Source organism: Calypte anna, chromosome 3 (assembly GCF_003957555.1).
Source record: "Calypte anna isolate BGI_N300 chromosome 3, bCalAnn1_v1.p, whole genome shotgun sequence".
Taxonomy (NCBI): Eukaryota; Metazoa; Chordata; class Aves; order Apodiformes; family Trochilidae; genus Calypte; species Calypte anna.
The window spans coordinates 105,644,884-105,780,848 of NC_044246.1; the positions used below are offsets into that span (position 1 = coordinate 105,644,884).

Genomic DNA, 135,965 nt, shown 5'->3' on the forward strand with positions numbered 1-135,965 from the left:
GATGACTGCCAGGGAAAGATAAATGTTTCAAACAAGGTAAAAGTGCTCTCAGAAAGGAAGAGAATAATCTGTCTGTGTGCCTGGAAAGAAGTCAAAGATTATGGACTTGAACTGCAGCAAAAGGATTTTCAGTTAGAAATTATGAAAAGCTTTCTCAGCTGAAAAATAATGAAGCACTGAGCTGGATGAGCAAAGGAAGCTGTGCATTCTTCACATCACTGTCTTTTTTTCAGGGGTAGATTAGAGAGGCACCTGTCAGGATTAGCTTCAGTACTGTTGATCCTTTCTTGCAGCGAGGGATCTGTGCTCTGACCTCTCTAATTCCCTTTCAGGCTGTTTTTCTCTGCTGCCATTATCCCAGGGAATTTTGTCACAGAAAGTTGTCTCTCCCCAGGAAGCGAGATGCAGCCCTGTGGAGCTCTGGGTGCGTGGCAGAGTACAGAGACCGTGACCACAGCACAGAAATGCAGAGCCAGAATCTGGCTGAGAGTCTTTAATTAACTGCAGAGCTCTTTAGAGGGTTGTCCTGCAATTCCTGGGAACAGCAAATGGTGAAAGCCTCAGTTTAAGTGTCTGATCTGAAAAGGACGAGGTTATCGATCTCTGCAGGGAATCAGATTGCCTGGGAGTTGTGCATCCCCCTAAGGCTCAAAGCTTTGCAGAGCAGGATTGCTGAAACACCATAAATTGTGTGGCTTGATGATATGTTTCAGTACAGAGACTTGCTCCCTAGCAAGCCACTGCAAATTCATCTGTCTCAGATGTACCCCAGCACTCACCAGAAAATGTAAATTTGCTCAGCAAACCTTGATTCCTGATGTTTGCAAGAATTCAGAGTGCTAAAGAAGAATGTATTATCTGTCAAATGGGTTTTCTTAGACAAATGCCATGAAAATGCATAGTCTTTACTGTGGTCCTGCATTTTGTTTGCCATCTCTAGAGTGATAGATCCTGTCTAGGTAATTGGAAAAGAGCCTGCCAAGAGTTATCTCATTGTAAACACATTAGGAGCTGAGATAAATCCAGGACAAAGCAAGCTCACAGCAGATGCAGAGGTGATGAAGCTGACTGCTGTTCAAACACATGTGAAGGTGTCTGTTCAGGCATACAAAGAAAACCAGAATTTCTCCTGGCAAACCCTTTTCTAATGCAAAGCATTTGCAGCTCGCATGCACTTGAGCCCAGACAAAACTGCATCTCTTGCATGTGCCTCTTCAGGGAGAGCTGAAACTATCAGCAGACCTGATAGGAGAGATTGTTCCTGCAGGAAGGATGCCAACCCCAAGCAGGGAATGAGAGAAGAAGAGGCTGCACCTAGGGGCTCATCTCTCACCTGAACAAGCACAGGCTGGACCTTGGCTAATTTTCTCAGCATCTTAAAGTATCCTTGAGGCTGAGGAGTACCAGTGAGGTACATGTGAACATTTTAGCACAGGAACCTTGCGGGTGTTTGTTGATAAAAGCTCAGCATGAGCCAGCAGTGGGCTCTTATAGCCCAGAAAGCCAAGTGTATCCTGGGCTACATCAAAAGAAGCCTGGCCAGCAGGTCAAGGGATTCTCTCCCTCTACTCCACTCTCATGAGACACCCTCCCCCTCCCCCCCCCCCGGTGCACTGCTGTGTACAGTTCTGGAGCCCCCAGCACAAGAAGGCCATGGAGAGCTTGCAGCAAGACCAGAGGAGGTCCCTGAAGATAATCAGAGGGTTGGAGTACCCCTCCGATGAAGACAGGATGAGAGAGTTGGGGACATCAGGGGATCCTGGCTGTTTTGGGGTACCACTGAGAATCAAAGGCACTACAGCTTCATTTTGATCCTTCTCATGCCATTGAGTAACTGTTGACACTTTCTATTTGCATTTGCCACAAGCAGTTTCTCCAGGGTTGGGGAATTAGCAATACCCCAGCGGCATTATCAGTAAATAATTAACAGCTAAAAATTTTCATTAATATTTCTCTGTTTTTGAGGCAGTAAGCAAAGATGTGATCTGGCAAAAAGCTATGAAACGGCAGACAGTATTTCTGATCCAGCCAAGACTTACATCATCATCTCCAGGAATTTCTCCTATGCAAGGAGCACAGAGCAGCCCCTCTCTGAAAGGTCAACAGGGTTATTTCAACTTGGGTCATTTTACACAGCTGGGAAAATGAATCTGGCAAAACTGATGTGGCAGTAACCTCTGACAGTGAGACAGGAAGGGATGAGAGGCCAGGATGACTGTCTGGAGCTACAAACCCTGCTAACCAACTGCCTCAGCCAAAAAGAGCTGCTCTGGTTGTTCTTTCCTAACCAAGGTCTCTGCAGCTTCTGTCCCACATCACTTGTGCCTGACCAAGAGGCTACCCATGGCCTTACCTTTTTCGTTTCCACCACACACTGGGAAATGACACACAGAAAGCCTTAGGAACCATTTCTGGTTTGCAGCATGCCAGAGGAGCTGCTTGCCAGGAACCTCATCCTGAAAGGGCATCCCTGGATGCTGGGAAGGGAGCAGGCACCATGGGAAGACTGTGCTGGCCAAAGAGATGGGTTTGGTTGCACATTCTTCAGCCCTGAGTCACCCAGGGTTGCCTGGTGACCTGTAACCTTGCTTCAACTCCAAGAATGATTTTCCTGCCTTCCTTCAGTGGCAGAGTGTGTCTGCTCAAAGGGGAGTGCTGGAAAGGCAGCCCTGAGCCTGGGAGACCCCACCCCTCCAAGGCGACGCAGTGCTGAGAGGGCTCGGGGGGAGATGCCTCACAAAGGGGCTTTTCTCCTCTTCAACCCCCAACCCTGGGGGTGTAGGGTGAAGGATGACCCAAAAAGGACATTAATTTTGCAGTACAGTTGACCAGCAATGGCAGACATCTGCGGAGCCTGCACAGAGAGGTTTCAATCTTCATAGTTTATCAGGGGCTAATGAGTGATCAGGAGATGATTAGCCAGATGCTGCTGGTGCTACACAGCCAGCTGGGGATTTTGGAAGCAGCTACAAACTCGCACAGCTCATCTTTTGTCTGGAAACCATTTCCCAAGCAGATGCCACGTGCAAGCAGCCAGCGTGGTCCTTGGTGGGGTGCATGGCTGCACATCCCCTTCTGTCATGCCAGCCCACGTGTTGCTTCTGGGAAGGCCTCATTAAAATGTTTCTATCAAAGTCACTGTAGGTGATAGAAAAATGAGGTGCTGTGACAAAGGTAGCCCCATGCCTGCTCTATTTGTATGTCTGGTGTGGTCAGCTAAGGATGTGTGGCCTGAGGGCTTGCAGAGAGAGGGTGCACACATGCACAGGAGTTTCCATCCTCCTTGACAAGGTGCTGAAGAAAAGGCCAAGACTCAACTTCTGGCTGCAATCCTAGGGCTATTTTTTTGCTATCTTCCACCTGAGAGTTAAATGTTGTGACTTCTCGTGCAAAGTGAAGCCCATCAGGAAGGGTTGGCTTAAAAAGTTGTGTCTATTGAGCTGTGTAGGGTTTGCCTGACAGTGAACAGACCCATACCTCCCAGGGATAATTTAGGGTTTAGAGCACCCAGAAACTTGTCCTACCATCCCAACACCAGATACTGAAGCACAGCAACACTCAAGACCAGCTTCATTCAAAGAAAAAGGGACCACAGGGTTCTGATCACACCCTACTAAAGCCAGGCAGGGAGGGAATAATTTAGCACTTGATGTCTGCTCTGTCTTAACTGAATTCCTTCTGTCTTAATCATGAATTCTCTCTGGCTGTTACACAGTAAAAGACACTTTCAGGATTTAGGTCATTTTCAAGTTGAAGTTTAACATGGGTCACACAAATTCCCCTCCCTGAGCCCTGCAGCTGAGCCTGTGAGCAGAAAAGGCCCATTCTGTATTTTTCCTGGGTTTCACCAGAAAAAACTTATTGTGTTGGTTATTTTTTTTTAAGGAAAAAAAAACAAAAGAAAGGAAAAATCCTTTTCTTGGGGGGGGTTCTTGTTTAAGCAAGTATTAAAAGAAGTAGAGAGCTGAAGATTACAATATTGGTATTCTTGCTGCAAGTATATTCATAATTAGTCTTGTATAACAGAAGCAGATGTTCCTTTTTTTCCAAATGGTTCTGCCTGTGCCCAGGATGCAAATATAACATTTTACAGTGACAGTGACAGGGAGGTGATACCAGGGGAGATTTGTGCATGAGACTTAGATACCTGTGAAAATGTTCCTGCAGACTGCAATCCCAAATGATGGGTGAATTCATTGCAGTGAAAAAGAAGACAATTTAGATTGTGTTTTTCCAAAGGGGAGCTTCAGTCTTCATCCTTCCCTTACCAGCCTAAAAGGATATAATTGTCTCAGAAGACAAGCAAACCATATTCCAGATGTCCATAGTATTTGAAAGAGGATGTTTATTAATGACCTGGGGACTGAAGATAAACAGGCTGCACAAAAATAACCACTGAGACACAATGGTGAAGTTAACCTCTGCATGCCAGGGGGCTGAGCAGTCCAGGGAGTGAGGGAGCTGATAAGGATGCTGGGGCTGTGGTGCCTGCTCCAGGCATGTTGCTCAGAGCTTAATGCCTTAAATGCCCTCATAGGTAGTTACAAATTGTAGTGCTGCAGAGGAATAATACAGATCTGCTGGATCAGTGTCTTCTCCTGTTGTCCACTTATATGATCAATTATAATGGGAGAAAATTTTGGCCTCATTGCTCATACCAAAAGAAGCAGCTAATCCATCTTCATGTAGCAAACACTGCCATGAGGACAAAGGGAGGTTTCACCAGTCCTTCCTTTTGGACATCCATAATTTATAAACCCAGAGCATTTTTGCTGGATCAACATCCATGTGAAACCAGTCACCACAGTAAAAGAAATCCATTTTTCTTAGCTTCACAACCCCCCATCTAGCACATAAAACCTCCCTGGCTAAAAATCAATAATGTATGTACTGAGCAGGCTGAGATGCAGCTTCCCCCCTTCCCCACACACATATTCTCACAGGGAAAGACCAAAAGAATCAAATTCCATGTCTGAACCGTATTGCACACCCTGAAACACAATGAGTCTGGGCTCTGTGATAACCACAGAGGAGAGACCCTCATGTCAAGGACACACTGCTAAGTGGCCTTCCTGCCAGCCCAGATTCAGCAGTCTTAGCCCCAGCTGACCACACATATCACAGGGCTATGCAGGAAAGGCACAGCTCCAGCCACCTGACCTTCGGGGTGTATTTGCCTCATCTGTTGGATGTCTCAGCTGGTACCCAATGTCAAGGGAGGGAGCAATAAATTGCCAATCCTTAAAAAATTTTCTCTGACTTAAAAAATAATTTATTTAAATAAATTAATTAATTTTTAATTATAAAAATAATTTGAAAATGGCATTAACAATAAATAAGTTATAATAAATACATTTATGCACACAAATAAAATTTCAATCAACTTATAAAGGACAGGGTTTGAAACATGCTCATAGGTATTGTACTTTATTGGGAGGCTACAGCTGAGTGATTGATGAGGCTTGGGGTAATTAGCTAGGACTGAGGCTCTTGATTGGTTCCCTCCACTTTGATGTGCCTGGCTTTAGTTAAACTCTGCAATGACATGGGATATGAGCGGGGCACTCTGCATGCTCAGGACCAGAGACAAAACTCTTCTATGACCTATGAGGAGCTCCCATATAATGCAGGCTGCCCCTTTTATCACTCATTTACCAGCCCATTTCTCCATCTGACCTCAGTCCCATTAGCTCAGCTCCTCATTTGTCCTATTCCCACACCCTGCCCTCCAGACATCTCCCCTATCCCTATCCCTATCCCTATCCCTATCCCTATCCCTATCCCTATCCCTATCCCTATCCCTATCCCTATCCCTATCCCTATCCCTATCCCTATCCATTACTCCCACTCAGCAATTGTTCTTTTGGGTGATCTTTTGGATGTGTAGACTTCTTGCTTGGCCCTGTCTAAGCCCCTAAGTTTCTCCTAATCAGTTTGTAAGACGTAAAATGAATTCATAATTCTTGTGTCAAACTGTGCATCAGCTACTTAGGCTGCAGGACAGACCTTAAAGTTCTTGTGTGTAACTTAGGAAACAGAGGGTACACAAAAAATGTAGAGGCCCTGGGCCAAAGTTCTTTTCAGACTGGGTGGCTTTTAAGTACATATGGGTGTAGAAAACTTCATGGACTTTGGTCTTAGGTGAGACCTACTCTGAACACTAATAATGGCTCTGCAAAGCAGGAATCCTGAGGAGATGTGTCAAAACATCCATCCTGCTCAGCTACACACATCTTTTGTAGTTTATTTCAATATTCTTCTGACAGCAAAGGGTTAAGCTGACCTTTGTGTTCAGACATGTTGAGGCTAAGATCTAACACTTTTCAATACATATATATACATATATATATAAGTCAGGTAAAAGTAAACTGATGAAAGTGCTTGGCACAGGGCAAAGTACAATGGAACTACCCTCTTGGGCAAACTGTGTATTTGACCTCTTCAAAACCATATGAAAAATATTTCCCTGACTCACCAACTCTTTGTTTCTCTTACTTGCTCTTTGCAGCCTTTCCAGGCTGAGGAGAGTCAGCTGAAATTCAGCAGCATTTGTAAAGTTGTTGCTAAAGGCTCACCTAATAACTCACCATTTTTGTTGGTGCCTTTAACTCATCCAGAAGAAACAAATTCACTTTTGGCTGGAGTTTTGTCCTGTTGTTTCAGGACAGACCAGTTTATCCTGCCTGCCTGTGCACCCCCAGTTTCAGGGCCCCTCAGCAAACATGCCGTGATGTCTGAAGTCTCTGCACTGTTTACCCAACTTATTTCTAGGGCTCTCCCAAGAGGAAACTGAGCATTATCATCAGTTGACATGAGTTAACTCTTCTGCTTAATGCATCCCCACCAGAGATACGACAAACACACACATATCAGCTGGTATTAAGCAGGAAAATAACTCTGGCCTCCACTGCAAACCATGTCCAGCTCTATTAATGATTTACTGCAGTTGTTACCTTGAGGTCAAAAGTTGAAAAAAAAACCTATCAACAAAAAAGAGTCTTCTTAATATTGTATTTATAATGGTCTTATTGGAATGTTCTTACTGGCAATGACCTGAGCTGGCTGGATCATTGAACTAATCCTTGTATTCTCTGAGTGGAAACTCCACAATGTTGACAAAATCCTGGTATTTAATCTCAAGGAATGCTTTCTGCTCTAAACCAGAGGCATCTAAGGCATTACAAATTGTACCAAGAGGCTTCCAGTTTATCAGAGGATCCTGATATTTGGAACAAAGAAGATCTAAAATGGAGCTCTTTAAGAGCTTTTCCGCTCTCATTTTTTAACCATTGCATATCAGCTTTTTGAAACAGAAGGGTTTAATGGAAGTGGATTAGTTTGGGTCAAATAAAGATTTACAGTTCCACAGTAAGCTTGGTGGTTTGTCACGCATGAATGAATATACTGTTCAGTGAAAAAATTAGAGATTGGGTTCAAGTCTCTCTTTTATTTAGAGCAAAGATTACTCTGGAAAGGCCATGGGTCAGACAACTGTTTCACTAACTACTACTGCAGCTATTTTGATCTGTTTTTCTCTTTTTGAAATTTCAAAAAAAATCAGCAAACTGGAAATGATCCTCCGTATACCTGCCCAACATCTGATAACCAGACAAGACAAAGTATTCCCCTTTCCATCCAGGATGCTGCTCAGAGCAAGTTCCCAGTGCCCAGGAGGGTGGCTCAGCAGAACTGGTCTCACAGGGCTGTCTCCTCCTCCATGCTGTGTGAGTAGAGATGCAGAGGATGGCTGAAGAGGAAGGCCTGCTCACTGAACCAACAGAGGAACAATCTGGAGTAAGACCACCCTGTCTGTAGAGAAACAATTTGCTTGGTTCATCAGTGAGTACCAGCATCAGTCCCCACCCTGTTGAGGCCACCATACTCTCAGCCAAGTGACAGATGACATTTCCATGAGGTCAGACCTTAGGAGACCCCAAAGAGGTGCAGCAGCCATCATCCTTCCCAGCTTCATGAGTGGAATGTTTCTGATGGGCTACCCCATCCTAACAGTGCTATGGCAGATGATGTCCTTGTTTGGGGGGATTGGGAACAACAGCAATGTCAGGCAGGAGCAGTGGTGGGACAAAATTCCATGTGCCATCACCCAAGGAACCACTCTGGCACCCAGAGAAAAGCTCCAGCTACACATCTACTTAGTTTCTGAGTTTCCTGGAACTATCCAGAACAATTCAAATTTGGCCATTTTAGCTTCCTATGGGCTTCTCTTTTCTATCTTATTCTCAGTGTTGTGTGACACTGAATATCGTTGTTTTGGGGAGCCTGTAAAACTGCCACTGGAGACCTGGTTGTCCTTGGAAACAGATTGCAATCTCAACATGTTTCCAAATGAACAAGAAATACTTGGAACTGGAACTGAAAATTTTGTGTGACAGAAAGAAAAGCCACTAACCCTGTGCTTTAAAGCTGCCAGGGAAGATTCAGTTTTATGAGGAGGTTTTTTTATGAAAAAAATGCCCCAGACAGGAACATTTCCAACTTTCCAAAGAGAATATGAGGCACTCTGTAATTAAGTCCTCCCTGGATGCTTAAAGATGTGCAAAGTGAGAGGGTCCCTGGCATGAGAGTAAGGATGCATTTTGTATGGCAAAATGCCACTTTAATTGTATCTCAGCTCCTAAAGTGATTTGTTTCCCTACAGGCAGCTTTGAGCCTTGATATAGCAACCTCAAGCAAACAGAAAAAGGGACACCTTTCCTCTGAGCAGATTAGCAGCAGTTAGTTCAGAAGGAAACACAATGAATCGATTTAACACATTTCTTTCAGTCCATGGCTGCTTTCTGAAACCTAAATTCCTTTAAAAGGGAAGCACAGCAAGGCTGTCTGTGTTTATGCTCCAGATTTAAATACACCAGCATACTTCAAGGCTTGTAGCTCTGTGTCATGTGAGGGTCAAAAAAAACCTCAAATACCTTCTGACAGGTTATTTTGTCCTTAAATAAATTCAGATAAATTTTACAGAGAGTTTGTCTGTAGCTTTCAAAAGACTGACATGCACCATAGCAAGGCTGCAGGCAACTAGCTGGTATGATAGTGGTCAGCAAGCCCAGGGCACAGCTACCTCATCAGAGTACAAGTATCTGAAATTAGTATCTTTCCCAAAATGAGGTGTTAAGAAAAAATGCTGGACTACTGATTATTTTACACTTGTAACATAGAGTCTGCTAGTGCTTCCAGACTGTGTCCAAAGGATCCCAAATATCACCATATTTTCTCAAATTGTTTCTGTCACCATCTGGTGGTGCCTGTGGAGGAGATGGTGCTCTCGTCAGCCCTTGCAGATGGTGGTCAGCCCCACCACCAAGGCACTCCTCTGCCTCTTCAAAGCTCATGAAGGGCAAGGACCTGATGCATCAGAACTGCTCCCTGGTAGCAGTGTGCTTCTTCAGGGGCAATAGTTCACTTCAGAGGTGTTCATGCTTTGGCCAGCAACTGCCTAGAGATTCCTCTCCCACAAATACAAGGATCATATCAGGCTTACAAGGAATTTATTAAATCATGGTTCTGCACTAGAGGTTTGATTAATTGAGATGACTACTGCAGTGTAGCACATTATAACATTAATTATTCATTCTACCCACCACCACCCCTGCTTTTCCCTTTCAACCTATTTCTTCCTCAATCTTCCATCCTCTCACTTGCTTCAAGATCAACATAATAAACTGCCCCGTTTTGCATTTCTATGTAACTGCAGTTTTTCCAGCATGACCCCATGAAAATCCTTTCACTGTGAGCAAAAGGAGTCAGTGATAGTGGGGTTACATATCAGGCAGACAGAAAAATCTTCATTTATTTGTATTTTAAGAGAGATGCTCATCAGAGGATAGGTAGGCAGATATCAGAACTGTTACCCTTTTTTTTTAAAGGGAAGCAATGGTGAAGCAGTAACAACAAACTGGAGGTAATACCTGGCAGGGATTGCATAACCTTTGTCACAATAGAAGGCAGGGAGTTGTGCCAGTGATGTTCATCTTGTTCATTTTTTATTTCTCCTCTACTATTTAACAGAATTAATTCATACTGCCATTAATCAGGAATAAGCTGCTGCTCTACTATTACATGGCAGGATGTCTATTTCTCCTGGGAATCAAAGGCTGCTTCTGCCAGTCTTTGGTAAAATATCTGGAAAACTGAGCTGGAAGAGAAAATTCAATGTCCAGCTGCACTGAGTCTGCACTTCAGCTGGGATCCAAACCTCCCCATGCAGGGAGGGAGACCCAGTGGGTCCCCACACCTTACAGGGCATTTCTTCCCCTGTGGGCCATGTCCCACTCCGTCCCAAACCCAACACCAGCAAAGCAGCTCTGGTTCCTCAGACCCTCTTGGTTTTCCAACCACTGTCAAGGTGAGTGGCAAGGAAGGTTTTCTCTCTTTTGCAGATGTGCCTTGGCGTGGGTGATTTTAGTGACGATCCTCTCCATCCTAGGGAGCTCCCATTCATAGAATCATAGAATCATTGGGCCAAGCTGTGCTGTGGCTGGGCTCTGCATGTGTCACTTACAGATACATGCCAGGAGCTGGGGACAGGGGTGCTCAGCCTGTTGGGAAGGATGTGACAAATGGTGATGGGTGAAGGAAGGTCAGGACAGCCCTGACCTTGCAGTGAGCAATTGGAATTGCTTGGAGGCAATTGGCCTCATAGTGACAGCCACTTGTCACAGTTCCTGACTTGGGTACCCACGTCTGATTTCCATGTCCAGTCACAGTTTCCATTGGGAAAAAGAAACCATTACAGAACTGTTCTAACAAGACCATTTTTCACACGTTGACATTTTGAGCCAATGGAGACAGAAAGCTAGGAGGAAAAATCCTTCTGGAGGTGAAGCATACGACTGGCTAACTCAAACACCAGGCTCCATCATGAGGCTTTTATAGTGACATAGCTCTGTCCCTTTAATTCAAACACATTTCTGTTCTAATAAATTGCATTTATGCTTAAAATCATACCACTCCATGTGAATACTCCATCCTCCTTGTGGCTGAGTCCCCATTCAACCTTTTTATGAGCCATCCATAAATACACAATGATTTATCCAACTACCACCATGTTGGTCACATGGAACTATTGATGAGGGACACCCATAAAGTTTAATTATGCCATTGAGTCTTGCTAAAATATTAACTTTAAGCTGGCTATAGAGTGCTCCACTCACTTGAAATCAAATGAAAGTATAAAATGTCCTGTACTTTAAAGATATGCAGCATGTCCTTTCCAAGTGGTAAGCTACAGGGAAAATCTTTCATCGCCTGCTATAAAGATAACCTCTTCTATTAGGATTCAATGTGAAGAGTTATAAAACTCAGAGCCAGAAAAGATCTATTAATTTACCTCCTGTTTCTCTGCCATCACAAGTTGTTTTTTTTTTTTTTCAAAAAATGTATTATGAGTGTTATTGCTATAGCTAAGCTTTCAAAAGGGCTGGCTGATTGGGATTCCATAATTCTCTTTGGACTATGTCCCTCAGGCTAATAGACCTTGGCTTTGGAAAAAGTGATTCTGACATATAATCTGGAGCTTCTTTTCTTTTTTTTTTTTTTTTCTGTTCCACTTCACTGCTTCCAGCTGTACCTGCTTGAATCAGCTTGAATTTTGGCTCTCCAACCCTGATGTTACACAACCTCCAACACAGAGCCTTTCTTCTGTTGTCTGACTAGCCCGGACACTTTCATCTGTTTTTCAAACCAAGCTTAGGGATTCAGACACAACTGTAATGGAGAAAATCAGGAACAAAGCAGAAGATTAATCCATAAAACTCATTTATTTTTCTGGGATTCATGTAACTGCCACCCTACATTAGCTTTGGAAACCTCAGCTGTTCAGTTTTTGCTGTCATTGGAGAGAGTGGACATCCCTCCTATCTCCAACTTGATTCTCCTAGGGTTTTTTTGAGGCCCCTCCCATGTTTAAATATTTCCTTAACATGAATGTCAATGTGATGAGTAGGAAAGCCTCCAAATTACTTAATTTTTACTGTTAACATATTATGTAGTGTGAGTATGCACAGACATATATGTGAACCTTCACAAATCCATGCATGTACCAGCATAAGCACATGGGTTTGTCTCATCTGTGTCTATAAACATATTAAACTTGTTTGGAATGACATTTTATGGGGGAATCCCTTCATTTTTATAAAAGAGCTGTTTTCCTCCACTGCAGAGTATAGCAGACATTGAAGAGATTATGACAAACCATGAAGATGTGTAAGCCAACAACACTGAAATGGTGATGGTCTTTCTGCCTGTTTTGCTTCTGAGAAATCACCACAAAGCCTGGCTGGCTGTTGCTCCTGGAAGCAGACCAGCTTTGCTGCTTGTGTAGTTGCTCTCTCTTAATGCCAGCCTCTCCTCATCCACAGGGTGGTTTGGAAGAGCCACAGATATCCTAATAGTGAAAGAAGCAGATTCCTTGGAGGAGCCCACAGAGATGATGAGCAGCACTTAAATGCTGTCCCAGGTTTCACCTGATCCAGAGGGACAAGTTTTGTCCTTTAGTGCAGACGACAGAGTTGCTTTAGAAAGCATCAGAATAATCACAAAGTGCTAACAGATCTCTAACAAATAGAGGGGTTTGCATCCCATGAGTTCACTTCCCTGCATCAAAACAGCAATACAGTTGCAGAGCAGTGTTCCTCTACCAACCAGGACAGGAGTTACTGCCTTCAAGACAGTGAATCAGGTGCAGGAGGGAAACTTCTTGAGGTGCTTCCAGGCAGCTTGTACTCAAAATTGAGCTTGTCTGTATGAATGCAGAATTGATCTATCAGGTTGTCATAAACAAGGTCATAAGCTGTCACTTCTGCTTCCCATCTCATAGCACAATCTGAGATTGGTCACATCTGTTCACTTAGGAACTTAACACATCAGATGCAGATGGACCATCAGCCAGCTGTGGCTCAGAGATCATAAGCACCTCCTCTTTTCTCTGCTGGAGCAACATCACCACCAGCAGAGGTAAGCACCACAGTCAGCAACAAGACAAAAAATGGGAATTGTGTGCTCCTGAAGATGTATTTGGTGTAACATGTGTGCAACTCAGTTATATTAATCTTCCCACAGACTGTAACTTCATGTAGCTGCTGTTGGAAGGTTTCAGTATTTCAGTAAAACATCACAGACATGATTCTGATCTGTTTAGACTCATTTTCTTGAGTTTCCTCTCAAGGCCTTGATATCAGAACTGCAATGATTACCAGAAACCAGATAAGATGCACTACAAATCTGAGCTGTATGAGCAAGTCCTCAGCAGCTTCTGCTTAAATGACTTATTCATGGAAATAAATTAGCAGATGACAGGTCTCCACCTCTGGAACAGGAAGGTTGCTGCTTTAATTAAACTTCTTAATTGGCAGGGCCATCTCCTCCCACCCAGAGCTGACACTGAGTAAACATGGGATGTTACTGCATCCTTCTTATGAACAGACACGGAGCCATTTCAGAAAATCAATGATAATGATTAAGAGAGCTCTCATTCTTTTCTCCTACCTTACTTTCCACACCAAGTGTATTGACAAAATGTCTCCTCACAGAAGGTTATGTGTAAAGGCTTTCTGCAGACAGAACCAGCAATATTTCTTGTTAGATGCAAGCAATACTGCTCAAATTCCCATCAAGCATCTTTCTTTCCTCTTTGCACTATGAGCTCTGGGGGGTCTGTGCCCTGTACATGCCTGGCAAGAGATCTTCTGTCCTCAGAGGTCTTCTAGTGTCTAAGACAGACAAAAAGTGGCCAGAGAAGAAGTGATGTGAATTTCCCTGCATAAGGAAGTGGTCAGTAAGAGAGAGAATACTGCTCCTGGGTAAGGATGGAAATCCCACAGCGGGATCTCCCTTCAATAACCTCTAAATACCCAGAAAACTTCCTCCTCTGAGAGGTCAGCCCAGTCACTGTACCTACCCACAGCTCAGCAGATTTGGAGTTTGGGAGCTGTGTTATTTGAAGATCAGCCATAAGAAACAGACCAAAAGAACACCCCACCCAGAATGTGGATAGCTCTGGAGAATTGATGCAGGTTGTTGGCCCAGCCCTCCTTGTCTGCTCAGTTCTGGTGCTGCTCAGGTCCGGGCTTGTGTCATAGTGTGATGCAAAGCAGGCGGATCTCAGTGTTGAGTCTGGTACCCAGTACTCAGCTGCTAAACAGCAATCTTATTGAAGAGCCACTAGTTGATCCATATGAGGACTTTTCACTGATGGCAACAGGGTTTTGTGTATTATTGCATTATTACTCAAAAATATATCCTAAAAAGTTGTATTTACTCATCAGAGTCTGAGAGATCATTTTTCCATTAAAGACATAGGGAGAGATGTCAGAAGAAGTACTTGTGCAATATGCTCCAGCTCCAACATCCAGCAAGTTGCCAGAACATACCTATGTCTTGTTTTCTTAAATGAATTTGAACCTAGATCAAGTTAAAATCTATCTCTATCATATTAAAACCATCCCCACTTCTCCTCATTGCTCTTATGAACACAGATCACTGTAGCCAAATCAACTCATCTAGAAGGTTCACAAACCCACTCAGCTTATCACAGCTTCTCAGGCTCCTGCACATCTGGCAAGCCATGGTGAGGATGCTGCTGCACCCCAGGTGTGCCCATCCAGCCCATCTCTGGGGATAAGTAATGTGGCTGATTTTAAACCTCAGGTAAGAGGTTTGCTCTATGTTGCCCATGCAGGTGTCTTGCAGATGGGTGCATGAGCTCCACTGCCATCAGCTGGTGGATGGTGTTTTATTGAGCTCCTTCAACTCAGCTGTGTGTCTGAGCATTGTGCACATGTACATTTATATATGTGTCTGTGTGGATGTGTATGTAGGGCTGAGGTTGGAAGGGATCTTTGGAGGCTGTCTAGTCCAAACTAGAGCAGTGTCAGTGCAGCAAGTCAGTCAAGGCCATCTCCAGTCAGGTTTTGAATGTCTCCAAAGATTGAGGCTCCACGACTTCTCTGAGCAGCACTTGCTTTAATCCAAGCTTCACAACCAGGACAACACCTCTCTGCTTCTCCACTGTCCTCCAGTGAAGGGGACAACTCCTTTTGTGTTGTAGCTACACTGCTCAAGAAATATACTCAACATTTTTGCAAGCTGTAATACCCAGAGCTACCAAAGTATTTAGGACCCTTTATGTTATCTTTGTAGATCTGGAGCCTTTTTGAGTGGTTCCAACCCATTAGCCTGGACCTCCCACAGTTTTAAGCACACTTGTACTCACAGCAACCCAGGATATAGGAAAAAAAAAAAAAAAAAAAAAGAGTGTAAATGCTTCTCTGAGACACAGCAAGGACACCAATTTGCTTCACCTGGGCCCCAGACCTGGATCATTGGTTCACTTTCCCTCTCTTTTCCTGTATCTCCTGGAACCATTTCCCAGTTCTAAAGAAAGGGAACATACACCTAGCTTCAAATGGCAAATATTAGAAATTGGTTCAAGCTCTTGGATCAAGATCTTGGATCTTCTGTATCCTGGATCTGTACACAAACTTTGCAGCTAATGCCTAAAAGCAGGAGGGATTTGTAAATTGTATCTCAGGAGACATCTCAGAGCTACTGACACTCCTCCTGGAGGATTTGAATGGTGATGCTGGCTTTGCCTTTTGGGTCATTAGGTCAAGACTAAGTAATAGATAAAAACTAAACTATGCAGTGTTATGTCTATTGCATGTGGGGGCTGAATGACTTGACTAAAAGGCAAGTGTCCAAAGCAGCTCTGAAACAGAGCAGCTGCCTAACTGCTGCCTTTCCTCCTCCTTCTCCTTCTCCTCCTCCTCTTCCATCTCCTGTTCCTCCTCCTCCTCAGCAGCAGCAGTCGGGTTCTCAGCTGCTCCCCAAATCTCTATGAGACATCTCCCACTCTGAGAGCACAGGAGGTACCACAGGGAAGAATGATTTGGTTTTGATGCCTGTTGACATGCAAAGACCCTTCCCTGACTTCTCTCACATGGTTTTACACTTCACATGCAGCTGCAGGCTTTATATTATCCAGCTGTGTGCTGTGTATTTTGTATCATGGAAACAGCAAGGGCAGACCCTACACCTCTGGGCTACTTTAGAGAAAGATTGTGCTCAAGTAGAGTCTGATTGTGCTGGACACTGTATAAACCCAATGCTGCTCACACCCAGTTTGTTCAGGATTTGAAATGCTCTACAACAGAGACTTCTGTAGACCAACTGTAAGGTTCCTACAACAGATTTCCTTTTCTTAGTTACTTTTTGCACAGGTGCTCTCAAGTAGCCCAAACACATTACAGGCTCTGTGGACCACAGGTTGGAAAGCACTCTTAAAAAACAAAACACTACTTACAGATGTGACAAGAACACATGGAAAAACCATAAAGAAGTAAATGGCATGTGCAGAGGAATTATCCAGGACTATTATAACAATTTCTTGCCTTCTAACCCATCTTCATGTTGCAGTTTATTGCACACAATACGAGCACTCTCCCTCACCATTTTTTAAAATTTAATTTATATTTCCTTTTTTTTCACATGCTTCCATTCCTAATACCATGTGTGAGGCCAAGTCTTTCAGGGAAGCAATATGCTCAAGCAGCTACCCAGGAACAAGCACACCAAACATGTAGACTAAATGATCTCTACAGGTCATCTCCCAGCCCAAACTATTCTATGATTCTGTGATTTGGCACCTGTGCATATCACAGCACCAGTTTCCATTAACAGCCCTGCCTTATCTAATGTACAAAAAGGCTGTGGTCAATGAAAGGGCTTGATGGATGGTTGGAACAATTGGGCTGAGCATCACTTCTTGTGGTCATTATTGGTAGGCTTTCCCATGAATTATTTAGGAAGAGAAGAAGCTGGTATGGGGGCCTTTGTGGGTCAGTGGGGCCAGTGTCTGCTGTCACAAGCTGCCATGTTACACCTATTCCCAGGTGTGCAGCCATCACCTCCAAAAACCAGTGCCCCTCTTGCAAGGTTGCAGCTGAAGCACTCTCTTCCAGAGATTAGAAAAAACCTTTTAATTTACAGCCTAATCTTATTTGTGGATGCTTGATACACATTAGTACTGGTGCCAATAGTTGTCTTTACCTTACTTGATTCTGTTGGGTTTTTTCTCTCTGGTCTTCACCTCCTTGATGTATTAGTAGACAGCACAAGTGAATGGCTTCTCCATTCTGTTTTGCAAAACTAAACTGCTCAAATTCATACACTTTCCTCTCATTGGACATGTTTGCTGCTTGCTTCAACATCTCTTCTTTGCATGCCAGCCTGTTCCAGTTGGAATGACCCTTTCTGGGCTAGGGGAGGCTATGAATATACACCATTTTTTCAGAAAAATTCGTAAAGGAGCAAAAATATTCCTTAGCTCTTTCGGAAGTCTCTCTTCTGATGGAATCTGTGACTGTATTTGCTGTATTGTGCAAGTGTGTTGTATAGGTGCTCACAGACATTTTGCACTCCACTTTACATCAAAATTCTTGGGCCACATCTATGACAGGTCAGTAGAATGAGCCAGGGCCTGATGGCATGGCATGGCTCACATCCACATGGCTCAGCTCTCATCATCTCTAAGCCAGAGTGACCTCATCCAGACAGGCTCCTGGAAGCAGCCCCCAGCCAGCACTAATCCCCAGACCGTGCCTGGGCATTGTCTAACCTGGAGCTGGTCGGCTCCAGCCAAACAGTGCCAGGAAGCACATAAACATTTATCCTCACCACTGGTCCCAGGGCAGTTCATAAACCTGCCCTAGCTCAGTTTAATTAATTACTGAGCCTTAGTGCATGACAGAGACTTTGAACTCTTCGATCCAGCTCCACTCTTCCAGGTCTCAAAGGCAACATCTTTTTCCTTTGTGGTATTCCTGGCTCACTGATGCCTCCCAACTATTGTATTGTCTGCAAATATCATCAGCCTTTGCTTACTTTTTATTCCAGAAAGAAAACTAACTAAAACTGGCTCCAAGGAATTTCACCCATTATGTCCCCCCATCCTATTATTTTCCTTTTAGAAGAACCCCTTGTGTTTGTTCTTGGCTATTTCCTGACAGCCCTTCAGCTCGAATACCAGTCTCTGCTGCTTCCAACACAAACAATAATTTCCCATGTGGCTCTTTTATCAAAAGTGTTGCTGAAGTCCAGACAGATTAGATCTAAAGCATTTCCCATGTCTAAAAAAGCCTATAGAGTACTTTGCTTGTTGTTTTTTTTTTTTCCTTATCACCAAAGCTATCAAGTCAGCCTGACTCAAGTGACCTTGGCAAAACCCTGTTATATTTTTATCATATTTTTTCCTTTACTTCTATGTCTTCAGCTCTTGCTTCAAAATTAGTTTACATGCCATCCAGCATTTGTGCTGGACGTATCCAGCCCTTTTTCTCTGAATTCATGTGAATTCAGTCTCCAGGAAGCTAGCCTGTGTTACTTACCTCAGGAAATCTGAAATTCTCCCTGCTAAAGGTCCAGTTGAGGCAGGAAAAAAAAAATCAGTTGTGGGCTAATCCCCTTCATATTTAGCATTTAGGCAAGTGCCTTCATGTTTCTTCAGGGGAAATCTGTGGTTCATCCTAAATCCTCAGCTGCTGTGCCTGCCATCATGACCTGCTCTGGCCACACACATTGCTCCAGCCCAGGCACCAACAGGTTTGCAAAGATGGATGTGTGAGGACTTGCAGGGCCAGCACTGATGCTGTTTAAAACAAGGCAGGAGAAAGGAGAGTGCCTGCTAGTTTGATGTGAGTTTTCTGTCAGGCTCATCTGGAAATAGACTATTTGCTTAAGGTCTGTGGTTCACTTTCAAGGGGTTCAGTTATTTTCCCTTGGGGGCTGTGTGAAGTACCGCAAGAGATCCTGCTGGATTTATTTCCAGTACTCTTTGCTTCAGGTTTCACCTGCTTTTCTGGTAATCCTGTCCCTTGACCATCACTTTTCCATGGCCTTCTGTGTGTGTGTGTGTGTGTGTGTGTGTATATATATATATATATATATATACACATATAATATATATGCTAATATACATACATATATACATGTATTTATGTATGTAAAATGAATGTGTTTCAAGCAATCCTCTGTCTCCTTTTCCACCCAGCTCTATGCACTCACAACAGCAATACAGAAGTTGCAGCTGCAGACAAGCTCCCTCCCCACAATCTCCATCAGGCTCTGCTCCAAAAGTCTGCTGGTCTCAATCCAGGACAAAGGAGCCCTTTCCCTATTTAGCTGGAGGGTAGCTATGGCAACATGGCACAAAGACATCTCAATAGCTAAGGCCAGAGCAGCCCCATATCTCACAGGCAGACACTGCTGGCTGGTACTTAAAACTCTGCTTCCTTTTGACAAAGGGAATGTTTATTACCTACAACTGAGCCCCTGGCTCAAAATGTCCAGTAGCTGGAAGCAAAAACAAGTGCTGCAGCCCCCTCGACAAATGGGACATTTCAGGGGATGTCCATGAATAGGCCTTGTAATGGGTAATGAAAGAAGCAGCAGAGAGGGAGGGGAGGAAATGAATGAGTAGGGATTGCAGCAGCTCAGGGGACGCTGCTTGCAGGAGACGGCAAAAGGGCTGTCTGAGTTATGGCTTGTCTGTCTGGGAAAGTTGCACTGATACAGCTTTCCTTTGTCTCAAATGGGCTGCCCTGTGGCCACACACGAATTGTCTCACATCCTTTTGGCTTGCCTTTAAATGGAAATGGTGCCTTTTTTTTTTTTTTTTTTTTTTTTCCTGCAAGGGACGTTTCCCTTCTTTGTGCCATAATGACGAAGATGCAGCCATAGCAAAACTTTCTGTCCGGTGTCTATCAGGCTGCACATGTCCCCATCACTGGCCTTGGAGCTTATCAGCTCCAAGGGTAAGATTTTTGGGGTAAGATTTTTGGAAAAATGGCTTATAGATACCTCTTATGGAGTGCTGCCCCACAGAGTCTGCTGGGGTGCACTAGCATTGCATCCCAACATAAAGCTCCACTCCTTTGGTAAGCCCCCATGACATTTTCTCTCCTGTCTTATTTCTATCTTCTACTTAATTTTTTTGTGATGATCCTGACACAATCAGACATTAATTTGGTCTCAAGTCATCAGCAGCACTGAGTTCACTGGAGTCTTCTCTGATTTTGCCATCACTCTGGCTGAAGCTGTCCCAGAACACAGCAGTCATGAAGACCAAAAGCAAAGGGTGGTGGAGATGCCTGCAGTCCCAGCCATGCAGTGTGTAGCACAGAGGCCTAAATCACCAACCACAGGGCAGCTGATCTGAGACAGAAGAAAACTGCATCAGTGAAACTTGCCCAGACAGACAGACAGACAGACAAGCCAGAACTCAGACCTTCTTTCTTCTTCACACCCCTAGTAGCATTCCTCCCTCCAAAATCTTGCTGCACCCTGGAATTCCAGGTTGCCTGGTGTCCTGGTTTGGGCCAGGATAAAGCTAATTTTCTGTCTTGTAATTTTGCTTTCTTCCAAGTCTCTTGTAAGTAGCTGCACTTGATGAAATTAACAGCAAATTTCTCAGACAGTGTCTGCTTCTGGGACTGATAACTCTTGATGCTTATAGTTACAGCTGGAGACTGGTGTGCAGAGCCAAGGACACTGCTTGGTTCTGAGGAGCATCTTATGCTCCAGAGAGAGAAAAAGAGTAAAGGGATTGTACCTGTGACCCTCTCTTAGGGAGGACAGGACAAGATAAATGACCAAAATTGACCAAACAGAGTATTCTGTCTCATATGTGTCATACTCAGTATAAATTTAGGGATCAGAGGGGACAAGCCTCTTCATTTGGTCTTCCTCTTCATCCTTCTTCACCTGTTCCTGTTTGCTTCAGCATCCTGGGAGGATTCTGTCCATTCATGTGCCTGTGATCCATGCCAGCCTGAATCTGTGTGTTCCTGCCTCCAGCTCCCGACTGCTTCTGACCCCAGGAGTCCAGCCTGGACTTTCCCAGGGCTGCCCTGCAGCCTCAGTGGTGATGTGAGCATTATTGGTGAAAAGGGGGGAGGAAGATGTTATAATTTTCTGTATATTCGTATATGTTTAATAATTTTTTTCCTTTTTTATCATTACTGTTTCATAAAGCTGGGTAGTTTAGTTTCCAACTCATAAGTCTCTCTCCCTTATTCTCTCTTCTTTCTTTAACAGGGAAGAGAGGGGGGTTAATAGAGAGCATCTGTCACTCAATTAATTGCTGCCCCAGCATTAAGCCATGACACCTGGGTTTGTATGTGTGGGCTTGGCCATGCAGGGTGGGAGCATGGCTGTGGCACAGTGTCCCGTGTTGCCTCATCCAGCACATGTGTCCTGACGAATCCTGAGCATCTCTTTGGGAACATCCTGCTGCTCTGTCCTACCCTGAAGCATTTCACCACAGAGGCAGAGCCTGGCTTTGCTGCCTCTTTGACCAGCTAAACCACCTTGCTGAGCTCCCTGCAGGTCACCCCCACTGCTAATGGCATCAGTGCTTGTGGTCTTCCCCCCCAGTACATGCAGCCACTTTCCTCACCCATCAGTTTCCTTAAAACCACCATGGAGGCCACGGGGCCATCTGTCTGGCATTTCCAGCCCCATCACCTCCTGGTGACAAGTGGCCAGCCAGCTGGTACCTGGCAGTCACTGTGGGGATGTCCTCTGGTGCTCTCCACCTGCTCTCCCCAGTCCCACATGGTGCCCATCAGTCCTGAGGGGTGGGGTTTGGCTCTGCTGCTGGATGAGCCTCCCTTCCCAGCCCTGCCAGAGGCTGGAAGCACATGGCATGGGGGCAGGGAACCATCCCCCCCAGCTGCCCAGCACCAGCTGGTAACCAGGCTTTGCATCCATGCACTGAGCCTCAGCATGGCCAGAACGTGCCAGACTCTCTCTGCTCACTTGAAGGAGAGATGGAGGTATTCAAGAACATTTCCATCATCTCACAAAGCCACTGGTTCAGCTCAGCCTTGTAAGTGCTTGAATGTGATGTATGGCTGGCCCCAGGTTACTAGGGAACCATGCATGGATGCAGGAGACTCAAAAAACCCCTGAATATGAAAATAGGAAAAAGCTCATATTATACATTTGCTGCTGCAGAAGGCCAGTGAGATATTTGCAAGGCAGTGGCCATTCATCACTCAAAAATATGCTAATATATCTGATTGGATAGTTTATGTTTCATCTATGCTCCTCTTCATTTCCATGTGTAACATCCTCCTATTGTCTTATCTGAAGTAAGAAATCAAATTAACTCTCACTTAAAGTATAAAGTTGGCTGCTGCAAAAAGCATGAAACTCTCTAACCCCCCATTGCATGCTGTTTGGCCACCCCCAATAGCTTTTGATACCCAAGAGGTTGCTTATTGCCTACACCACTTGCAAGCTGCTGGAGCCTGAGCTCCCCTCCTGCTCTCAGGCCCCCAGCCCCTCAATAGCAGCAGCTTCTCCTCTAGACCCCTACCCCAGCTTTCACCAGAGCCTGCCTGAGCCATCCCAGAATGCTAATGCCATTGCAAACCATTTCCTTGTTTTGTTGGATGAGGGTGCTGAGAAGTCTGATATGTTCCAGAAATGGGGTGAAGGCAGGGAAAGGAGGCAGGGGAGAGAGCAGGACACCCATGAGAATGCCATGAACCTGCTCATGGCCATGTGAGGGCTGAGGATAAGCACTTGGATGACCTCCCCCATCTCCTCAACTTACTGCTTTATCTCAGGTGCATTCCTGCCTGCCATAGAGGCAAAGACTTTTTTTCTGGGCAGCAGGCATATACCTCTTACATTTTTTTCTCTTGCTCCCCATGGGACAAACCTTTTCAACATCTTTGCTCAATGGCTTCAGCCAGATTTGGGGCAGAGGCACAGGCTCTCAAGTTTTAAATTCCAACTAAGTCCACGAGAGCAAAGCAGCAGAAGATAGAAGACCTTATTGTGACCTTTCCAGTACCTGAGGGAGGCCCACAAAAAAGCTGGAGGGGTATATTTATAGAGGCATGTAGTGATAAGACAAAGGGCAATGATTTTAAACTGGAAGTGGGTAGATTTAGGTTAGACATTAGGGAGAAATTATTTACTGTGAGGGTGGTGAGACACTGGCATGTTGCCCAGAGAAGATGTGGATGCCCCCTTACTGGAAGTATTCAAGGCCAGGCTGGATGGGGATTTGAGAACCCTGACCTAGAGGGAAGTGTCCCTGCCCATGCAGGGAGGGTGGAACCAGCTGATCTTTATGATTCCTTCCAACCCAAACCAGTCTGTGGTTCTATGATTCTATGGTAATAGAAGGAGAATAACCCTCTGGAGAAAAAAACAGCTTCAAGGCATACCAGAGAGCAAGATGGGACTGGGGACATTGACATCTATGGTTTAAGTGTGTGTGTGTGTGTGTTCAAGGTGTCTGGCACCCAGTATGATCCTACAACCACATCACATGGAGGAGATGTGCCCTCACCCAAGGGTATGATCCCCGAGGATGCCAGCAGGCATGTCCATAAGCTGTATGTCACCCCCTGGGACTGTCCCAGGTGCCTGCTGGGGTGACAGACGGACACCCACATACTGCTTTTTGAGGGACAATATATATTTCCTACCTGTTCCTGGAAAGCAGAATGGTTTCCAACAACCTGACACTCCATAGGAGAACCCCCACGGGGAGCCCAGGAGTAGCAGACACTCAGATTTTTTTTCTATATCAGCACCCCAAGCGATGGCATCAGGATGGCTTTGTGTGGGTGGGAGGGAGGTTTGCTCCCAGCCTCCAAATTGCAGCTGGTGAAGAAGCCCCCAGCCCAGTGGGAAAGAGAGGAAATAATCAGCAGCATCTTCCTTGGCCATGTCTGGAGTGCAAACCTTTCCTTTCTGGTGGCCGGGAGCAGGGAAGGCTGAACTTCTCTAAAGACCAGCAAGGGGATAGCAAATAAATATCTCTTTCTCTGGTCTGTCATTGTGCACATTGCACAGATGTTGAAATAAGGATGACTGAGGGCTGGGGGTCAGCTGGGGGGATTTTGGAGGGTTATGTTTTGTTCTAGAGAAAGACACATAAGCTTGTGCTAAATGCTGAAGTTGTTGTGGTCTTTTCCTCTGTTGGTTAGATGAAATGGGAGAAGGGAAGGAGCTCTGGAACTTATAATCTTGAGTAACTTAATGGTCATGATCTGCACTTTGAAACAAAATAATAAAAGACATCTTTTAATGCTATTAATTTCAGGAACCTTTACTCTTCAGCCAGGATTCTTCTGCCTGCTGGGAACAGCCTGATGGAAAAAGTTTTAAAACTTTCATAAGTCCTGTCTGAGACATTTACTTTGCTCTTTACCTCTATGTAGCATTTGTACAGCCTTATCCATCAGACGGGACAATAAACATCAAGAACCTTCAGGTCACAGAGGATCCAGGTTACCAACCCAGAGCTCGATTGTTTTCTTTTAAATTACACATGCTGCACCAGAGCAGTATAAACACCAGGGAGTTCCATAAAGTCACGGAGAACTTATCTCCCAAGCTCTGCCTAACTCCTGAAGGAGCCAAAAAACACTAGGAATGACCTGAGTGAGCATCCAACTCTGTGAGCAGGTCTTTTTGAAGGGCAACTGCCACGTGCTGCAACATCTGACTTTGGCTTTTGGAGGAGCACCTCACAAATAAAATCATGGTATGTTTGGTGTTGGAAGGGACTTTGAAGATCACCCAGTCCAGCCCTGCTGCATGGGCAGGGACACCTCCCACTAGACCAGGTTGCTTTAAGCCTCATCCAGCCTGGACTTGAACACTTCCAGGGAGGGAGCATCTGCACCTTCTCTGGGAAAGCTCAGCCAGTGTCTCACCATCCTCACAGTAAAGGATTCCTTCCTAATACATAACCTAATCTACACTCTTTCAGTTCAAAACTGATAATTACATATCCCTGCCAAAAGTACCAATCCTGCTTTCCTGTAACACCCTCAGGTACTTGCAGGCTCCTCTAAGGTCTCCCTGGAGTCTTCTCCAGGCTGCACAACCCCAACTCCCTCACCCTGTCCTCACAGGAGAGGTGCTCCACCCCTCTGATCATCTCCATGGATCTCATGGGAAACTTAAGCCATGAAGAGGGGGGTGAAGTAGCCTGCATCCCCCAGAGACCCTGAAATGAGGCATTGCCAGGAATTACCTTTTAGGTATCAAAGATGAGCAGCATGACCATGACAAGCATCTGCTGCAGCACCAATGCCAAGCACCCCAAAACAGCCAGGGAGGGCAGGGACATGTTTGGTATCTGGATCAGGAGTGAGTTTAGGTGTAGGGTGGACTTAATTCAGCTCAGCTCACATATTTAGGCACTCAGTGGAGAAGTTTTTATTGTTAAGAAAATCTGAGATAAAATCCTGAGTTGCCTAGGCAGTTCAGGTAGCTCAATGGAGAGGCTGCATCTGTGCAGATGTATTCAGACCTGTGGGTGTAACTTGACTAAGACTGAAACTCCAAGTCCCACTTGGATTCCTACACTTTTACTGGGGTTTTACCTCATTTCTTTAGACAGCTGGGGGCTAAATGCAGGCAATCTCAGCTCTCTTCTCCCTGCTATAATATTCTATTCATTTTTTTAATGAAGCCAAGATCCTGCTTTTCAAAAAAACTTCTGAAAATCAGCAGTGCTCTTTTACAGTGATGTCTTTACAATGGTAGGTCAATAAGGAAGAAAAAACTAAAGCCTCCAGGGATAGGGCTGCCTTTTTAGGGCTACCTGAAGTGCTGTATTTTCTGTGACAAAATTCAGTAAGATATATGAATATATGAATAATTTGGAGGATATATCACCTCTGTGTCACTTGTGTTGAGATATTTGTTCTTTAGGGTTATTAAATTGACTTCTGGTAACAATTAATTACTCAGAGATCAGGGTGATGTGGTATTTTTAAAATTTTAGTGGAAGACAAATACTGGTCTGAATTTCTTATAGCACTCCCTATACTATTATTTTTTATAATCCTACTTGATAGATAAAGCCAGATGGTGAATAGGAACAATAAGGCATCCTTTAGGTAACCTGCTATTAAGCTTGGTCTTCAATGTGCAGATTCATCACATCAGCATAATAATCATGAAAATAAAGAAGTGAAACTGTCCGATAAATCCATATTAGCAAGAAACCACTTTTTTTATTAGTTCAGGAGTGTTTTGTTGGATTAAAAGTACACAGATAGATGAGTCTGACTCCAAATCTGAACTCATTTTCATATAGAAATGTTATGACAGACTGAAAGAAATGCCCAGATGTGGGCAAATTCCTACATGTGGATCTTTTCCAAGCTGGAGTGTGTGTTTGTGAGCAGTCATTCAATCTGACCACCCTCCTTTAGGTTCAGGAAGAAAAAAGCAAAGAGGAAAAGTGTATTCATGCCACCAATACACTCTGCTAGAAATGATTTCCTGATGTTCACCACACCTTTAATGGGGAGAGCTGGGGGGCTGCTGAGAAAGGGTGCAGAAATCCCACATCTGCCTTTTGTTACCAAACAGCCTCCCTTCTTCAGCCCTCCCCAACACAATCCTGCAAACTTGGGGATTTCCTCTGCTGCTGCTGCTATTGAACAGCCTTGGCAGCTGCTGCTTTCATTCATCTGTGTTTATTGGTCTGTCCCTGTACAAGGGGATGCTCTACCTTGGAAGAAAACCTTAACTGGGCTTCTCCCCATCCCACCTCTTCTTCCCTTTGCCTCCTCAGATGGATGCTGCTTGGGCTTTAGGCCTTGTCAATACCAAGAGGCTCGAAGCCTTCGCAAGCTATTTTAGGATTTATCTCACTGACTCTCTGATTTTCCTCTCTCTTTCTAGAAATCTTATCACTAGTTTAGTTAAAAGATTGTCCGTCTCAGCTCTAAAACGAGTCAAACAACAGCTTTATAGCTCTCTCATTACACTATTTTTAGTTTATGTTTTCCCCTGCATCTTTCCTGTAAGGAAAAACGTTTCTTCTCTCTTCGTGACACTAATCATAAGCCTTCAGATCCTTTTGTTTAATCCTGTCCTGGGACACTTGGCCTTATTTTTAACATTTTTATTCTCCTATATTTTGGAACTTTTAAAAAGTTTTATTTTCTTTTCATCTTTCTTCGAAGTTTTTATGCATGGACGGTTCTCAGACATTCATGGACCACCCCACTCCACAAATTGGGGATAAACTGGAGAATAACACTGGAGTTGGGTGCTTTGGATTTCTCTTCATGTCTGACAGACTGTGATCAATAGCCAGGAGCAAAGCACTCAGCAATCCCTTCTTGTTTTAGCTGTCTGTGAAATAAGAAGTTTTGCCAATCTCTTCTTGCAGCTCATTCTAAACCTAACACCTTGAGAAGCCCTGGGTGAAGGACACTGGATGCCTATCAGATAAAAATGTGATGATCTACATTAACACAGCCCAAAGGCACAGATATGGCAGATACATCACAAGTGTTCACAGGAGAATTAATGAAAACAACTAAAGCAAAGGAAAATGGGACTTCTGGGGAGCCTTAATTTTACTGTAAATGATCAGGTATTTCCTTGATGACATTAATGTGAGATTTTCTTACTGGAACAGAAAAACATTTTCAATAGTAAAATTGTTTACAATTCAGCTAGTATCTACTACCACCTCTAGTATCAGAAAAGCAGTGGGGTTTTTTTTCTGAAGACTGGTTTGTTGTTGGCTTGGTTTTTTTTTTTCACTGATCTTGTGCCCAAGGTCCTGAACTGTTGCAAGTCTTCCCACAGCAGCATGGCAGGGCAGAAAGGGGGAAGATAAAGGATGCTATATCCAGGAGAAATCACATTTATCTCCAAGTGACAAGCCAGTGTGAGAACAGGGCTCGTTGTTCATCACACAGCAATCCTTTCTCATCTCCTTTGCAGAATGTTTCAATGGCAAACTGGGCTATGTCCTGAATAAACCTTGTTTAGTTATGGATTTTTTAAAAGAGTGTAGAAGGTATGCACGTGACAGAAAGATCAGGGAGTTGAATTGAATTATTATACTTGCACAGGTTTGTAGATTGACTACTTTATGCTTTTGATTAAACTATTACAATTTATGTGCTTTTCAAGCAAGTCTTCTGTCAGAGATTATTTTCTCTTGACCCATCTCATATAGGATTATTTCCATGGCAACAATTTGAGTGATTTGAGAGAGAAACAAAATTATGACCCTGCCTTAACATTGGGTTGAAAAACTAGTTTAATTTTAAGGCAAAATTACAGCAGATTTTTGCTTTTCAAAAGATAAAGAATAGCCTTTGAAGGAGACATAAAGAGGAAATTAACTGATCTTTCATTATTTCTTTGTAGTAAAACTGTTATTTTCAAAACAGGTTTCAAATATAGTATTATCATTAGACCTAATAAATCTAATGTTTATCTCTGTTTGAAAGTATCTTTGGAAGTAATGGGACATAAAAGATCCATTAATTCTCCTGAATCAGCAGACTGACAAATCAGTGCTTAATAAATATTATTTGGAATTTCTCTATAACTTCCTGAGTGTTAAAATGTTTAGATAAGTTAGATGTTTTAGATGTAAGGCATAAATTAGAGAAATTATATAGGATGGGAGAGACAGATGGGTAAGTGAGAGACCAGAGACATTAGCAAGTATCTTGGAGTGCATGAGAAGGGTTGAAGAGGAGATCGCAACAACCTGGATGAAAGCAGAGAAGGAAAGGCAGAAGGGTGTGCATGAAGAGAAGAGACACCAGTCAGACACCCTGGTACCTGCATGAATCCTGCTTGAATTATTCACAACTTTATAAACACCAGTGGGATAAAATAATATGCAAATAAATCAACAGTAGATTTTTCAGAGACAAGTCACGTGAGTCCAGTCTGAATCCTTTATTTCAAAGGATAACTGGTCCCATGAACAGGGGAAAGGTATCTGATATGTTGCATCATGACTGCAGAAATGCTTTTGTCATGGCCAGATGATGTTCTTATATAAAATCTAAGAGATATTAAGGCATTAAATCATGATGGTGTTGAACTGTTTGACAAATGGCATCCAAAGACAAGCAAGCTGTCAATAGTTCATTCTCTGATGGATTTTTCTTTACAAAAGTTTGCAGAGATTTTTAGTCGATTTGTTTTTCACTTCCAGTTAAGGCAATGGAGTAGAGGATGCTTTTTCATTTGTGGATGGATGAAGCCTCTGGAGGGAAGTTTAAAAAACCTTCATTAGGGATGCATCAGGACTCAGAGGAATCTGTAAGTCAGGAGAAAAGCACATCAATGAAGTCAAAAGCAGTAAAATACTGAATTTAGGAAGGGGCAATAAAATGTGCAAATACAAAGCAGGCAGCAAAACAACATCCCCCCTCAAAAAAAAACAAACCAAACCAAAACAAGCAAACTCACCACAAACAAAAGAAGAACTGTAAAATTCAAACCCTAAAACACCCCCAAGCATGAGTTTATATGAGTTTGAAGATGAAATGTTAAATAAAAGGGAAAATGGATTCTGGGTTGTGTTGGGTGGAATTTCACAGGTTGTGATTTTGCTCTGCTCTTTTTTGGTCAGTCTTGGGCTTTTGTGCTAAATCCAGTTTAAGAAATGAAGAAATGTTGGCTACTGTCCCAGATAGGAACTGGACAGATAATTAAGTCTGATACAGAAGGAATGATGGGCAAATTATTCTGAAGAAGAGAGGACTGAGGGGAGAGGAGTAAGCAGCAGTCTCTGAATGTGATAGGAAGGACATTAAGAAGCTTTTTCTGACTGGTAGCATTAGGCAAAACTTATGGGGCTGAAGTTGCCACAAACAACATTTGGCTGAGGTAGTAGGAGAATATTTTTCACCATAAAGTGGTGTGGAAATGGAAGGCTCAGTCCAGGGAGTTCCTGAACATCTTCTACTTATGATCTTTAAGAGAAGACTAGAAAATTCTTCAGCAAGGATGGTCTGGATATGCTGCTTCCTGTGTAGAACCTTGGTGAGAGGAGGTTAAGTGCTGTTATTGTCACCTGTGTTGGATGGTGCATACATAGAAAGTCATCAACATGTAGACTATGGGAAGGTGCAGCAGAATGTTCTCCACTCCTGTTTGAAAGTTTTCTTCATACTCAATGAAGACTTTCTTCTCCATCACTCAGATGTCAGCAGAAGATACCTGAAAGCAGAGAAGGTATCAGGAGGATGTTACAATCCCCTAGGTTCACAGACTTGCCCTGGTGAAGGGCAGACTCCCTGGCTGCACAGTCACGTCTGTGACTCTCACACCTCCCAGAGCTCAGCTCCTGTGCTCTCAGGACACCATCCATCCTTGGGCACAAGGAACACTGATGCCTTTAGATTAGCATAAAACCCCCTGTTCATTTTCAGAGCTATCAGTGCATACATGCTTAGCTTTGGGTATTTGTTGATGTATTTATGTGCTTTGCTGAACAGGACCCAGGGGAAGAGGAGAATGCCAGGAGCAGCTGAGTTAGCCTTAAGGCTTCCTGAGGCACTTGCAGGATTTACCTAATGTTTCATTAGCAAAAATCCCTCCTTCACCTAGGTAGGCTCTAAGGCTCTGATCTGATCCCATCAAGAAACTACATCTTCAGCTATCAAGAATTCCATATCATGATGCTGTAATCATGTATTATTATACATTCTTATAAGCACACCATGCCCTTTGGGCAGAATGACTGCTGGGATGAGCAACTTTCCCCCTGTAGGGTAATCAAGGCTTATGCAAAAGCACCAGCTGGGAACATGCACACTATGTAATCCCTGCCATTAAGTGACTGCAAAGCATTCTTCCTGTAGATCCCATTTAACCCAGCCAGATGAAATTCATTTCAGATGGTTTCTGTTTTTCAAAGCATAATGGATAAAGGAAGAAGAATCTTACCAGGTTGTGGAGAACATCACTCTCATCTACAGTTTTCAGAAACAGACATTTCCTTGCTCACAGTGGATCTTTTCTTTTCCTTCTAACATGTCTCTTCCTTATTGTAAAATTTCAGGCTTGTCTAGGAACTCTTTTAAAATTCTAATCCTTTAATCTCAGCATGATAAAATTTCTCTTAAAAGCTAGCATTGGAACTGCTCTTAAAAATTGCTGTGCATTCCAGCACTTGTGTTTATGTCAGCTTTCCACTAATTTAAATCATGCTGTCCCTTACAAGGAGGCTACAGCCAGGATTGCTGTAAGTGAACAAGGGAAGCTTATTCTCACCATTGCTAAATTTTCCTGCTTTGTTGTAATAGCAAGCTGAAGTCTAAACACTCTGGGGACAAAAAGTTGCTTATTATTAAGGAATATGGACCAGATTGGTTTTAATATGTGTTCCTATACTATTTTGCACTTTTCAAGGTAGAGAATAACCAGTTTTAAGTTAATTGTTATCACCAGAACAATGCAGTTCTGCTCCCATCAAAGTTTGGTACTGGCTGAGTTCAAACAAAGCTAAATGCCTTTGAAAGCACTAAAGTAAACTTCTAGAGAGACATTGCAGCCCTGACTGCTGCCACCTCTGAGTCAGCATGGGCTGTTTCTTCCCACATGGAAGCATTAGGGAAAGCCCCCAGTGCCAGTATCCTGGGGGACAAGACACTTCCCATGATGAGCTGCTCAGATGCATAACTTCTTACCCAGTTGTTTTCTTGGCTAAGGAGGTGAAGTATTTGCAAAAGGACTTCTGGGGAGCAGTGGTTGTGTATCACTGACACAGGCACTGGGATGCTTGCTGTGGGAGTTCAAAACACTGCTCAGAGACCAGAAGTGTCAGTGGGTTTTGGTGCCAGGACCTGGCAGTTTCCAGCTGGTGGGATGCTTGCTGTCCCAGCCTACCACTTAGAGGTGCTCATCTCATGGAAAGCCCTTTACTCACTAGTTTTACCCTGTGCATTTACCTCTAGCGGTAAAAATCTACTGACTCTCCTGTGCACAGGTTTCCTCCTCAGTCTGTGAGATCTACAGCATTCTAGTGAATGGCCCTGAGAGATTTTTTGTGCCTTTCTGCCCACCTCTGATCCAGAGAAACAGCACTACATAGGTAAGAGCCTGTCAGGAACAGAAACAGAAGTACTACCAAGCTTTTTAAAAACACATTTTCCTTTCTTCCCATTTTGATTATTAAAAAAAAAAAAAAAAAAAGTCTGTACAGCCTAATACTTTCCTTGGGATCTCATTACTTTACCTTCATTTGATTTACCTCTACATCACAAAGCCCTGGGCCTAGTCTTGATAGCCTGCTCTTCCTTCACTGGAGAGAAGACCAAGTTCAGGATGTATCAGCCTCTCCTGGGCCTGCAGCTGAAGGACCAGAGAGCATCAGCTTCTCTCTTCCCTCCACACTATTTTTAAAAGCAAGCTGAGCAAGATGGCTGCTGAGGCATCAGCTACCACTGCGGACGTGACTGTGCATGGCACTCCCTAATATCATCCTCTGGGATGTTGCTGGGATTTGCTCCTGCCTGGTGCCAGGGTGCAAAAGAGGGAGGGAGAGCCTGTGCAGGATTGAGCCTGGTGCTCTCACTGTCCCTTCCATCCCTCATATCCCTGTCCCTGCTTCATAGCCAGCATCAGCAGAGGAATACCCCTGCCTCTGCACTCTAGATGTGCTCATCAGGGTTTGCTCACTACTCACTGCCCTTTAATTTTGCTCTGTCTTACTACAAGGCTGCAGCTCTTTAAGGGCCAAAAGTTAAGTTATTTTTAGGCTTTACAGTTCAGTGGTGAACTTTTCCTCCTTCTGTCTGAATTGTATCCTGCTAGGGTTAAGAGGGAGCCTGTGTGTCCTCTGACTACAGTCATCACCTCCTTGCTTTTGAAGATAACAATCTCTTAAATGACATTAGATTCTTCTGTTTCAATGTCACCTGGAAGATCATTTGTTGTGCTGTGGTGGATTTGAAAATGGAAGGAGACCACAACAGCATCACCCATTTGGAAGTGGTTTTTTTCATCTTCCCTTTGTTTGCAATAGTTGGTTGGGCACATTAATAACTAAATAGAAATCAAACTGCTCTCAGATGGGGCAGGGCATCAGTTCAGTACAAACAAAGTATTTCATTAAAAAGAGCTCAATAAGATGAAAACACTCTAAAAACAGCTTAGAAGAAAAAGGGCAATAAACTTTCATCCATGCCAAATGCAAACCAGAAACAACTGGAGTTCACAAAGGTACTGAGTAAATCACTGACTGAAAGGACCCTTGTTCTGCAAACCTCCGGGCAGGAATTCTGCTGCTGCTGCTGCTGTGGGATCCAACCCAGTCCCCAGGACCAGGGCTAACCCAGCAGCTTCCCAGCCCCACAGGCTCTGCTCCCCACTTCTGCTCTTCAGGCAAGAGGGAACACAGGGTACTTCTGGGCACAAGAGGTGTTACACCCTCCTGGCCCTCCCTGAGCTTAGAAGGTAAAAGATCTGTGTTCCCTGGCAATTTATCAGGGTGAGAGGCAACATTGCCAGCCATGTTCATCAGCACTGGTGCCCCCTGTTTTGGGGATGAGCTGATTTCTGTAGGCTGGGTCTGCTGGGATGCTTGGAATCAAGAGGACTTTTCCACAGATAGATGTGGGAGATTCAGCCCTTACAGACCATTTCTGGTAAATGAGCCTCTGGGTTTCCCAGATTCTGAGGGGATCACTGGAGTGCCACGTGGGAAAATGCCAGGCACCCATGTGCCTTTTGTGTCACTTGTGTTGGCTTCAGCAGCGTCCATCTGGATTTAAATAGGAGTCTTCCAAAGCCAGAGTTTAATTGGAGCTTTTAGGGCTACTTTGTCCCAGAACAGTAAATGCCAGGAACTGTAGGCTCATTGCAGCAGTCTGGCTCAGCTGATGGGCTTGCTTTGTGCCACTTGGGTTTATGTGACCTTGTGTCCTGAGACCTTCTATCCAGGGCCAATGCTTGTGTGTCCCCTCAGACTGTGAAGGGAACTTGGCAAGGGCTTAGCATATGCCTGTAGCAATTGGATTTTTGTGGACTCTGACAGTGGGGTTTCGGCCACTAATTTAACTTTGATGCTGTATGAAACTGCCAGTTGTGTGCTGTATGAAGCTGCCTGAGTCATATCCCCACAGAGTAATCAATTAGGTAGGTGAGGCTGTGCTCTCTTGGGACATATTTTATTTTCACCTAAGATAATTGAGGATGTACTGTGAATTGCCTTACTAGGAGTGACTTCCTGGGCCACCACATCCTTGTCCCCATGTGGGACAGCACAGCCCACTAAGATTACAGGGAAAGACTCTTTGATGCCCAGCCCTGCCAAGGAAGGTCTTTCTCATCCATCTCTCTTCAAACTCAGGAGGTCCAAGTCCTCTATCATTCAAAATCCTGATAATTAATCCTCATCTCTCAACTCTGTAGTCCCTGTGGGAGTTGCCAGTTTTTTCACATGAAATATTCTCATACTGCAGCAGTGGCCTAAAATGTTCCTGCAAACAGGAGCATGTGTGTGCATGTTTGGGGGAGGAGGGGGCAAAGGAAATCAAGAAAATAGGTTTTTCCCCCAGGTGAAAGCTCTGACTGCTGAACTGTCATAGAATCATAAAACAGAATTATAGAATGGTTTGGGTTGAAAGGTATCTTTAAGATCATCTAGCCCAACCCCATGCATGGGCAGGGACACCTCCCACTAGACCAGGTTGCTCCAAGCCCCATCCAGCCTGGCCTTGAACATTTCCAGGGAGGAGGCATCAAACAGCTTCCCTGGATGTCTCACCACCCTCATAGTAAAGAATTTCTTCCTACTACCTAATCTAAATCTCTTCTTTTTCAGTTTAAAACCTTCTAACTTGTTGAACTTCTGTCATGCAGAAGACAAATAGCATCACTGCTGGTACAGTCCTGGATGCATACATTGTGCTGTGCTAAAATACCGCTGACACTAATGCTTGGTTTGTGTTGGGCATATCCAGGAAGGATAAAGGAGGACATGGTGTGCTGTGAGCAGCCTGGGTATAATGTGGCACCTGGAAAAGTAATCTGGTATCCAAATTTGATCATTCAATGAATTTAAGCCCCAGCACTCAGTGTACACTGCACTTCAGCTGCCTTAATGGCATCTTGCTCATGCCACTTCTCAGAGTTCTTGCTTTCCCAAAGTGGAAATTACATTCCTGGGTCTTAAAACACCTGTTGATTGGATTTGCTTTACTTTAGTGCAAATTATCTGTGCAGTGATGTTATTTAATGAGTGTAGAGTAATGATGATTATTAGGTTACATCTTGGGAGAAGGCAAACCTGCAACAGCCAGGATGATCATGGTTTGCTCATTGGGTGTTGGCACACCTGAAAACACTTGGCAGGATTTGCTCAGAAATTGGGAAGGGCTCTAATGACCCAGAACTAATCTACTTTGCAAGGATATTTTACCTTAAATGCCACCTTGAACAAAATTGAAGTCCTGCAGAAATGTTTAGGAATGTAGATGAGCTTGAGAAAAATGAAACAAATAGAAAACAGTATTTATCTTAAGGAGGTTGAATTATCCTCTGGAGGTTCCTGTCTCTCCCTGTGGATTTTACAGAGCCTGGCAGTGCTCAGGTGACCAGCTGTGACTGTGTGCCTTTTTTTTAGCACCTTGTGTGTCAGGATTGCCCCTGAAGGGCTATAAGAAAGCTGGGGAGGGGCTTTTTACAAGGGCATGTGTTGAAAAGATAAAGGGGGGAATGGTTTTAAACTGAAAGAGGGTAGATTTAGATTAGATATAAGGAAGATTTTTTTATTTTTTTAATGTGAGAGTGGTGACACACTGGAACAGGTTGCCCAGGGAAATGGTAGAGGTTCCATGCCTGGAAACATTCAAGGTCACTCTGAGCAACCTGATCTAGTTGAAGACATCCCTGCTTACTGTAGGTCATCAGGCAGTAGGTGATTTTTAAAGGTCCCTTTCATCCCAAACTGTTCTATGATTCTGTGGTCCTTCCTTTCCTCTTCTTGACTATACACCTACAGCATCTGAAGGAGACACATCAGATAGCAGGATTTGTCCTCCCATTTTTGGATGGATAAAGTGGAAACAGGACCAATCTGTGATGTTATAAAAGCAATCCAGCCAATGGTTGGTGTTACCCAGGGAGGACATCATGGCCATTTTACCTGCCCAGCCTTAACAGCATCAGGTTGGTACAAGAACAGGTAAGAAAGGGGGTGGCTGCCACCCCAGCTGCAGGTGAGGATGAACATAAACAAGTGCTCCCAGCTGGCACCAAATGTCATCTTGAGCACATAGCTGAGTCTGAACTGGTCTCCACGGAATGTGGGCATGATATTAGGAAGCAAAGAGGGTTTGTGACTTTGTTCAAATTGCAGTGTGGAGTTTGCTGCTGAAAAACAGCTAACACTTAAACTGTTGTTCTTAGTGTTTCCAAAAAAGTCAATTTTTATTCTTCCTTTCCCTGATTTAGATGGCTGGAGGACACTAAATCAGCTCATTGGTGTCTCTGTTGCTCACTAGCTCCAGCCTGTCCAGCATCCTCAGCTTCTGAGCTTCAGGCACTGGCATGGCTGCAAGATATACCAATCACCACTGTGCTGCAGAAAAAAAAATTAAAAAGGTATCTCAGGAGCCAAAGATGCCTGAAAACAGTTGCTCCTTGTTCAAACATGCAGGCTGCATCCATACAAGGAGTCAGGCCAGCCAAGTACAAAGTCTTAAGAAAGGGAAAGGATCTGCCCAAGTCTTCATCTGTTAGTGAGAGAGCTGCTTTCTTACGAGCTGAAATTCAACGTTAATTAAATTGCTCAGATTCCTCCAGAGAAAATCAGTATGCTGCTAAACAGCATGGGATTGGAGTGCAAGTCGGCAAGAAAATCAGGGCAGCTTAAGTAAAGAGGCCTGTGATAACAGCAGCCTCTCCACCTGGGACAAAGGGTTACACAAGCCATGGGGAGCCCAAATGCAATGTAAAACCCTGAATGACAGAATGGTTGAGGTAAGAAAAGACCTCTGGAGGTCATCTGGTCCAAGACCCCTGCACAAAGAGGGCCACCTCGAGGCAATTGCCCAGGACTGTGTCCAGATGGCTTTGGAGTATCTCCAAGAATGGGGACACCATAACCTCCTTGAGCAGCCTGGGATAATGATTGGTCACTGCCATAAAGAAAAAGCTTTTCCTGACATTCAGGAAGAACGCTTTGTGTTTCAGTTTGTTCTCATTACCTCTTGTCCTAAAACTGGGTACCACCAACAAGAGCCTGGCTCTGACTTCTTTGCACCATCTCTTCAGCTATTTATATACATTTATTTGTTATATAAATATATATATAGAGTATATATATATATGTACATTTATATTATTATATACATTTATTCCCTTTAGATAAGAATAAGGATATGAAGCCTTCTCTTCAGCACACTGAAAAGTCCCAGCTCTCAGCCATTTCTCATGGGAGAGATCCTCCAGACTTTTAATCATCTTCATGAGCCTTCATTGGACTCTCTGCAGTAAATTTTCTGAGGGTGCACTCTTCCCCTTCATTCATTCATGTCAGACACCATTGGACCCAGTATAGACCCCTGGGATATACTGCTACTCACTGGTTTCCAACTGGACTTTGTGCCCCTGATCACCACCCCCTGTCTATCCAGCCACTTTTCAATCCACCTCAACTGCAGTTTGTCTACAGGGATCTAACATGAGACTGGCAAAAATCTTCACAAAAGTCCAGGCAGACACTATCCACTCATCTCTCCTCATCTACCAGTCATTTCATGATATGTTTGTCAGTCATGACCTTAGTGAAAGTCTGCTGACTACTGCTGACTACTCCTGCTGACTTTCTTATCATTCATGTACCTGGAATGGTGTCCAGGGATAAAGCTGAAGGTGATCAGCTTGTAGTTCCTTGGATCTTCCTTCTTGTTGTTCTTGAAAATAAGAGCAACATTTGGTTCTCTCCAGGCTTCAGGCACTTACTTCTATTTTATGGGAAAATATGGCAGTCCTTAAAAGATGTGGTAAAACAGCATCATCTCTGTGGAGACTGCATGTTAGGGAAGGGTTTTCTGGCACAGAACAGGTTTCACTATTTGCAAACACTTCAGCAATCAAGGGTGCTTCAGAAGCCAGGAACAAGATTGACTCCAAACCTTTTGTGTTTCAGCTCCGTCCATGGATTAAAACCCAACACCTGGAGGCCTCTGCCCAGGCCATCTCATGGGCTTGTGAGTGCAAAGTCAGGAAAAGCAATGGGAGCTCCTGTGGGCATCTTTCCCTAAGGATTCATTTCTGGAGTGAGCTGGAGCTTGCAGCACTCCCAATGACTGCTCTGTGCTCAAGGGTCCCAGCTCTGCACTGAACTGTGCCAACCATTCCCCACTCAGGAGAGGAAATGCCTTGATACTCATCAACACAGTAAATGAAGTAAGAAGAGCAACAACAAAAAGATAATTAGGGAAAGATATCCAATAGAGATGCAAATTAACCTCCCTGCACAAAGCCTTGCATAGATCCTGGGATTTTGTGTGCTTATTACTTCTATTAAATGTGGCATACTGAAAGCTTCCCTCTGCCAAAAATGCTCTTTCACTCTTTCCCTCTGACCTCACTTAGCTAGTTCATGAACAAAAGGGCGGTTTAAAGGAAGGGTAAATACAATTTATTAAACACTTGGGACTGTTGAAAAAAAAAATGCCACATATAAAATCTTCATGAAACATACAATATTTTAAAAGACTTTATTTTTTTGGTAATTTTGAACTATTAACTGCCAGTAGCACTCAAAAGTTGTGTTTCTCTTCCTCCACCAACTCTTCCATTGCTTGCAAGGAGCTTCACCACTCCTTCCCTGCTGCCCTTGCTGCTTCTTCTGCTTCCCTTTGCACCCAAGCTTGCAGCACCCACTACTTGATGTAGGTGATAAAAAGCCCTCAGTAAAGCTTTGTTTTAGATTACAGCTCAACAAAAAAGGGCTGTTTGTTGAAACAGGATGGGATGCTTGCCCAGTGAGTCAGGTCCCTGGCAGGCCAGCACAGAGCCAGTGCAGGTTTCTGATCTTCAACCCCAATGTGCATGGTGAGGCATTGAGGGGGGACAGTCAGGGACTGGGTCAGTTGGTGGGAAGCAAGAGTCCCAATCATGGGCTAAGCCCACGGGGCAGCTCAGCCATCACCAGGCTGATTTCTCCCTGGCTTCAAACGGGCAAGTGCTTTCCTCCTTCTGCACACAATGATCACCTGCGGCTGCAGCTTTATCTCCTCAAAGTGTCATTTGCTGCTTCAGGAGCCCCTGGGTTTCAGGGGGGACATCTCATTGCTTATTTCCAACTGGGTTTGCATGAAGATTCTGGTGGTAGAGATCTCTGAGGGGGCAGTGCCAGCAAACTGTGCACCTCCAAAAAGTGCACAGCAACCCCATGTGGCACCCCATGTGCCAGCTCCCTCCTTCCAGCTGCCATGGTTGGAGGGCAGCAATGGATTTACTGACACAGCTCCACAGCAATGACTCTTGGTGAGCACTGGCCACTATTAGACTCCAGCACATGGTGTGTCTGTGACAGGACATGTAGTATAGCTGGATGTGAGAGGATACAACATCCTAAAATAGCCAGGGATGATGAGATGGGCACAGAGAGCATCCCAAGGAATTCCCTGGCATATTCTGCCAGGCAGTGGGTCAGACATCTTCATTCCCATGAACTGGGGGAGTTGTGACTCCTGTCTGGACTGACATTGCAGCCTGCAGGAGATAAGAGGCAATTAGGATATCTAAATGATGTCAAACCTCTGCTGCCAGAGGCTCAGATCACACTTGGGCACTTGCTGATGCTGAGGTGCTGGGTAGGCAATCTGCAGGTCAGGTTAATGGGTGCAAATAAGGAGCAACTCCATAAAAGTCAAATACAGCAATGCAAAGCATCAGCCAGGCAGGGCCCATCAGTCATGTGTTATCCAAAGCTGTGCAGAAAAAAATAAAAGCCTGGCTGGCACTCACTGAAGTAACTGCTTCAAGCTATGGCTTATGAGAAATGGGCTGTGTAATGGGAAACAGAACTTTCCTTCTGAGCTCACGAGCCACTAAATGGTTTTATAATCTTCCACGTGTCCTTGCCAGTCATCTTTTGTCATGGTGAGGGTATTTTTTTATTATTATTATTAACAACATCCTTTAGGAAGTCATGGTTAGCTTGGGAATATTTTTGTTTAGAAAACACTTTCCTTGGGATTGAGTCAATGTGAAAAGCTCATGCAGCAATTCAAGAGAAAAAAAGGCAGCTTATGAGAAATGCTGTACTCCTGCCTGCCATTGTGACTTCCAGCAAAAGCCTCAGCAAGGCTGTAGTCCTGGCACTTGTGTCAGACCCTGGGAGGAAGGCAACCTGCACCACCATCCCCAGAGGCCAGGCACCAGAAGGACATTGACCCTGACACTGAGGTGGTCCCTGGCACATATTCTGGCCCTGATGGCTTCCTCAGAGAAGCCATTTCATGGTCCTCCTGTGCCAACTGCTCTCAGGCCTGGAGTTCCTGCATGGCATCATCTACCAGTAGAAAACTGTACTTTTTAATAAGCATCTGAATACTCCTGCACCTGCCTCTCAGTCTGGAATGATTTCTGTTCCCCAAAGAAGCAGACTCAGAAGCTGCTCATTAGCAGGTAGAGGCTGCTCCTGTCATTACTAGACCATGATCAGTAAAATTGCCAACCCATCTCCTCTTTTTTCCTTTCCTCCCCACAAACTTTGCAGTCCTGAAACCCGATCTTCTCCATGTCTTGGGGTTCAGCACCGGATGTTTCAGTGCCCAGATGCAGGCACAGGAAAGAAAAGCCCTGGGACAGGAGATGTCCTTGCTGGACTGCAAAGAGAAAGCTTTTGCCTCTCAATCAACCATTTTCTCAGCAGCAATGGTGCAGCCTGTCCGGAAGAAAGTCTGCCTTCAAATGAAGGGCACAGATGCTTTGTTTGGCAGACGTGGGCCAACTGACATTGCTCAAACTACAGGGATTGCTTTAAGTGTTAATAGTTGTGGATGATTTCTTCAAACATGGAACTGTGCAGGGGGTAGAGAACTAGCAGCAGCTCTGCTTTGTGCCGTGCTTGACCAGATTCTGGTCAGAAGACCACAGAACCATCTCTGCCTTTTGTTGGCTACCTGTGAGGCTGCTCTGTGCAGTATGGCTGGGACAGCCTGGGACAGGACCAGAGCTAAAGCAGCTGTGCTTTTATCAGAAAGCAGTCAGTGGTTTTGTAGCGGGCATCCACTGCTGTGTATAACCAGAGTAAACTCCTCAGGGAATAAATGTCTCATCAGGCAGGGCTGATTTTGCAGGCTGAGACCTGCTCACCACCTCAGGCATGTCCCAGGTGAGATAGAAAGCAGAGAATTGTTTAGCAGTTATGAAGCCAGTGACATGAAGAACTCAAACCCCAGAGCATTGCAGATAACAGATATTCTCCCAGTGAGCATAAACCCATCACTCACTCTGCATCCCTCTCCAAGGACCACAGACACACACAGGAGAGATTTGTGACCACTGGCAATGAGGGAGGAGGAGGCAGCTCTGGGTCAGCACATTACTCACCTCTGTCCAGGTAGGTACAGCTTTTCCAGGCTGTTTTTAGTTGCCTGCCTTCTCCAGGGGAACTGCTTCATGCAGCATTTCTAAAGGGAAATAAAGGGCTTCACACCACCACCCTTCCGTGCTGGGCAAGAACCAAATGCCTGCCAGGAAGAGTTCTCCCCAGCCCTCTGCAAACCCAGCTTATGGCCAAGGAAGTTGAGTTTCAGGAAACCACTGACTTGCCTCTTGGTCCCACCTCCACGTGGCTGGTGCAGAGCTGAGCAGACATGAGATCTGTCACCCAGGACTCCATCCCAGATCTTCAGCATCCAGATCCAGAGTCATTCAAGGGGGGAAGACAAAAGCAGCAGCACTTCAGAATCCACCCTGTCCCACAGGAGTTTCATCAGCTCTCTGAAAAAGCTCAGGATGTCCCCTGGCTTGATTAACCTGTAATGAATTAAAAATCTGGCCTGGGTGAGGTAGGAACATGCATGTGCTCAGATCTGCAGGGATAGCATTGCTGTGAAGAAAGGGCTTTTAACACAAGAGAGTCAGTGATATTCCCTATTTTTTCAGTGGTCCCACTCTTCTGTCAGCATCTGTTGAGATTGCATACAACTAAATCCAATGATCATGCATGGGAGAAGCTTTCCCTCGGTCTTTTTCCAGAGGCTTTTCCCCAGACTTCCTGGGACTATGGGGAAGGAGCTCTTTGCCATAAGCAAAGGGTACCATGAGTCCGTGTGGGCAAAGGCCCCCATGTTGCAGTCTCTAGCAATAGAAGATAATTTCCTAGGAAAAGATAACCGAAGTGCAAATTTTCCCCATGTACCAGTGTCAGGTGCAGCAGTTCAGCTAAGCCTGTAAACCCAGCAGCTGCATCCTGAAGGGCAAGGAAATATTTGGAAACCTGTTAGATTCCTTACCATTACCTAGTTCTATGGAAAAATGGAAGTTGACTCTCGGAGCAAATAAAAAATACCCAGCAATCCTTCCTTGCCATTTATGCTACAAACCACACCAGCATTCTCTCTGTCCACTTGGAGCCCAGGGGCTGGATTCTGGCTTTTCCCCAGCCTCTTTAAAGGAGAAATATCTCAGCTTTGGGGAAAGTCTGGGAACAGAGATACAGATCTGTGCCATTGTTTTTAAATTCATTGGAAAACACTTCAATTAAAATAGATGCCAAACCCTCCTATATGACTTAATGAAGGTGATGCCAAATAATTGCTTGAGATACAAAAGCCACGATAATCCCTTTAAGATCAAAATAACTCTGGAGATTTTCTTAACAGGCAGCCACAGGTTCCAGGCTCTTTTAACACTTCTGCTCCCAGTTACTGTATTTGTTTTGTTGAGGTGTCAGGCTGGTGGCAGAAAGGCAGCAGCCAAGTCTCAGTGTGTCAGCTCAGGTTGATATGTGTCAGGTTGGAGGAGGCAAGAGGCAGTTCTGCTGCCTGCAGCAAGGCATCACCTCCAGCATCACAGGGCCACCTCTGCCCCTTGGACCATGCCAGCTTATCACTGGTGTCCTGTGCCAGTCAAGGCTCATTGCTGGAAATCCCAGTGTTCCAAAAGCAGAGCACGAAGCACACTTTCCTTTTAGCTCCTGTAAGCACTTCCTTTGGGTTGTCACTGTGTTCACACCCTTATAGGAGGAATTAGGTGGCCAACTATGGAGACCTTGTCAAAGGTGGTGACCATAGAATTGTAGACTGGTTTGGAAGGGACCTTAAAGATCCTTTAGTTCCAATTCCTCTGCCATGAGCAGAGACATCCCCCACTAGACCAGGTCCCTCAAAGACCCATCCAGCCTGGCCTTCAACACTCCCACTGATGTTAACAGGAAAAGGAGCCACCTCTTGTACTCAGTTCATGGGGCTCTGGAGGAGACATCCTGAGCTTCTCAGGCCATAGGCTTCAAAAGGTTGGAGCAATTTCCAGGCATGAAAAGAGTCAAAGAGCCTGAAAATCAGATAAGAAACAATTTAATACTTGGGTATTAAAAAAATCTACTCCACAATCCCAAAGGAATGTCCCTGTAGAGATGAATTTTGTTTCCAGGGAAATGGAGACTGTGCAGCTTTTTTTGACATTTAGGAACATGTAGCTTTCTTTTGTGTCTATCAGCCTCATAGGCAATCTGCACACTGCATGATAGCACCACATTCTTAAAGATGTAAATGGGAATGAGATGAGGAAGTGTGGGCAAGGTGTAAACCACCTTCCTGCTTCCCCAGCATCATCTGTTCTCATTCCACAGGGCACTGCCATTCTTTCCTCATTAATGGAAACCAATGGGAATGGAGTCTCTGTGTTTCTCTGAGGCCAGACATCAAGTTAGATGTCAAAAATTTATCATATTGCCCCAAAGAATGAAAAAAAAAAATAATTTAAGAATCTTTTTACTATGATACTCAGAAAGACTTGCGTGGCTCCGAGGCTTCCCAAATGCTATTTGAAGGATGTAGCTTCAGAATTTGACCTTTGAAAGCTCATCAGCTGCCCAGTTCTGGTGCGTTTAGTGTTTGTAAACCCCTCAGACACTGACATTTAGGTCTCCCAGGTCAGTGGTTTTCCATCCACAGTTCACAGCCTCTCTGAGTTGATGTCTACCTCTTCAGATTTCAGAGTGGATGCTGTCAGCAGGCTTATTCTCATCACACAGAGGTGGGCATCCAGCCTGAGGTCTGCAAACTGCCAAAACTGAATGGCACAGATTTAAACACGTTTCTGCTTAAACCCAGAAACACCTCAGCCTTTTCCTTTGCTGAGCAGGATCAAACTGTGTTTAAGACACCTCTAGGAAGGATGTGGTCTAGGCAAGACTTGTGGTTTATGTACTGGGTCAGTGGTCAGGCAGCTGCCATGGGGGATGTTCCCTTGAGGAACACAACCTCCTGCCTCTTTCCTAATGGGTGGGTGCTCTAAGTGTCTGGCCAGCAGAGACTCTGGACAGGGATACAGGATTTTTTTCTGGTGAAAGGTGTTTTCTTTTGTATCCATTGGGACAAAAAAAGGGCATTAACTCTAAGCTCTGCCTGGAAGTGGGGAGAGCTGCTGTATCACTCCCCACTTTAGGGGGCAGCCAGTGTACACATCCCTTAATTCATCTTGGGGGGGGACACACTAAAATCAGATACATCTCCACATCCCTACTGCAGAGGCAGACTGATTTTCATGCACTCGATGGCTTACAGAACATTTACTTTTCCTGTGCACACAGAAACATGAAACTCCAGGATACTTTTTAACATAATGAATTAGGTTAAAACCAACCAATCACAGGGGAGAAATTAATCATGGTCTCCCACGTCTAGAGACATCTTAGTAGCCAAGCAGTACGTGATAGTGCCTCTTCCAGTCCTGCCACAGGGGGAAGGATTAAGGATCCACCTGTTCCTTGAGGAATTTGCTTTTGTGTCTGATGTTCCTCCAAGAGGAAAGATCTGAAGACTGGATCACGTGATCAGAAGCAGATAATTTTTCTTCCCCAGTTACATCAACAGGACTAGTGAAAAACACAGGTATAAACCTCACCTTTCCTTTTCCCCTAGACCACTACTGCTCCAACATTGCAGCTAAGGCTTCTCATCTGCAAAATTCAGACCTGTTGGGATGCAGAAGCTGGGACAGCCACCCCGAAGGGATTTGCCTCCAGCCCTCTGCCCCACACTTCCACACTTGTCTTGTCCCCTAAAATTCTCTGCCTCACTTAGCTTCATGCTTTAGCTATTCTGGGGTTTTCCCTAGGACTTGTCTCCACTTCTATAAGCAGGCCACAGAGTCCCTGGACTGGAAATTTGCTCAGGACAAACCCTCCCCTGCCATCACATTCATGAGCAGCCTGTCCCCAAGCAGGCAGCAACAGGGGTGGTCATTAAAAACTGACAAATTAATAAAGAATTTGTGAGTGGTGCAACAGGAGAGAAAACTGCCAAAGCAGCACCCATGGCTTCCTAAGTCCTGAAAGCCACAGGGAGAAGCAGGAGCATCCCAATGGTGAGGAAGGCTTTAGCTAACAGTGAGGATTGGATTTTGCTAACAGTGTTTAAGCTTTTTTTTATAGCAAAACTGAGCACTGCTGTTTTCCATCTCTGTCTCTCCCCTGGTAGCACTCTGTTGGTGCAGGTGCTTTCAGTCCTCCCCCAAACTCAACTATCTCAGCCCATGTGCAGGGATAACAAACAGTCCTGCAACTCTCTACCCATATGAGCCTCCCCACTGGAACCAAGCAAGAGAAACTTGGATTCTTCTACTTCAGTGTTTTGCCTTCGTTCAAGTGTGAAGTTTTCAAGAGACTCTTCCTCTTCTCCACACTTTCTGCTTCAATTCACACCGAGGAAAGGTCCTGGAGCAAATTACAAGTCTTTGGGATTAAATGACTGGGTGCTGCAGCCCTGGAGGACACTCCTGAAGGGCCCTTGATCCACAGAACCTGCAAGAGGTAACTCCCAACCGTGAAGAGTGAATGGTAGGGCACTGACATCAGCTTTCACCTGCCCACACAAACTCCTTTCCCCACACTGCCTCCCTTTTCTCCCACATAACCCCCCGTGCTCCCCCTTCCTAATGAGGCCACATCTGGAGTACTCTGTCCAGTTCTGGGCTCCCCACTGCAACATAAACAAGGAGAGAGGCCAGCAGAGGTTAATGAAGATGATAAGGGGACTGGAACATCTCTTCTATGAGACAAGGCTGAGGGACTTCAATCTGTTTAGCCCGGAAAAGACCGATAGGGAATACTATCAAAGCTTAAAAAAATGTAAAAGAAAGGCATCAGGAGGATGGTACCAGACTCCCTTCAGTGATGCCCAGCAACAGGACAAGGGGCATGGACTGGAACACAGGAAGTTCCATCTGAACATGAGGGAAAAACCTAATTTGACCATGAAGGAACACTGGGAGAGGCTGCCCAGCAGGGCTGTGGTGTGTCCTCCCCTGGAGGTATTCAAAAGCCTGCCTGGATGCCATCTTGTGCACCCTGCTTTGGGTGAACTTGCTTTAGCAGAGGGGTTGGACTAGATGATCTCTGGAGGTCCCTTCCAACCCCTAACATTCTGTGTTTCTGGGATTTCTTGTCAGATGATGCAGATTTGCAGAGCTGTGTTCCCAAGCACCTCTCCCACCCATGGCAGTCACAGGGCTGGGTGCAGTGACACCCAAGGAGGCCCCAGGGGCAGCTGGCAAGAGAAGGGGGGCTCCTCATTACCTGCTGTCAGAACAAACCTCACTAATTGATTTCCAGCCTCCTGTGACTGTTTGTGGAGCCAGGGCCCCCGAGGACACTGCCAGGAGCACAGTTGTGTTAATTTGACTGCTCAAGGCAGTGTCTGGGGATGGGCTTGGGTTTTCTTTGCATGCACCACAAAAATGGAATAATGGGCCAAGGGCTCCCTCTGCATCCACTGCCAGGCATAACTTCTGCTCTTCTGCCTTGGGGAGCAGGATTAGCACAATCTGGGTTTGAGCACACACGTGTGGTTTGGTTAGACCCTCAGTCCAGTACTTTTGTGGGAGGATCATCTTCAGGTATCTTTAGAGGCCATCTGTGAAGCACCCAAAGGAGTTCAGAGCCCCCTGGAGTGCTCTCTGCTTCCCTGAATTTGTCTAAGGGGATTTAGAGCTTTTGTTTTATAGAGATGCACATACATTAGGTTAGAATTAGTTTGGTATGGCAGGGAGCATGAAGGGCTACTTCTGCCTTGTGCTTCTTTAGAGACTGAGCTTAATTACTGCTTGCAGGGAGCCTGGATCTTCTGTAACAGGACACATGGGGGAATGGCTCCATCTTAATTTTACACATGAAAGGTTTTATGTAGATCCATGGCCTTTTTGGTAACTTGTGAATGAAATATTGCTCAATCTTTGCATGAGATAAGCAGCTCTTCCTTTCATCTGGATGGGCTGACAGCAAGTGCACTTTTTGCAAAATCAAGAAAACGATCCCTTTAGGAGAATGTAAGAAGTGGGGGCACCACCCCCCTTCCAGACAAATAAGTCAGGATAGTGCTTATTCTGGGGGTACATCTGCCACAGTGCAAATCAGAGAGTATCATTAAATCCCACAGGCCAGCTGCAGGTACAGCTCCCTTTCATTATTCCTGAAATATTTATCACCCAAGCTTTCCAAAATATACCACTAATCCAACAGATTGTAAGAAAGCAAAATACATTTCTCTCCTCGACTGTCCCCCCTCTATGGGTTTTAAAACATTCTTCACTTTGGGTTTGAAAGGAACTTGGAGCAAATATAGAGCTCTGCAGAAGAGCAGGATGAAAACCCCCTGCACAGATTTTCCTGTCACCTTCATGCAAGCCTGAAAAACTGCAGAGCAACACCAGCTCTCCACCACACAGCCTGAACGTGCTTCCCCTTTGTCTCTCCACTCCCAGACACACAGACACCTTCTCCCCTCACCCACTCCTGACATTTTGTCCTGGTCACAGTGAGGTACAACACTGGTGGGGTTAACAGAACCCAAAGCAACACACCTGGGTCTGGGTTCATCCCTGGCACACCACCTTCAACCCCACAAATAATCCAACCATCTGAGGTTTGCTGTAAATATTTTGTAGCTCCACAGCCAGGGAATGTGCTTTTTTTTCCCCACTGATGGGAGGTGTCAAAGCCCTCTGCTCTTCTGCTCAGGGAGGTAGCTCTACACAGGAGCTGTCAGGCCTGAGGAGACTCCTTCCCCTGTGCTGGAATTCTCAGTCACATCCCTCCAAGGGTGCAGTGACATGGCACAGATGAGGTCTGGAGCAGGGAAGAAAACTGCTTCATTTTGAACACTCAAGAATGAAAAATTATTGAAACAGAATTGAAATAGGGTAGTGTCTTTCTGAATGAACTTCTGGTTTTCAATTTTTTTAAAAATTGTTTTTATTGTTTTAAAAAAAAAAGCTGACACATATTATTCATATCTCATTCCTGGCTCCTGGCAGAAATTTAAAATTAAATTATAATCTTGGATTTTAGGGGAAAAGTGATACTCCAAGTAGAAACTTACTTCCATTTTTTTCTGGTCAGTGCATTCTTTTATGTGTTTAGTTAGGTTTTGTTTGTCTGGGATTTTGCCTTTCTACGGTGATTTGAAACTGAGAGGTTTTCAGATTTTCCTATGAATAAATCCACCACCCCAACACCTCCAGCTACAGCTCTGACAGTACTAACATGTATGAACCAATCTTTTAAAGGTACCCTGTGAAAATGCAGTTTTGCCACAAGCTGAGCACCCAGAGGCGCTCAGACCTCTCTGCTTACCCCCAGGAGATGGCCCAGCACAGCTTGAGCAGCCACAATTCCCACCTGGGACAAACCAGCATCTCTCTATTTTCCCTGTGTTGGCTGATATAAACCCCCTCTTGTACCAGCTGATAGAACATTTTTTTAGATAAATTCTCTAGCAACAAATGACCCAAAGCACAGGTGCAGTAACAAACTCAAAATAATGCTCATGGCACAGCTTCAGCTGATGGATCCTGGCCTGGAATAGCCTCTGGGCTGCTGGTGGTTGGCAGTGGCCGTCTCCTCCACTTACAGCTCAGGATAGACCCAGTATGGCTTTTTGGAAGAAAGTCTTCTTGGGTAAGATCCATTCCACCTAAGTTTAGATGCCTACAGTCTGCAGCTTGAAGAGTTGGCCAGGGGCATTTTTAGACAAAAACAGGCACTTCCAGAGAGTATTTCATCTCACCTCAGGTTAGATGAAAGTCAGATGAAGCAGCCTGGAAACACCAGTTGTTTCCATTGGCTAAAAAAAGGGTTCCCAGCTTCCAGCTCTGAGATAGGAAACCCCACCGTTGAGGTTTGGTTCCTTTGCCTAAGTATGGGTGTCTGATATCTGCTTGGCCTGCAGCTGCTGGATCTGAAAGGTCTTTCTCATAGGTCCTTCCCATCTGCAAGATGCTCACTTGCTAGATGCTACAGCCCCTTTGGATCTGAGCATTGGCAGTGGAGAGATGTACTTGCAGGGCAAATCTCTTTTGGGCTCCTCCTCTGCTGGACTCACACAGGAGATGTTGTGTCCACAGCCTGGCTGCAGATGGGCACTGCCAGGCAAGACCACATTCACAGGGAAATTTACAGACTTGCTCAAAATATTTTAGTACTGGCAGTAAATCCCTTACTTTTACCCCCTGATTTCCTCTTTCTTTTTGTCAAACAGATAAAGTTTGGAAGGCTTGGGTTTTACTTGTCTGCTTCTAACTAATGAGGCAAAAAGCACAACTCTGACATGGAAGTGATTCCTATGCTGATTTATAAACTCGTCTTTCAAGACACATCATTACAAAGCCTTTTCATCTGCACACATTTAAGAAAAAAATATAGAGACTAAAAGAAGAATTTTCTACATCTTCTTCATCCAAAGATTGCTGAACTGTTTGAGCCGAAGTGTTCTTAATATCTGAACTGGAGCCAAATAACTGAGCATGTGAAATGCTACCTTGAATAATTAAAGTCTGCCAAAGTTTAAGGAACTAAACCCAGTGTCCTACAAAGGAAATGGCTAGGCACATTTATCTGCAGCAGGAATAACTTGCCACTTAATACTAATAACAATCATGTTTATATTGGTTTAACCAGGGGCCAAATGGGATTATGGTCTCATTTGTGACGTGTAATCAATAAGGAAAGAACAACAGGAAGTTTCCAGTGATGAGAAACAGATCCCAGCAAACTATTTCTATTCATGCTCCCAAATCTCACTTCTCCCTCTCCCTGCAAGTCCTTTGTCCCACACACACAGGTAACAATGAGCAGCAATGGCAGAAAACCCCATTGCCATCAGCCCATCATCTTCCAGTGAGGTGAAAACCTCTGTGTTAACTCACCAGCCTTGATTTCTCTGCTTGTGAAGTGCACGCTCATGCTCCTACGTAGCTGATCCTTACTCAGCATATCCTCACTCTTTAGGTATGTCCATAACTGAGTTCCTAAGAATCAGGACTGGCATCAGGACATTCTTTCTGGCTGCAACAAGAGAATATTCAGCTCAGCCTCTCCAGCAGCCAATGCCATTTCCATTTCAGGCATGGTACCCACTGAAGTGTTTTTCCGTTTTATTCAGAGAGCAGCCCCTGTTCTGGGAAGCTCTGCAAAACTTCTCAAAAATGGGGCCAATCCCATATTAATATCTAGCACCTTTTTTTTTTTTTTTAGGAAAACACTAAGGCTCTGGTCCTAGAGTTTAATTCTGGGGAAAGCCACACAGATGCCTCTATGCCTCCGAAGACATCTGTGGTTTTTGCTCTGACATGGTGACTATGATTTTCCCTTTAAAAAGTTCTGTCTTAGTGTTCTGACACAAATCCAGTAAATGCTTTATTTGCACTGATTCTCAGTAGTCTGTACTGACTGAACTGTGACTGGTTCAGGGACTGGAGACTGGATGTGGAAAAGAAAGGTGACTTAAAGGAATTTGCAGTTTGGGTCTGTTTTGCTGATATAATAAAGAAAATAGTTAAGCTTTTCCTCTCTTATTTTTAATGGGCATTCATTTCCTTCTCATATTTCATTGGAAAAAAAAAATAGGAGGAAACCCAGATTCTCACACCCTCAGTATTAGGAAAACTCATTAGCAATCCTACCAAACACTGTTTTTCTCACAAACATTGTTAGATTTTTTAAAACAGGAATTCAACTGGAAAAGAAATTAAAACTTGTAATACCAAAATACCCAGCCCCATTGCTGGTTTTTCCTCCCTTTCATTTGTTGCAATGTTACCAGTTCACTGGCTGCCCAGGCACCTTCCTGAATTTCTAACAAAATAGAAAAGGCAAGGCAAAATTTTTGCAGAGGAAGAATGTTTCATGTCATCCTTCTGCACACCACGAAAAAGTGAAAACAAATCACAAAACCCCTTAGCCCACAAGGTTGTTTTGTTTGTATTTTTAGTTTAGCCTTGAGGTTCATGGCCAAGATAGGAAACCAGACAAGGCTTTTGCTGGCTCTGCTACAGACTGCCTGTTTAAGTGTGGGAAGATTAATAAGCCCCTCTGTTTTTTCCATGTTCTCATATGTACTATATACATATATATTATCAGACAGAGAGAAACACAGAGCCTATAAATGACTCCAGGATCCTAATTCCCAGTCTCCAATGAAGTGCCTAAAATAACTGCATAGTGTTTTCATGAAACAGCTATTATTAAAGTACTTGTAGGAGAAGGGAAGGGAGGCAGAACGTCTCCAGCAGCTGCACACAGGTGAATACCCCAGCCCCTGGAACACAGAGCACTGCTCACTTTGTCACTTCTGTGCATTTTGAAGTCCCTTCCAAACAGCACAAACTGCAGATTTGCCAGCAGACAACAGATACCTGCTCTCCTGGGGCCTCTTACTGGTTTATAGTGCTGCTCCATGTCATTCCATGTGGATCTCTGGAGGAATTAAGTGGGATTTGTTATTAAAACTTAGCTCTAGGGAAACAGTTTAATTTTTTTTCTGCTAAACTCACAAATTTTCTCATTCTCTTATTATCATGTGGCTGAGCAGAACCCCCCTATAATTTTCTTTCAGAAAGCTGGTAAATCTGCAGGTCCACTGGAAAAAAAAAAGAGGGGGGAAAAAAAAAGAAAGAATGAAAACCAAACCAAACCAAAAAACAAAAACAAAAAAGCAGCGACAGAAACGGATTGAAAAATCCATGGTAAATAGAGACATTAAAATTCTGATCCACAATAATTACTGGATGAGTCAGTGTAGGTCAGTACCCTGAAGGGGAAGGCAGTCAATCTGGTAATTAATGCATTAAAAGCAAATGGGTCAGCTCATGACTGTTCTGCTACACGAAACTGTCATGCACAGACTTGCAAATATGGGAAGACTGTAGCTGGTAAATCTAGAAAGTGCAACAGCATTCAGAACAGCCTTGCTGCTTGTCAACCTCAGCCAAAAGCACTCCTGCAGGCACAGCTGGACCAGCACCCTGACACCCAATTCAGCCCAGATTGGTCATGAGAGGAAGCAACAACAGCTCATGGTGACCCTCAGTCACTATATTTTGACCCAGTCCTGGGACAGACAGGCTCCTGTCTTGTTTCTTAGGGAAATTTTTATTTCTTCTAAATTTTTGCTGCTACACTGCGTAAAGTACTCACCCCCTAAAAATGTGGATTTTTTGCTTTTCTCAGCCTTAGGGACTTATGAATCCCCAGCTCCCATTTGTCCAGCAAATACAAAGTAAGGCAGTGCCAGAATAATTCCTTACCTTCTCTGATGATGTTGGAAAGAGAAAGTATTCCTGGTAGAAGGAACAGAGATTTTATAGCCAGTAATAAGGACATCTCTTTGGGAGCTGGAGGTCTGGGGACTTGTTGTCAGCCCCTGCCACTCACACACAATAGAACATTGTTCCTTCAGCTTAGCCAGTGTTTTCTTAATGCAAAACTCATTAACAGCCTGGAGAGCACAGGCAGACAAGCAGAGAGCAAGCTGTTATATTGAGGGTATCTGACTGGGTATTGGGAAATCCATGCCAGCATCTGCAGACCAGGGGACACCTGAACATCCCTGTGATTTTCCCCTTCTCCCCTTTGCTCCCTCAGTAAAATCCCTTACTGCAAAGGTGAAAGGAAAGAGGATGGATTTGGGGACCAATTTACCACCAAACACACACTGATGACATCAGTAAGTGTGGCAGCACAACAGGTGAGGACTGCAAGGTGAAAACAGCTGATGGTGAGCACCCAATGCCCACATGTACCCATTGAGGGAAAGTTATTTCTACTCTGGGTTGAGCCCTCTGGACTGAAGGGCCCCATGGCAGCTCTGTGATGGAACCAGGGTATGGGAAGTAGAGCCAATGAGGAGATTTGCTATCAAAGTGCTCCCTTAAGATAAACTTACTCACTGATGAACAGTCCCAGATTTCTTTTTCATTCCTCAGAAAAAGAGGACTTAATTCCTCTTCCTACATCATTCCATGTAGAATTAGGATTATTATTTGTTTAATTATTTATTTATTTAAAGTAAGGAATTGCAACTATAATTAGCCAGCAGTTCTGGACACAAAAAATTCCTTTCAGGGACTGTACACATTATTAAATATGTCAGCTATTAAGGGTCAAGACACAGGAAGGCACAAGCAGGAAAACAAATCATAGTAGCCTGCAGATTCGATTGCATAAGGGAAGAAAGCACTGGGTAGTTCTGCTTCCCAGCAGTCAAGGTAAATAAAATTACTATTTTGGTTCATGGTAAGAACTTGTTAACATTCTCAGGCATTATCAGACTCAATCTTTTCTCAAAGTTCCTCTGAGGAGAAATCAGGAGAAATTACCAAAAAACCAATCTGAGAAATTTGCGATTGTTAGCACTAATTCTCTGGATGAACTTAAAAAAGCAAAGAAATCTGAGAAAAGTAGTCAATAACACACCAAGAATTTTGTATTTTTATTTTGTTTGCTTTTATATTCATGGCACCAAAGAACCCTTGAATGAACTGTTTATTTCAGCTCTACAGCTCTGATCTTTCAAGGGAAGTGAGAGGCTGTGGCACTCTGGGTATAGATCAGGCAGATGCCTTCTTTTATTCTGCCATCTCTCCCACTCTAAGTGGTGCTCTCCAAGTTGATCAGGGTTTAACAGCAGTGTCATATCTTACCCTTTACCTCCTTTCCCAAGCATCAGCATCACCAGGCTTTTAACAGTCTGAGTGAGATGTTGCCAGCTTGGATGGGCTGTAAAACTCTCCCAGCAGCTGCCAGAAGCACCATTCAGTGACACAAACGACACGGAAAAATTGGCATTGGCAGAAAATAGCTAAATTGCTTTTTGGCAAGTATGTGATGAGTTCAAGGAGGGACTTGCAACAAAATTTTGGTTTTCATACATCCTGGTTTGACTGTGTGGCTGAAACTTCCACATTAAGACAGCACAGTGGCCACCCTGCTTCCCCATGGCTTTAACACCTCCAAACCTCCAGATTTGACACTGTGATTCCTGGGTATTTAATAATAAAAGCAATATACCTGAGGGTAACAAACCATGGTGACTGTTCATGCAGCAGGGGCAGTGGGCTCCTAGGTAATTTTTGTGTTTGATGATGACTTCAAACTCTGAGATCCCTGAGCACCTCACTCAAAAAACTCTTAATAGAGTATCAGGTGGTCTGTTGAGGGATTATTGCTGGGTGTCCTTGGAAAATCTTTTATTTGACTTTCTGGACAAATCATAGCATCTACTGGTCTTAACATTAAAGGTGGGGTCTGGAGGAGCATTCGAGAGGAGTGAACTCTTTCTCTGATATCAATAAGAGTTTTACTGCTCACTGAAAATACAGCAAAGAGATGTGAAAAGTGGCTCTTGAGCAAGCATATATTGCAATTCAGAATTTCTACTGACTTCAGGAACCCCTCCTGAATATAGAGGAGTAGTGGCTTTATAATTATTTTTTACTATTTATAGTTTATTTGTTATTATTTATGGACTGATCTGATTGGAGATAAAGCACTGAGGATTTTATGTTCTTTTAGTCATCAAATCCTTGGTAAGTGGCTCATACTGTGTGAGTTTCGTGTAAGCCCAGTACAGTGTTCTTCACAGCACCAATGATAGCAGATGACTACAGGGAAATGTGAAAATATTTGCTTGTTGAATATTCTCCTCATTTCCAGCAACTTGTAACTCAAGGACTTCCCAAGCTCTCAGCAGCATCTTTAATAACCCTTGATAGATTTCTCTTCCTTGAGTATAATGAGTGTCTTCTTGACCACACATAAATTTTTAGCATCCATAACATCTTGGGTTAAATAAAACTTAGTCCCTAAATATCTATGACTAATCAATCCTTTAAGCAGCTTCATTGAGTTCTGAACTCCCACAACAGCACTTGACTCTTAATTTAATTTACCATCATCACCTTCACTGCTAGTATTTCCACTCAAAGCAATGCACCCTACAGATGAACTCTAGTGACACAGCCATAGGATTTCCCTCCACTTAGGTTCAATTTATGGCACTAAATACTAGTAGTATGTTGAAGGCTCCAAAGGAAGATAAGTGCTATGGTGAGAGCTGAAAAAAATAGATTAGAAGGGTTTAAAGATGAATCATGGAAGGGATGGGTGCAATACAGAAAGCAACTGAGTTCATTTATTTAGTCCTGGTTTTGCTGTTGAGATGAAAAGAAGATAGATAAACCTTACAGTAAAAGCCCTCTCTCTTCTTGACTTACAGAGGTTCAAATTGTCACAAATGTGTGAACACACCAAGCAGTAGAAAAAGAGGTTGATGTACACACACACTCAGATTCAAGAATCTCTGGTGATTAGTGACAGTTTCATTTTTAAGTGAAATACCAGTGCCTTCTTGTACCCTACATTAAATCTAATGACCACGGGGGCTCATCATTTACAGTCCCCTTTAATTAGCTAATTCCACAGTGCCTCATGTGCATGCTGGATTTTCATGACTTCAAATCACAGGTTGGCTTGGGTATTCTGCTGTAGCAAGCTCAGCTTCCTCACAAAAGCTAACATCTGGGCAAAGATTAGCAGAAATACCAGTTTCAATTAATGTATGCTTTTTTAGACACAACCCAAGTTGTAACTGACAGAACTAGACCTTAAATGCTATGCAGGAATTAGCTTTCCTAAAAATTTAGCAACAGAACGGGCCTGAGCAGATGACCCACGTTATCTGTGAAATCCTCAGCTTGGTGAAATCAGTATTTTAACTGTGACCCAAATAATGAAGTACTTAGTGTTACTTGCTAATTAGTGCTGTACCACCTAACAAGCAGGAGGTTATGCAAAACAAGCAGCAGCTTCTGAAGCTATAGAGATACCTATTATGTGTTCTAATCACTAAAGAAAACATCTTTTGTAAGGGTTTAAATATGACTCTCCTACCTTTCAGATCTTCTGATGAGCTAGCTATTCCTCATGTCAAAAGGGGATGCCTGTCAGCCAAGAACTACATTAGAGTTGATAATTGAATTTCAAGAGTTGTCAAGAGCAGACTAACAAAATAGCTACTAGAAATTATGTATAAAAAACAAAAAAAACCCCAGTTTGTTCTGGTCTGGCAGGATGTAAAGCACACTGTGTGGTTTCTCTATGCCGTTTCCAATAATACATTCAATGTTTCTGGGCTACCTTTTTCTGACATTCTTCTCATGTATAATAATGATTCATTATATATAATATATTCAAGGACTGTAACTCACCTCTAAGTGCCTATAAATATTACTGCAGCTAGACATTTGCATTGTAAAACAAATGCATACCACTGGGATTTATGAAGGATCCTTTTATGTTAGTTCCTTGACAGGAAAGATAGATTTTTTCTGAAGTAAAACATTGACCTTAAACTCAACTTTAAATCTAGCACAGGAAATAATTAACAGCTCTTCCTTCCCCAGTGTGGTTAAGGTAATTTTAGGGAAGGCTTGGAGGCAAAGGATTCCTTGGTCATTCAAAATGGGTACAGCTATAGTGTTGTTCTATCAGTGTTACTGGAATTATCCCCATGATTATAATGATAATATCCAACACCTACCTTCTCTCTGTTTTGCAAATGCATGAACCATTTCTAAGTGGAGGTCTTAGAGGTGGTGGAAGTAAAACAGATGACACTGCTATGAGGAAGGGTAAAAGAAAAACATAGGCCCAGCTGGAACAAATGCTGCATTTGTGTCACTGCACCAAGTGGTGTTAATTAAAGGGTATGAGGTGCTGGCATCCTTTATTGCCCCTGGTAGGTTCATATTTGGATGTGCAGCAGTTCTTCTAAAAACAGGGAGACATCCAATGCAAGATGACAACATTTCATGTAGGGCACACAAGTTGTGAGAAGCTGCTACCACAGGGATGTCCTGATCAATCTTGCTGCCACCTCCACTAGGCAGAGTTGTTCAGCCTAGGAAAAAAAAACCCTGAAAGGAATACATTTTGTTCTTTTTATGTGGTGATGAGAATTAGAAGTAATGAGCTTAAGTTGTAGGAAGAAACAGTTTAGTCAAACAGCAGGAAAGCATTTTTAATAGGGTGGCAAAGAACTGTACTGGCACACCCAGGGGGGGCTATGACATCTCCTCCAGTGCTGCTTTCCAGCCAAAGTTTTATGGGAAGGTTAGAAAAATGTCTGTGAGAGAAAACACAGGCATAATTACTGCCACTGCAACAATAATTTGGTGCTCACATTCAGGTTTCTCTCCAGCCTAACCATGTTTAGCCACCATTTCCTGCTCTGCCATCTACCTATTCTTCTGGGTGTAACCTCACACCAGTTGCACCATGTCCTGGCCAGTAAGAACTGCCACCAGCAGGACACAGGCCAGATGTTCCTGCTTTGGACAGGATGGAGGACGAAGGCAGTTGACAGAACATTAAATCCATGGCCCTCAATATGGTAATTTTAGCAGTGTTCAGGCAATGTGAAGGGCTGAGGTAGGCAAAAAATACAGGAATGCAAGCAGCTTCCCCAAAGAGTGCTGAATAAGTGGAGATCAAGATTCCTCAGCCCTCAGTTAAATACACAGTGGTTGTTCATGACACCAGGGAGTGCAACAGGAAGACTGTCCTGAATTAACTTCTCCTGCCTGCTCTCTGTCAAGTCATTTATTTTTTCAGTGCTTTTGTTCCTCTTTTGCAGGATGGGATAAGCAAGCTTCCGAGTTGCACTATGAGAACAGACAGCATCAGATACTACCTTTGCCCATACACTTTAGTTGCTCTCAGTGGAAATATGAGCATTGCTATATTCTTGGTTTCATGCTTATTTACACAGGCTTTTAGCTGAGCAAGCACTTCAGCATCATGTATCACTCCTTGGGTCTTAAATGGGATCCATTCTTTAACTCTCATTTGTTGTTACTTTACAGTATAGAAAACAACAACAACACCTGCAGGTTAGTAAAGTATTTATTATCTTGAAACATACTGTATATATAGATGAGAGCCAATTGCTAGGATTTATCTGTCCCATCAGCCCAAAACACCTCTGTAATATTTTTCCATTGGCTTAAAAAGGAAATACAAATAAAGACAATTTCATTATTAAAATATATATATAATGTTTTCTATATTTTTTCTATACTAGAAAAGCAAATTTGAGATATGGCTTAAATATATTAATATTTTCCCTCTGGGGAGCTTGTCTTCACATTTGCATAGAATACAGGAAGAATGAGTTCAGGATAGAAGAAGGGTAGGCTGGGATGCCTGTTCTACCATATTTTAATTTCTCTGCATATTAAACTTTCTCCAGTATTTTCCTGGTTTTTCCTCTGGATGATCCCAAGTTTGTCCTCTCTTGTTTTAACCATTGCCATAGTAATACACACACTACTCTTTTACAAAAAGACTCATTTTAACTCAGTGGAATTAACCAGCATTGCTGCTGCTGCTGCTGCTTTAAGTTCTGGTAGAAGAGGAGAAAGAGAGTGACTCCAGAGAGCCAAGTTCCTCCATTAGGACACCTGCATGGAATCACACCCAGAGATTTCTTTCTTTTCACTAACTACAGGGGAAGCCCAGGAAGACCTGGGTAGAAAAAATTAGTCTTTGTGAATCTTGGTTTGCAGGAGTCCTGCAGCATCCCAACCTCCTACACACTGCAACCTCTGCATATTTTGGGAGCTGCACTGCCAACAATCTTCAGTTTGCTTCAATTTGCTGCTCTCCCCAGGGGCTAGCAATGCATAGCTCTAATGTTTACTGTCCTACAAATTGGCATTGGCACATCTACAAAGGCAGTAGATTTTCAGGCTTAGCTGGGATTTCAGTGTTTCTCTGAACTACTGAGGAACCATTACCTAGACTTAACAGTTCCTGGTTACAAGATACCAGGGAGGAAAGGGCTGCTACAAAAATGCATAGGATGAAAGGAAAATGACCTTTCCAGGTAGCTGAAACACACTGTCTGAAATGACAGGAACAGTTCCCTGTCTTAAGACTTGTTGCCAGACACTGGTCACAGTTGCCATGTGTGCAATGTACTTACCATATTCAATCAGGACTACACTAGCCAGAACTCTACTGCACTGATACTAGAATAGTAGTGCACAGTTTGTAGTGCTATGCCTTTCTCCACACTCCCTGTAAAACCCTGAAAATCTAAGGCAACATTATACCCCAGCTGAAACCATGAAATTATGTCAAGTCTTTGCTACTCAAACTTACTGTTTTTTCTCTCCAAGATTTGTGTAACATGGTACACAAATGAGCACCACGACAGCAATGACATCTGCCAGTCCTTGCTGCTATCACTTGAACTCACCAGGAGTTTGGGCCAAGAAAGCATCATTACATTTGAAAAATCTGTAAGTTCAAAAAAGACTTGTATCTTGGTTGTCAAGAGATTCATTTTCCTGGATATACCGGAGAATGTCCACTTCATTCATTGCCTGAATCCTGGTTTCTGTTGGCTTTGCCAGTGGAGATGAAATGCTGCTCCTGGGGGCAACTGCCGGCTTCTGAGGCAGTGGTGGTTTTGATGGTACCTTAGGTTTTGGTTTGGAGGTTACTTTCAAGAATTTCTCAAAATCATCTTCAACTCTGGAATGAAAATAAAACATCAGTAGCATCTTGGAAAATTCTGAACTGCTGTTCATTGTGTAAGGAAATGTTATCTTGCAAAATAAAACTTTCTGCAGGAAAGGATCAACTCTGATGAATATCTCTTTCAGAAAGAGCTTTCCATGAAACTTCCAGTGTTACCAAAATAAGAACTGTCTTTTTATAATGTGTTTTTGCAGTTCACTGTACAAATGAAATAATTTTACAGCATGTTTTAAAATATCTAATTAAAACCAATTAGCAGTTACCAAAAGAAAAAGAACATGATTTTACTTTGGAAAAAAATGCTTTGATTTGTGAAAAGGATGGTTTCCTTCCCAGAAATTTTTGAAGGGATAGTACAATTTTTCACATTCTGCTCTGCTTCCTCTTCTGCTCCATCCCCCAAGAATGAGATAGAGCATCCCCCATGCTCAAAAAATAGAAAAACTAATGGCTTTAAAAATACTGTGTTCACATTTGCTGCCAAAAAGAACATTGAAAGAGTTTTGCAATTTGTGACCATATGCAATTCTTTTTGGAGACCATTTCCCCCTGTTTCCTACTGAAATAACCCAAAACACCTGAAACAGTTCAGGATGTTTTCTACCTCCATTGTTTGCCCTCATCCAGAGACACAGCATGCTGTACATGCCCAACTCTGTTCCCATAGGAGCTGTTAAAGATCTTGAGAGAGCACTGTTAAAAACAGATTATCTTGTGACTCCTAGAGGTGTCTGGTTTTAGAAAGTGAGTAACAAAAGGAAAGAGAAAGAAGGCTGTGACCCATCACATCTCTAAAAGAGATGGGAAAGTAAAAATTAGCATTAGGGAAGTCTTTACAGGCCACAGTGATTTCTGCTCTGAATCAAAATAGCCTCTTGTTTTGATCCTCTGAGCTCAGTGGTCAAATAAAATGCCATACGGAGTAAACACAGTTGTTAATTTCTCAAAGGCCTGATTGATAAATAATTGTTAAGCAGCCAAAACCCAACCAGCAATCCATGCAGACAATCAGCTGTGTGACAACCAAATTACAAATGTGAAGCCCCTGATAAAATGACTACCTCCTCATATATGCTTACAAAATACAACTCGCAAAATAAACTTTGCAAAATAAAACTTGCAAAAGGCTCTACCTCTACCTGTAAGATTCAAAATCAAGAAAACTAAAGCAGAAGTGCAAGCAAAAACTTTTACATTAGGGACCAGGAGCCAAAGATCTAGAGCAGGTTTGTAATGTGTGGGCAACTCCTTGCCAGACCCCACCCCAGCCCTACTTCGATACACTGACTCTACAACCATAGTGCCTTAGGCAGTGAAATCATTTAACTGTTCAGTTGTTTACAGACACTGATGTGAGAACTGTTTTTACCAAACTTCAACTGAATCAGCCCACTAAGCTGTAACAGTGCCAGCAGTAAAACTCCCTCTGCCACAGACAAAAGGTAGCTTGACAAAGCTACAAATGAACTATGGGATGATATTAAAGTGGAGGAGTTATTCCAAAGGGACTGGAATTCCCTTTGGTGTCCCTTCAAATAGTTTTACTTAATTCACTCTTAGAGGACCTGTGAGAATAACAGTCTGGTCAGGTGATTCTTAAACAAGAAAAAAGTCATCAGCACATGCGCAGCCCATCCTCTCCCTCTGTCTCTGCTTGAGCACCACATCATCATCCATTCAGGCAGACCATCTGGGTGCTCTCTGTTAGTCACAGCACCCATAACCATCTTGTAGAAAATGGCAAGGAGCAAATGAAGATGTGACTAAGGGGACATACAACAGCTCCTTCTCTCTGGAAGCATTCTCTGAAGTTCTTTATTTGAGCCCTTAGTGACTGCAAGGGGTTTACTGGAGCAGCCCCTCCACCAGCTCCACTCACTGCAGAATCATCAAGGTGGAAAAGACCTCTAAGACCAAGTCCAACCATCCACTCTACAACCCTAACCACTACACCATTCACTGTAATACTTCCTCTACCCATCTTCTGAACATCCCCAGCGATGGTGCTCCTGCTACCTCCCTGGGCAGCCTCTTCCAATGTTTAACCACTCTTTCTGTGATTTTTTTTTTTTTTCAAATATCCAACCTGAACCTCCCCTAGTGGAGCCTGACCCCATTTCCTCTTGTCCTACCACTGGTCACCAGGGAGAAGAGGCCAACATCTGTCCCACTACAATCTCCTTTCAGGAGTTAAAGTGTTCTTCCATACATTGGGAAGCAACTTATTTGTGTAACTGTCTAGGAGGAGAGGGTACATGCTCAACACAAAACTCAGTGTACCTGAGATACTTTTTCACTCAAACCCTAGTACACAGTCTTTGAACGTGAAAACCACAGATAATCTATGAGCTCCAGCACCCTCAGCTAAGGATCCCACCCACTATAATTAAGAAAAATGGTATTATTTCAAGAGTTTATTTTTTATGTTTGCCCTTGTTAAAAGCTGCAAGGAAACGTGTGACTGCACTGCCCTGGCTGGAACAAACTACACTCACCAGGAACTGGCAGCAAAGTTAATATAGATTAGCCTCAATTTTCTGCCATATACATTGTCAGAAAGCTTTACTTTGAAACCATTCCTGAAGTCACATCTTTTTGTGAATCCAAAGGGAGTCTAAAAAGGATCTGTTTTAATCAAACCTGAAATCTTGTAAAATCAGCTGCCTGAACACTAGTATCTAAAACTAGGAAATACCTGAACAGACCAACTGATGGACAGAGAAGGGCCACTGTCCTACAGCTCTGCACCTGAACTCTATCTTGTTGGCTCTGCATTCCAGCAGGCAGCTCTTGTTTGTATCTCAAATTTCATGCCCCACATAATTCTGGAGATTATACTCTCTTTTATTTACATAATAAGATTTCTGATGTCTCTTAGATTCTGTGATTCCCTGTGGGTTTCATATGCTACCTAACTTAAAAAACATCTTGTTAGTATATTCCTTCCTTCTAAATTCCTCATCTACATAGAAGAAGTAATTTAAGACCAGGCTTTTTTGTTTGCTTCTAATTCTGGTATCCAAGAGATATCACACCTGTGATCCCATTGCAAAGACATGCTCCTGTTCTCTTTGCTGGGTAATAAACAAAACATGTCAGGGCTGGTATTTCTGAAGCCAAACTTCTTGAGCTGAGCTGATGCCTCCCTTCTTAGCATGAACATATACTGAGTGAATCAGTATCTATGTCATAACATTTTTGTCACAAATAACAGAAACCATAATAACTAGATAGATAATACATCCATATACATACAGATCATATGAAGGAAGCATGATTTTGAACCAGGTGCACTGCCCAGAAGAGGCAGCAGTAAATGTCTTCTTTAACCCGATCAGAAGTTACAGCTTCCTGAATTCTCTGCTCCTGTGTGGGATTATATTCGAGTGCTAACCACAGCAACAAAACCACTCAGTACAGTCATAAAATACCATCAAAAGATGCAGTCCAGTAGGCTGTGAGATTTATTTTTTTTTGGGTGGTGGTGGGAGGAGGGTTGACAGTGTGCTTTTAGACCCAACATTCTGCAGAAGATGATTTTTCCAAGTCTAAAAGCTCACCATGTACATCTCCTTTTTCTGTCCTGGATTTTTTTAAAGACTTTGATTAGACAGAAGTTTTCTACAGAGAAAACATAACAGATAATACGTGGCCTTTGTCTCAAAACCTCCTTTTCAGTGCTGCAGTGATAGGCAAACTGTTTGATCCATTGCCATTTGATCATGTGAAAAGCAACTGTCTTTGGAAAACTGAAGTGGTAAAATGCAAAATGCCCCAGGCAGATATAGAAATATGGATTTCTATTTCTTGAGAAGCAAATGAATTGTTACAGTACATAACTACCACCATATTTAACTCCAGGCCAGAAGGAGGAGGGAAAAAAATCAAGTAATTATTATGAAATAACAAGGAGATTAAAGGAAGAACCTTTCCAACCCCATCCCCCATCTTTTTCAGGCAATCAGGCACAGACTCCATGTAATTAATCATTCTCTAATTAGACTCTTTCTTTTTCTGTAATGCAAAGCAGTGCCACATTGTTTAAAATTCCAGCAACACTGTTGTGCTGATTCATGGACTCTACTGGTGGAAAATTTCTTTGTTTCCAGATACAGAAAGCAGTCAAAATCCTTGCTGAAGAAAGGCTGTCACAAAGCCCTGGCTGCTAAGCATGTGGACTTAAGAGAGCAAATGAGTTTTTGACTGGAGAGACAGATGCAGCTGCCATCAGAACATCAGCATTTTAGATGCCACTTCTCTGTTCTTTGTCCTGTCTTTTTGGACAAGATCTTTGGGACAGGAATTACTGTGGGCATGTACATACAGCATCTAGCATGATAGGGGCAGTGACCTCTGCCTGCTGCAAATGTTCTAATGAGGAGAATCAGTAATGAAAGCAAGAGACAAAGACTCTCATAATTTGCTAAAGTATCCAAAAGGATCATGCTTTGAAGCTAGGTTATGCAACTCAGAGCAATTCTTGCAGAACAGACTTTTATCTTTCCCTATCCTATTACCAGTGTCTTTATTTTGTCTGGTGTTAATTCCAAGGCCTGTGGAAATCACAGAGGCTGGAGTTAACCATAGGAGTGCAAAGCACATGGGGCTGTGTAGGAAGTAGCTCTCCTCCTGCTTCTGCTTTCCCCTGAAATCCTTCACAGGTAAATTCATACCAGTACTTTAACCAGTGATAGGAAATACATCTGGACACTGGAATGTGTCCAGGAAGAAATGCTGGAAGAACCACTGGCACAAATTTGCTCTGGGACAGATTAGCCCTCATCCAAAAAACTCTCAAGCACAACTTGGATCTGACACAAGACAGGGACCATTCCCAGTAGGTGCCTTGCTCTGGAACTGGAGAGAGTCTGATAGCATGAGTGTGGTGTGGGGTGTAGTGGGGTGGTCTGTCTGAGGAGCAGAGAACAGACTCATTAGGATGGGTAAGCCCCACATGCATGTGCTCCCAAGAAGCCCTCTGAGGAAAACAGCCTTTTGGTTAGATCCCTCACCCAGGAAAATAAGAAAATTCAATTTTTTCAATTTGAACCAGAAAGCTGGTTCAGTTTGTTTCCCCAGATTGAAGAAGTTCAAACCTCTCCTGCTTGAGCTCCCCACACACCAGGCAAAGGCAGGGGAGCAGGCTGCTTTTTCCTCCCAGATGAAGATGGCTATTGAAATTACAAGTAACCTGAGCCAAGGTGGTTGAAATCTGGTAACTCTCAAGCCTAGCAAAAGTGCCTTTCTAGACTAGGAAAGACTAGGACTCTAGGTAACCTCTCCACATTATTCTGTACAATCCATACATATTCATAGAGGGGGGGCAATAAATGATGTTTCTCATCAGGCAAAAGCCTTTCTATTCCATTGGTCAGGTTTACTGTGTAGCTCTTGCAGTGCTTTTAAGTAGCATCCCTTTAATCACAGGTAAAGCAAAAAGAACAAGATAAATTATTGAAAACCATTATGGAGAGTACACTTGGGCAGCAAGAAAATCCACCAAAGACTGGTAAAGAAAAGAACAGTTTTTTCTTTGTCTACTGCCACCAAACCAAGTTCCTTCTCCCACAGTCAGGTCACAACAAGGCAAAGAAATTGCCCTAGAGTGGTCAGGAAATTTCTCACTCAGTTATTGCAACCTTCTCTACCATCTGCCTACCACCCAAGCAACCCTACCCAAAGGAACTAGATTTAAACCCTCTGGAGTTTCTCAAAGCTGTTCTCACAATCATGATGCAAGGAAGCTTTTCTCATCATGTGGTGCTTGAGGTGGTAAGCTATATGGCTCCTGGCTAGTCTGAAGATGCAAGTGTTAAACTCTGAATTTAGAAGCTGTCAATGGCCTGCTGAATGAAGAACACTCAGACTTTTCCTGCTTCAAGGGTGGCAAAAGCTCCTGGGCAAACCTGAAGTTAAAGAACTGCTCAAGAAGCTGTATGCACCGAATGCTGTTTAAAAATGGCCATTGTTAGGCTCTGACAATTTGCTGCTCCCTAAAGGGTCATCACTTGCATCACTGGTGGCACAGCTCACAGCTGTAAATACAGATCCACCTGTAAAATTCACCTTTTAAGGGCACAGGCAGGATGCTGCTGCTATAGTACAAAGATAAAAGCTGGAATGTCCCTTTCAACACCAGCAGTGTTAGATCAGCATAAGCCCAAGAAAGAATAAACCAGGTCTACCCTGACAGGGCAGCAGAACTGGGATATTGCTGCTGGCACTTTTCTCAGCACTGGAAAAAGACAAATCTCACATTGACAGCTTCTTCCTTCTAGTTCAACTCCCTATTCATTATCAAAGGTGAAGCTAATTAAATCTCTCCTTAAAGGCTGCTCATACAACTGTGATAATTATTTCAGTGTGATATGTGTTATAATTTATATAAATCTGTGGGCCCACAGAGCTGCTGCAAAATTCACAGGATGAGTTCTAGCACTGATTTTCCACAAAGACCTGATCTGTCACACCAGGGAGGCACACTTTAGATTAATGAGGCAGAAAAGGTCAACCACAGTCCAGCTGCATGAAAACTTAATTTGCACATCCATGGCCACTGGGTAGATGGAGATGAAAAAATAAGATGCCATGAAATTCATGATGGCAGAGTTTTCAGTTACTGACTTCTACTGAAAAGTTCTACTCAAGTTGAACTCTCTCTCTAGCTTAAATGGAAATCAGCCCTGAAATAAAGCTTTCAGAATGGAGGTAAATAGCTGAATGTGTCCAGAAGGAATCTTCATTTGGTATGATGTGATCCAGGAAAATGACAGGAGAAAATAGAAGCTTGGTTCTAAATCCATTCTCAACGTTATTTTTTTTAACATCAGGGAAAGGTTGATCAGATACCCTTTTGTCTCACTGTAGTTGGTTGCCTTGCAAAAGTTAAAGCAATGGGACCCAGGACTTCTCACAAGAGCCATATCCTTGTGGTGAAGAGATAAACCAAACAGACCTATCCCTCCCTTTCTCAAAGCACATCCTATGAAGGAAGAGTATGATGTGCTCCTTTTCTCCTGAGGGCAATATAAGAGCTGGTTCCTACCACAGCAATTTCTCTCTTTTCCACAAGTTCTGGAAGGACATGTAAGTACAGTGCTCTACATGCATCCCATTGAGGTGTTATGGCAGACTTAGTGATAGGAAGTAATGCCTGCATCTACCATGCCAATGGTTAGAATGAGGTAAGTCATCTAGGTTGTTCATCATTGTCACTTAATATTTGTTGGTAGGCCAATGAATTAGCAAAAGACCCAGCAAAATTACCCAGCAAAAGACTGGTCAGTGGACAGAAGAGGGAAGATACTTGTTTGAATGGGTATTTTGCCACCAAAATAAATCTTTTGTTACACTCACAAAGCAATTGGTTCTTCTCAAAGCTCAACACTTAATGTAGACTGGGTGATTCCATTTAAAATAGTAACTCTCATTTCATTGAGCAGCTATCCACAAAGAGCACAGTCTTCATCTTGCAATGACAACATTTATCATATTCTCTTCTCCCTCATGTTGTGACAAGCACAGCCCACACATATTTTGCAGACTCATTTGTCTCCATAACAGTCTCTTCCTCAAGAGTTAGAAGTCACTGCTGGGGATTCATTGCTATGCTGACTGTGCTGTGGTGCTACTGCTGCAACAGCCACTCAGGAGCTAGAAAGATCACAAGAGATTTGGTTGCTGTGCTCTGAACATCATTTTTTTCCCAGCTCCCACCCAGAAGAAGTAGGTTCTGCTTCCCTCTGCCTTAGGCAGTGCTCTCCCATCTCTGCCCACAATTCACTGAGAAGCACATTTTCCAGTAAATCAGACACATCTCAGATTTACCACTCCCATGAGAAGACCACACACAAATGTACACACAAATGTACACCATATAAATCAAGAGCTACCACATCTTCATTATTCAGGTAATCCATCTGTGTACAGGGAACATGCCTAAGTTTCTGGCCCTACTGCAGACCTTCTGGTGCATCACAGCTCTGGCTGGTCTTAGATCTTGACAAATTTTCCATATGATACAATAGTACATCCAACAGACAAAGATGTCTGTGAGTTTTTCTCTAGGAGCTCAACCAGCTCTAGTCCACTAAGGAAATGAGTTGTCACAGTTCCCACTTGGATCTGAGGGTTCAGGAGAGATTTCTCCAATCCCCTTTAGGAGGGGAGAGGAATGATGACATATGGAAGGTACAGGCAAGATTTAATATTAGGCCTCCAAATATGGTCAAGCCCCAAGCCAAAAAGATTGCAAGATTCAACTCACATTGAACATTTCTTCTCACCACAAAGGCTCACTGCATGAAAAACAGACAGTGGCACTGCCCTGGAGGAGCATGGAACACTAACCTGGTGGTAAGAAATGGTGGAAGTTGCCTTTACATTAGGTGCAACAGTTTTGATAAGGCTTCCAGCTAACCAGAAAACAGAGAGCACTGTTCATCAACATTTTAGAAAAGTTCAGCTACAGGATTTCAGATCATAGAATCATAGAATCATAGAATTAGCCGGGTTGGAAGGGACCTCAGAGATCATCTAGTCCAACCCTTGACCCACCGGAGCAGTTGCTAGACCATGGCACTGAGTGCCACATCCAGTCTTTTTTTAAATGTCTCCAGGGACGGAGAATCTACCACCTCACCGGGCAGTCCATTCCATAGCCTAATCACCCTCTCCGTGAAGAAATTCTTTCTAATATCTAACCTAAACCTCCCCTGGCACAACTTAAGACTGTGTCCTCTTGTCTTGTTGATGGTCGTCTGTGAAAAGAGTCCAGTTCCCACCTCGCTACAGCCTCCTTTCAGGTAGTTGTAGACAGCAATGAGGTCTCCCCTGAGCCTCCTCTTCTTCAGGCTGAACAGCCCCAGCTCTCTCAGCCTCTCCTCATAGGGCCTGTGCTCGAGTCCCTTCACCAGCCTGGTTGCCCTCCTTTGGACCTGTTCCAGGACCTCTACATCCTTCTTAAACTGAGGGGCCCAGAACTGGACACAGTACTCAAGGTGTGGCCTAACCAGCGCTGAGTACAGGGGAAGAATCACCTCCCTGGACCTCCTGGTGACGCTGTTTTTGATACAGGCCAGGATGCCATTGGCTTTCTTGGCCACCTGGGCACACTGCTGGCTCATGTTCAGTTTCTTGTCCATGCAGACTCCCAGGTCCCTTTCTGCCTGGCTGCTCTCCAGCCACTCTGTGCCCAGCCTGTAGCGCCTGACTGCAATGAAGTTCCCCAGAGAAGCTGTGGATGTCCCCTCCCTGGAAGTGTTCAGGCCAGGATGGATGGGGCTTTGAGCAACCTGGTCTAGTGGGAGGTGTCCCCATCCATGGCAAGGGCGTTGGAATAGATGATCTTTAGGGTCCCTTCCACCCCAAACCATTTTATGATTCTATTAATTTACATAAAGGTGAGGTGAAACATTCTACTGGGTTAAAACAGCACTTCCTCTACTCTTCTTTTACCAACTTCTGTTTTACACCCAGTTACCTTGAAATCAGCACTCTGTGTTGTGCAGATAACACTCTGAATTAGGTTTACCAGGGGATTAAACCTACTAGGGATCAGGATCCTGACCTATACCTCTGGCACAGCCAGGAATTGCCTCTGGATTCCCTTAATGGCTTTTCCATTATACTGCTGGCATGATTTTCTGTTTCATTATGCATATTCGTTTCCAATTAGATCTTAATAACTTCTGAACTACTGAAAGCAGTGGGACAGTTCAAGAATAAATGAAAACCACTGGAATTTAAAAGAAATGGAATCTTTTCCCATGGGTTTCCATTACCATCTTGGTGTGCTGCAAACACTGATGACTTGAAAGTGATCCAAAAGCATAGCCTACTGGTCTTGGAGCAGACCTCAGAGACCTTTCTCTGCCACAGAGGAAGAGGAAACATATAATCCAAAGGTTATTAACATGACAGAAGGAGAAACTCTCTCCACTAGTGGGTAATAATGCAATGACTGCATTGAAACAGGCACTTCTCTTCTAGCCATACAAACAACCTGGATCAAACACTGTATTGCTGGGATTGCTAGCAGAGGAGAAAGCAAACACAAAAATATTGCAAGCACATATGTGTTTACTCCCCATATACCACAGCACTAAATCAGGTCATACCATGCCTCATCAGTTTCTATAAACATCAGGTGGGCTGTCAGGATGTAATGTGAGATGGCACCCAATCCAATTTAACCTCTGTTTAAATTAAGTTAGTTTTGCTATTTAGCTCTTGCTTTCTAAGCATGCAAAAACACAATCTATCTCAGCAGTAATACCTAACTGCTTCAGGAGAGGGTTGACACCACACACAGATTTCTCTCTCCTGGGTTTAGTACCTGCTGTGGAAAATATACAACCTAACAGGAGCTGGCTGGCAAGAATTAGCACAGGAGGCAGGTTGGCCACATCAATCAGATGCCAGCCTGAGATCCAGAAGACATGAGCCCAACTCTAATGCAGCCGATTCCCTGGTGATGTTCTGGGCATTGGCTCCCTGCTTGATCTCTTGAGCATCATCAGTGCAGTCAAACTAGCCTTTAGGGAGGGATGTCAGGAATAAAGCACATTAAAAAATTGTATGTTCCAGTGCTACACTAATAAGGAGGCAGGTAACTGCAAAAAGCAAGTATATTATTCCTTCCTGTAACTGTGAGTTCCAGCCCTTCTTTTCACTAGATTAAAATTTAAATGCAGGATGATTAATGAGAGTCCTTTATAGCTGTGGAGGTAAGCACAGGATTCCTCCTGGAAGTGAACATGTAGTTCTATGAGCCACCAGAAGAAAACCATTCCTCTTGTGGCAAGGCACAGACTCACAAGAATTTGTTTCTGGGCTTTGTTTCTAACTTTTCATAATGGAGGTCAGTTTCCTCTTCCTGTGGATTTCTTGCAGAAGGCAGAAGTGTCATTAGAAAACAGTGAGTATATGTCATGCCTCAGGCCATATGGAGTCCTTAGGAGTCACACAAAAATACCTTACACTCTATCTTTCTCAAAGGGTCCTTCTTCCTAATTTCCCTTGTAATGTGTTAGATTTCCAAGCTCCATGACACACAGCTCACCTTTTATTTGTATCTACAAGTGCTGCTTCATAGGCAGCACTTTAAGCTTTGGCCTTTAATTATTATCTTTTGACGTCCAACTAACTCCTTAGATTACCTTCATCCTACACAACAGATTTGAGATGTGTACCTCAGCAGTTCCTCAGTGTCCTCCTCAGGACCTGTGTTCAGCACATGCTCTCTGTTCTTACAGGCATCTGGCAGCAGCAGTGAATCACCCAGCCTGACTGCCCCACCAAGGTCTGGATCTTCAAATAATTTCAGATCTAGAAAGGGGAAACAGAAAATGCTTCAGTTAGATCATGCTACATAACACAATACCTGCATTAACACTAGCTAGCACACCTGGCTACAGGGCTGAAAAAAAGAGATCATGTAACCTTTTCTTACTAGGACTTCCAGTCAATAAAGTATAGTGATACTCTCTGTACTCTTCAGGACTTGGTAATTCTTCTTGAATTCAGAAGTAGGTCACAAAACTCCTTAGTGGGCCATAGGTGACTGTGGGACAGACAGCTCCCACAGACCTATAACATACAAGCCCAAAATGTCAGCAGTGAACAGCTATGGGAACTATTTATTCTTTCTTATTCTCATTTTATTTATTCTCTCAAATTATTCTAGATTATTTTGCCCCAGCTGAAGATTTGCTTTAACATTCTCAAGTCATTATTTAGCCTGTATATTCTGTATTACTACATTTTAAAAGCTCACTTATACAAATGCTTTAGTTAAAACAATCTGTGCATATACAAATATAGAACAGATTTACTCTCTTTCATCTTCTTCCTGGGACCAATTGATGAGAAATCTTTTTCTGGGCCAAAGAGTCCTTCATCTGGATCTAGTTCCTTTTCAAAAATGCTTAATTTTGGCTTCTCTTCCTTGGTTGCAGATGCCTTGCTTGGTTTTTTAGTTCTAAAAATGTAAGAGACAAGAAAGTCAGCTGTGATTCTTCATTTAACAAGAAAGATTTATGGCTAGAAAGTCTCGTAAACTGAAAATAGATGGGAGGCTGGGAAAGGATTAGAGAAAAGCACATAGGCATCATCTACTTGCTGGCAGGAGCAGGACACTGAGCTGGAGGGACTGTTGGTCTGGCATACTCTCCCTGTACTCATGCTTTGTACTCTTAAGAACTATCAAGGAACCCAGCAGGAACTGGAAGAGCAGGGTAACAATGCTGTGCTCTGCAAACTACCACTCAATCTCATTTGTTTTAAGCAATTTTACTCTTCCCACGCAGAAAGCTTAAAATAAGAAAGAAAAGCAGTTCCAGCACCACTGTCACAGACAGAGAGAAAGACAAAAAAGGGATGGCTTGAATAGCCCTGATCCCTTCAGATGGGTTTAAAAAAAACGTGTTGGCTCCATTTCTATGCCAGTGCCTGCTGCAGGTTTTGATTACTGCATACACCTCTCATAGAGGTGTTGGACACTCCCCTCATGCTCCCCAGAGGAGAACTGACATGAAGACAACAGTGCCTTTAAGTTGAAACAAGAAGGGACTGGAAGATACTTGGTGTGACAGAATGCTATTTGCAGAATTTATGAATGTCAAACCAGGACAGGATTAACTTCCTCTAAATTTAGTCTTCTAAACATTTGACAGCAAGGCAAAAGTAAATTTTAGGCATCTTCTCAACTCATGCAAAAGAGAAAGACATCTCCATAGGAGAATGAATCCCATCTACTTTGATCATATTTGTATGCAATAAGTATTTGAAGATTTATTTCCTTCTCCTCCTGGCTGGAAAAGAAGTTAAGAACTAGTATGGGTTACAGGCTGCATTTGCACATGGCTTAAACAAGGAAAGATGAATCCCCTTCCAAAACCAGAGTGAAAAGTGTGTACCTGATGCTTTCATACCTAGGAGTCACATTCCACTTGCTGAAGCTACAAGGCAGCTTTCACAGTAGGGCAGCTTAAATTAGGAGGCAAGCAAGATGGCACAAAAAAGAAAATTTAGAGAACAGGACAAAAACCTCTGGATGAAAAGTTCAATGCAAACTAAGCTGAAAGAGAAGCATTCCTTAGGACAGCACAAACTTCCTAAGAAATTGTCATATTTCAGAGAACTTTACTGTAAGCAGGCTTGCAATTTCTAAGGTAGCCCCTTTGAGAGCCTCTTGCAATAGCAGATCTGATCTTCTCCTTTGCAGATAACAGGTCAGGTTGCAGCCTAGAGCAAACTTAATTATCAGCACTTAACATGCCACAGTCATCAAAAACTAAGAACTAAGGTCAAAAGATTACACATACATTCCAAATACATTAAAGAATCTTATAAAATCCTCTTCCGATTACAGCTGCACACAAAAGAGTGGAGTCCAGTTACCTCCAGTTATTTTCACAAGTTTATTATCATCAAATACAACTTATGGATGGCATTACCTTGCTACCACCACTTCTTCTCTTTGCAATGGCAAATGCTGCACTTTAGAGGCCTAAGAGCAAGCCCTGTGCAGAATTTAAAAATGGCCTTATTTGGAAATATACACAATTCAATATACTAAAGGTACAGGCAGTTTTCAGTGACTAATTTGCTGAATTATTTATGCTACTAACCTTTTGAAACAGGAGAAACTTCCCTGGCTTCCTATTTTTTGCATTTATGTTCTTGATGGATGGGTCTTGAGTGACTTTTGAATTTGAGCTGCTTTTGAAAGGTCAGCTCCAAGGAACTATCTCAAACTGAAGCATTTGCAAAAGAGCCTTCTTCCAAAACCTGACAAAATCTGAAGTTATAATATCTGCAAGCCAGACAGCTTTCAACCAGAATTTCTACACAAATTCATTGCTTTATTAATGTGGTAAGAAATCTATCACTCAAATGAACCCAAGTATGAAAGGAAAAGGTAAAAAATGAGAGCCATTATATCTAACAACAGTTATACTCTTAACAGAAGAACAGTAAGACTGAGTAAGCTTTCAGAGCTGACAAACTGTTTCAAAGTAGAATTATTAGCCACAAATTAATTCAATCTATTGAGGAAACAGCAACCTTGTTTGCATAATTCATGCCTTGCAATGTATTCTTTGAGAAGTGAATGACAATATCAAAGAGGATTTGCAAACCTACAGAATGTCAAAAAGTCTTTGAGAAGATCTCTTGTTCATCCAGAGAGTTATAACAACTCTCCTGATGCCTAAGAGCCTGTTATGCCACAGGTACTTACAAGCCAAGCATGAGCATACAACATTACCATGCAACAGCTCTCCACATCAGTGAAGCTGACAAGGAGTTTACTAATAGCTGGACAGAATATTTGCAGCAAAGAATACCAGAATGGTGGGAAATACTCAGGAACTGGAAGAGAACTGTAAAGAGTGTCATAAAGAGCAGCAGGCAGAACAAAATTAATTGAACCAAAGGTCCTGGTAATAATAACCCTGTGTCTAGTCTAGCCATCAAAGCAGCCCACTCACACTGGCTTGCTTTCTGTTTTGCCAGGGGACTCCACTGGCAGCTTTAGGGCATGAGGCCAAACCCACAGAGCTTGACTGCTACCAGTAGGAACATGAAGAAGTTGTTTTCCTGTCTTCAAGTTGTTTCCCATCACTGCCCTTCCAAGGAAGGAGCAGTTGGACTGCCAAGTAATTCCAGCATATCCATACAGGGACTCGCTGAGATCGGTCTCTAACTGGGAAACAGGATTCCCACGGTTCTGTATTTAGCTGTGCCAGTCCAGGCTGTGCACTGCTGAGCAGAGGTTAATGGATGAGAAAGGTTCTGTAAGAAGTTTCTGAGTCTGTCTGAAGTTCCAGTTTCTCAGTCAGCTTCCCCTCATCTCCTCTCTGTATATTCCAGCCATGTCCACATAAGCAGGGGACCAGGGACTTACCTGGGACTGAGCTGAAGGCACAAAGCAGAGGAGAAACTATAAGGATACTTAATTCAATGACCAATACATGGCAGGGTACAGCATGCTGGTACAGGGGTGCAGAGGCTTTTGGGAAGACAGAAATGAAGAAATCTTTAGTATCCCAAGATACTACTGTTACTGAAGCCCTGGACTTCATTGGCACCTTCTTCATACCCCACACTCCCAGCATTGGTATCTGACTGTGGTGGGTTGGCCCTGGCTGGAGGCCGAGTACCCACCAAACCTGCTCTGTCACCCCCCCTCCTCAACTGGACACAGGAGAGAGTATATAATTGAAAGGTTCACAGGTTGAGATAAGGACAGGGAGATCACTCAGCAGTTACCCTAATGGACAAAACAGTCCTGACTTGGGTAAATTGGTTTTATTTTTTACCAATCAAATCCACGTAGGATAATGAGAAATAAAAAACAAACCTTAAAACACCTTGCCCCAAGCCCTCCTTTCTTCCTAAGCTTCACTTCACTCCCAACTTCCCTTCCACTTTCCCCTCCAGCAGTACAGTGGGACAGAGAAGGGTGGTTGCAGTCAGTTCATCACATGTTTTGTTTTTTATGATGCTCCTTCCTCATCCACAGGAGTCCTCACACCCTGCTGCAGTGTGGGGTCCCTCTCATGGGACACAGTCCTTCATGAAGGTCTTTAACATGAATCCTTCCTGCAGGCTGCAGCTCTTCATAAACAGATCCAGTATAGATCCCTTTCATGAAGTGCAGTCCTCCAGGGACAGACTGATGAAGTGTGGGTCCCCCATGGAGTCACAAGCCCTGCCAGAAAACCTGCTCCAGTCTGGGCTCCTCTCCAGAGGTCCTGCCAGGGGCCTGCTCCAAAGCAGGATTCCCACAGGGTCACAGCCTTCTTTGGGCACAAAGATATCTTTTCTGGCATTTTGTCCCCCACAGGCTGCAGGTGGGTATCTGCTCCACTGTTAACCTCCATGGGCTTCAGGGGACAGCCAGCCTCTCCATGGTGCTCTCCTGCACTGCAAGCAATCTCTGCTCCAGCAGCTGAAGCACCTCCTGCCTCTCCTTCTTCAATATACATATTCTATATTCTCTCTCCTCTCTCCATCTCCAGTTGGTGATGTGCAGAGGTTTTTCCCCTTCTTAAATACGTTATTACAGAGGCACTACCACCATCACCATTGGGCTCATCCTTGGCCAGTGGTGGGGCCATCCTGGAGCCAGCTGACATTGCCTCTATCAGACACAGGGGACATTTTGGTAGCATCTCACAGAAGCCACCCCTATAGCCTCCTGCTACCGAAACTTTACCATGTAAACCCAGTACACTGACATCTTGAAGCTACCTGCACCCAGCTGGCAGGAGATGACACATATAATTGGTATTGCTTTGTGGCTGAAACAACTGAACATTGGAAAACCACTCTAGTGAATTTAAAAATTCTTAACCAAAGCAGTGCTAAAGATGATGTATCCTTTTTTTTCAGTGGAGTAAATCTGTAGAACCACACCTATCTACCCAATGGAACTCACTGTTTCCAACAAACAGAGCACTGTAAGAATGAATGCAATGAAAAGAGTCTTCTGCTCCAAATCCAAAAAGGAGAAATTGTCTCATAAGTGACTGCAGACAAAGATTAGCCTCTTAACTGACATGGGCCAAAACTGGTTAACCAAAAATTAGGATATATGAACCCACCTTGTCAGGCTGCTGATGCACTTGAAAATTCAGCTAAGATTCTTGGCTCCCAAATGATTCTCAAATCATCCATGAAAATGGCAACAAAACTGTATGCAGGAGACACTCACGTTCAAACCTAAACCATTTTGTGAATGCAATTCTCATGTTATTGTTTACCAGTGCAATGTGGGTCACTTGTTTGGCAGTGTCCATGTGTCACTGGCACATCAATAATGCAGAAAAGCTTTCTGGTCAGCTGTAGAAAACAGTCACAAGAATGAATAAGAAACTCCAAGGTCAGAAGATTTCCAGACCTGGCTGTGTGATCACTGTACTTTGAAAGATTTGATCTCCAGACCTAAGGTTTGGTGGCACTTAGCTTAAATCAAAGGGCATGTCTGCTGTGCTCAGTGCAGGTAGGAGTCCCTAATCCATGCTCGCTACTGGGTTAAAGCAGTGAGTGTAATTATTCAGAGTGTAATCTCAGCACATAGATACAAATTTTCAGAGTTTATTATTCTGAAATATGACCACCTCTTTTCATAAAAATAAGGTTATGTTCCATGAAAGGAATGGCACAGTGATGTAGAAAAACAAAAGAAAACAAAACAAGAAAAAAGCCCAAGCACCAAAACACAAACATATTCCTATTTAGGCACCTATAGGATTTTACAAGGAAAGAGATCACTAATAAAAATGAACACCCCAAGTTCCACAAATCTACGTTTGGGCTTGAACAAAAGAACTACTGATAAAACAGCAGCAATATTAGCACATCTTCTTGAAAACCGTTTCTGAAAAACAAAGAACCTATACACCAGCTCATGCAGCAAACATAATGTCATCTCCTGCTTTCTTTTCATTCAACAGTGCTCATTTTCCAAAGCTGCCTGATAAAAACAGACAGCACAAAAGGGGTCATTCTCATACGCTTTGGGCAAGAAATGCTGAATAGAAATTCTAAGCCCGTCAGCTCAGCACATCCTGACTGCTAAAGCATAAAGCAATGGTGACAAGTTCTGGCCACAGGGATATGTTACCTCACACTGTAATCTTTTCTTGTGGACATCACAGTATCTTACAGTGGTTTAAATGCCTCTGGCATATCCCAAAATTAGATAATGCAAAATAGATAGAATAAATATCCTTTTAGAAATCATTTGGAAGAAGAGCATTCAATTGCAGGTCAAGTTTTCTCCTGCTGCAGCCCTTGGATTAGGCCAGTCTTGGATTATTGTTCCAGCAGAGCAACAGATGGAAAGAAAGCCTGAAGGAACAGATTTTCAAGACTTCAGCTCCCATCTAGGGACCTGCTTTTGTGGAGTTTTTTCTGATGGCATACCTGTTCTTCCTAAAAGAAGTCAAGCTGGTCTTATAATCTTTTTTATACTTTCTATTATACCCTTTCTTGATGGAATTTGGAATCAGATTATAAACTCACAGACAAACAACTTTAGTTCAGTATCCAGCTCTCTAGCAATAATCATAATACAGAAATATTCCCTACAAAGTTTTTAACTAAGTAACTAATAAAGCACACAGGCACTCATATGACTGGAAATGGAACAAGGATTACAGAGTAGATTGCAAAGAAATAAAATTAACATAAAGGAAATAGCTCTATTGTTTTTCCTTCATTTTCTAAACTGAACCAGAATTTGATACTTGCTGAAACAAGTTCAGGACAACAAAAGACAAATTTCAAAATATAATCATGACCATAATAAACCACAGCAAGGATGCTAGTCAAGAGCAAGACAGGCATAATGAAGTTGCCAATAACAATGTGAAAAAGCAAAACATATTAGATTTTGGGTTTCACCTGCAAAGCAGCAGAATGGAGCTTTCACAGTTTCTGACAACAATGAAATACTTCTTATCCTAATACTCATGTTAATGATGCCATTTTCAAATAACAGATAACATGCACTAACGTGTTCTGGAAAAAACTGGCCAGGCATCTTTCTGCACCCTTGCTACTCAACACATTATAGAACTTCAGGGAGGTTACAGAGGGCTAAAAATAAAGCTGCTTTTGAAATTAGAAAAGTTAGAGAGTACAATAAGTTACAGAAGTACAATACAAAGAAGTATGGGCTGGTGTGTGTTGCCTTGATGCTTGGTAACGCTAAAGGGAAATAATCAGATATAATCAGTAAGTAATTAAATTTTGTTACTAAAGTCTTGCCAGAGTCATGCTTCTGTTTCATTCTTGTGAGCCTACAGGATTGTTTAATGGTATCTTATACAAGCATTCACATAACAGTCACTCAGATGCCTCAGGCAAGGAGGGGCATAATCCAAGTGCTCCCTTTTTGCTTCTTCTCCATGGCTTTGGTGCGATGAGGAGGAGAGAATATTATGTCTTGCTGTTCAGTCCATGAATTGGTAAAGAACCACAGGACAAACAGGATGATGCCAGCATCAGGACTTGGTGCCTACCAACTTTTTTAGGCCTTTAATTTTTTTTCTCTATGTGTATGTTTGGTAGGACTTGATTTCAATTTGATAAAAGGAGAGACACGTTGACTTTTGCTCTGCTCCCCTCTTCTGAAGCACTTTCTATTCTCCCTGCACCTAGTCCTTGTAATTTCTGCCACTATCATCCTACTTCTCTTTTCCATCTCTCTTCAATCCCCGTATTTCTGCCCAGTGTCAGACATTTTCTTGCCTCACCTCTAGAATCTGTAATATTGCCTTACCCTCTAGACTGACCATCAGGCCTCCTTATCATCTTCAGTCTTCTTCTCCCCCCCTCATATACTCCTTACCCTTCAGACCTCTACTCTGGACTCTTCTTTTTCTCCTTTAGGAATCTTTAGATTACTACTGTTGGTCAAATTATGCTTTTGAAAAAGACCACAGGCTGGAACTGAAGAAGAAACAGCTGCAATGGGAAAGTGGTAAAACACAGAAGGGAGGTTAAGGATAAAATTAAGTAGAGTTAACAACAAGCAAGTTAGCAGAGGAAGAGAAAGGGATGAGGTGAAGCTGATCACAGATAATAACCAGCTATAACTGCTGACCACCAAAAATAACCACAGATGTTTGCCAGTTAGTTTTCATCAAAAGATAAAATTCATGTTAAATCTTAAATAAACATAAAATCTTTCTGAAGAAAGGAAGCTATATCAGGAAAAAAATAGGATGAACCATTTGGACTTGACAAACTCTGCCACACATTATTCCTTGATCTGCTTCCTTTAATGGACTTACAGGAATAGGCCTCAGCTTTATGTTTTGACCCTGTAAAAATACACTCTTAAGAAAAAAAAATCCATTCTCTTATCCTAATTAATAATGGTTACAGATCTGTAGCTCCAAAGACAACAAAAATCCTTGGGCAAGGACTATGTTGCATGCCTGTAAAGTGATGTCTACGTGCAGTATAACTCATCAATAAAATGTGTGACATGACAAGAATATAAATATACAACTGTAACGAAATCAACCTGCCAACACTGTCCCTTTATGAGACATTCTTCACAAAATGTCCTGAGCAGCTTCACAATTGAAGTCAACCAAGCTGAAATAAACAGGACGTGAAGAAAACTATCTAGTGAACATCTTGTCTGCCACACACTCAACAGAATCAGAAGCCAACACAAAAAAGGCTGCCTCATAAATAGGGAATGGAAGTATCTATTGGAGGTATCCAATGTTGTGGTAGGAATTCTTACAACTAAACCTTACAAATGCAAATAGCAGCCATTTTGAAGAAGTCATTGCTTTCTTCAACTCTAAATCGGTGAATATAACATTGTAGCTTCTTGTTGGAGGTATTTGAATATTTTTTGAAAAAGCACTGAGCACATGATCAGTTGATGCCTCATTTCCAGAAGTGCTGGGCACTCACACCTCTAAATCATGAAGTCAAAGTCATAAAGTCAAATCAGCAAGATCTGCAATTGGTGCCTTCCCCCATGGACAAGCAGTCTGACTGTTCCACATCTAGTTTATAAAGGTTCCATTTTGTGTTACCCAACCTTTACTCCTTGCAAACAGAATGCCATCATATGCAGCAGCATCTCCTGCCACCTGCATTTGACAGCCTTTTCACCTCACATTTGCTCCTCAGGAGACCATTTCCTTGTGTTGCTGGCTCCTGTGTATTCCCTTCTCTGCACATCCAAAAGCAGTGAGGGTACAGGAACCCAGATGGCAGAGACAACTCCTTTTATCTGCCTGTGAACAGAAAAGCCTCAGGGAGATAGGAGAGGATGTTTACATAAAAAAAATTATGCCCTCTCTCCATGCAAAACTGTATAAAGGGCTCCCTTCTATTTTTTGCCTGGTACATGCAAAGATCCAACCCCAGCCTACAGAAAACCTCTAACAAACTACAGATGATATTCTAGTCTAAAATTTTTCCTGATGTAGCTATCACACCGCATCTAGAGTGCTTATGAAAAGCCAGAGAAGGGCTGATTTCAGGGCAATGAGTAGATTCCAGCAGTAGCCAAGCAGGATTTGCCCTCAGAGGCAGACTCCTTCAAATGTGCAGGGTCTTGACCACTCCATGATGGAGCCCAAGGAGGGAAGGCAGGGCTGAGCCTGATTCCCCACTGCTATCCTTCCTCCACATCTTGCTGTTCACAGAGGTCACTTTTTTCTCTTGGCTGCACTGTGGGTAAAACAAAACTCTCACTGCAACACAGAGATGACTCCACAGAACTAAAACTGAGAAGGACACAGTAAGACACTGTCAGAACTAAATATTAGTGCTTTTGCTAATAAAGGCCCGTGCTGCAGCTGCTGCTACTCCTGCTGATCACAAGATCAAAACCTCTTCCATAAAAAGAAAATATGGCTTCCCTGCCTAGAGGTTTCTTGTGCTGTTTTTGTCATAACAGAGGGAAGATTAGATTGCTCTGGGTGGAATATTCCCTAGGCCATGGATATGCCTATAGCACAAAGCAATTCCACTTTGGATGCTGTCAGCATTGCTGGAGGTCAGACTGTAGGAACAGTCACACCAGGGAGAACCAGAGACACAAACCTCTCCCTCCTAAGCAAGGCACTGAAGCTCTGCAGTGGCAGCTGCCACGGGGCTTCTTTCTGCTTCAGGCAGAAAAAACAGCTGACATAGCTCTGCATTTTTTAAATTGGATTCCTACTTGTGTTTTTATCACTAACTGGCTTGACTTGTCAGCACACCAGTTTTTGTCACATAAGTAATTTCAGGGGCTGAGCACTGAGCTTGGTGCCCACAGCATCTGTCAGACTGCATGGACAGGTTCAGCTGGGGGAGCACTGCAAAGCCCTCTGCAGAGCACAGTGAGGTCAGCACTGAATCTCAGAAACCTGATAAATACAAGCAATCCATGAACACATGACTAAAAGAAGAAATAAGTAGTCTTTACAAGTGTTCTGGCTTATGCATGAGATCCAGCTCAGCGCTGGTTTACTTAACAGACATGATAATATTTTAAAATAACCAAGAGCATTTCCCTCCTATTGGCAAAAAATTTCTCAGAGCTCAGCTCAAACAGAATTCCTGCAGCACTCCTCAGAGATGACAGATGGATCAGTGAGGCCTCCAACCTGCATCTCGTATCCCCAGAGAATTACAGCTTGACACAAGCAACAGGAGCATCCAAATCCACTCAACTGATTCACTGCAGACCCTCCTCCTACTTAGCTACCTGATGATCTGCTATTGCCAGCTGTCCTTTGGGGATGGCTGGATTAGAAATGGTGAAGATTCATCTGCTGCAAGGGATGCTGCTGGGAAAATGGATCAGGAAATAGAGACTGTGGGAAGAAATGCTAGTAGACATCTCAAGTTCTCAAAATCCAGAAAACATGAGACTTCATGCCTCTGTAGGGACAAAAAGCAGCAAGCAGATAGTGCTTTATTAGCCCAAAGAGAGCTCTCTTCAGGGGTAGCTGCTGTTCACTCATGGCATAACTCTAAGCAAGTAATGTGATTCTTTGGGCCCCTCCTGACTCCTGAAACCACCATTTTACTTCAGTGGACAATCTGATGAAATTAATGGATATGAGATGTGCAAAATTAGCTCATGTTTGGTAAAGAGGATGTTTTGTTGAACACACAGGGGGAGCATAAATTGTATCACTAATCTGTGTCAGTGCAAAAAGTGATGAAATTATGCCGATGACAGCAGAGGAGCAGTGATCACAAACAACTGCACAAAGCTTCTGCTCTGTGGTGCTATGGTGGCAGAGGTGACATCAGAGGAAAGGATTTACCATTCCAGACAGAAAACACAGACCTATCACAGGTCAGGATCTGGATCCGTAAGGAGAAATAATACAGGAGACCTTTCACAGCAAAACAACACCACAGGATCAGTGTGGCTGTAGATATATAGCACATCGAATACAGCCAAAATGCCAGATGATGATTCATGAGGCTGCCTTATGCCCCTCACCAAAACTCTCCTTGCTGCCCATCCACTTCCTATCTGCAGCTTCTGGCCACACATATCTCTGTTCACATTCCTTTGCAGTCCCAATGGAGGACATTGGTATCTGTCTGTGGTCTCTCCAAGAAAGGGAAAGGTTTTGTGGCTGTTGACTTTCCCAGGGCTGGCAGAATTCCACAGCAGATGTGCCAAGAGCACAGAAGGTAGCACACACACACACCTACCCTGCTGACCAGATGGCTGGGGCAAGACTGTTTCCACACTATGCAACACTTGGCCTTGGTCTTCCCTTGCTCTGTGTAGTGTCCTGGAATTTTATTACATCTGATTTTCAGTTCAAAGTGCTTGAAATAACATGAGAGTTGTGTTAGAGCTCTGCAGAGTTATATCTTGAAATGGAGAGTGCTTATGACATCTCATAAGCATGAGTGGGCACCTGGTGACATCTGAAAGAGAAAAGCTGGATTAGATACTGCCAGCGGTCTCTGTATGGAGACAAACTTGTTCCAGTCTTCTCATGTTGCCTTTTGAAAATGGTCCCTGTGAGGTGTCCTGGGGAACCAGTCCCTCCAGGTACAAGCATATAAGGTGAGAGTAGAAGGGAGCCTGTCCTTGCCCATCTGCCTGCGGAGTTTAAGGATACCTTTGTATCCTTCGCAATATCCATCAGCAGCATCCATCTTGCAGTACACAGGAGCTGCACACAATGTCTCCCCTCCATTAAGGGACATCCCTGTGCTGCCAACAGCAGGCAGACAACTGGCAGACAAAGAGAGTTCCTCCATGAGAGTAAGGGATATATGATTATCCAGGTTACATCTCCCACCACCTCCCAAAGGTGAGGTAACTAAAATGACATTTACTGCCAACAGACTGCAACATTTGGGTAGCCCCCAAACACCTCACAACCTTTCAGAATTTGCTCTCTTTGCATCTCTACTAGCAGGACGTGCCACAACTCTTCTTTTAGAGATCAGGAGTGAAATGCAGTCCTGGAAACTAGAAGTGAGCTGTCTGCAGCCTAAACAGGATGTCTGTGAAATGGAGAACTGAAACTGATTCCCCTAAGAGCTTAGCCAGCAGCACTGGGCCATACAATTCTCCATCCTGTTGGAGGATCCTGCATTGTGTGGCACTGCCCTTGTCTCTTGGCAGCACCACTGAAGAAATAAAAACAACTCCACTGAGGTCAGGGTTTGCTGTAACAGCCCCTGAGGGAGGAAGTGAGGGTTATCCCTCAGGAGCCTCCTAGGAACAAATTTGATTTTTTTCATATTACAGGAACACTAGGGCCACAGCTCTATCATTCATAGCCAAGACAAGAAAGGGAGATGACTCTGGACAGGTTTCCAGGATAAGACTGTTAAAAACAGCAACAGAATATAGAATCATAGAATCATAGAATTGGCTGGGTTGGAAGGGACCTCAGAGATCATCGAGTCCAACCCTTGAACCACCGTTGCGGTTGCTAGACCATGGCACTGAGTGCCACATCCAGTCTCTTTTTAAATAGCTCCAGGGACGGAGAATCCACTACTTCCCTGATGGCAGATAACCCATCCCACGGCTTAAAAATGAGATGTCTTTATCAAATGGGAACAGATAACATTATAAAGTGTTTTTGAGGACACGACACTGTGTTTTGTGTTTAATCATGCCTTCAAGAACACCTTGGATGCTATTTCAGACAAAAAGCAATAAAGCAAGGAAGAGAGAAGCTTGGAAATCTTCCACCTAAGCCACTCTGACCAGTTTGCATATCATGCCAAATAAGTAGCAGTTATAATAGAAAATCGTGGTCCAGAAAGCAGACCTCAGAAAATAGCCTATACTAGCAAAACCCAAGTAAAGACCTAGCCATCTGATGCACTGCAACTCACATCCACACAGCTGATCTCTGTTATGCTCCAAAGCAGGCTGGCTGTACCCATCCTGGGCTAGTTTCTGAGCTGTGCCCACCATCCCCCAGAAGAGTGTTAGCTCCTAGGAGCCACAGCAGCCAGCTACAAACTTCATGCAAAATGCCCTTGGTGACTGATGTTCACAGACCCCCCTTAAGTGCCCTACTTACACCCAGTTACAGCAGCTCCTGTCCTGACTCCTAAACGTGCACCTTCTCCAGGCTGTCCTGTTGACAATGAAAAGCCAACATACATATTAGCAAATAAATGTGCTGAGGGCTTGAGCTGAAATAACAGCTCACAGCGTCTGCCTTGTGAGTTTTTAGCATGCTCCCTGGAAAGAATTTGGCTCAGGCTAGTTACTGCTTTCCCATATTATGCCTGGACATAGTGTAGGGATCAGTACAAGCTCAGGGCCTTTCCTGTTGTGGATGTGTCCAGTTCACTTTGGGCAGTGAAAGGATTTAGCTGTTGGACAGAAGCTGCTTCATCCTAGTTGGCATAGAACAAGACTACAGCTCCTGACAGTTTTTACTTAGCTGTGTATTTCATCATTCTTATGATCAGGACATGACTGGGCATCTCAGGCAAAATGGAAAGGAAAGGCTTACTTAAGTACTTACTCAAAGTTTATGGAAGGTAATAGCATTTTCTCCACTTTAAGAATAACTAGCATTAGCAATCTGAATGCCACATTTCTGTGCAGTAAACTCTTCCCCAGGCAGATCTTCAAAATCAGTTTCACTCCTTTTACCAAAGAGATAATGGTGCAATCTAACTTACAAGTACTGTACCCAAGATGAGACCTGAGAAATTCAAACACAGAATGAAGAGCTGTTGAGTCCCAGATGTTAGTCAGTCCTTAAGGACACCCCCCTTTTGGTGGCAGTTCAGATAATGCCAGATCTGGCCAACTGCTGCAAGGGGTAGCAGTGGTCCCCAGGTGTGTTCATTAGTATCAGCCCCAGAGTTACAATTCACACATTTTTGGAAAGGTTTTACAGACTGCTTCCAAAAATTATTTTCCAAAAGGCAGTTTTCTGATCTGTTGAAATCAAGGCAGAAACTTCTACAGCAGCGGGTCCACGGGGAAAAGGGAACAATGGTTTTATTAATTCTGCTGAGCTGGGAACTTGACAGCATCAGATGAAAGGCAAAGCAACTCTCCCATCTCATTTTTAACTGAGCACACATTCACTCTGCAGCCAGCTTCTTCTAGAGCAAACAATTTGGCTACACTCAGTGAACAGAAAACCAGGGCAGCTCTGAATCCATCCCTCATTAGCAGTCTGTCTCATCAGCAAGCAGTTCCTGGGTCTGCTGATTAAAGATTTCCCGAGCCCTGGTGAAAGCAGCAGGCTAATCGGTGAGGTAATGCTTTTTTATTCTAATGAAGGACTTGAGTCATCCTATTATTGTAAAGTCCATGAAACAAAACATGTTTAAATCTGCCCAGTTACATCATGTTCAATCCTCTTCCAAAGTAGAAGTTTAAAAAAACAAAACCACTTTGGATTCTGTGCAGTTGTAAATTTAGCCTGTACCCCTCCTAAAGAATCTCCTGCCTCCTACAAATATTTCTCAGTTAAGTAAGGACTTGTTTCATGTGTCTGCAGAATGGCTCACAGCAATCCTTGCACACCTCATTGCTGTTTAGTTCTGCACTGCTACAAATGACCACACACTGCTGTTAAACAGGATGGAAAATAAAAAGCTGAGAGTTCACTCAGAGGACTATGGGAATGATTTGAAGGCTGGTGCCAGCTAGTGGCAAGGGTATTCCATTCCAGCTCCCTGACATTACTTGGCTCTTTAAATTCTTCTATGTGCATAAAAGTGCACAGCAAGTTTATTACTTTCATACATTGTAATGAATGAACTGAGTCTATTAAAAATCTTGTAACAACTTTCTTAAAGCAGACATATCAATTCCTTCATTGAGCTGGTCAAATTCCAAGCTGGGTATTTACATCAGTGTGATTTCCTCTGCACTTCCAGTTGAATTAAATGCTCTTCACTTACTGTGTGATGCTGCAATGAGGTGTTGCATAAAGATATTAAGTCCTTGCTGCATTTTACTCCAGGTGTAGTTACATTTGTGTTCTGCTTGAAAACACTGCTGGATGGCATACACAGCTGCAATACTACAGAAACTATAGAGTTATTTGCAGCCTTTTGGGTTTTGGATGATGATATAAACACAAAATTACTATTTATAAAACCCATTAAAGTATATTCAGTGTTCTAATCAGAAAGAAAATGAAGCATATTAAAATAATTACTTAAACTCCCTCCCAAAGGATCCTCATGTTACAGCTGTGTATGTACTGGCATCATTCAAACCAACCATGACAGAAATTCATCACTGAAGTTTAACCAAGGCAATTGCTTCAACATGCAGCATGGGGAAATAACGATGGCATAATTTTATGAGACCAAAAATCCAGCACTATACCAGGAAATATGAGTGCAGGTAAGGGCATGGCACAGGGGAGAACTCTCCTAAGTTCTCCTTAGGTCAGGGCAGTGACTATTTCCAGAAAAGAAGAAAATACAGAGCAGCCAACTTTAGATCTCAAAGTTATGCACCTACTTCTCTCCAAACCTCTCTGACAGTTTGAGTGCCTGAGCTCTGATCCCAAAGTACACCTTTTTATGACTACCAAAAGTGGACACAGCCAGAGGGTTTTTCCACTCACCTGTCAAACATGCTCTCCTGAAGGATGCTTATGGATGTAACATATTGCCAGCTGAATGCCTAGGAATACCAGAAAAATCTCAGTTTCCCCGAGTGCACTACTTTCAGTTAGCACTACCATGGAACAGCAATGAGAGAAGGGAAGTGAATCCTTCATACATCCAACTCAGATCCTTTGATTGGAAAATATCGCCAGAAAAGTTTCTCAGTTCCATCACTTGGAGCCACCCAGGCCTTGGTAGACTTCTCCCAAGAGCAATCACTCAGAAGACACAACACAGAATGAATATGCATGATTCTGTGAAATTCAATAGCTAAACATGGTTTCATTTTCCATTTTCTCTCAAGTCACCCTCAACCTTCCATCTGCGGGGAGAGAACAAGATTTGCAGTAAAGAAATGTGGGAAGCTGTGCTCAGGAGATGGGACTGGAGGCAGAAGAGAAAGGAAACCCCATTGCATGCGAAAACAACACACACAAAGCACATTAAACATCAAAAAAACCCAGAACAGATGAACTGGAGGGACTGAATTCCTTCAAGGAGAGCAACCCTGGCATCCTGCTTTACTCCCTAGAGAATGGGTTAAAACATCTTGAAGGAGAAGCAATAAGGTTGATCCTAAAAAGGGCTGAGAGCAGACAATTTATGAAAGGCTTATCCCTTAACTGGATGGATAATACAAGGGGAGTTTATGCTTTTTCTTCTTTTTCACCTGTTTGATGGGGAAGAACATTATACTAGACAATGTCTTTGCTTTTCAGAAGATATTTCAGCTGTCTGAAATGCTTCAGAAGACCAAGAGGGTTGTTTACTGGGATTTTGTAAGTTGCCAAGATGACAGCAGCTGGACTGGCATTGCAACAAATACTTGTGTCACTTGGCAAAGTGAGGGTCAAGCATGCCTTGCAACCTAAGCTTGTGACTCAACAACTGACAGAAAATAAAGATCTGCCTGTTTAAATCTCTGGAGGCTTCACAGCTGTGAGCACAGATACACACACTGCTAGGAAAACAACCCTTGCTCTTTCTCTTCTTGTCCATTGTTTTAACTATCTGAATTTCACTAAAACAAAAATAACCTGTATCTTCTCTCTTCTTTGATGTTTTGACACCTTCACCTATTTCAGCTGATCAGGGCAGGAAGACAAGGCTTTCTACTGCTGTGTATGAATCCTATTGGATTCAGAGGGGAAGTCATGCACATACCTGGCCAGACCAGAAGGCAGTTGTGAATTTATGAGTGGCTGAGGAGTAGGAGGATGCCTGAGGAGTAGCAGCCTGAGGAGTGGTAGAAGTACAACCCTGCCAACCAAGGACTAGAAGGCACAGCAGCTGAACACACATTTTGACAAGCCTGCTCCAGACCATCTGTCCGGCAGACAGCAGCTCTGCTGTGACACCACTCCAGCCTACAGAAATACTCTTCTTTTAAGGTGAAAATCCACCAACAAGCACACTGCCCTCACCTCTTACAGCTCTGGGCACTCCATCAATGAAACTACTTGGAAAGATGCTAAATGAAAGACTCCCCTTAAGCCAATTTCTGGCTTTTGGTCAGCTATTCTCAGCAGCCCAAGGTTTTTGGCAGAGGAAGCAAGATCAAACACTGCCACTCATTTCTCCCCCAAAGACAAAGGCTGAGGCCATCCTAGGTTCTTCTGCCACAGCACAGAAAATGAAAGAGAAGTAGGCACTGGGATGAACAGCTCAGGAGTCAAACTTGAGCTTGGCTAGTGGGCTGAGGGACACAAAGGTGTAGGACACAACCCAGAAATAACTGCTGGCTTGTGCACCAAACTACCTCCTTCTGCAGCCAGCCTGGTTCTGCAGAGCTCTGGGAAGGCCAGGGCAGGCTGCCTGGCTGCTCCTTCCCTGCCAAATCTGTTGCTCAAAGCCACTGCCCATTTCATCAGCAGCCAGAAAGTGCCCCAAGTCCTTTAATAATCTTCTTACCAACTAAACCCAGCAAATGCAAAACTCTGGTACCAGGGGCAGCTGAGCTTGACCCCAGCAGCAACTACATACAAGGCTTTTTAAAAACTTCTGGCAGAAGGCCCCCAAAAGGTCAGTCCTCACCAGCCCCATCCCTTCCTATTGGCAGGAGTTGGATGTATCTGAATTCAAACACAACAGTTGCAAAGCTTCCACCTACCCACGTGCCTTTATTCCTCTGGGAAGGCACAAATCTGGATGAGGAGAAGACACGAGGGGAAATCCACTGAAACAATAGCAAAGGCAGAGAGTGGAGACAGGAACTGTCCAGGAGACAGAAGAGCTCTTGCCTAGGGAATAGCCACCTCTGGGCTCTGTGCAGTTTGCCAAGAAAGCTGAGGGAAGAAATGTCACTGAAAGATTTAGGGAGGCAAAAGAAAAAGGGCGGAAGGGAGGGGACTGAGGGTAGAGGAGAGGCTCCTGCAGAGAGCTGATGGAGGCAGGAAAGGAAAGCACAGGAAAAGGTGGGTTCTCCCAAGTTGGTAAGCAAATGTTACCTCAGAATTTAATAGCAGCTGAAGAAATGCATGTGCAGGGCTGCTGAAGCTTTTAACCCATGAAATAGAATCATAGAATCATAGAATCATAGAATTGGCTGGGTTGGAAGGGACCTCAGAGATCATCGAGTCCAACCCTTGAAATAGTCACACTCCTTTTGCAAAATTGTTGCTGCTTTGTTAGGGGAGCAGGTTCTGAGTGATTTTAATCAGCTGCTGTCTCCAGCTTATTGTATTACACTAAATACAAGAACTAAAATCAGTTGTTGTAGCTACTATGTGAGAGAGATACTAAGGCTCTTGGCTTCACGCTACAAACAGTAAAACTGCATAGTTCATCCACAAAGAAGACAAAACCCAATTCAGTTACTGTGATGAGTTTTTCAAAATTCTTTTTAAGATTAAGAGCTAGAAATTACTAACTCGACCCTGCTTGGATCAAGTCAGAAAATCTACAACTGGTTGCTTGAATTCCCTACAGAAAGCAAAACCCTCAGGGCGGAGTGGGAGCAAACATGGCAGCAAGCAGAAAGCTACTAAGTCCTGTGGGCAGAAGAGCTCAGGGCCCCATTCCTCTTTTTAGCAAAAGCTTCACACCCTGGGCCTGAGCATAAGAGATCAGTTCAACTGTTAGGAGAGGCCCTGGTGCTTCCCTGGCATGGGACAACTTGCCTCCTCCTAAACCATCCTAATCAGGATGCAGTACAGGAGGCAGCACAGGCCAGCAACCATTTCCAGGGGGCATTTTGGATGTAGCAAACTTAAGCTGGACAGCAGGAAATGTAAGAGTAAAGTCATGGCCAGAAACTGCCCAGTCAGCCTCTGCCAACATGCCCTGCTGAGCAGACCAGCACTGATACTGTTCAGGATCCCTGCTTATTGTGTCTCTCTTTACTCCATCAAATGACACCTCTTTTCATTGCAGAATTTTCAGCAGTATCATCAAAACTATCCTAGTTGCAGGTGAAGAGCTCCTCCATCTTGTGGCTGACTTCCATGCCTTTTCCCTTCACAGGATTGGCCTCTTCCAGATCTCATCTTCTGCTTCTTTCATTCCTGAGGGCTTTACAGTTACAGAAACCACTGCAATTGTGACTATCCAGAGAGTAATATTTTGTAACTGACCATGAAAATCCTTTCAAAGCAGCAGTGTTAAAAGATATTGCACCTCTAAAAAACTAAAATATTGTCAAAGCACCATGGTAGCCTACGGAACACTTCAATATATTTTTGCAAGTATTGAGACAGGTGGATTTAGAGAAGAGTGATAGAGTGGTACTGTGCTCACTTTAAGGAGAACAATAGAGGCAAAGATAAGCCAATGTACTTAGTACTGTGCCTTCAACATGGAGTAAAATAGGTGTCTGCTTTCTCACTTATAAAGGAATTAAAACGTTTTAACAAAGGTACATTCTAAGGATTGTGGCTTACCAGAAAAAGAAAAGCTAAAAAAGAAATTCTAACTTTTTAAAAAAATAGTTTGTCTATGAGAACCTTGTGATTTACTAGTCACTTTACACTGAGGACTGCCAAAAAAAAAAAAAAAAAAAAAAAAAGAAAGAGCTGGAAATGTGCTACTGCTACAAAAGTGAGTACATTCCATTAATCCCCTGCTGCACATCTCATGTCAAAGGACCATCTTACTCAGTACTGAGAGTGCTTGTTATTACAGGACCTGTGTGTTCTCTCTACTGCTGAAGAGATCTCTACGAATGTTCAGCAAAACTTGCAGATTACATTGCACTGGTGACAGTACACTGTTATAACAACACCCCCAAAAAAATCAAGAAGGTAAATTTGAGTATTTCTTATTCTAAGAAGAACTAGGCCTGAGGGGAAAAAAAAAGGAGGGCTATTAAAAGCTGAAAACTTCATCAGAAATATGATACACTGTGTTTTTTGAAATGTTCCTGATTTGGACAAGAAAAAACCTAACAGTATTCCTGTTGTTAAGAATTCCAGACATGGCCCAAGATCACTCTGCTAACACAGAAAAAAAAAGCTTCTGGGCATGAGAATCATATAGCAGAGAAACACATCATTACATCATTATACCCACAAAAGCTGAACAGTGAAATTGGCAAATGACTTGTCCATCAGACATCAAAGATCAACTCAGATACAGCCTTCAGCTCAAGGAAGAGAATGAGCACAACTGGGATGTCTCCTCCAGGCAAAAGGAACCAGACTATTATGAGTTTCCACCTGGATGATCACCAGCAATACAAAACCAGACAAAAGACCCCAGTTCAGCATTTTACCCCTAAGGCTGGTATATTTAACTGGATGAACTGGTGATTCATCAGCACAGCAGAAGTGCTGGGCCAAATCCAAGTCACAGACCTTCTGGCCCAGGAGGAAAAGTTGTTACCAAATGAAGCATGCTGACAACATATGGAAGCCTGTGCTACTGGAGCAGTTTCATCCTCATCCAGAAAGAAAAAAACCAAAGATTATGCCAAACACAGGATTCAATTTAGGTCAGAGCTCTGCTGCTCAGAGCACCCTGGCCACCTACAATTCTTGGAACAGGCTGGCTTGTTCTGTGCTGACTTTACATCTTTTCAACAGTTTTCACAGAGGAAAGGATTGTGGATTTTTTTTTAAGGTGTGAGTCTTACAAGCTCCCTCTTTAAAGCACATGAGCACTTAATATCTTAATGGGTAGAGAAGATACCTTCAAGTGATCACCCAAGAAATGCTCATCAACTGACAGCTAAGCTCCTGCCTTTGGCCTATTACACAGACATCTATTACTAGACAGCATAAAGCTGGGATATGATGCTTATGTCTGACCTGATCTCCACTGATTTGAATTGAAAATATCTTCCATGGAAGCAGGGTTACAGAATAGAGCAATGTAAAATCAGATTAAAGATTCTCATTTCCACTTTCATGTTTCTGCCTGTACATGTGAGATTTATAACACTAAATACATACAGACATTTTTTTCTAGATAGCCAACCACTGCTTTAGAGTGAAAAAACATCTAACTGCATAATATGTCATGCTGCAGCTCTGTATCACTAAAGGCCACACTTCTTACATAAACGAAGTTATTCTGATTCTGTATAAATTCTGTTCTCAAAAGGAATGGAAACAATAAACTAAATTAGGATGAAATACCAGATCTTCTCATCCTTCAACGCATTAAAAGACCAAAATAATCAAGGCTTTCAAATGTTATGTCAAACTGTGCAGAGCAGAAAAGCAAACTTCTTGCTTGTTTTGGAACAGCAAATTCTTTAAAGCTTATACTTTTACTAAGTTTGAAAATACAACACTGCATTTGCTAACCCAATAGATCATTTTCCTATCCAAAAAAGGAGAGCTACTTTGTAAACTAAGGGCCATTTTTTGGGAAGCACTGCTTTATCTAACCTCTCATTGTAAGTAATTATTTAACTTTCTCAAACTCTTCTTCAATGAAAGAATAACTTTGATGCTGAATAATTAAGCACATGCTTTGTAAAAAGAAAAATATTTAAAGTTTTCTGGTGTTATGTAAAGGATTAAATACTTCATGCAAAAAGGATGATATCTAGACATCAACAATTGTGATTATAGTAGCAGGAGCAAAGTTCAAATGGTGCTTCCAGTACCAGTTATTGTAGTTGACTGAGTGTGGGAGACTCCAGTTTAGAGCTTGGAGTGAATGATCCCTTGGGAAATGATTGAAGGTAACTGGGAATCACACAGAGAGGGCTCTGGAATGTTACTGTCAGATACTGCAGATTGCTGTGAAGAAGCATTCTGAAAGCACTGTCTGGGTCCAAGACAAAGTGGTTGGTGACTGTGGGTGGCTGACACAATTCAGTTGAATGAGTCAGGGCTTCCTGAAGCTCAAGAACAGCTTGGGGGTTTTGACCTGGGCATCTAAAGCCAGAAATATCCCAGAAAAAGTAGTCACTAATCATGATCCCAGCCATTGAGAAACTAGATTTGCTTCTAGGCTTCAGCAGTCAGAAATGTTTTTGGGTACAAAGTGAGAAGTTCCATCTCGAGCTGTAGAAAATAACTGTCTGGAAATTACTAGACAGGGGGGCAAACCCATCTACTAACATGAGCAAGCTTTGATTCAACTGTTGTTTCTCAAGGTGTTATTGCTTATGCCTTAGAGACATTTAGCACACAACACCTTCAGATAAACAAAGAAGCAAAGAAAAGCCTTTTTGTGAACATCACAGTTGAAATACTGTCTCTTTTGCTCTTTATGCAGCTGTAACTTTACTTCATGTAGACAAAATTGAGCTCAGAAGCAGATCCAGACACTGTAAACATCAGTGTAATCCAGAGGTGAACATCCAATGGACTCTGGTGGCTTTATGTTTTGTGGTGAGCTCCTGCAGTGTCCAGTGAAGTGCCTGCTGTACCCCAGGCTGTTATCAAGGTGCTCACTATATCCCTCTGCCATTTGGACTTCCTAAGGAATGCAATAAATGCAACAAAGTCTCTTCCCTCTACAAAGGCACCTCCTTCATAACCTAAGAGGCCTCTACTTCTCAGTGAAATTCATCTGAAAGTGGCTGAGGTTATAAAATGTTGAGATGAAGAGACAGTGACATAGAACAGCCTTATTTATTTAGAAAACTAGACAAAAACCAAAGTAATAAAGGCACTACCAGCCATACCTGATTATACCAAGAGGGTCTAAGTCTTCTTCCTCATCTTCCTCCTCTTCCTCTTCCTTTCTCTCCCCTTTTCTGGCATTTTTCACTGATGAAAGCTGTGAGATTAAGTCAGGTGTTTCCTCCTCTTTGAAAAAATCCAGTGCCTCGTTTTCTTCATCTTCTTTCTCCTTGCCATCAGGAATGTTTTTACCCTTGAAGTCAATGGCACTAGTGGATTTTTTTCCTGAAAAATATAATAATGGATGCAAAACTGAGTACACGGGATAACAACTATATTTTATTTAATGCCTTGCACCTGCTCCTGATGCATTTTGTTTGGGGACTGAAGGACACAATCAGCTTTTGTAACACTCTCTCAATATTTCTGACTGTCCCTTCTCTCCACTGCTGTGTCATTGTGTGTCTCATTTGCTTACTGATTTAAAATAGTTAAGCAGAGAAAGACAGAGGAAACAAACTGTAGCTGAGACACAGCAGCACATGTCTAATCCACTTATTCATGTTCATTCCATAGTCAATAGAAACAATACAATTTCCATGTGGTGATTCATCCCATGCAAATAAAACTGTCTGAGAAGGAGTTTCCCCCTAAAGAGACTATTTCTCTCCACTTGCTGCAGACAAGCAGTAAATACTCTGGTTAGATATAGATAGTTAAGTTTCACATAGCTAGTTGAGATGCAGTCCATTTTTGTTACCAGTTTAATCCATTTGAGCTAAAATTAGAGCACTGGACAGCATGGAAAAGTTTCCACACCAGCTGTTCAATTTACACTCTCTTCAGTATGCAACATGCAACTGTGCAAATTCAGCAGACTAAAACATGTGCTTTGACCAAGCCTTCTTACCTCACTTGTTATATGCAAAACCCAGGAGAATAAAGTGAGAATTATTCTTTGGTGTGGAGCCTCTGGATGTTCAGGAAAGCAATTTAAAGTAATGAGACTAGCAAAAGATATGATAGTGAAAACTCATGGGTTTCATCCTTTTGGCTGTTAAAAGTAACACTGCATAGGAGATGAATATCACTCAGCTTTTCATGTTTGCATCTGCAAAATCACCCAGGGCAGCCTTCATTAACTAAGCCAATGGGTGTCTACACTGAGCAAGTGGTCTTATGCCCCCCTTACAGGGAAGAGGGTGCTGATTGGGGTAAGCAGTGGATGTTAGAATGCATCTTATCTTAACCCTGTGTTTTACCATGATGGTTCTCCCTAACCACCCCTGAATACATTAAATGGCTCCAGCATCTGTAGGGAAAGTGTACACAGCTAGCCTGAAGATATACTGAAATCCACCTGGTTTGGTAGGGTGGTAGGGTAAGACACTATTCTGAGGCAGATTTCAATGAGCAGTTCACATTACTTGCACCCATTCTGCCTACAGTATAAAGACAGTCCAGGCTAACTCAGCTGTAGATTATTAGATTAATCAGCATGCAAATGTTAATAAACATGAATTCTGAATTCTCTCTGCAAGGGGTCTACTTTCAAGAGAGCACTGCCAGGGAAAAAAGAAAAAAAATTATCCAATAGTAGCAAAAGTAGCAAACCAGCAAAAGAATTTTGCCAAATATTAGGCGATTTTGCTCCCACTGATTTAAGGAAACTTTCAGTCTCACAGAAATTCTAATCTGGCCACACTTGATACTTTAGCAAACCTGGCTCTTAACACATGGTGACTTGTAGCAGTTTGCAACTTCATTTCTTTAAAATTAATGCTACACTGACAATTCTGCAGAGCACCAGGCTGGAGCAGTCCTTGCAAAGCAGCTCTCAGCTGAATTCAGAGCTGAGAGCCCATCTGTTCCACCTATTCAATGACTCCCTGCTATGCCCAAGGAACATAGAAAGGAACTATATGAACCACTGCAAGAGCCAATGAGAGCTGGACATGAGGCTAAGAGAAATTTTATTAAAAAAGAGGGAGGCCAGAAAATGGGTTTAACAAATAAGAAATCTGCCTTTCCTTCAGCTCTTTCTCAGAGTCAGTAATTTGCTTTAGGACTCTCCTCAGCAAGGCCTAGCAATTTTATTAGGAATAAAAACTGGACAAAGCATGTTGTGAAGTAAGGGAGACCCTGAACTATTCTCCTAGAGTATCAATCCTCTGAATGAGGCCCATTTCCACTGAGACCAGGAGAAAGCACCAGCAACCACAACAGTGCAGCACAGAAGGGTATTTTCAGTGGTAGTCTTTATTCTGGCATTCTCTAGTTTCCCACTACCTAAGACAAGAACTTAATAATGCTTTTATCAAGCACATTCTCAGGAGAAGGAACACTCACATCTTTTTATTACCTAAAAATTCCAGTAACTCAGGACTCGTTGCTAGATCCACATCCTTAGAGATGAACTTCATGATATCATTGAACATAGCTCTTCGTTCACAAATGTCAGATTCTCCTACAAAGAGAACTTTTCTAGGCAAGAGTGGAAGAGGAGTCTGTGGATATCGTGCTGCCAATCTCTGGTAGAGCTCCTCTATCTCACTGTACTTCTTGGAAACCTGCAATGAAACATGCTGCCTGAGTAAGTTTCTTTACAGGGGAGACATGAGCAGCAAATCAGCAATTTAAGCACAGTGAAACATTAGCCCTGGAAACTGAAGTGGAAAAACATGTATTACCAAGGAGCTTTACATACAGCCTAGTAAAAGCCTGTTATTTCCACAGTGAATCCCCAAGCACTGTTACTGTTCCTCTAATTTTGTTACTAAAATCCACTCCCTAATTGAACTGAAGTTCAGTGCCAGATACTCAGGATCTGTTTGTCTGACTCATAACTAATGAAATCCTGGGAAGGTCACTGCTCCAGATACTTTTCTCTGACACCAAAAAAAAAAAATTGTTGACTATAAATGAACTATGCTATGCCCAGCCCTGAGAGATGGGAGGGAAGAGAAGCCCATACCAGGTAGGTATCTGATGGAGAAAGCAGCCTCCATCTTTTCACCACTGAGCCAGAAAACCTATTTCTCCACCTTGTTGGGATTCAGTGCCCTTCTGGATGCTAAACTCTGAAAACCTGGCACACTTGCTGCCCTGCAAAGCACCTAACACAAAAATCAAAGGGCAAAGACCTCAGCTGACCCCTGGCTATTCAGTTTATCCTCAAGAAAATAAAACCCAACAACTTGGCCATGGTCTACAGGTTCTCATAACGGGCGAAGATGCCAACAGTGAATGAAGTAATTCCTTCTGCAGACAAAGACAGGAAGCCTGAGGAGAATAATGCCCAAGATATTAAAAGAGCCATGGGAATGCTGGTGAGAAATCGTGTGGCTTCTGTGCCACATAAGGTTTTGAATTCAGCACCTTAAAATTCAACACACAAATCCACACACAAACAAAGCACAGTCTCTAAGTAATGCTACAGGCACAATGGAGAGTGACTGTGGTATTATGCAGACAATATTTTCATCATAGCCTTCTATGGTCCCATAATCTATGAGCTTGATTCAACAAATATAGAATTAGATTGAATAAACAAAACACAAGAACAAGAAACTAGTGCTAGTGAATTGCATACAGCCCAGATCCTCTACTGGGGTCCAGCTCTTATCCTCATTTAACACACGTTGGTGAACTCTAGAGGAGTGAATACTAATTAATACTGCAACATAAAAGATGGAGAGACTCTTAATACCTCATCTTGGGATGCGAGATGACAGAGTTCTTCCACCAAGACAGTGATAAAAGAAAGTCAATCTAACAAAAAGCACAGATGCAGAAGAGGAAAGAAGCTGCAGAACACAGAATCCATAAACTGCACCTATACTAACAAACTAAACAGTATCAGGGCATATTTCTAGGCACTGGAAGCCAAGAGTATCTAGTAGGAACCTTATTGTGTCAACTGGAATCTGACAATATTTGACAGGGCAGCCAGCACTCTCCCAGGTAATTTTTCAGATCAAGATTTAGCCTGGTGCAGAGAACATCCAGTAGTCAGTATGCCCATTGCAGATGGTAAGGGAGTTTCTTACTGTGGATGCAGCCAGACCATGCCAGCTGCTCTCCAGGCCACATAACAGCTTCTGACATTAACAGACACACCTTGACTGGCTTACTAAATTAGATGTAGGCATAAAGAGCAATAACCACCTTAGCTTCCATACTTCCTTGCCTTTGGCAGTAATTATCAACCAAGCCAGCTGATTTGAAAGATATTTGCATTTCAGCTGTCCACTGTTCACTATGGCTGAAGTGCACTGGAGTGAGCAATAAAGAGATGTTCCCAGAATAAGACAATCCTCCCTTAAAATACACCCCAAAACCAGGGAGGAAGGCAATTCTGGAATTTCAGAAATGTACATTTATAGTTTGCTAGGTCCCAGAACATTGAACAGAGCCCCTCCCAAAAATACTGTGTAAGCACAAAAGTACGGGCACTGAGGAGTTCACTGGTACTCTTTCAAAAGAAAAAACAATATTACCTTCCACTCAGAAAAAAAAAATCAAGTCTGATTTGTGAAAAAAGTTTAACATCCGACTAATTTCAATACTAAATAACAAATCAGTGACTGAAAGCACTCCAAGACAGCAGCCAATTGACAAGACTATGCCAAAACCGCTTTAAAATAAGCAAAAAGTAACACTGAACTGAGACATACAAACTTACTTCTTTCCCCACTTAATTTTCATTCCTCCTCTATCCAACTCTAAATTATTCATAGATCTCAATTTATGTCTAATTCCACCACTGAACCTAAGGTAAGTGCACAGCCTTACATCCAATCCTTGCTAACTGAGCCACCGTGAATCCGTGTGGGCTTTGACCACCACCCCTGTCACACGGGACAGAGCGCTGGACCAAGTGTGACACCAGCCACCCAAAGCTCACTGATGTGCTACCCAAAAGCCTGCAACATTCCCTCCTTTTTGACGGTGTGGGGCTGCCCTCTGCTGGGATAACCTACCCACACGGGAGAGATGTTCAACCCCCAGCCCAAACCCGTCCTCACCCACCACCAACGCCCCTGCAAGCCTCTGGCAGCTGCAGCTCCTTGCTTGCTGTCCCTCTGCCTCAAACCACAGCTGCCACAGGGTTCTCTTTGGTTTTGCTTATCTTTACCTCCTCTGGGTTTCTTGGTTTTTGTGCTGGAAATGCCAACAATTCATTTAGAATCACATAGCAGTAGGGCCAGAGGGACCTTAAAGATCATATAGTTCCAACCCCTCCGCCATGGGCAGGGGCACCTCCCACTAGACCAGGCTGCTCAAAGTCCCATCCAACCTGGCCTTAAACACTTCCAGGGATGGAGCATCCACAACTTCTCTGGCAACCCATTCCAGTGTCTCACCATCCTCATCCTAAAATAATTTTTCTTTATGCCTAATCTAAATTTTTCTTCTTTTAGTTGAAAACTCTTGCTCCCTGTGCTGTCACTACAGGCCATAGTCAAGTTTTCCTAAATCTTTCTTATAAGCCTCCTTTACATATTGAAAGGCTGCAACTGGAGCCTTCTATTCTCCAGGCTGAAAAAGCCCAACTTTCTGACTGTCTTTATAGCTGAGGTGCCCCCACCTTCTCATCATCTTGGTGGCCCTCCTCTGGACCCTCTCTAATAGGTCCATGTGTTTCTTGTACTGGGAACTCCAGAACTGAACACTGTGCTCCAGGTGGGGTCTCACAAGCAGAAGAATCCCCTCCCTTGACTTGCTGGCCACACTTCTTGTGATGCAGCCCAGGCTAAGATGTGCCTTCTGGGCTATGAGTGTACAGTTGGCTCTCTTGGTTTCAAAGCAGCAGCACAGAGGCACTTACAAAGTGCCTTACAAAGCACTGGGCAGGTTTCACAAGTGTATTTTCTCAGATTGAGTCCCACATGTCACCCAGAGCATTCTCACACCTTTCCAGTCAGGAAGCATAGCTCTGTTGTGACAGTTCTAGACCTTTTCAATTTGATGTCTTTTGACAATCTTGCTTTTCCTGGTTACCACACACATATATTTGAAAAGAGCTGATGGATGCTATGTCCCAAAATGTCAGGATAAAAAATAAATGCTGCTTTAAACCTTATTTTAATTATTCCTATTAAGTAAACAAAGTCCTATTTGATTAATATTAAAATATTTTTCTTCTGCTGCCTGTAATTCCTCTAGATCTTGATCCTGCAATTATCTTCTCCCCCTCCAAGCCTCTAACTGAACCCTGTGAATGCTGAGGAGCAAACCCCCCACCACCTGTAAGTCAGCCCGAGTGCATGAACTTCAAGGAGCTCTGTCAAGTCACAATATCAAAGGCTCAATCCACTTCAAAAGAGTTAATCATGCAAATACAGGAAAGCATGTGCATATCTGCCAAGTCAAGACCCTATTTGGCTCTAATAATTAACATCCAGAATAGAACTGAGAGACAGGGATGGGTCTGAATGTTTTTGCACCAGGAACAAATAAGTAAGTTGAATATGATCAAATATAGCTAGAAGGTTAAGAAAACCACAGGAAAGTTCAAAGTCAAAGCTTGAAGTTTGCTGCTAATCCCTCAAATCTCATGCATGTGCCTTGCACCCTTCTTCAGGAGACCCTCATGCATGAATGTACACACACCAGAATGCCTGTAGGATACGAGCCTGGGACTTTCAGATGTGCATAGGAGAATTTGATCCCACTCTGTATTAATGGGATTTAATGCCTCCTTTCCCTAGGCTCTTTTTAATGCCCGAATTCTGACCTCAAACCTGTCTTCATATGCTTCATATTTACTGCAGGGATTTCAATGAAATGGAGACCCCAGATAGAGCTAACTCAAGCCCTTCATCCAACCAGTGCACACAGTGAAGAGCACTCTTGATTTTGCAGTTCTACACAAAATACTTACAGGTGATGTGACTTTCTTTTTACAAAGCCCACTTAACACTGCAACAAAAAGGAGGTACAGCGGCATTGTCATTTATACAACCAGAACCTTTGGTTTCAGGAATCAAAAGCATCCCTTCTCACAGAGAGTACGAACCAAAGTTTTTGTTTCTAGACTCCCAATTTAAGGCACACCAGGATTAATGTTGCTTGGTGACCTCATGGGTATGCATTACAGTAGCTTTTAACTACATGACCACATGCTGTTCTCCCCACCTGTTTTGCCTAGCAGAAGAGCAACTACTCCAATATTTCTTTTCAATCAACATAAATTCTTAACAGCTTCTGAACACTGAGCAGAGATATTATTTTTTCCACTCTCTCACCACAGAGGTTCTAATGTGAAGGAATTTATCTGCACAGCAAACCTGTATAGTCAGGAAACAGCAACTCCAACAAACAGATTTTGAGGCCCACAGAAAGAAGGCCAATATATGCAAACAGACAGTGATGAAAACACAGATTAATTTCCACCCACGTACTTACACTCCCTCACTTTATATGAGGAAGACAGTTCTGTAGTAAATTCCTCCTAAAACTGTGCTGTGCCTGTCAAATACCAGTAGTTGTTTGTTCTGTGTTGAAAAAGAACAAACTTGACTAACAAAAGTAACTTCTGAAAAAGAAGAAATTAAACTGGGCACAGATAGAAAGAGAAGGCAGCATAGGCTGGGTAGATTTTTATTAAGGTCAGGAAGAGAGAATTTAATTGCTTAAACAGGTAAGGTGTGGCTAGAAGAAATGCAGTTAAGACAAACAAGGCCTTTTCTTCTTACAGAAAAAAATGGTAGATCTATAGGCAATAATAATGAATCACCTTTGCAGCAGTGCCTCTGATGCAGTACCTGATTTTTTATCTGATTGCAGTTAAAAGCAATTTCACTCTTTCAATTAGGCAAGAGTATTATGATCTGTGAAAGAAATCCAGCCAAGTTTTCTTCCAATTACCAAACACAACCTCAAGGTTAAGCAGTTCTACAATCCACTTGCCCTGTTTTAGAAATGGCATTTTAAAAGCTGAAGCATTCCTCCAGTTTCTAAGAACTTAGATCTGAAAGTCATTGCAGAAGTAATTTTTTTTCTTCTGTTAATGCTTCACAATTGTTTCAATTACAATTGCTATGATACTGACTTGGCACAGTCCTACTAAGGCTGGGAAACAGGGAAATCTAGATTGTTTAGACTTGAGATCTGTAATCTCTTTTTGCTGTCCATCTTGTTTTGGTCATAGGTTCTTACCATATCTTCATCCAGTGTCATGTAAATCACAGCCTAGAGACCACAGCAAGCTTCTAGAACACTTCTGTCCTGCTCACCATCTTTTTTCCAGGGGATACAGAGAAACTGACCAATAAATGCTGCCCTGCCTACATTTGTTCACAGCCTAACAGACAGAAATCCAGCGTCGCTGCTGCCACCTAGGGCACGAGAGCGTTGAGGGCGGCCACTTCCACTGGAAGCAGGCACAAGAACATTTGCACAAGATTAATGCGGTTTAGCTAATTATCAGGCAGGGAAAGAGGGAAAGGAGGAAGAAGACAGAGGGTCTCAAGAACCAGACCTGGCTCCTGAGACAGCCAAAACTAGATTAGCATTTTCAGAGACAATGAAAATCCTGATAAGCCTATCCATCTTTTCTGCCCTACCTCAGCACTCAAGACACTGGCGCCTCTGAAATGTGATTATTTCAATGAGAACAAAAATAAGTTCCCTCTCCCATCTGGGTTGCATACTTGGGCAGGTAGAACAGGCACACAGTTGCTGCTTTTAATTCCTTCAGATGCCTCATCTCATTCCCCCTTGCTATACAAATCTGATGTGTTTGACCTGCTGCCCAATGTAACCTCATTCTTCTCTGCTGTTCCCCACTCACATTGTTGTTCTCTTAAACCTCACCTGCAAACTCTCTGAGGAAGGAAGGGTTGTGGTTCCTATCTGTGCTGGTACAACACAGAGCAGCACAGAGCACTACACAGACACTGTGGGTACAACTCACCTCACCTGGCAGCCACTGGGTTGGGATTTACCAACAGACAGCTACCTACAGACAGGAGGTAGCTCAGCTCTCATGACAGTCAGATATAGCCACTATATTTTGGCAAGATGTGACTGAAACTCAAGTCAACTGGACACAGTGGTACCTTGGGTGGCATGCAGTATCTGCTCCAGGATGGTGTGCCAATGCCTTTACGTCCTGTGTCACATCTACCAGCCCCGTGCACACAGGTAGTTTAACAGGGTTTCTCAAATGTAGCTGAGAACCTATGGTGTGGAGGAATCCACTTTGCTCATCTACATTCTTCTCCACAGTACTGTTTAGAAATTCACAGCAAGACACCTAATCATGGAGGGCAGCTGGCTCTGCCTAAAGACAGGTATCCCATGCCATCTGAGAAGCCTTGGGTTATCCAGTGGGCTTGCATGGGGCAGGTAAATGTCACACAGGACCTACAGGAGACCCACAGCCTTCTGAAGGCTATGTGGAAAATCACAGGGGTGTATAAATAGTGTGCAACACAATTAAGCATTTTAGCCTGGAGTTGAAGCTCCCCATTCCAGCTGTTTAAAGCATAAAATGCTTTTCCTTTAGAGTGAAAGAAAGGCATTTCCAGAGGATGAGTCACCTCATTACCCCTTCTCCCTACTGACCATAAAATCAGAGAGATTCAGGTGAAAATATCCAGTTTAAAGAGAGGTGAATCCCTCTGTTCCTTCCAGTAATACATAGAGATAAGACTCATCAGAATCTATCAACACATCCAGCTTCCAGCCTCCCAGTTTAGGGTTTTAAATTACTTTGATACACCAAACTATATAATATATCAGACTTAGTAGGCTGAAAAAAAACATACCTGATGAGATAAATGCTATTCCCATCAGACTACACTAGTTTTCTTCTTCATGAAGAATGAAATGACAGGACATTTGATGAGAGAAGAATACAGAAAGGTTTATTTCACTTGAGAGAAGCAACTAAGTGCTGAAAATCCTTCTAGAGAGAGCAGACATGGAAACAGATAAACTCAGCAAGCATGGGGGGGAACAGTAGAAAGTATATTTCTCCTCTTTATAGGTGAGCTGACTTTATTTACTTTTTCATAAGTGATGCAAAATGCTGTACGACAATAGCCCAGTTTAACATCTCAGGTTTCGTCAGCTTCTTTCCAGCACAGAGCTGCATGGAAATATTACATAATACGAACAGGAATTGCTGCAGAAAAACTGCAATTCCACATCCCCTACTCCTACCTGCCCATGTCTAGCCCTTCCCCTGTCCTCAAACAAACTCTAATGGGGCTGTGCAAGTCACAAGCCCAAGAAACAGGTATAAATTAGTACTAAAAAATGAAACCCCAAATACTCATTTTTAGTCAGGATGAGTTCCTCAGCTGACATTACTGAATAACCACATGACACTGGCACATAGGAGGAAGCACTGCAGGAGTGAGAGCAAGCAGTCAGGGACAAGGAGAGAGAACAAAATAGACTATCATGCCAGCATGGCTGCTTCTACAATACAGTTATATATAGCATATGGAGTGCAATATATGTATAAGATCTCCTCACCATGCACCTCTTTACAACATTGAAAGATGAGGCTTCATCTGTAAATCAGACTGTGTAAATTTCCATTTATCAGAATCACAGAATGTTAAGGGATGGAAGGGACCCTGAAAGATTCAACCCCCCTGCCAGAGCAGAATCACCTAAGTAGGTCACACAAGCACGTGTCCAGGCAGGATTTTAATGTCTCCAGAGAAGGAGACTCCACAACACCCCTGGGCCACCTGTTCCCGTGCTCTGTCACCCTCAGAGTGGAAAACTTTTCCTTATGGAAAAAGGAAATGGTGCTTCCTATGCTCCAGCTCATTGGACATCACTGAGAAGAGCCTGGCTCCATCCTCCTGGCACCCTTCACATATTTAAAAACACTACTGAGGTTGCCCCTCAGTCTCCTGTTTTCCAAGCTAAAGAGACCCAGCTCCCTCAGCCTTTCCTCACAAGGGAGGTATTCCATCCCTTAATCTCCTTTGTGGCTCTGCTCTGGAGCCTCTCAAGCAGTTTCCTGTCCTTCTTGAACCGAAGGGCCCAGAACTGGACACAATATTCTTGATGAGACCTCACCAGGGCAGAGTAGAGGGGGAGAAGAACCTCTCTTGACCTACTAACCACCCTTCTAATGGACCCCACTGGCCTTCTTGGCCACCAGGGCACATTGCTGGCTCATGGTCATCCTCTCCACTAGGACACCCAGGTCCCTTTCCTCTGTGCTGCTCTCTAACAGGTCAGTTCCCAACCTATACTAGTACATGTGGTTGTTCTTTTTCAGATGCTAGACTCTACACTTGCCCCTGTTGTATCTCCTTAAATTCCTCCCTTCTCAACCCTCCAGTCTGTCTAAGTCTCACTGAATGGCAGCACAGACTTCTGGTGTGCCAGCCACTCCTTTCAGTTTTGTGTCATCAGCAAACCTGCTGACAGTGCTGTTTCCTCATCCAGGTCACTGATGAATATGTTGAATAGTACTGGTTCCAGTACAGACCCCTGAGGTACAAGATAGTGGCCTCCTGCTACACTGTCCCATTGACCACAACTCTCTGACTTCCTTCTTTTAACCAGTCCACAATACACCTCACTACCCCATCATCCAGACCACATTTCCCTAGTTAAGATGTGAAGATGGTGTGGGAGACAGCATGAAATGCTTTACTGAAATCTATATAAACCACATCCACTGCATTACCATCACCTGTTTACATCCTCATAAAAGGCTATCAGCTGACTTCTAAGAAGTGTTATACTAGGGCTAACCACACCCTCACATCACTGACACCTCCTGAGCACCTGAAACAAGAAGCATGCAACAGGGTGCATCCCTGCAGATTCCTTTTACTGTAAACAGACAGAGAAATGCACTATATGGGAGTAGTTCAGCAGACAGAAAAAGTGGATCAAATGAAGTGTAGCCTAAATGCACCTTTTTCCACTGACTCAACAGACAGTCCCAGGTGAGACAGCTCAAGAGAATATCCATGTGCTATAGATCACTTAAAACATGCAAAATTAATCTCATGTGCTATGTTTTCAAACCTTTACTCTGTGGGTATTGTGAAAAAAACAATCCAACTCAACTATGGTTTATACAGATATTTCTTTCTGAAACTCTTAGTAAGGATTTTAAAAAACACATCAAGGCTAGCAGAGCAAGGCTATCAGGTCCAGGCTAACCTACTGAAAAGTTAATTCCTCCTACTGATTGCCCCCACATGATTTTCTCTCCATTCAAGTAAACTATTATATATTTATTTCATGTTTATGCACCAAGTCCTAGTGCTGATACATATATCAGAGAAACTAATTTTGTAACAGAAATTATAAAAAGCTTAATTGGGTTCTATTTGGTGATCCCCCCATACAAAATGCCTTAAAGGCAACAACAAAGAATCATTGTGGCTTTGAGCTCCTGGGAAGAAAAAGTTCAATTCATATATGGATAATACTCCTATGGCAGAAATGGTACAGATTGTGTTGTCCTACGGTCCTGGGACTTTGACCCAGGGAGGCTGTGATGTTAAAGTATTCGCTACATCAGGATCAAAATAATCTAAGCTGATTAAGAAAGTGATCACTAACGTAACACAGATTAAATATTTACCATAAATTGTACTACATCTTCAGGCTTGTGCTTTGCTGATTTGAAGGCAGCCAGTCGGGTAACAACAACAATGTGATACTCTACATGGCCAGACATCATCTTCCCACGGATTTCCTGGTACTCTGGCACTGACAAATCCAGCCCCGTGTGTGTATTCTGAATTTGCCTGGGGAAGAAAACACATGCAGAGTTCAGGCACTGGCACAGAGACTTTTAACCAACACTTTCCAAGGATTCAGAAAGTCAGTGCAAAGACTGTCATTTTAACAGCACACCAGACAGATGTGAACCCAACACTGTTTCTGCTCTGCAAAAATACACATTTGGCCATGGCCTGCTACCTGTATTCCAAGTACCTGCCACTGGCCACATCAGACAAAATGCCAGGAACATTTGGGGGGCACTTTGGGGAACTGAAGATGGGCATTCATTCAGAACAAGACCTGGCTCACAGGAGCTGAAGATGCTGTCTCACCCAGCAGATAGGATCCCATGATCTCTCATCACAGCTTGTTTTGAAGCAAACATCTATTCACAACTCACACCAATCCCTAACCACCTCTCCTTTGACTTAGGATCTCCTCAGGAATGGCATACACAATAGCTGAAACAGGCCATGAAAGGAGGGACCTTGCTTGAGTGCAAGGACAACGTGAGGTTTGTAAGAGCCAACCACGGAATTAGGTTAAAGCTCAAAATGCATAGAGAAGTTGTTGGAGAAGACTGCAGTTTCTGTCTGTGGAAGTCCTAAAAGCAAAATTAGACAAACACTTACCAGGACAGAACAAGTTAAAGGAGTACATGATCTCTTTGAGCTGCCTTTGGGTCTTGACTGTCTGACTGACAGTCTTGTTTCCAAGTAGCAGCAAGGGTACACTAGCAGAAGTATCCCAGCTTTCTCCTAGAAAATCCCAGTAGAAGCAAAACCACCTGTCCTTTCATAACCAGTTAAAGTAGACAAAGAATCAAAGTGCTGATCTCTTAGAGCTCAACAGATAGAACTACCCATGGCTTCTCTTGGAGGAAAACGCAACAAGGGTGCTACTGCTGCAGTTCACCAAGGTACTTCATCTCCTGCCAGCTTTAGATCCACTGAACCCTGGTTTCGTGTTCCCCCTGGATTCTCACCCAAGTAATTACAACATTTTTGCAAAAGGAATGCCAGGACTGTATTACAGGGCTCATGCATCACGAGTAAGAATGAGCAGCTGTTGTTGAGGCACAAGAGAATGGTATGTTTAATGAAATAAACAGTCTTATTCAACAGACTGGAAATCAAACATAAACAGCAATCATTTCCTCAAAATTACCTTCATGCCAAGCCACAGCACCCTCACTACTGCTGTCACTGGACTTTGCCAGAAGTAGAAGGATTTATCATCCTATCACAGTTCAACATTGGGCAGGCAATTAAACCCCTCTCCCTTCCCAGAAAAGAAAGAGAATCAGGGAAAAAGACTTACAGGTTAGAAACTGAATTACCCAGCTTTAATCAAACAGTAACAATGAAAAAGAAAACCATGAAATATATACAGATACATACAAAGGCATGGCCAAAGAGACCTTGGCCCTTGTCATCCCTCAGATTTATACTGAGTATGGCACATATGTGATGGAATACTTCCTTTGGTCAATTTTGGTCACCTGCCCTGTCTGCTCCTCCCCACAGGAGGGCCACAGGTGTGATCCCATTACTCCTTTTTGTTTCTGGAGATTAAGGTGTTCAGCAGAACCAAGAGATGGCCTTGGTTCTGCATACCATTCTCCAGCAGTAACTAGAAACACCAAGCACTGTCAGCCCTATAAGCAGACACTGGCTGAAAAACATGCTGTAAATTTTCAGCAAATGAAGCTACATAGAAGAGACTGAACTGCAAAGTAAAATTACTAGAAAGAACATTGGTTCTGCCCTGGCTCAAACCAGGACATACCCAGAGCACTGACTACTTTCTGAACACATTTCTGGGTGTGTCTTTGCTATGTGTGAAATTTTTTTAAGAAATCAGAAGGCACTTTAAAAAAAATAAATTCCTTTCATTAAGCAATTTTCTGCCTTTTTAAATTTAACCTCAGCTGTATCAGGAACATCAAGTCCCATCTTGCCTGGACTTCCTGTGGATTGCAGAGGTGTCTTGTGGAATGCCTCTTCCTTTAAGAAGTTTAGATCATTAAGACAAGCACCCTTCACCTAAGGTACATGAGGTGTATGAACTTAAAATACACTTTAAAAAGGTTTAACAATCTAGTTTCCAACAAAGTTTTAAAAGACTCCTCTCATCATGTCAAAACTTGACCAGTTCTTTTGAAACTTGTGTTTTTCCAATAAGGCAGCCTCTGAATCTCCAATGCAGTACTGAATAAAAAGCTTTTTAGAATATCTCAAGAGCTCTCTATGAACTGGACAGTGCTAAAAAAGAGTACAGGCCTATTTTTGTACCAAATCCACTTTATAAGCCATGTTTAAAGCATTAGGGTTTTAACAACACCTCTACCATCACTAAGGTTTTATACTAAGTACCTAAATGCCACTGTGTTTGTACCAATTCTGTTCTCATTTTCTGCCAGCCAAGGATTTCACTCTACCCCAACACATAAAATTTTGTTCTCAGTTACACAGTGTCAGGCTGTACACACAATCAACAGTGCTTATGCATAAAGACACAAGTGCCTGGCTTAAGCACAGCTGTTTGTCACACCAGTAAGTAACAGCCATTCTCTGGAGTGTTGTCTCCTTTAGTGACAGCCAAAATGATGAATTAATGGACACCTGCCAGTAAAGTTACCTGAATCTGGGGTTTTCAGAATACACCTGCAGCAGAGGAAATGCTCTCCAGAAGTGCAGTCACTCTGAAGTTGTGACTGCAGCTATGACATCAAAAAGGTCAGATGATCCTTGGGAGTGACTTACTTCTGTTAACACAGCCACAAAGTATATATAAAAAATTAACCTGCTTTTGACCTCTGATGTAAATACAAGGAAAAAACAACAGTAAATCATTCTTCCTGAATGGACTTATTTAGATTAAAACACCAAACACGTACAGATCTTCTCAGATGACAGAACAACTACTTCACTGTAAGTGCTGATGCATCAAAGAGTTCTAAAGATGTCATGAAATTAATAAGGATCTTATCTACATCTGTGTTTTTTCTTTTAAAATTGTTGAAAGTCTTAGCTAAAATTACTGTAAGGGAAAGTGATTAAAGGTAGGGGTAATAGCTACATTTTTGTTTGTTTGCTTTAGGCCTTATAATCACTTTCATTATAATCTTACAGGAAACCTGCCACAATTATCTCTTTCATAGCAACAGGATTGTGCAGTTTTTAAACATAAAAGTTATTTGAAACAAACGGAAATCAGCTGGGAGGCTGAAACAGACACAGTACAATATCCAAAGCACACACTAGTTCTTTTAATGCCTTCATTTCAAAAGAAGCAGCCCTAGTGCTTTAATTCATATGATACTGTTATTGTTGTTACTCAAGTGGAAGCAGCACCTACAAATCCCAACACAGAACATAGTTTCATTGTATTTTTTACATCAACACAATTATTTTTACATTAGTAAAAGAAAAAAGAAAAAAAAGAAGAAAGCTGGTTGTTTAAATTGGACATACAGTTTAATTGCTTCTACTTCTTATCTAAATCTAGCTTGTGCACCTCTTAAGTTCTGCTTGTAGTCTACAACATGGAGGGCTCAAGGGAGACTTGGGCACATGGTGAACTTCCCTAGCATGAATGACTTCACCTGGGTACAAGAAGATCATTCATACCAGTAACACTGTGTTTGCACAATAAGATCATGCAGGATCAGCACGGGATTAGAACAAGGGGACTGCCTAAAGGTCAGCTGAACAGAGCAGCTCCCACAGTCCCCAAAGACCCACAAAGGTTTGGGGTTTTTTTTTGCTGTCTTATGATTCGCTATAATGTAGAGGCTTTGTACTTTAATTAACTCTGCTTTCTATTCTTGAACGCTAAGATGGGAGAGAAGGGAAAGCAGCCACTGGAAAGAAGAAAGCAAAGTAAGGGATGCCAAAGACCAGAGAACCTATTCCAGTGTCTTGTGTAATCACGAGTGTGTACTTGTGCTTTGATAAAGCAAGCACCTATCAGCATACCCAGCTCCAGCAACCTCTACCCAGAGGGGACCAAACTGTGACAACCTAGGTCATAGTATAAGGAGAAAAAAAAATCTACAACTAGTTAATTTGTTAACCAAAGGGAAAATGCCACTTATTAGCCATCTTTATTTTTCTCCCTAGTATAACTCAAACAGATCGTTATTTATATTAATGCAGGAACTAGGAATCTAACTCCTAAACTCAAGCCAGTAGGTATAAAGAGTGAAAAAGGTCACAACTGTACAGCTATGTTATGCCAGAAAATATGTTCACTTGCCTAAGCCTTACACACACATCCAATTTTATCACTGAAAGCATTCTAGTATCAGTTGGACAACTTGCAAGTTGTGAAGTCTATAGCCTATTAAGAAACCCAGGTGTTCAGATTTCCATTTACAAGCTTTAAAATATAAAGTTAGTACTACAAAACATATATGTCATTTAAGGTAGGTATGTTTGAAGGTTTGAGGTCACTGCTCCAAAGAAATCTGATCCTGATATAACCAAATATTCAAGGATTAAAATAATGGCTTTGAAGATAATGTGATTGAAATAGTTTCCACTTATGTTTTATGAGTTAGGTGCAAGAGTCAGGATGTTGCTGAATCCAACACTTTTTCTCAGTCACATCTGAGAGGGAACTGCTTCCACATGGTCTCAAAAATGTCATGGAGGTAAGAAAAAAAAAAAAAAAAGTCTATCTTTTCTCTATCTTTTCTCTATAAAGATTGCCATAATCGTTTTCTCCTTCAGGCATTTCTCTCGAGGGTTCATTTGCCATATCTTGGAAAACGTTAGTTTTAAAAATTCAATGCAACTAAAACCAGAGGCACTGCATCTACCCAGGACATGATTTTTCAAGGTGTGAAAACAGAAAAAACTTATTTTGCCCATCCCTGGCCTAACTTCAAGCCTGACAGTCTCCCTGTGGCCTGGTGGACACATGGGACAGAGTGCAGGGCGTGATGGAAGGGCATGGGGGTCAGCTGAAGGCACTGGTGACACCACACCTCAAAGATAGGGGTGTATGCTTCAGGATACATTTGAATTCCTTCTGACCAACCTTGAATCTGACAGGGAAAGGATGTTTCCAGAGGGTGGAAGTGCATAGCGTGGCCCCAGCAGTGCCAATGTGTGAAGGGAAACTGCCTGAAGTTACCAGAGGAGAAAAGGACCAATAGGCCAGTGTTACATGGGATGGGCCACACTAAAGTGGTAACCTCTGGATGTGAAATGCCAAAAAAAAAAAAAAAAAAAAAAAAAAGGTAAAAAATCGAGGGGCCGCATATATCCGAAGTATCCTAGAGACAAATCTACGCAGATGCAACTGCTGCCTGCCTTGGCCTCGCCTCAGCTCTGCCACCGCCACCAGCGTCTCCTCAGCGCCTGCCGCCCCTCGACCTCCCCTCTGCTCCTCCACTTCCCTCATCTCCTCCTCTGCTCCTCCACTTCCCCATCTCCTCCTCTGCTTCTCCACTTCCCTCAGCTACCCCTTTGCTCCACCGCTTCCCTCAGCTTCTCTGCTCCACCGCTTCCCTCAGCTTCTCTGCTCCACCGCTTCCCTCAGCTTCCCCTCTGCCCCACCACTTCCCTCAGCTTCTCCCCTGCTCCACCACTTCCCTCAGTTTTTCCTCAGCGCCCGCCCCAGCGTCCCCATGAGGCGCCCTGCTCTGTCCCCTCCCTGGGACGGCCGCGGGGGCGAAGGCCGCGGCGTGCAGCCCATAGCGGCAGCCGAAGTTGAGGCGGGCGGTGTGGTGCCTGTTCGGTTCCCCTCCCCGGTACCTGGTGGTCACCAGCACAGCGGGCGCCGGGCTGTGCTGCATGGCTCGGGGAATGGCGTCGCTCCGGGTCAGCACCGGCCCCGGAGGAGAGGCTGCGTCCGGCTGTCACGGGATCCCGCCTCCCTTCCCCCCGGGCCGCCCTGCCGGATGTTTGCTGTCGGGCGGGCTGGTGCAAAGCGATGGTTGGGAAGTAGGGGGAGGAAGGAAAATGCCCGAGCAAGAAAAGAACTTTTCCTTCGCCGTAGTCGGCAGGATTCGAACCTGCGCGGGGAGACCCCAATGGATTTCTAGTCCATCGCCTTAACCACTCGGCCACGACTACACCGGCGAGCGATTACCGAGGCACGGAACCTGCAGGAAACTTCCCCCCCGCGTTTTCCTTTTCTACACGGGACCAAAATGTTCCCCTCCTGTGCCCTCCTCCTGACTGCACAGCGCTGCACGATTCTGTCCTCAAATAACCGCAGGGTGCTGCTCGCCAGTCTTAGCATCACTCCCCACCAGCCCGGTGCCTGCGCCCCAGGCGCCTTTTGCCTCCGCCCGGCAAAGAACGAGGGGTGCCCACGGCTGCTCAAAAATGCTGTTTGCTTCGATCTTTATTTTGGCAAGAAAGCGGCAAGCAGCTGCTCCCTCTGCTGCCCTCCACTAGCACCCACAGCTTTGTTTTCACGCTGCTTTTCTGTAGGGAAATACCGGGGGAAAAAAACTTCGTCCCGGGCACATCTCTGCTGTTTGCTGCTCGCAGTTTTATCATCACAGCAGAAAACTAAGGAGAAACTGGGGACTGTTGGAAAAGCAATAGAAGCCAGACAGTGCTGCTGCATCTGTGTAGCCCCCAAACAGGCTCTGCACCCGAGTGGATATGGAGCAGGGTCCATAGGTGTCCCCAGGGAGGATCAGTGCTTAAAATAGAATCTGGTTGAGTGAATTAGGGATTTTCATCCCAGAAAGCAGCAGCTGGATGAGTTAGGGATGTGATGGAAGTTCAAAAAACAGGGAGATCCAAAGGTGGCAGATACAGAACTACCTTTTGCTGCTTCTGGTGAAACTGGAGCATGAAACTCATGAGACAAAACAAAGACTTCAGAAGTGGAGTTCCTTCCTAAATCCTGGTTGTTTTCTCTCGCTGGCTATTGCCACTGAAAACCTTTTGTTAAGCTGAGTGTAAATACCACCGCATGGCTGCAGGCTTCCTGGCACAGGAATCAGGGTTGCCAGAAGTACAGCAAGCAACTGGAAAACACTTTTGAAACATGAATCATGTTCATGTGACCTCTGAAGGGTTAAAAACTCTGTGCTGGAGTTCCCAAAAGTATAAGTGTATCCTAAATAGTTATATATCTAAATTAATTACTTCTTTGATGGCATTTTTATCCCCAGTTGGCTTTCTGGATAATCCAATTTATTCAGATAATAACAAAGAGTAAGCAGCTGGCAAATTGCTGCCTGAGACAGAAAAATTAGAGCAGGACTTGAGACATGAGCCCCTGCTGAGGCCTATGAAGATGCTTTAAAACCTGGGTGTTTTCTCCCCAGACTGAAGTGTCTGCTTGGCCCCAAAACATCTCTGGAAAGGTTGAGCACTAAGTTGGTATTGCACGTGAAGAAGTCCAAGTAATGTCTTCTTCCCTGATTTCTTAGCAAGTCTTATAATTTTTATAACTCCCCATCCCCTATCATCTTTTGTTTGTTTGTGTTTTTGTTGGATTTTGGTTGCTTGTTTGTTTTTTCTGTTCTGACGCCCATGGTGTGTAGACATCAGGGAGCCAGTGCCTTACACACCAAGGTAAAGCTGACTCGGCTCTGGCAGAACGAGGATCAGCCGTGTTTGCCTCTGGACTAATTTTTCTGTCCACTAGAGGGCACTCAAATACAACCTGTAGACCAGGTTGCTGGTGCTAAAAGCTGTCCCCAGCTCATGCCAGTACGGTTTTCTTGCACTGTGAATAACACTGGCTCCAGTTGAACCCTCAGCTCATGCTCAAAACCTGACTCTGGGACCAGTTACACTGGGGTTTTCTATAGAGCTGAAGCCACTCAGTGGTACAAACAAGTTTAAAGTTAGGGGTGAGGTTTGTATTTATTTTTATATGCAGTCTTACTCCCAGCAGCTGAACTAAGAGCCTTTCACTGACTCATAAGCCAGAGTTTTTCAGCCACTTGTCTCAACAAAAAGTTGCTGAAAAAACTCCCCCCCTTGGGGGTCCAAGTGTTAGGTTTACAGTTGGACTCTCAATGATCTTAAGTTTTTTTCAACATAAAAAAATTTATAATTCTGTAATTGTTTTGTACTGAGTACAGGCTCTGGAGCCCCCAGCACAGGAAAGAAATAGACCTGTTGGAGAGGGTCCTGAGAAGAGCCACAAAGATGATCAGAGGGCTGGAGCATCTCTGTTATGAAGACATTCTGAGAGAGTGGGGGGTTATTCAGCCTGGAGAAGGCTCTGAGGAGACCTCAGAGGGGCCTTCCAGTACATGAAAGGTGCTAAAGGAAAGCTGGGGAGGAGCTTTTCACCAGATAGGATAGTGACAGGACAAGGGTAATGGTTTTAAACTGAAAGGGAGGGGCGGGGGTAGATTTAGGTTAGAGATTAGGAAAAAATTCTTCACCATGAGGATAGTAAGATACTAGAATAGGTTGCCTGAAGAGGTTGTTGATGCTCCTTCCCTGGAGGTGTTCAAGGCCAGGCTGGATGAGGTATTGTGCAACCTGGTCTAGTGATTGCTGTCCTCTGGCCACAAAGGGAGGTTGGATCTTTATCTTTAGAGTCCCTTTCAACCCAAACCATTCTATAATTCTATGATCCTATGATTCTAGGAATTCTGTTCTAAGTGGGAGTGGGATGAAAAATGTGACAAGAAAGAAATGCTAAAGGTTAGAAATCAGCAGCCTACAGCTCCTGTTCTTGATGACCTCCCTCTGTACTAGCACAGGAATTTTCTGTCAGAGAATGAATCATTCTCCATCCAGGAGAGAGCAGGCTAGATCAGGATAGGCAAGAAAATACATGAAAAATTATGGAGATGCATCAGCTATCCCCCCTCCCCTCAGCAGTCATAATGGAACACAAACATATTTGCTGTCCCTTGTCAGACATGACTCAAAAGCCCCTTGTCCCTCTCTGTGGTAACCTAAAAAAAATATGAAAGAAGTTTTTGAAAGGACTTGGGCAAGCTCAGAAGACTCAGGAGATGGCAGGTGGCTGCAGAGCCTGTGGTCTGACACCTGTAAAATATCCAGGTCCTCTACAGAGCTCAGTGTCTGATGCCTGTGAAATAACTGGCAGCCAGGTCCTGGCTTCCTTGGGAAGTGGCTTGGTGCCAAAATGGGGACCTGTATGGTGAGGGAACAACAAATGGTGCAGTGTCTGTTGTAAGGCAGTTGTAACTGAGAGGTGAAGGAAACAGCCCTTGTCCCTTCAGATCTGTCTGGGACAGAGAAAAAGCAAGTTTACCCCAGGTAGCCTTTTACCGTATGTGCTGGAGGAGTTGTTCTACAGGCCATCTACTGCAGGCCCCAAGTTCCCACAAAGGGTTAAAGTGAGGAAGAAAAACCTCCCAAAGCTTGCTGAAATATCGAGTGATTTGTGAGTGAGATCTGTTCATTCAGTTTGGTTCAAACAGACAGCAGCCCTCCAGTTTAATCCCTCTCTATTCCCCATGAAGGCACAGAGGCAAAGGTGTGACCCCATGAACTCATCCCAAGGTCATATCTGTGTCCTGGCTGCTGAGCAGTGACCAGGTCCCACAGCACTGCATCCCTGCCTGAGTGTGATTCTTGGCATCTTGTGGATTTGCTTTCCATCTCCCCCAAGAGATCTGTTGGACAACACTGAGTTTACAAGCCCAGGGATAATTGTCCTGCAGTTTTTGAATCCCTGGCAGAAGACTCTGCCTGTGACCATGGTAGGGTAGAGAGAAATCAGGGCCTCTCTTCGGGTATAGTAAATAAAATGAGGAGGGGGAAGGAAGGATAGAGGAATGTGTTTTAAAACAAAATAAATAAATTTTAAACACAGTTGAAAGACGGGACATGAAACTTTTTTTCAGTCTTGATTCATATGGGGAGACATACAATATTATTTAATTATTGAAAAATCTTCACTAGAGTAATAGGATCCCAATAAGATGACCAGTCACTTTATCACTCCTGTCCACTGTTTGTTTTCAGATGACAATTTCAAAATCCCAATGTGAACCACCAGGAGATTTTATATTAGAACTGGGCTTCTCTGTGACTTTCAGAGTTAGCCAAAATGGTACATTTAAAGTTCATTCATGTTATATGGTATAGTAAGGTTTTCAGGATCTGTCAAGGCACCCTTTTAATCTACACACCTCCTAAACTCAGGATAGATTTATAGTGGGAAGAAGGAAGGAGAGTTATATTGCTGTTCTACAATATGCCTCATGCTTTGCCCTCTGCTTTAAACAGTTAACCTGTGATATGATGAGCCACATGTCAGGAATAATCTAGTAGAAACCACAGATAACCTCTGCTGAAAGATAAATGTGGCTCTTGACATGCTGTAGCCTTGGAATTAAAATTAATACCTTATTTTGAGAGGGAGAGTTCCAAGGTAAATCATGAGTAAATGTCATGGGAGCCAGTGAGGAAGAAAATATGCGATTTCTTGCTTTTCTTCCTTTTTTTTTTTTTTTTTTTTTTTTTTTTTTTCCCCCCCCCAGTATCTTCCTCTGTGCTGATCTTCTGTGGTAGAATATCTTTGCAGTCAGTGGAGTTTCTGGCATACTTTTCTGGAAGCACTGAGATCTGTTTCAGGTGCTCACTTCAAGATACTATGATTTGTGCCCTAAAAGTGACTACTTTTCTTCTGTGGCTACAGGGGGAATGCAGCAACTAGCTTAGATGTTCAAGTCTCAGGTGAGTTTAGACTGCAGTTTAAAGCCACTGAAGAGTCCTTGGTGTATCCCCACATGCCCTCCTGCTCTTGCCCTAGAGATCTGTGGGTGTCTTGGTCGTGTTCAATGCCTGCACCCTCCAGCAGATGTCTTGGATCTCTTGAATGGATCTATGTCTTGAGGATTTTATGGACATGAATGATTGTTGTTCAGACAACGCAGCTCTAGAGACAGATGTAGCCATTTATAGTACAATGACATACCACACACTGTGGATTTTTTTTTCTCATAAATCAAGTTTTCAGCTTTCCATAATACAGGAAGACATAACCACTGTCTGGTGAGAGAAACAGACTGAGGAGAGTGGAAATGAAGTGTCCCTAAGAAACCACATTGTTCTAGCTGGTCCTACAACCAGTTGTATCTATTGTCCTCTCATATGCCCAGAGCCTCTGCTGAAATCAGTCACTTAGGTGTTCAAATCTGCATATACAACACCAGAATGCTGAAGGCCACCCAAGCATCACAACCCCAGGTGAATTGGTCTGAGCTGTGCTGAGCCTCAGTTTTCCACCTGCCTCTCTTATATACAGTACATACTTGTACTTCTCTGCTTTGCATGTGTTTCACAGCCTAAAGGGAGAGAAACCAGAGTGTCTTTCACATTGCTAGCGCTTCTCACATTTCATCCCTAAGTCGAAAATGACCTTGGAAGGAGGCTCGCTGCTATAAATCCCGTCACCGGGAGATGGTGCTCCTGCCCTGGGAGTGATCTCACTGGAAGCCCGGGCACTCCCTCGGTACTCAGCTTTCTGCTGATGCTCCGTCCCCCTGCAGCCACCCTGCCCTTCTGCTGAGGTGGGGCTGAAGGGTTTCTTCTCTGACCTGCTCACTCTACTCAACAACTGTAGGAGAAAGAGGCCCAGGACATGAAACGGCTACGAAAATAGTTGGAAAAGGCAAGATGGAAAAGGAAGGCAGAAACTGTGGGGTTAAAATGCAGAACTGGAGAGGAGGCCAAAAGATACTGTGGTGGTAAAATGTAGTTATGAGCTGCTCAGTTTGCCATGGTCTGTGCTGGCCTTTTTGGGGCATTTCAGGTGAGAAGCATCTCTCCTAACTGCCAGGTGCATGGCCCAAATCACCCACATCCCCTCTGTTGTGGAAGAACATACTGCCTTGGCACCAAAGGTCAGAAAAACAGAGTTTTTGAGAGAAGTGACTCAGAACCCATGCAGAGTTGCAGTCAAGCAACTTTGCAGACGTTGGACCACAGCCTTTTCCTCACCCAGACACCCACCTTCCATCATATCTCCTCCTCAAAGCCCAGCAACAGGCACACAGACATGAACAGAGGAGGACTGGGCTGGAGCAGAGAGGTTGAGAGGTCTGCTCTGGCTCTTGGCATTCCTCAGCTGACCCCTGTGGCTGGCTGGTGTCCCCAGAGTAACTCTCAAGGAAAGAAAAGTTGATACCTCCAGCTAGGAACCTTGTGTTGTTAGCTGTGCCTAGGTAGGATTCATCCACCCACTGATTCCTGCTCAAGGTGGTGTTCCCAAAAGGGAAGGCAATCAGTTCCTGGGGAAAAAAGCTTTCTTTGCTAGACCTCTGTGGAGAACTACTAGATTGACCCTAAGGACTTCAGAGTCCTTAATTAGAAGTGAATTAGCAAGCAAAAGTTAACTGTCTGACAAGGAATAAACTCTGTCAAAGGATAGCAAGGTAATCTGAAGGGGAAAAATAATGCCTACCTTCCTCCCATGTTCACAGGGGCAAACACCTGCATCTAGGAAGTTAGGAGTGAGCCAGAACTGAGGTTATTGGTCAGGTTTTGTATTAGGATGGAGAGGAAAGGACTTTGTTTTGGTATGGAGAAACTCTGTCTCAAGTGGCAGAGAAATGAGAATGACATGAGCAGCAGTGGCTGGAGAGGGATGAGCAGAGGGCAGAGGAGGGGTGGTATGGCTCTCCCTCCTGTAGCTGTTTATGGGAGGAAAGTGATGAGTTATACTGAGAAAGAAGCTAAAAAAAAAAAAAAAAAAGCAAGGTGAATCCCACCCCTTCTGACCAGATGCTGTCCTAGGCAAGCGTAATGACACAGGGTGAGTCCTCACCCCAGTTCAGGATCTGTGGCTGGGTGCATTGGCACATTACCTGCTGACTCTACACTTTTCTAGAGCAATTTTTTTTTAATTGACTGAGTATTCAAATATGTTTTGACCTGCTATCTTCAGGTGGCTTATGCCTAACCCTGTCTACCAGATGCTGAATAGGACAATTTTCCCTGAGGGGAATGGAAAGTCTAATCCAAGAAACTTTTATATTTCCAGAAGGACTGAACACTCAGTAAAGCATTCCATAAATTTCCAGTCTCCTAGCTAGAGTATAATGTTCAAATAGAAAGTGATGTGAGACAAGCATAGCTTTAAACATCCAGACTGTGGTGATGTAAGGTCTCTGAGCCTGAAGGAAAGCAGCCCTGAGAGGTCTTTGAATCCATCTGATGTTTTGTGGATGGACTTGTACCTTGATTTGCCTTATCTTCCCTGGCTATCCCTGCAAAGACAATGAGGAAGAATTCAGCTTGGCTTCAGTTTAAGTAAGTTTTGGAAGGAGTTACTGGAATATTTGGAAAGAAACCGATGCTGTTGCTTGGTTACTTGCTGAGCTGGCCTTGCCATCACTCACAGCCATCTTTTTAGAAGAAATTTGTTAAGTGAAGCCACAAGAGGCTTCTTGTGCGGTCACTACATGAAAACATATTCCTCCCAATAACCACAAGTATCAATATTCTGACCACTCTGAACTTGCTCAAGGCATACACATTTGGTTGAGTTCCACTGGCTTAGCTCATGGAAACAGCCACAAACACCTCCAGATTTGAAGCATGGAGTCATACACCCTGTCACTGCAATTTAGTTTCATTCCATCAAAAAATGTTAATGACAGGAAAGATGGGAACATGACACCAGGTACATGGTTATTGAGGATTTCCTTTCTGCCTCAGTTTCCTCCTTTGAGAAGTGGTCTTCAACAACTGGTGGGGTTCTGATTAAATCAAGTATCTCCTTCTTTCCTTTGCTGAAAGAAAAGGAAGGTACAGCCCCTCTCTGGCAGGCAGGACTCCCAGGGTAGGACCTTGCCTATAAGTTCCTAAAGAGGATGCAGCTGTCATAGGAGAGTCTACCTCTAAAATCCACCTATGGAAATTAATCAAGACTCCACATACAAAGTTCCCAAACCACCCCAGATAATGTGGGAAGGCAAGCAGGGCAATGCTGAAGACCAAGAGGGGAAGCATAGTGAAGGAGACTGCAATGGAGGGGTCAAGCCCAAGTGTCATCAGGGCAGGAACAACTCCTTCCTAATCCTGAAGGAATCGTCATCCTAAAAAATGTTCCCAGTTAAAAAAAAAAAGCTTAGTGAGCTGACTGCCCCCTTCTTTTCATAAACCCTGTCAGAAGGACCAATTAGAGAGACTGTGGGACAAGGTGTAAGCTACTGTACAGGAGTTAGGATGCCCCCTGAGCACATAGCCACTGGGAACAGTTATTTGGGACAGGTTCTTAGGGAAAAAATTGAGGCAAATGTGGCCCTTTATCTTCATCTGAGGTTCTGGAAGACTTCTGGTTCATTTAATACTTAGTAAAAAAAGTGACTGACAAGACAGACTCATAAGCATGGTTTTCAGTCCATTCTGGATGTACTCAAAGGATTTGTATGGGTAAGAAAGAGATGGAGCAAGTGAGGAGGGTCAGGGCCAGCATCACCACTCTGGTTGAGGACCACCATAGGCAGGACCACATCACTGTGCTCTCAGCAATGGGGAGTGCCCTCAAAAGGAACGAGACTGTTTGCTGGTGAAACCAAATGGACATAAAATCTCCTTTGGTTAAATGGGTGTTTTTTCTGATCAAACTTGCTAATTGAGTTGTAAAATAAAACTGCAGCCTTTCCTCTCCAATTTTTGCTGCTGCAGCAATGTGCTAATTTGGTTTTGGAAGAGGGCTGGTAGAAGGTGGCTCTTTGCCAGGGGGAAATTATGCTCGAAAGGTTTGCCCTGGGAGAGAAGGGAGCCCGTCCTTAGAGCAGGGAAGGGCTGGGGGCAGGAGCTGCCGCACTACGGAGCTTGGGATGGGCCTGCAGCTGGGCTGGGCTGGGCTGATGGAAATTCAAGAAAGCCCAAAAGGGTTTAGACAAAGCTGGAATGGAGAACAGATGGGGAACTCAGCGCTCGTGCACCTCGAGAGATGTTTTGCCGTTGAGGGGATGGGCTCTGGGACGTCTCCCCTCCAGCACAGCCGGGCAGGATTTGCTTCTTGGGTCTGTGTATTCCGTGTGTGCCTGGTGCGTGCAGACGTGTGTGTGTGTGTGTGTGTGTGTGTGTGTGTCACTCAGGACTGTGTGGGTATATGCATGACTCTGTTAGGGTCTCTATACAGACAGGGAGGATGGGCATCTGGCTCTCATCACCCACCCGCACATGGCTGTGCCAGGGAGGGAGTGATTGTGCAAGGGGACAAGGACCTCAGCTCTGCCAGCTTGCACCAAGCAAGGATTTGGCCCTGCTGCCTGTGCTGGGGGCTGAGAACTGATCTGGGGTGAAAAAGCTGAGGGGGGAAAGGAAAACCAGAGCCTGGCTGTTGCAATGACGTAATTTTGATTTTTAAAAGATGTACAGAAAGAATGCAGTGACAGCTCCAGTCCCTGGGAGTTTGGTGAAGCCTGGGGTTCTTCACATGTGGCAGGTACATACACCCCAAAACATGGGAGGATGTACAGACCCAGGCACGACTCACACTCTCCGTTTTTGTACCTTTCACTGTTTCCCATTAAACTGTGAAAGGATGCCAGGCAGGAGGATCCAGAAACCCTTGCAAGAAGCCCAGAGGTTTATGGAGAGACTCGTCTGCCCATTTTCTAAAGCTCAGCAGTCCTTCCCATCACATTGTCCTTCCATCCTTCTGTTGATCCTTTTTAGTCCCTTCCCCGGGCAGCACTGGGAAGGAAACACTGCCATATCCCATGGGGAGGTCATCAGCTGTGGGTCTGGGGCTATTGGTGGAGGATGGATGCAGCCTTTGCATCTCCAGGGAGGGCTGCCCTTAACACTCATCCCTGCTGCCACCTGCTCTGGGGTTGTGAGGGCACCACACCAAAGTTCCAGGACCCTGCCCTGATGGGGAACGAGTGGAAGGTCTTAGTGGATAATTCTTTAAAGTGAACTTTAGCATCTGAACAGCATCAGGCTGGATTTAATAATAAGTAAAACAAGCAATTAAGTCTTCCTCTGCTGGCTCTTACTCTGCCTCCTTGCCCAGCCGGGTGAGGGCTGCTAGTGGCCACTAACTGCTGGGAGGGGGATGCCGATGGCATCGTGCAAGGCCCCGTGCCAGCTGCCCAAAGCGTGCAAATGCCGTGCAAGCCGTGCAAAAGCCACGCAGGAGGGAGGAGGCTGTGCAAGCCCCGTGCGAACCGTGCAAAATCTGCAAGGTGCTGTGTCGGGGCGTGCAAATGGCTCGGGGTCAGGACATCTCGCCTGGCGTGGGATGGGGATTTCTCGGGATGTTGTCACGGGAGCTGCCTGCGTTGCTGGACGCTATGTGCCCGTACCGAGCAGATCTGCAGGTTGGCATTAGAAACCCGCTCGCGATATTTGTGACAAAGCACCTGTAAAATTGCAGCAGAAAGAAACCCGAGAGGCTGCAGTGACAAATGCTCGTGAGAAGCGATTGTTTGCGGGGGAGGGGGGGGAGAGAGAGGAAAAAAAAAAAAAAAAAAAAAAAAGCCGTGTTTGTTTTGGCGAAATAACTCCATTCCTTCAAATAAATCATCGCAGCACTTGTTTTTGTATTTGCGAAGAAATCGCAACAGACATAACCAGGGACTTAAGAGACTTGAAATAACATCCTAGTAAATACCCCACTTTGTTATTCTAATCGAGACCCAAGGAAACATCTGAATTTTACCAAGGAAACCCTTCATGCACGGGAAAACATTAGCCCGCAGCCCGGTCGGGGCTTTGTTTTGCTCCGGTGTCGGTCTCCCAAGGGGGAATTACTCGGTTCGGTGGAGGCGCGGAGCAGCGCGGAGCTCGGGCTCCCGGGGCCGCTCCGCAGTAGCGGGACGCTCCGCGTTCCCCCGTCCGCTCCCGGCCCCATCACCTGGTACCATCCCCGCGAGCACAGCGGGCACCTCCGACACTGGGACGGGGATCTGTCTGCCCCTTCCTAAATGGAGTTGGGGTGTCCCCCTTCCATTTGGGGTCGGGGTTCCCGTCCAAAATGTCAGGTAGCGGTTCCCTCCTCCAAAACAGGGCTGTACCGTCTCCGGTATGGGACTGGGGTTCTCCTGCCAAAGTATGGGGTGGACCCTTCCCTTTAATGAAGGGTGGCGGGTGGGCCCCCCCCTTCCCTACAGGGTGAAGGTTACCCCTTCAATACAGTGCGCGGGGGGGTGATCTCCCAGAAATATGACCCCCTGTAAATACGACGTGGCGATGTCTCTCCTACCTTGGAAGGTGGGAGGGCCGCCTTCCAAAATAAGGTTGGACCCCCCAAGAAAAAAGAATAAAAAGTGACGAGGTGAGCTCCCAAGCGCGAGAGAGGGGGGGGCGGGGGGGGCTGTGTGACGGAGCTCGTCACGAAATCAAGGATGCGGGTGCTCCCTGCAAGCCGAGGCAGGGGACATGCAGGGGGCGGGTTCCGGGGGAGGGGGGTGGTGTGTGTCTTACCTCCCGGCGGGAGCGGGGGGGGGGGGGGGGGGGGACAGGGGACAAGCGGGGGCGGACGGGGGGTCCGAGTAGGGGGCTCTCACCTGCAGGCGTAGGTGGGGCGGGGGTGGGTGATAAGCGGGGACCGGAGGAGAGAGGCGGGGGGTGGGCTCACCTACAGGCGGGGCTGGGGGACAATGATGGAGAGGTCCGGGGAGGCTGTGGGGGGGTCTCACCTGCAGGCGGGGGGGAGGGGGCAGGGGCGCGGGCGGTGCTTCGGGGGGGCCCGGGGAGCGGCCGGCAGGGGGCGCTTCGGCGGCGGCGGTCGGCGGCGGCGGCGGCGGGCGAAGACGATGTTCAAAAGCGGGCGGGGAGCGGCGGCGGCAGCAGCACCGCGCCGAGCACCGGGCCGAGCACCGGGCCCCGCACCGGGCCGCCGCCATGCGCCTCCGCGCCGCCGCCGCTGCTCTCTGCCTCTGCCTGCTGGGCGCCTGCCGCCTCCGCCGCGGGCTGGAGGCCGCCGCCGTGCGCGGCCCGTCGGCGGCCGCTCCCCAGCGACCCTCGGCAGCCGCGCCTTCCTCCGCCTCCTCCGCCTCCTCCTCCTCCTCTGCCGCCGCCGCCTCCCCCTTCTCCTCCCCGCCGCGGAGGGACGGGGCTCTCCGCAACGGCACCGTAGTGCCGCACCACTACATGGTGGCCCTCTACCAGCGCCTGGCCGCCCGCCGCGCTCCCGGCCGCCGCGCCGACACGGTGACGGGCTTCGCGGAGCGGGAGCGCAGCGGTGAGTGCGGGACGCGCATCCCCCCGCGCAGTGCGGCGCCCGCAGTGGGGCGCGGGATAGGGAACGGGCTGTCCCCACGGGGCCCCGCCGTCGGGCGGGAGGGATGAGGATGGGTTTGGGTTTGGGCTTGAGGATGGAGATGTGGCTCCTGAGTAAGTTTGGGGATGGGGCTTGTGTGGGGGTTTGGGCATGGGAATGGGGCAGCTGATGAGTTTGGGGATGGAGACGGCGTTGTGCACTTCTTTGAGCGTGGAGGGACGTGGCTTCGTGCACGCGGAGATGGAGCTCGCACGTTGGTCTGGGTACAGGGATGTGCCTGGGGTGGGGTTGTGCGTGGTTGTTCATGGGGACGGGGCTGAGGAGTAGGAGTTGAGAACGGGGTAGTTGCAGGGGGATTGAGTAGCGTCTGGGAATGCAGATGGAGCTTAATGGAGAAGGGTCTGTGCAACAGTTGTTGAAGGGGAATGGAGCTCTGCATGAGTTTGAGCATGGGAATGGGGATGAAGACAGCAGTGGCAATAAGCTGTGCGTGGGCATGAGGTTGGGGTCGCGATGGGGATAGCAAAGGGACTGAGCTGGGGAAAAGTTTGCCGATAAAGATTAAGTATGGGCCTGTGCATGAGCACGGAGTTGGGGATGGCGATGGGATTGCACGGAGTCCAGGATGGCACTTAAGTCTGGAGGTGCTTTTGGGAAAGCGCTGTGAGTTGCAGCCCAGCCGGGACAGGGCAGGCAGGGGTGCAGGCACCTCTCGCCTCCCCCCTCCTCCCCGCCAGCCCCCCCGCCACCTGATGCCCGTCAGCGAGGGCCGGGGCTTGCGTCAAGGTTCAGACGCAGCTTCTCGGCTCAGCATCTCTGGGACCGGGAGGGAGAAACCCCATCAGAGCGTTTTCAGCCCGAAAAAATCCGTGGGGCATCGCGACGGGCCGGTACGGAGAAGGAGCCGGCAGTTCCGGCCCGTCGCGGTTCCTCGTGGGGCCAGGGGCTCAGTCCCGGGCTGCAGCAGCGCTCCGGAGCCGGCTGAGCTCGGCATCTCGTTCCCCTTCTTCCTCTTTCCCTCTCTTCTTACCCTTTCATACCCGCGGATCTAATGATAATAATCAAATAAACACAAATACGCACTTAACGGAATGTATTTTTATATATATGTGTATATATATACATTGCGCCCTGCCGGCAAAGTTCGCTCGGCTAGGGGAAGAAAAAAAAGAAAAAAAACAAAAAAAGGGAAAAAGAAAAAAGAACCCCCCCGATCGAATAAAATGAAAAGACAAACCGAAAAGCAGCCCCCGCTTCCCACTGTTCCTGTCGCCGGCTGCCCCGAGTTGGGTGAGCGGCAGCTGAAGATGCGGAGCCCCTCGCAACCTCCCAAGCCCAGCAGGGTCCGTATCCTGCCGACAGCCTGTGCAGGGAGATTTTTGCTAAAAGCTGGAGGGGAAACGGCGGGGGAGCGAGGCGGGACGAGGGGAGGATGCTGCGGTGGGAGGGTGGGCAGTGCCCGGGTGGTGAGAGCCGCGGGAAAACTGCGCACAGGTCCTGGGAAGTTTCAGCTCAAAACGAAACCAGATGAACCGTTCAAAGGCATCTCCGTATCTGCTGCTCGCCGGAATTTCAGAACTGCTTTTAAAATAAGAATAGTAACAGTATTGATAATAATGTTAACGGTAATGATGATAATAGGAAATGGCGGAGGGATTACTCTTTCCCACCCAAAGGGCAGTGCAGGCTGCAGCCCGGCAGTGGTGCCCACGGGAGGGGGCTGCCTTGTAGGGGTGTCTGGCGGGGCTCTGCCGGCAGCGGGTCTGGGGGCTTGGGCACAGCATCAGTTCAGATTTTGCAGCATGCCCAGCTCAGGTTTCTTGTTAGAGAACGAGAAAGTAAAAAACCAAACCTCCCAGAACTCAATAACTCAATCATGTCTTTTCCCCAAAACTCCCCACTTTTTTTTTTTTTTTTTTTTTTTTTTTTTTTTTTTTTTTTTTTACTTTGCATTATGGTCCATAAACTGCATAAGTCTCTGTTTGGGCTTTGGTTCCACCAAGCAAGAATTATGACAAATTCAAGCGCGGCTCACTCAGCTTCTGAGAGTGCCTCTGTCAGACACCCCCGAGCACCGCAGCATCTGCACCCCGGCGCGCAGGGGTGCCCGTGCTTTCCCTGCGAGGGAAAATGAGATATTTCTCAGCATTTTACTTGGCAAGGCTGGGATGGCTCGGGTTTTGTATATGTGTGTGTGAGAGACACAGCGTGGAATAAACCAGTGACAAACCTGCTGTGTGGGGGTGGGACTGTGCCGCGCAAGTTCAGTTGGAAATTCTGTGCCAAAACGCGATAGTGATGCAGCTGGGGGCACTGAAACATCCTGGAAGAGGCAGAGAAGCCACCTCGGAACGCGGGAAAGAATGCTTATGAGAAACCACTTGTTTGAGTTAATTACTCTTGGCCTTCTCCTCCTCGTTTTGTATTTTTGTTTTTCAAAGCCTCCAGCTCGGGGCCACCGGCTGTGCTCCCGCTGGAGTTCTCGGTGTGCCTTGCTGCAAGGTGGTGATCTCCCCGTTAGCTCTGTGTCCCTTCTGCCTCCGTAATGGGAGCTTGGTTTCAGCTGGCTGGATTTTAATATTTGTTTCGTTTTGTGTTTTGTTTTTGTTTTGGTTTTTTTGTTTTGTTTTGTTTTGGTTTTGTTTTATCTCTTCCAGATGCCTCCCCGTCCGCCCCCGAACAGCGATACCTCTTTGACATCTCCAGCCTGAGCGAGACAGAGGAGGTGACGGGTGCGGAGCTGCGGGTCCTGCGTGCCCTCCCCGAAAACCGGAGCTTGGTCCTGTCCCCTGAAGGCACGTTCCACCACCTCCTTCTCTCCACCTGCCCAAGCCTGGGCGGCGAGGAGCCGCGGCTGCTGGACTCCAGGGCTGCAGACAGTTTGGACGCGGGCTCCTCCAGGTGGGAGGTGTTTGATGTTTGGGAAGCCCTGCGGGATCGGAGGGAGAGATCTTCGTCGGGAAAGCTGCTCTGCTTCCAGCTGAAGATCGTCTCGGATCAGTCAGGGCGGCTCCTGCCGCCCCGGCAGCTGGGGTTCAGCAAGCCCCGGCCACAGCCCCACGAGCGAGCCCTGCTCGTGGCCTTTTCCCGCACCCAGAGGAAGGAGAATCTTTTCAAGGAGATCCGGGATAAGATCAAAGCCCTGGGCACCCCACCCTTCCTGGAGCCCCCCGATCCGGGCCAGGAGGCAAACCCCAAGCGGAGGAAGAGACGGACAACCATCGCTGCCCGCTCTGGGGGCAGAGGCCACGGGAAGAAGGCAAAGACCCGCTGCAGCAGGAAGCCCCTGCATGTGAACTTCAAGGAGCTGGGCTGGGACGACTGGATAATTGCCCCCCTGGATTACGAGGCATATCACTGCGAGGGGGTCTGTGACTTCCCCCTCCGCTCCCACCTAGAGCCCACCAACCATGCCATCATCCAGACCCTGATGAACTCCATGGACCCAGAGTCTACACCTCCCAGCTGCTGTGTGCCCTCCAAGCTCAGCCCCATCAGCATCCTCTACATAGACTCTGGGAACAATGTGGTTTACAAACAGTACGAGGACATGGTCGTGGAGACGTGTGGCTGCAGGTAGCAATTTCTGCAGCTCTCCCCCAACCCCGCCCTGCCCAGCAGCCCTCCCCCATTTTTTATATATAAATATATATATATAAGATATGTATATATATATACACATACACATTTGGGTGTGTGCCTTTCAAAAAACCAAGCTCAGACAGGTGTACCTTACCTTCCTGGGACTGCCTTGGCCCTGAGCTGATGTCCCCTGAAGACAGTGTGGCTGCAGCTTGCACCCTCCCAGGCCCTCTCAAAGAAAGAGCAACCACCACCACCCGTGCTGGGTTTCCTGGGTCTCAGCTGGGCAGGGTGCTGGGCTCCCTGCTCAGATCTGCTACCATCTATCTGCATGCCTTACCTGCCACCCCCTCTGGGGTGGGGGTCCCAGAGCCTGGCAGAGCCCCAAAGGGATGTCTGCTCAGTCTCCATGCTCTGCCTGACCCACTTGGTTTGCCCAAGTGGAGCTGACACCTTCTTTCCCAAAGGTTTTGGAAAATATCCAAAATTGTCTCAGTGGGGAGGGATAATCTGAAGGGAGGAGGGAGAGGTGGAGCAGTGGCTGTGGCAGATTGTATAGGCCACCATCACCCTTGTGCTGTGGCAGTGGTATGGAGGGGAGGTGGGATCATTTTTTTAAGTTAAAGAAGTTTTTCTGGCTGCCTTCAAATTGCTGAGCTGGATTTGCTGAGGGAGAACCAAGGGATCCCCAGGGGGACACAGGGGGTGGAGACCTGTGGTCATGGGGGACCAAAATAATTTGGTTCAGGCCTGTTTGCAGGGGGAAGAGTCTGCTGCTGGGGACAAGAAAGATGGTCCCTGTAATCTGAGAGTAAAGCAAGAGTTGGGTCTGAAGTAGAGCTTGTGTTCTAAGCAGAGATGGGAGTGAGAATGCTGTTGGCTGAGTTAGCTGAGAATGCTGTGTGTCTGTGTGGTCCAAAGCTGGGACCTGTTAATGATATCCTGCAGGGGGTACCAGCTAGGGGGTCCCCTTCCTTTCCTGCACAAAACCCCAGTTTCACACCAGGCACTGGGCCCATGAGTCACACAGCTGTCCCCAGTGACTGGATAGAAGCAAAGGTCCTGAGTTCCCCAGGGAAGAGCCATTGCCTGGGTTCTTCTTTTTCCAAATAATCTATCTAAAAGCACTAAGCTCCACCCTGCCTTGCTTTGGCACTGATTTCCCAGCAAGCTCCATCCCTCCCCAGAGTGCCTGCCTCTCCCTGGATCTGCTGGGAACGGGCATTTCCCATGCAAACAGTGGAACACTGCCCTTGGAGGCTGCTACATAAAATGAGATGCTGTGACCCATGCTGAAAGGGCTACAGAATTTTAGTAGCTCAGGAGCTGAGTATAAATGATGCCTTTACATCACAGAAGCCTTACATCTGCACCAGGGTGTGCTGGGATGCTGGGGAGCATCTCTGCTGCACCTCGGCGGCACCTGGTACTGAACTTCGGCTTTGTGGCTGGGCTGGTTTAGACCACAGATGCTTTTGCACAGATTTTGCTTTTGGTGGTTTGTTTTTCACTGATGGTGAAGGTGTTGGCATGTAAACATCAGCGCTCATTAGCAACAGTAGTTTGCTTTTGAGGGAGATAAATTCCTGCTGGAAAATGTGGGTTTTTTTCATATATAAACCCAGTTATCCTTCACTGCAGGAGTGTTCTGCTAGGGAGAGCTAAGCCAAGGCAGAGGGAAGATCACCTGAAAGAGCTCTGCTGAGATCCAAACAATTTCAAAGATCAGGGAAGCCTCAATGAGGCTCTAACAGCACCCTCCTCTCCTCCCCCCACCACCACCACTAAGAGAACAGCACATCAGTAGGGAGCACACTGTGCACATCAATAATGGTGACATATCCACTGGGCTAAACCCCAAACCCTAGCCTCCCTTCATCTTCACCCTGCTGGGGTCTGCTCTGCATCCTCAAGCTGTGGCCAGTAGCAGCTCACAGGGTTAACATGGTACTCAGAAGTTTCACGTAACCATCTTGAGCTCCTCTGGCTTTACATCTGCATATCCAAGAGGAAAAATTGGCTCCCTACCTCAGTGTGAATGTAATTGTGTACCCAGGGGAGGTTCAGGGGTGGAAGTTAGAGAGGGAGGGGAAGAATCAGGTCCATGCAGGTGGATTTTCTCACTGTCATCATTTGGAGGGACCAAGGTACAGCTAGCAGGTGAGGGGAAGCTGGAATTCATGGTTCTCCTTTGACCTTTCCAGGTGGCCAGGAGAAGGAGGTTGGCACAAGCAGATTGCTCTGGAAACACCATGTCATTTAGAAATTACCAAGCTTTCAAAGTACCTAATTTTTCAATTGGTGCTGGTTGCTTGATAGTTTTACTTACTCTTTAGACAATTTTTTTTTTCATTTCTTTTACCCCCTTCTCTTCCTCCAAATATTTGCAGAGAAGGTTCATGGGCAGTTTGAGTCCAGCCAGGATACACATAGCCCCTGGTAGCCCCCTCAGCTGGTGGCTCCTGTGAGCCTCTCCTGAGTGCCTGGCCTGAGACCTGGCACTCAAGAGAGTGCTGACACCAGTGACCCCTGGTTGTGGTGGCTCTTGTTCAGCCACAGCCATCAGAACCAGATAGACAGATGGTCTAGAGGTCTCAGGTCTAGAGGTGGCTGATGGAGAGCAGGGTGACAGGCTGGGTCTTGTGATCCCCACTGCCGAGGTGCTTTGTGCTGCTGGGCTTCTGTCCTGGACCCCATGATGGTCCATCCATTCCTTTCCTGGGCAAACAACCTCTGGAGGACAGCAGGAGGATGAAAGATGGCATCAGACTGTTTTTCTGCTTGCCTAAAGAGGACAGAGGAAGGCACCCTTCTGCCTGGGGCTGCTCTGGGAGGATGCTCTGAGCAGGTCAGGGCTGGAGGGACATGGGCTGGGGCTCTCAGTTGGTGACAAGGCCACTGCCACCCCAGGCAAATGTCTCAGCCACAGCACTCAGTGGTGACAGTGCTCCCAGAGGACTATTTCTACAACAAAAGCCACCAGTTCTCCCTTGTTGAGGGTGAATCAACAAGCTACCACATGCTGGTAGCAAGGATTGCCTTTCCATCCCCATTCATGTCCAGAGATTGACCCCAAACAGTGGGATTAGGCTCGGGATGCAGTCATCAGAGCCATTGCAAACTGAGGTGCTGAGCCCTCAGGGGGGTGGAAAAACCTTTCCTGAGCAGTGAGATTCCCACAGCAGAGATGCTTCAGTCCTGCTGTGTTGGGAAGCAATGTGGGGATGAATCTGCAAAGGGCACGAAGGAGTAGATAAGTTGCAGGACAGCAGCAGCCCAGCCCAACCCAGTGCCACCACCCTGGAGCTGATCCTCCCAGAGCATCAACCCCTACCACCACCAAAATGGTCTGGGAAAGTTGTATTCCTGATCAGTCACCTCTTGCCTGGGCACCTGTGGCCATTATAAATAGGCAGCTGGAGGGTGAACATGGACAAATGTGAATTCAGTAGACTCAGAGTGATTTCAATGTATAATTATAGATTTTCAATCAACAGTATTTACATAACCTTTCCAGTTTAAAAAAACCCACAGTTTCCACACAGGGTATAATCTCCTGGAGGATTTGTTTGACCTTCAGCACCATTTTTATCTGCAGGACAATAACAGTGGAGTTAGAAATATTAATAGAATAGAAATATTAAGGATTGGAAAAGGACTGTGTATCTACTCTCAACTGCCTCCCTTCCCAAGGAGGGAGTGGGAGCAGAGTTGTGCAGGAGCAGGGAAACTCACAGAGCAACCTCATTTGACTTGGAATTCAGGGAAGCACACCCAGTCAGGACAGGGCTGGTGTCTGTGCCTTGCCTTGGGGCTCCTCCAGCTCTGTCAAACTAAAGCCTGTGCTTACACCAGTACCTGCACTGTGCCCTGAAGCCCCTGTGCAGCAGAGTCCCATAGCAGGGACAGCCAGAAGCAAAATGGTTTTATGCCCAGTTTAACTGCCTGATGATCAAGAGTATTTCTGGCCTAGAAATAATTCCCAGAAAACAAAAATTTAATGTTTTTTTTTAATTTATTTTTATTTAGAGGAATATTTTTCTTTTTTTTTTTTTTTTTTTTTTTTTAATTCTCTTAATTGTACAAAAACACTCCCCCCCTCTTTTTTTAAAAAAATTCATTGTACTTCACATCCCACGGTAGAAGGGAAATTATATTCCTTGGGCAGGGAGGAGGCTGTTTGCATGGAACAGGGCTTGCTTCAGGCTCACAGCAGCTTGGCCCCAGCACAGCTGCCTTGATCCCAACAGTTTTGTTCTGGTCAGCACTGGCAGATGGAGCCCTGTCCTCTTTGGCTGTGTGCTGATGCTTGGCATACCCATAAGGACAAGGCTGGAAAGGCACCATTTTGGATCAAAAGCAAACCCAAAGCCTTCTGCTCAAGTCTTGGTGCCAGCGACTTCGGTGTCTGTTTACACCATATGGATTTTAACTCACGTTTTGATTACACAGCTCTTCTGACTGAAGAAAATTGGGTTTTCCCCAACACTCCTGTTGCAAAACAAGCAGATCTTTTTACTGCTGGCAGTCGTAGGTCCTTCTGCCACAAACCCAAAAGTGTGTGTGTAGGGACAGTCACATGTGCTGGCCCCCACATAACAGCAGACACCTGGAACTGATGTTTTCAGCCCTGCCTGTTGCAGGGAATAGATGAAGGAGGCTGGAGCATCACTTAGGACACTCTGGGGATGTGGGTCCTATGGGGAGACAGCTGGGCAATCAGAGCAGGGCACTTTGGGATGCTGATGGCTTTGCTCTCCAGACTTAACAGGAGTTTTGCTGTGAGCTTCAGTTTGATGTGCTTGTCTGTGATAGTGGCATTTATAGTTATTCACATCAAAAAACACATGGCATGTGTTGGTGTGACAGATATGTCATAAATACCAATCCCCTGACCAGCTCATGCTCCAGTGCCATGGTTTCCTGCAGAGCATGTAGCATCTCCTGAAATATAAGTGCCTTGTCTTCTGGCTGTGGTGAGGCACCATGGCCATTTGCCAGGGAGGACAAAACCTGCATGGGACAATGACAGTGAGTCTGAGCACAGGGGTGTCACCTGAATTAGGGCTGTGCTGCTGGAGTTGAAAGATGGGCAAACTGAAGGGCTGTCACATGTGCCTTAGTTGGGCACTTCCACCAAATCTCTGGCTGTGTCCTCCCTTATCCTGTCTGAAATCAGAGTTTCAGTGTTAATTTCTCACATGTCACCCTCTGGAGAGGTAAGGGGTAGGAAAACCTGTGTGGGAAAAAACAAATTGTGGCCTTTGATAGCAGTGAGGTTCTTCTTTTAAGAAGACTACAAGTGTCCTGCTGGAATCAGAGCATCTTTTCAAGTATCAGAGACCCCTTTGTGGCTACGTGGTGTTGGAATGGGGATGTTGGGTGGCAGGAGCAGATGTAGCTGTGTGCTCCCCACTGGGGCTGTGTCCCCTTGTAAACTCATCAGGGAGAGGAGTGGGGGGTAACTTTCACGTGGATGAGGTGTTGCTGGTGGTCAGGAGCCTGTGACCTTGTGTGGTGGGGGGGAGAGTTTTTCTGCCTCTCCTGTATTTGAATTGATGGCTGTAAAAGAGAAAGATGTTGCACCGGGGTGGTCTTTGTGACATTTTGAGTCTTGTCACAAGCTGCTTTACATCCTCCATGGCAAAACCAGCTGCATTCAGGCTCTTCATTCATAATGCAGCATGTTATGAGATGTATAAAGTGCAAAACTGTCTCTGAAAACCAGCTATGCCTTATCTGCAGGTGTTGTGGACTTTTGAACAACCACCAAAATTTGGAACTCCTGCCAGTGTAACCCACTGGCCAAGAAAACTTGAAGGATGTTTTGCAGCATTGCACCTCAAGACATGTAGCCCAGGCAGCTGCTTTTTCCTTTTGCTGGCACTGATATTCAAGCAGTCCCTTGAATTTGCCATGTGGGAGAGGAGCTTGATTTCCATGGTGGTGGGAAAGAGGTTGCAGACAGGATGGCTGAGGCTCGGGCTTTATCTTTTGGCTGAGCAGGCTAGGGTAGGACATGTTGGGCAGCAGAGTGTTTTCATGTAGATTGGTAGTGAAAAAAATTTAAATCAAGGCTTGCTCTATTCCCAGAAATGGCTGAAAATGAAACCCAGCAGTTTTTTTCAGCAGGTTTTGCTCTTCACCACTTCTGAGTTCATGTGTACATTTTGTGAGCACTTTTTTCTGCTTTGAGACTTTATGCTCTTACTTTGGGTTTTTAGGATGGGGAGCTTGGAGATTTGCTATGGTGTTTGGTGGGTGGGAGGAGGGCAAGGAATTAAAGGCTGAGCCAGCAAGCAGTGGGCTGGGGAGCAGATTGTGTCCTTGAGCAGATGACAGTGAGGGGACTGATCCAGCTGGGTTGAAAACAGTGGGAGGAGAGGACCTCTTCATGATGGGTCAGATGCTCAAGTCCTTTTTCTGATGGAAGGTGAGAGTGTTTGGGTCTCCCTTTCTCTGTGCTTTGCTGCATCGCCAGTCTATGCTGGTGTCACCCAGTTATCTGTCAGCAGAATAGGAAGACTGAGAGACTGGGCAAACCCTGGGAGCTGTGCCTTTGGTCTTGGCCTTCAGGAATATGGTGGCATGCATTCCTTTTATCCACCCTGTCTTGACAAAGAGAGAAGAGGAACAGGAGGGGAAAAATCAAAAGGCAAGGTTTAGAGCTCCCAAGGTGGTCATTCTGGTTGCTGCTTGCCAGCCAGGCACTGCTGAGCACTGAGGGGCTTGCAGGAGCTCAGCTGTTGGCAGCAGAGCCCAAAATGACCCCCACAGGCCAGGCAAAGGCATGGTCACACATAAAGGTGCTGGGCTTGATTGGTACCTAAATTAAGTGGTGGTGATGTAAGCAGTGATAGGGCACTTTGCAGGGTCAGCTCCTTCTCTCCTGGACTGGGGAGGTGTTGATCTGAGCGTGATTAACTCTTTAAGTAGCACTGAAAAAGAAGGGTCTGAGTTTC

General features: G+C 44.4%; 2 protein-coding genes and 1 non-coding gene across 3 annotated transcripts; 1 reads left to right on the forward strand and 2 right to left on the reverse strand.

Annotated features, from left to right (window-relative positions):
- Positions 1-58,242: 58,242 nt before the first annotated feature.
- On the reverse strand, positions 58,243-113,158 carry HS1BP3 (HCLS1 binding protein 3). The gene is made up of 7 exons (XM_030448610.1): positions 113,028-113,158; positions 107,120-107,285; positions 96,902-97,109; positions 94,602-94,824; positions 71,734-71,879; positions 71,092-71,227; positions 58,243-59,893 (listed from the first exon to the last, which is right to left on the reverse strand). Exons 1-7 carry the CDS (start codon positions 113,066-113,068, stop codon positions 59,665-59,667), a joined length of 1,149 nt encoding a protein of 382 aa, XP_030304470.1. The 5' UTR covers positions 113,069-113,158; the 3' UTR covers positions 58,243-59,664.
- A 108-nt stretch (positions 113,159-113,266) lies between these two features.
- On the reverse strand, positions 113,267-113,348 carry TRNAS-AGA. Its single transcript has one exon. It is a non-coding gene; the product is annotated as a tRNA-Ser (tRNA).
- Positions 113,349-125,042: 11,694 nt separating this feature from the next.
- On the forward strand, positions 125,043-129,001 carry GDF7 (growth differentiation factor 7). The gene is made up of 2 exons (XM_030448144.1): positions 125,043-125,382; positions 128,079-129,001. The coding sequence occupies exons 1-2, from the start codon at positions 125,043-125,045 to the stop codon at positions 128,999-129,001; spliced, it is 1,263 nt and encodes a 420-aa protein (XP_030304004.1).
- The last annotated feature ends 6,964 nt before the right edge of the window (positions 129,002-135,965 follow it).

Excerpts from the sequence above, each read along its gene's own strand:
- GDF7 (XM_030448144.1), top strand. The coding sequence starts at position 125,043 with ATGCGCCTCCGCGCCGCCGCCGCTGCTCTCTGCCTCTGCCTGCTGGGC. Across the intron at positions 125,383-128,078 it reads CGCGGAGCGGGAGCGCAGCG|ATGCCTCCCCGTCCGCCCCC; the intron begins GTGAGTGCGGGA and ends TATCTCTTCCAG.
- HS1BP3 (XM_030448610.1), bottom strand. The coding sequence starts at position 113,068 with ATGCAGCACAGCCCGGCGCCCGCTGTGCTGGTGACCACCAG. Across the intron at positions 94,825-96,901 it reads TGAGTTACTGGAATTTTTAG|GAAAAAAATCCACTAGTGCC; the intron begins GTAATAAAAAGA and ends TATATTTTTCAG. Across the intron at positions 59,894-71,091 it reads GACACTGAGGAACTGCTGAG|AGTTGAAGATGATTTTGAGA; the intron begins GTACACATCTCA and ends TTTTCATTCCAG.